The sequence below is a fragment of the Anopheles bellator genome, chromosome 2 (genome assembly GCF_943735745.2).
Source record: "Anopheles bellator chromosome 2, idAnoBellAS_SP24_06.2, whole genome shotgun sequence".
Lineage (NCBI taxonomy): Eukaryota > Metazoa > Arthropoda > Insecta > Diptera > Culicidae > Anopheles > Anopheles bellator.
This window is the reverse complement of record NC_071286.1, coordinates 69,823,382-69,933,739: the sequence shown is the minus strand read 5'-3', so window position 1 is coordinate 69,933,739 and position 110,358 is coordinate 69,823,382. Positions and strand designations below refer to the sequence as shown.

The 110,358-nt window shown below is 50.4% G+C and overlaps 12 protein-coding genes across 15 annotated transcripts in view; 5 read left to right on the top strand and 7 right to left on the bottom strand.

The window, feature by feature from the left end:
* The first annotated feature begins 10,749 nt into the window (after positions 1-10,749).
* LOC131210910 (uncharacterized) lies at positions 10,750-18,284 on the top strand. The gene is made up of 5 exons (XM_058204230.1): positions 10,750-10,950; positions 11,086-11,212; positions 11,300-11,452; positions 12,401-12,574; positions 18,091-18,284. The coding sequence occupies exons 1-5, from the start codon at positions 10,750-10,752 to the stop codon at positions 18,264-18,266; spliced, it is 831 nt and encodes a 276-aa protein (XP_058060213.1). The 3' UTR covers positions 18,267-18,284.
* Positions 18,285-23,695: 5,411 nt separating this feature from the next.
* LOC131207945 (ribonuclease Z, mitochondrial) lies at positions 23,696-26,500 on the bottom strand. Its single transcript, XM_058200581.1, has 6 exons — positions 25,216-26,500; positions 25,053-25,157; positions 24,768-24,989; positions 24,564-24,706; positions 24,349-24,503; positions 23,696-24,292 (listed from the first exon to the last, which is right to left on the bottom strand). Exons 1-6 carry the CDS (start codon positions 26,451-26,453, stop codon positions 23,696-23,698), a joined length of 2,460 nt encoding a protein of 819 aa, XP_058056564.1. The 5' UTR covers positions 26,454-26,500.
* Positions 26,501-26,898: 398 nt separating this feature from the next.
* Positions 26,899-31,977, top strand: LOC131210972 (serine/arginine-rich splicing factor 2). 4 transcript variants are annotated; one of them, XM_058204307.1, is made up of 6 exons: positions 26,899-27,104; positions 27,362-27,492; positions 27,563-27,916; positions 27,983-28,047; positions 28,681-29,071; positions 29,159-30,787. In XM_058204307.1, exons 1-3 carry the CDS (start codon positions 27,051-27,053, stop codon positions 27,879-27,881), a joined length of 504 nt encoding a protein of 167 aa, XP_058060290.1. In that variant the 5' UTR covers positions 26,899-27,050; the 3' UTR covers positions 27,882-27,916; positions 27,983-28,047; positions 28,681-29,071; positions 29,159-30,787. The 4 variants fall into 4 exon arrangements, with proteins under 4 accessions (XP_058060290.1, XP_058060287.1, XP_058060289.1 ...); XM_058204304.1 differs by lacking the exons at positions 28,681-29,071; positions 29,159-30,787 and adding an exon at positions 30,821-31,977; XM_058204306.1 differs by lacking the exons at positions 28,681-29,071; positions 29,159-30,787 and adding an exon at positions 30,807-31,977.
* A 149-nt stretch (positions 31,978-32,126) lies between these two features.
* LOC131210971 (cilia- and flagella-associated protein 276) lies at positions 32,127-32,727 on the bottom strand. The gene is made up of 2 exons (XM_058204303.1): positions 32,510-32,727; positions 32,127-32,439 (listed from the first exon to the last, which is right to left on the bottom strand). Exons 1-2 carry the CDS (start codon positions 32,725-32,727, stop codon positions 32,127-32,129), a joined length of 531 nt encoding a protein of 176 aa, XP_058060286.1.
* A 91-nt stretch (positions 32,728-32,818) lies between these two features.
* On the bottom strand, positions 32,819-34,981 carry LOC131207944 (tRNA (guanine(26)-N(2))-dimethyltransferase). The gene is made up of 5 exons (XM_058200580.1): positions 34,972-34,981; positions 34,650-34,909; positions 34,393-34,580; positions 33,253-34,332; positions 32,819-33,183 (listed from the first exon to the last, which is right to left on the bottom strand). The coding sequence occupies exons 1-5, from the start codon at positions 34,979-34,981 to the stop codon at positions 32,997-32,999; spliced, it is 1,725 nt and encodes a 574-aa protein (XP_058056563.1). The 3' UTR covers positions 32,819-32,996.
* A 196-nt stretch (positions 34,982-35,177) lies between these two features.
* Positions 35,178-39,811, bottom strand: LOC131210970 (splicing factor 3B subunit 1). The gene is made up of 6 exons (XM_058204302.1): positions 39,787-39,811; positions 39,259-39,533; positions 39,068-39,194; positions 38,926-39,005; positions 38,675-38,851; positions 35,178-38,614 (listed from the first exon to the last, which is right to left on the bottom strand). Exons 1-6 carry the CDS (start codon positions 39,809-39,811, stop codon positions 35,345-35,347), a joined length of 3,954 nt encoding a protein of 1,317 aa, XP_058060285.1. The 3' UTR covers positions 35,178-35,344.
* Positions 39,812-40,309: 498 nt separating this feature from the next.
* On the top strand, positions 40,310-42,635 carry LOC131208958 (vacuolar protein sorting-associated protein 52 homolog). Its single transcript, XM_058201908.1, has 4 exons — positions 40,310-41,419; positions 41,488-41,606; positions 41,672-41,792; positions 41,854-42,635. Exons 1-4 carry the CDS (start codon positions 40,310-40,312, stop codon positions 42,481-42,483), a joined length of 1,980 nt encoding a protein of 659 aa, XP_058057891.1. The 3' UTR covers positions 42,484-42,635.
* On the bottom strand, positions 42,575-43,538 carry LOC131208959 (thioredoxin domain-containing protein 17). Its single transcript, XM_058201909.1, has 3 exons — positions 43,229-43,538; positions 42,982-43,060; positions 42,575-42,892 (listed from the first exon to the last, which is right to left on the bottom strand). The coding sequence occupies exons 1-3, from the start codon at positions 43,401-43,403 to the stop codon at positions 42,739-42,741; spliced, it is 408 nt and encodes a 135-aa protein (XP_058057892.1). The 5' UTR covers positions 43,404-43,538; the 3' UTR covers positions 42,575-42,738.
* Positions 43,539-43,877: 339 nt separating this feature from the next.
* On the top strand, positions 43,878-46,451 carry LOC131208704 (elongation factor G, mitochondrial). The gene is made up of 2 exons (XM_058201529.1): positions 43,878-44,033; positions 44,128-46,451. The coding sequence occupies exons 1-2, from the start codon at positions 43,971-43,973 to the stop codon at positions 46,297-46,299; spliced, it is 2,235 nt and encodes a 744-aa protein (XP_058057512.1). The 5' UTR covers positions 43,878-43,970; the 3' UTR covers positions 46,300-46,451.
* Positions 46,452-46,775: 324 nt separating this feature from the next.
* On the bottom strand, positions 46,776-64,257 carry LOC131209840 (electrogenic sodium bicarbonate cotransporter 1). The gene is made up of 15 exons (XM_058202985.1): positions 64,220-64,257; positions 58,944-59,041; positions 58,330-58,476; positions 57,938-58,000; positions 56,667-57,155; positions 56,179-56,361; positions 53,992-54,132; positions 52,247-52,487; positions 51,226-52,189; positions 50,666-51,171; positions 50,280-50,592; positions 49,964-50,209; positions 48,123-48,298; positions 47,953-48,052; positions 46,776-47,068 (listed from the first exon to the last, which is right to left on the bottom strand). Exons 1-15 carry the CDS (start codon positions 64,255-64,257, stop codon positions 46,874-46,876), a joined length of 3,900 nt encoding a protein of 1,299 aa, XP_058058968.1. The 3' UTR covers positions 46,776-46,873.
* A 9,794-nt stretch (positions 64,258-74,051) lies between these two features.
* On the bottom strand, positions 74,052-80,221 carry LOC131207943 (protein Wnt-4). The gene is made up of 5 exons (XM_058200578.1): positions 80,058-80,221; positions 75,084-75,333; positions 74,754-75,014; positions 74,475-74,687; positions 74,052-74,403 (listed from the first exon to the last, which is right to left on the bottom strand). The coding sequence occupies exons 1-5, from the start codon at positions 80,219-80,221 to the stop codon at positions 74,167-74,169; spliced, it is 1,125 nt and encodes a 374-aa protein (XP_058056561.1). The 3' UTR covers positions 74,052-74,166.
* Positions 80,222-104,808: 24,587 nt separating this feature from the next.
* The window catches only part of LOC131210306 (protein wingless), a 16,353-nt gene continuing 10,803 nt past the window's right edge, over positions 104,809-110,358 (top strand). Inside the window, exon 1 of the mRNA XM_058203534.1 lies at positions 104,809-104,912. Within this exon, the coding sequence (XP_058059517.1) occupies positions 104,809-104,912 (104 nt within the window). The remainder of the gene's footprint in view (positions 104,913-110,358) is intronic.

Here is a 110,358-nt window from a genome sequence, read left to right as displayed (position 1 = left end):
GCCGTTCCAACCACACGAGGAGCACGTGATGATGGAGCATACTTTTGACAAACTCACCCTCTTCGTCCATGTTTAGTGTAAGCGTGGCGACTGGGTGATGGTGGCGTGAAAATATAGGTCAATAAACTTGCCATTTAGCCCATCAACCGCCGGGAGAGCGAGCGAAAGAGAAGTAGACCATAAGCGGACTAGGTGACTAGAACGGGCCCAAATCCATAAGGATGCCTGACAGGGATAGAAAACGGCTGGCACCGCAAGCGCCATTGGCCAGAGCGAAGCTTGGGTGTTCCTTGTACCTTCGCTCTCGGTCCGCGCGAGAGAACACCATTAATCGAACGACCTCCTTTCGGTCTCTCGGCCACCCCGGGAGCGGTGGAAAATTGTGACTAAGAATTTTCCATCATCGCCCCACCGGTGGGACGCGTTTTTTTGTTGCTTCCATTCGCCGGCCAAGAAACAAAGACGCCCGCGGTCGGTATCGCAAAGCTGTTGGCCGAACCATGGCAAATACGGTCCCGATGTGTCCTTTGTGGCTCTTTTGGTAGCCTGCCCGCGGGCCATCGTCAACTTTTGCTCCATATGGTAATTAATATTCTTCCGAAATGGAAAATGTTTGTACAACGAAACCCTTGGACTGCTTCGATAGTCAATAAATTGCTTTAGCCCTCGGAATGGCCAAACATTGTCGGCCGTCTTTATGCTCGTTTTTCGCGCTTCTTGCAGTGCCGAGCCGCCGGGTGTAATCTTTTCTTTTCCGGACGATACTTTGCCCTTTGCCCCCGGGCGTAGTACGATAATTACTTCCCATCAGCCATCGCCACTAAGCGGATTAGGTTTTATTAAACAACATCAAAAAGCACCTCACGTCCGTTTCCCAGCTGGCAATGATCAAGCGTGCAAGGATCGTGTTTACTAACCGGAGAAGCGGTGCTTCCGCCGGAACTACGTGAGATGTGAGCTTCTTAATGGTAATCTTGCGCTTCAGTGGTGATTTTTGAAGCACAATAAAACCACCAAATTAAGATCAGCAAAACACATTAAACCACCAACGACAAGGCTTTTTTAAATTCACAATTACATGTGAGAGAAACAGTTTGCCAAACAGCGGAGTGACAGGATTCTTCCCTAACGCTGGTTCGAAACAGTTTTAAAGCATAATGGCCCATCTTTCTCCGTTTGCTTTGATTTCGTTTTATACTGAGTTGCTTCGAATCATCACGTTGCCGCTAGCAACACTCTACAACATGCTGTAACGATGAGCCTCCGACATTTAAGTAGTCCGACACTACGTGTTGTGATTTTTTGGAAAACTGGGAGAAAAATGGATGAAAACTTCCGGGAAAGTTATCCCTGTGAGTAGACTTCATCTTCTCCAGGGCAGTTCGTTGATAGTATTGCTCCGATTTCAAAGAGGGCGTATTGCGAAGAAAATGATTCACCATTATTATACAATACACTTTACATTAATAACAAATAATCGCTCGTATCGTGCGTTATAAATTCTTGTAACTTAAGACTTGCGTTGCGTGTAAGCTAACGTTGAAACTTTGCGCTACTCGCACCCATGGGACTTATGCATTCATGCGACGTGAAACATGCTCGAGTGGCAGCCAATGTCGAGTAATGCTTATTGCTTACGACAAGTAACTAGCTCCATCGAATCTTAGTCATTGGTATTGATCTGATACGATGTTATGAAGCTATCACACACGCTACATGAAATTTATTCTTCCCATTACTTTCCCGAAGAGGGCTTATCTGCTAGCAAGGGTTCTCCTCCTATGCGAGGCTCTATCTTTCGTGTACCGTTGGTTCGCTCCTTGCCAGTACAACGCTTTGAAAGGGAAGCTTTACACCGGCACCACTAGTAACATAAATTACCATAAAGCTTTTTAAATTTGCGACCCCGAGAGGTTCATTATTCATCGCGATCCCGTCTCTACCGACCAACCAACGAGTTTTTGGGAAACGAAAATCATAAAAATACAAAATATGTGGCGGTGGTGTAGTGATTATAACAAGCAAATTAAACGTAACGAAGTGCCCATTTGTTCGCCGCCCAGCCGAAACACTTTCTGGAGGGTTGACCTTTCAAGAACCGGTCACGCTTGCCTTCTACCAGTGCAAGCGGTTCGTTAGCACATTTAACATCGAAATACTGGCAAAACAACAAGCGCCATCGCTACATTGTAGAGAGCGCGTTGTGTGAGTCGTGAATGGTGGAACTGGGAACAGCTCAAAAGTGCAACTCTATTTAGCATAAATCGCAGTAATTCCTGCACCACCGCATCGCATCGTTATCGCGGGCCAGTGATGTATGCTGCAGCGTACATGGGCGCCTTTCAATAACTGCATCATACCCATCCGTCCCATAAGGCATTCATGGTTCGTTAGTGTCGGGAAGATGTAACCTACGCCGCGCTGTATGGCAGGGAAATGCGATTAAACCCATCTTTCAACAACTTGATGAACGGATGCAGATCACGATCCGGGCGGGCATAATAGAGAAAGTTTTCCCCAAACTTTCCGTGGGCTGACGAAAAGCGATGAAATTTGAAGTTTAAATTAGATACCCGAAATGGGCATAGTCATTGCGGGGACTTGATTTATTCGGAACTTGATCCAGTTTCCCTAACAGTAACTGTAATTTCGTTTCATTCGGTCGAATCTGACGCGTTGTTGTTCATTAATTAGAGGCGAGAGTGTGAATCTACTTACTTCCGAACCATGTTTCGCGGTTAGTTTTTAATTGCCAGCTCGTATGAAATAAACTTGGCGATAATGCTGATAGAAATGCAGGCCACGTTCTGCACTCCATGCTCCAATACACAAATGGGAATGCATTGTGAAATGGCGCTCAATACACTGCTGCACTCCTGGAAAGTGCTCTATCGTTCGAACGTGACCCAAGCTCCCAAGAAAGAAGGAAATTTTCACGAGAACGTTCCATGAGCAACTGCTAATAGATTTATGTTTATTTTTACTTAAATATGGCTCAGGACGATGTGCGATTTGAACCGCACACTAACCCCGAAACGTCCTGAGGGAACGGGGACGATCGATAGCATGCACAGATCGCGCGGACTACAAAAACGCGCAGTCGATCGGCGCCATTAATTGGGTCGAGTTACAGCTAGCGGCGGCACAAATTGGACTACTGACAGAATAAAGTGTGGCGTAATGAAATTAGTCCGCGGGCCTATCGATGTAGTTGGCGCCTGCTGGCCGCAGAAAGTGATAAATTATCCATCGCCCCAGTGGGTCTCTGCTGGGTATCTCGCAGTCCAGCGATGACCTTTGCGATTCAGTTGTTACGACAGCAAAACAAAAACCAAAAGTCAGTTAATTTGCTGTCTTTTTGATATTCACATTTTTAATATTTTTTTATGAGTCATGGTAGGAGAGGAGTGTAGGTTTTTAACTCCTTTGAGCCTTTGAAACGTTCCAAACGCTGTAAGCATTCGAAGCAATGCGTGCTGGTTGACGAGACACTTAATTGCATGTTGCTTGCCCGTGGATGGATTAATGTATTTCGTTTACAATGGAACTTATATTTCCCCGTATTTCATGGCACGATGGTTTCATTTACCACTGTGTAAACCCGACCAAGCCCGGGGAAGAACAGCTACACGATGACGCAAAAGTCGTAACCTTTCTTCGGCAGTGAGCCATTGCCCGAGTGTCGGTGAAGAAAAAAAAACCAGTAACACCAACAACCCGCAACACATTGCTAACTTTTGTACTTCATGCCAACTTGCACAATGTTGTTCCCTTTTTACGCCGGAACGACGTACCACGAGCCGTTGTTCTGCTGAGCGACGCTGGCGGAACGTGTTAGCAATTTTACAACAAAGCACCAGGACTCGAGCACATTTCGATCAAATTAACTTGAAAACGAGATTCCCCCCTTACAACATACACAAAGCATCTCGTCCTGTCTGCTCCGTCTAGACACGGGATTGGCACCATTTTTCACCACATAGACGCCACCTGTAGGATCGGAAAAGGGTCCTGGCGAGCGCCCCGTCGTTGGCGGGCTCCGCAGGGACACGAAATTGCTGGCAGCGAATGATTACATTGCACGCACTGACCAACCAAGGCGGGAGCGTATGCTCAAAGTCAGCGAATCGGTTTGTACCGTCCCCGTGGGGAAACTCGATTCGAATCCTTGGCACCGTTTGCCATTGTGTCGGCCGCAGCTGGCCGAAGGTGGGGCAACTCCCAGGAAAATGCTGAACTTGGTTGCGATCCGTTCCGCGCTACCGGTGCTGGTCACCTGTGTGCTCAAGGGCAGGTTGATATGACCATTAGTATTGGTCGCTTTTTTTGTCCAACCAGACTCTGTTGCCAGCAGAGTCAAGAGCTTGTTCTGCCAATGTGAGTTTGTTCAATTTCGTTACTCCAAAGGTCGTGTTTTTGATAAGAAATGCCACGTAATGTTAACAAGCAGTTCCGAAGCAACGGAAACCGTACAAGTCAACAAGATTTCTAGCCCCGGGGCCTGCAAGCTTTAAAGTGTAGCTCGTTCCGACCCGCCAACGGTGGATTGTACTGGTCTGCTTTTCGTGAAAACTCGAGCCTAGCGGGTGCGACGAAGCTTCACAGCTCATTGTCCGTGGGCATTATGAAGATTAGGAGTAAAATTTAGGTAGCGCTTGAATGGGGCAACCTAAGTGCAAGTCAAGTGGCTGTAACAATCATTTCGGACAAGTGTCGTACCAAGGCGTACCGTACAATCTGTCAAGCTGCCATGCCGTCCATCTAAAGGTCCGTCGGAACGAGCCGAGCTCGAGAGCGTACTTTATTGCTGTCCAGCAGATTTTCGCTTGCCGTCTCAAAGGTGAAACGGGAGCCTGTCGTGAAGCATCCTCGTCGAGCGTGCGGTTGGGATGGCGGATACCATTGCGGCCACCCTGCCCGGGGGAGGATTCATGGAAATAGCATTACGTTCGGGACCCAACGAAATTGTGTCAGATCAGCATCGTGTAGCGTTGTTTTGATGCTCCCGTCGGACGTGAGCATCCTACCGCTAAGCTGTCAATTGCATTTTAAGATAAGCTGTCCCGTCCGACGAATTGGTGTCAATGGGACAGGATAGCTCGTCATTTTCATGCCCCGTAGCACATATAGCGATGCATAGGCTGTATGTTAAGATTTCCCCCGGGGGACCCTCGACAATATCCAGTGCGGACGGAATTATGGTAATCATATGCTTTCTGCTCCTGCTCGGACAATGCAATGCTTCCATGGCATTGGGATCAAAACGTTACGTTTCTGTACACGCTTCACGGCACAATTTAGGCAGCAAGACGGTGACGGACGAATGGCTTTCAAGCGGTAATTTTTCATCTCATTTACTCATTTACTGTACATTGTTTGAGGGATGGTGCTCAGTTTGCACAGCAGCATTAGTCATTTGACACAGAAGACGAGCGATAAAAACAGCCTCAGAGCGCAGGATGGATTCAAAGCAAAAAAGCAGGACCCTCTAAATGGCAGGATGCAAAATTTATTTGAGGTCTTTCGGGTCTCGCCGCTTGCACTCGATTGGGGATGACACTTTTCGTCCGTCGACCTCGCCGGGTTGCGCTTGATTGACGGGTTGATTGACAATGGCCATCCCGCCGAGTAAGGAGGGCCATAAATTCAGATCACAAGCTGAAAAATAATGAGAAGCCCCGGATTTGACAGCTTTGAATGGCAACGTGACGCAACGCTGTTGCGTTCCACGCAACGTGATTGTTGTGCCGGAGGGACTTCCATAACCTCCCCAAAGACACCCGGGCATTCTTATTTACGCCCACGTCACATGGGCTCGTCAAAGCCAGTGCTCTTTTTTAAGGAATTACAAACAAATCCTTCCCGTTGGGCAGCACACAGCTTTAAAGCTGCCACCCTTAGTATCTCTCGACCACCTCCCCGGCAGATGCGGCTGCTATTGATGGCTGCTTTTCCACTTCATGCTTCCCGGATCCGGTGCCCGGATGAACTTTGCAGCTTTTGTTCAAGCCACGAAGTATCGCTGTTATTGACATTTCCGTTTAGAATGCAAGTGGTGTCGGTTGGATCGAGCGGCCCTTCAAATGCACTCTCCAGCAGCTTGCTGTGCCGGCTGCCGTACATGACAAACGAGCAGCACCATACTCGAGCGGGCCTACCCGTCGGGGCGTGAAGTCTGCTGAGCCTCTAAGACTGTCGGTGTACTCAATGGATCATCCTTTGCGACACAGCTCCAACCGTACGGTGGAAACATGTGTTTTGCACACCACGCTCATGGAGCCTCCTGTTCGATGGCGTCCTAAAAGGATGTGGAGGCCGACGAGGTCTGTGAGTGCATGTTGCATCAATTACACCGCCCGCCATCCTACTCCGTACCCGTAAACGGCCCTAACAGCACCGAACAACTGTGCTTAAATGTTAAGCAAATACTTGGCGGTTGGAAAGATCGATGGCTGGCATGCTTCTTGTGTCACTGTCACTACAGCGGTCCTAACAATGGTTCTAAAACGTCGGAAGGAACCATCCATTTGTTGTTGGCATTATGGTTAGTACTGATTTAATTAGATGTTGTTTGCCAGCAATGTAACACAACCGGCACGTGTCGCCCTTGCCGAGCATCGACCTACAGACGGGTTCAAACACTTCTCCGTACATCAAAAGGAGATCCCACGCCAAAAAACACTTGTTACACACCACGGACGTGGCATCCGCGTAGGACGGGACGGATCCTTCACTCAACAAAACTCGAATAATGACATGAAAACCCATTTCATGTAACCCTTTTCGGTGGCCGGGACCCGACGAACCAACGAACCTTTACATGTTGAGCTAAATCAACGGAAAGCGGATTGCGTTTACCTTTACCGGGAACCAACTGGCGTAATGACATCTTTCTGACTGACGCGTAAGGTAGAGAAGCACCTGTTCAAAAGGTCTGGACACATCTTCCCAGAAAGCTAAAATAATTATCTGGCCTGACGGAACTAGGGTACGGTCTAGTGCGGGCCTATAGTGCTTTGGAACCTCCTTTGGTTCCTCACTTTTGCGTGGTCCTTTTCGGAGCCATACGTTCTCCGACGAATATTGACAGTTCTTTTGTAATACCCCACGAGCGGTGTTGGATTGACCATGTTTATTCCATCAAAGTAATGTAGTACAAATCAAATTTTCCCAGTGACTTTCCCCGGCTGAATGTCCTCGAAGGACATTCCTCTGATAAATGACGGTTTAGCACACATTAACAATCAATACACAATGTCTTTCACGACCGTGGGTCGTGAACGTGACTGTAAGCGTACGATTGTCGATGGAGAGTGTCGTGACGAAAAGCTGTTTCCCCGTAACGCCACCGTCAATGCCCATTGTGGGACTTTTGTTCGGTCGACGGGGGTTATTTTACACGGTAAAAGCCATAAATTGCTGGTTTTGAAAGGTGAAATTTATTTCAATCTGGTCTTACGGGCGTTGTGTTCGTACGTTCTGCGATCTGTTTGGTGACCGTTGAATGGTGTGAGTGATACCGGAGCCGGAAATATTCCATTAGTGTGCAAATCTTGACGTGTAGTTCGCTCTTTGTGGTTCCATCGATGATCGATACCATTCCAAGGGGTGAATGGTTTTCTTATTCCTGCTCAAACAGCCCGTAGCTCGTTGTCTCCGTAGTGCAACCAACGCGGCCGGCAAGCAACAAACGCATACTTTACGGCGCCATTGACTCAAGGACAGTAGACTTTTCATGCCAACAACAGCCAAACGTCCTGTTGTTGGCAGGTCTTTCGTTTTGCAGTCTTGCAGTGTTTTTGTGCAAAACACTTGCCCATACCGATTTGTTCGAACGCTGGCCCCCGTAGGAAATCCTTAAAGCGCTCACCAATTTGCTGCTATCAGCAAGGCGATGACTGGCCACCGATCCGTGGCGTAAACGCGCGGCCACAGTCGGCTCCCCAAAATCATCAAGCCGCTCCGACGACGCTTGTCGAGTTCGCCGGAAACGGGAAAGACCAGCATCGTCGTCACGGCGGAAAGCAGGCGATATCTCGCTAATGGAGACCCCGAAAACGGATTCCGCGCCTTTCGTTACTTGCCACACGCAGTGCTAAAAAAAATGAGCTACAACAGACCACCGGTTCCGGGCGGTTGGAGCAAGTCCATGAATACTGCAGGCAGGTCGAGAGTGTCGCCAGGATGCTGGGTAATGTTTTTCTTTCATCTCGCTGTTCGTTCGTATGCCGTTTCATGTTTTGCAGTTGCTGCTGACGCTGTTGGCGAAACTGGCTAACTTATTTAGCCCCATTAATCTGCGAGAAGGGAAGCCAGCAAGCGTCAGCCGATTTTCTCCTCGTTAAGCTCGTCAACTGGCGGAGTGGAGTCGAGTTATCCGAGCGCGACAAATTGATTGTAAAATCAATAGAAACCCTTCCTTCCTGGGTCCTTCCAATTGTTCCGGGCCAGTTGTTTCAACAGAGCTTCTCAATCGTCGCTACCCCCGACGGTTCAATTCAAACGCCGGTCCAACGCTGCTGCGAATCGAGCAGATCCTTGACCTTCGTTCGCCATTGGTTCACGCAAGTTTTAGGCGGGGGACTGGCAACCGGCAGACCGTTATCGATCATTCAGAAACGCCGGCGAACAATGAAGTCCTGCGTACGGACGTACGCGGATTGTGGTTTAAAAGCTACCAGCAACCATTTTGCTAACCGCAATCGTTTCACAATGATGGACGAATGACAAGTTGTGTCCAAGCCACAACCACTAAGAAAAATCGTTCGAAGCATTCCACAAAGACAAGCGGCGCCTGTCACCGTGTTTGTCAATCAATTAAACGTTTAATGACAAATACTGTGCACCGTAAATTCGATCCGGCGCCAGTGCGGTCGCATTCCCGGTAAACACGACGCTGTTTAGTGATGTTGATTTTCTACGCTGTTATTTGGTATGGAAATAGAATTTCAGAGTAATTTTTCGGTGCCCACAACACATTCCGATGTGGCCCACAGAGTTCATGGGCTGCTATGTAATTAATTTCGAATTCAATCAGTTGATGCAACGCTGGATAAACATGGTGACAGGACAGTGTTACTAGCAGGCGGCGACTACTTTGATTCCGAGTTTAGGTCGTAGTCACCACAGCCGCAGCGTCACGTCCTCGGGGCATGCGCGAAACATTCCACGTGCCATCTGGATCGAGAAAAACGAAACGTTCCCGGCAAAAGCTGCGGCTGTTTTCGCAGTTTTCCGGAGCTTTGAGAGCTCCATTGCCTGGCTGGCTGGTGACGGACGGTGTTACTGTACGGCCGGCTGTCCGGGTAGGACCTAAAGGATACTCGAGTATTGCTCCCGAATTAGGATGCGTTTGTGTTTGTCTTCTATACGACGGAAACCCTCGCTGGCGGTAGATGGTTTACATCGGTGGAAAACAAATCTTCTCAACGAAACTGCTGCTCGTACATGACTCATTACGACGGTGGTTGATGGTTGATGACCGTACCGAGAACGTCGTTTGCACGTTTTTATGAAGATTTATAGCAAATGGTTGTGCCTTTCAATCCTAAATTTATTTCGGGACTAACCGGTGGAAGGGTGAAGAATGTGTTGACTCCATTGCCTGTTGTAAATCAGCATTTCTCTTGATTTGTACAAAATGACGACGAAGGCGAAGGGGTTCCAAACATAAATATCAAAACAAAATTGACGGTTCATCACTGGCTGTGGACGGTCGAAAGCATTCGTAGCGTGTGAGACACCATCATTCAATTGGCATAATTCAGCCCGAAACCGGTGCGTGTTTCGGCCGTTCATACAACGAAAGTCCCACGAGAAGGCCATTATCATCGGGTTCCGTTTCAGCAAGTGTTTTCCATTTATTTTTTTGCACCAAAAACGATATGATGAATGGGTGGTTGATTTGCGTTATTGCAGTAAAATTGTATAATAAATTCTAAAATCCAACTCGTGGGGGACCTGTGGGCCCACGAATCCGTGACGGTGAATATGCTTTCACAACGCCATTCAGCCGTTGCGTCATCTTTGTTTGAATTCATCGTCAAGAGAGTAACATTTGACACGGCTTGCATATTTCAGCGTGATTCGAATGGGGTTCTAAGTAGAGAGTAGTCACTAAATTCATTGAACCTCATTTATAAAACTAAGCCGCATCGTGACACGCTGGACATTCCTTCTCTAGCGGGCACCCTGGAGAAATCAACAACTAATGGCTCATCCCTTGGCAAACCGAATTAACACAACAGTCACCGAAGTTTCTTGTGTTTCTTCTGACAATCTCTAACCAGCAGTACCAGTGCCATCGCTAATTGGATCCCTGTTATTGGCGATGGATCAGAACGCAGACAGATGGACGCAAAAGATAATTGCAAAAGGGGTAGCCTGACCCCAAGTGATTCGTTAGTGTTATCGATTGTCTGCCATTAGAACTGCTGCCAGAGACTTGTAAACGGCAGTTGCCGCGAAGTTTTTATTGTTTATTGATCCAATTCCTCCCTGGTTCAGCGGGTGCAACATTACTTTCAGTAATTTTAATAATTACTTTCATAGCTTCCGACATTATAGCTCTCAAAGTAATGAAAAATGTAAAGGTTTCAAAATGTTATTTAAAAGTTATCAAACTTAGGGAGCTCGTTAATAATCTTAAAATATCTGTATAACCCTTTAAATCCTTCGTGTACACAATGAATAAAGTTTTACTCTTTGCTTCACCCACAGGAATAGGCAAACGAGCGGTACATTGCAAAAATGCATTCGGTCGGGATCCATTCGGCGCTTGCCATCAAGCGGCAGCGCAAGAGGCGCGACAATCAGCGCAAGGCCCGGGAGCGACGCTACAGCATACAGAGCTCGGAAAGCGGCGACACCCATTCGCCGCATGGCTCAACGCGCCGAAAGTTTCATCCCCAGAAAGTACACATCACAGATAACAATAATTTAGATACGAAAGTAAGTCCACCAAACTCCGTCCAACTTACGCCGGCAGTCACTCGGGAGACTGAAAATCGATGCTAGACGGGAAATTGGATTAGACGCATCCCATCACGGGTTATCCCTCCTCTGCTTATCTCGTGCCTTCCGCAGGTAGTCACCAGCATCGGCATGCTGCACATAGGAGTCGTGTTCGTAGTTTTCGGAATCTTTTTATTAGGCGCTGGGTTTTTTCCAGATAATCTATCAAATCAACCGCAACAATCGTGGCACCTACTAGGTTGGTACCATTCGGGCGCACCGGATGTAGTTGTTGTTCGAACATTTTTTTGAAATTGAACATTCTTCTCTTCCGACCGCTCTGCAGGCAAAGGATCCTGGTGGAACGAGCTAATATGCACGGGACTGTTTGCCGTCGGTCTGGGCATATTTCTAATCATCCTTAACTGTGTGATAAGCAATCGGGAGGAACAGGATCTCGAGAGCTACGTCCAACGGCAGCTAACACGCTCTCGTTCCGGTGAGTAACCCAAACCCAGTAAGCAAATAAGAAATACGATACCGGGACACGTGGCGCGTACAGCTGACACCAATTCCGGTGTATAACTAAGACTGTCGCTTGGCACTACGTGCCCAACGGGCCCAAAACAGCCCGAGCATCCATAAATGATCAGATGCAGTCAGTAGGAAAGCTAGCTATCGTTCCATCCGTCCAACATTATCTCTCGCTGGGCAGCAGATAGTGTTCGAGAGACTGATATGTCGCACCTTGAAGTGTCACAAGGAACAAGCGTACATGGTTCAGGTTTTGACAGCATAATCTAGAGAATGCTATTAGGTAGCGTGTGGTACGGATCGCAACAATATTTTATCCATGACATACAAGATTCACTTTAAACGACCTATTCACTGACGGTAGCCTATTGCAGCATAGATATGTTGTTAACGCCCTGAAACACTTTCGATCTCAAACTTTTCTATCGCCGGTTTGTTGTTGTTTGTTGTTTTGTACTACAGCACGAGTTGTCCGGTAGGTAATAGCAGAGTTTTTGCGAGTTCGGTATTCTCAGCCACTAACCCTCAAACTGAGCCCCGTGCCCTTCCTTTAGAGGGTTTTGTCGTGAAGGAATGATAAAAGATACTGCGAAACAAAATAAAGCTACTATCAAAGTACTCGACAAGGTGACCAAAACCACCCCTCGCGCGGTCGCTTCAAACCCGGATATCATCCAACCAAAACGGTAATGCCGGAAGGAACCTAGTGGCTTAATTCTGATCTTGCCGTCAAATTCTTCAAGACCACATCGCCTTGGCATTGACGTGGGACGCGTAAGACGCAAAAGCTGCACTTCCTCGCACTGCCGGTCGCAGTGGTTTAGTCGAGCGAATCATTATCGATTCTCGACATCACCAACGATCCTTCCTGCTAACCCACATCTGTGTTGGTGTCCGTTTTTTTCCATCGCAGGACATCGACTGGAGCGTGACGTCGAAACTGGAGGGCTGACCACACGTCACCATCGCAAAGCTATGCAGATGCAGAAGGGTGCCGCCGAGCGAGGCCTGGACGATCTGTCCAACTCGAACGTTCTGCTGACGCCAACCAGCAGCGAAGTGGTCACCCCGACAACTCCGTCCGGAGGTAAGTTTTGGCGCACACTGGCTGGAGGTAATGTAGATACATTATTTCCCGATGAAAAGAGAACGGACAACCATCTGTCGTTGCTTGGCAGTGACACCACCCTCAGTCATACTCGCTTTTCCAAGTTCATTGGGTCATTTTATTTTATGCCACCACCATATCGCCACCACCACTTTCATCATCATTAGTAGCATAATAGCATCACGACGAGAAACACGATCCAACGCTGGTTCCCAACGCTCCATAGTTCCCACTTCATAAATCCTCGTGAACCGATCGCATTGGGGATGCACATTAATCTTATTTTATGTTCGAAACATGCTCCTTCTTCTTTCATCATCTGTCCATTTGTTCGCTTTTTATGCTTACCGTTTTTCCTTGGATTTTTTTCTTTTTCACCAACCTTGCTGCACTACCAGATCAGCAGCTTTCCATGAGTGCATTCGAGTCCGGCTTCTCGGTTCGTTCCAACCCTTAGTTGCATTCGATTGCGACTGCTGAACCAATTATGCTGCTTGATCAATACGGATGGCTGGGCCATCCATTCTCTACAGAAGACACATTTGCCGATACTCTAGAGGCTGTTTCATTAACCTTGCATTCTGTTTACACCATCTTATGCTTTTATACCAATCCCTTTTGATAGCGTCTTGCGTATCTCTATCTCTCTTTGTCTTCATATTTCAACACGTTCCTCAAAGGCGCTCAATTTAATGAAAATTCCAGCCACAACCTTCAAAGGTCACGATCCAGCATATCAGTAATAAACTGGTGCACCCTTCACTGGATAGATTAAAAAGAAATTTATTTGCGTCTTGTGTGCCGCGGTGCCGATAACGAAAGAGACGCATAAAATGTTAATTTATCTTGATTAAATTGTCTCATCGCAGATTTCTTGATGATATTACGCCACCATAAAGCGCGGCCGATTAACCGTGCTGGTGCCGATATCGTATCTTTGCGAGCCCGTTTGAACGATCGTACCGAACATAATGCGTTAATTTCGAATAAAGTTTGCTATTCTAATTGTCAGTCGCAAAGCGAGGGTCCCAAGGCAACGGTAGCACATTCAATTGGCTTTTGTTTTGAAGCAAGGTTCCAACACCCACGGCTCATTTAACAATCTACGTCTACTTTTTCCGAGGCCGCAGCTACATGGAGACGCGTGGCCGTTGTCGCCCAATGCATGAGTCACCATGCGCCTCCATCGACCCGCACCGTGCGTCATTTACATCATTCATTCACAATAACGTTGCCGCCCCCATGGCGGCCAGCAAGGCCGCGTGCTGATAATGCATATTCATAGCCCTGGTGTCAGTCTGATTTTTGAACTGTTCGCTTAAATTCAATGTGCTGGTCAAACAATATTGAGACGGTAAAGCTTCATAGACCGTGTCTGCAAGCGCTGTGCAACAATTTCGACCGTCTTGTTCCAATTTCGTGCTGTGCCAAATTAATGTCGAGTACTAATAATAGCGACACATAGGTGAAAAAATAAACTTTGCACTGCAACTCCTGATGGTCTAGTATTTTCATGGAAAAAACATAGCGCTTAAAATGCACTCCGGTGCGTGTCTAGAACTTTGTGCCAATCACGCCAGGTGCCACTAAGTAGAGTGTGAAGGTTCATATTGTTTATGTCCATCATGTGTCAGCAAAACCGTATACAGCACCGAGCTTCTTTCCCAGAGCCAGCAACAGTCGTTCCATTTCAATTCAGTTCGATTTAGATCTACCTAGACTTCTGTTGTGATCTTGGTTTATTTCAAGTCTGCCGCCAATGAATGCTTCGCAATCGCATTCCGTCATTTTATCATTTTATTTTTACCTACTTTATTCATACCGTTCGTTTTGCAAACTAACGCTCTTCTGGTTGCCTCCGTACCATGTGCTTCGTCAAACGTAACAATCCTGTCTCGCGATGCCTTCAACCATGTGGAAAAAACATGCAAACTTGCAAACGAAAAACAAAATAATCCCAACCTTCCTTCGCTGCGAAAGGCTATGCTTTGTAAGAATGATACTGCACGAGAGCCATCTTAGCGGAGCGACAGCAGCTGGCAGAGCCAAGGCAAGTGTGGCACCAAGTTCCCTCCTTGACTGCATCGTGTTCTCGTTTGTCCCGAACGTTTGATGTACCAATTGTTGTTTCATTTATCGTAACGTTTATCGTGTGGCTTCTTGCTATCGCTACGGCTACAATGCAGTTGTGTTGTAACGATACCTGTTTTCAATCTTTATTGCTTTCTGTTATTGCTTACATGTGTCATTGTGTACCGATACTATTTGATGGATACCTTGATCGAGCGATTTATGGCGTTCATCTGGGCCAGACAAAACTGTGCACGGTAATGTTCCCTGCCGTTCCAGCCGTTTCTTTAGTTTCGTTACACCCGTACTCGAATTGTTCGGCAACAATTTTCGTTTCAGAATTATTTCTCTTCTTTAAAAATGTCTTGATGCTCTTGTGGTGTTAAATCGTCCTATTGCAATCCAGCCACAGCTTGAGCGTTTCTTTCGTAACATATTGTCAATGCTTTGTTCCGCTACTGTTGAACTATTTTCCAATTGTCAGAGGTTGCTTTGCAAATTAAATCGATCTCTTCGTCTTGAAATATTAAACATCGATAATAAAGGAATTGCAATATTGATTTTTAGTTTTCGGTGAAATGAGGGAATAATTAATATCATTTTCTTCACCGCTTGTTTCAATGGTATTTAATTGAATACGTTCTTGTTTAATAATATAATATTATTATTGGTAGAAGTATTTTATAATTCAATGAAACCACTAAAAGGACAAGCTGTATGACGAATCGAAATGAAAGTTTCAGTATGTCATCGCAGACGGCATCGGCAGACATCGCATTCGCTCAATATACGATTCAAACGAAATGTATCTCTACTACGAAAAGTCTGATGATAAATGGTAACTACCTGAAATGCGGGACATTAGTTTTAATTATTGAAGTGAGTTGACTGTTCACAATGCCACATCAAGCGGATGACCAATGGCTACTATAATTGGTTGAGCCGTTTCAAGAAACCTACACTTCTCACCCATTTCGTAATTAAATTGAAATGCCAGGAAGCGAACGATATTTGGAGCTCCATTGCCGCTTGGTTGCTATCTGGGTTCACGTGCGATTGAATTAAATGGTCCATGGTTAAGCTGCTCGAAAATGATTGAAATCACTTAATTCGACTTCTTCTCCCCGTTCTCTAATTGTTATAGATACCAGTGCCGGTTTCTTCTGTTTTAAAATTGTATTCTTCATGCTTCCGTTGCGCTTTGGTCATTCTGAAATTTCTTGGAAATCATAACTGTTCCTTGCACACATTTTTGTTCTCTTGAAATGGTGTACTATAAACAAGAAATCTTAAGTTGTACATTCTTGGCAATACTTGTAAGTCTTAATGTTCTTCCTTCATAGCCATCCTCTATTTGCTCGAATTAGCTTTATTTGCGAATGACACAACACTCGGTGCATCTTCGGCACTCTCTTTTACTAACCAAAAACCTAAAACTCTACCATTTTACGGTGATTTCCTTTCACTCTAACACTTTCTCTTTCTCTTTTCATTCTTTCTATGACCTTTAAATGCATACCTTTCAAACTATTATTTGTGCCTCTGTACGTTACTTTATATGTCCCGTGATTTACGGAAATTCTCGGCTTACGTTTCGCGGCTCACCGGACACGTTAACTAAAACGGGTTAATAAAATAACAAACTCGCGATTCGATAGTTGCATTAATAATGCCAATAAACTATAAACCACACGTGGAAATATTAATGTGATATTATAACAATTATGTCCGTTACCTCGTTAGCTTAGCACAAATGTTGCCATAAATCCTCAACTCTTAAAGTTACACGAATCAAATAAAAAATCAACAAACCTATTTAAATAAGGATCTCGTCTGCCAAAGATTATGAAAACTTTACCAAAAACAATAGTAACGAAAAACCGACTAATATTATAAATCTTCAACACAAACGCAATCATTACCGCAGAGTACAAAAAACTAACGTTGTGACACTGTGAAAATTGTCACTCGCAACATAATAAACCATAGCGCAACACACGTTCAACATAACACGATAAAATTGTTTTAAACGGTTCCATCAACTAAAGGGCAATAATAATTGAATCTATGAACAAAGATGAACTTGTACTGAACTGAACGCTGCTTTACTTCATTATAAATTTGTGATGGTGTTTTTCGTTAAGCGTATTAGCTTTATTTACCTGTTCTTTATTTTTACCTTTTCTTTTCGGTTGAACCTTCCTTTTCTGCCTAACGATTAAAACTTCTTTAGGTGTATTGAACCCCACAGCATCCACATGCCGACGGAGCATTAACTATCCGTGAAACCGAACAGAGAGAAAGAGAGAGAGAGAGGTAGAGATGGGCAAAACTTACTATCAATTGCTACAACTTATTTACACATCTCTATGCAAAGTAAAATAAGAGATGCCGAAATTCGATGTTTTTCTAAAGTTATGCTCTTACGTTTTGGCCTAACGATGTTTCATGCGTTGCACTGCATTCCGTTTCAATTATGTTCGTACTAGAATTGAGTGGTTGAAATCGCACGGACACGGACTAGCGATGAGAAAGCTGAGCATTGTAGCAGTTTGGTATTATGATGAAGGTCTCTGCTACGAGACGGAACATGGTTTGGCTGCCTGACTTATTTTGTATGCTTTTGTTGCGCGTCGTTCTATCTGCGATTCCTAGTTTGTCACGAAAAAAGGCCCCTTTGGCCAGGATCATTATCTCGCTTTCCATCTGTCTGCTTATGAACATTTTTTCATTTAGGCTTTTCTTATCATCTACTTCTCGGGCCGTCGGATATGGTAGCTCAAAATTAAATGATGCTTTCTTTGTTACGGGCGATAACAACAAATCGTTCATGATAAACCATTTTTCGATCCTTTATCAAAACACGACTCATACACGGCCGTGCACCAATCGTTTCTTTCAAAAGTTCCAATCCACTCCGCATTCCTTGCCGGTGGTGGCGTTGCCATATCTAATGTTTTTTCCGTTTTCCCCACCAAATTTTCGTTCACGAGAGGATGTTCGTATTTTGCAAACTGTGATGTGTCGCATGGTTTTGTCTAAATGCCGCCATGGCGCTGTATTTAGTGTTTGTGGCTCTCCAACAATTGCAAACAAGTGGTATTTCACTGACCTGTTAATGCTTGCTAGGGTATGTGTATCTCCTAACGCGAACCGTTGTGCTTTACGTGTCTTGCTGTTTGTAATTGTAATTATGTTCAATTTCCGTTCCCTGGGTGCGAGTTTCAGCTTTTGATGGTGCCCTACTTATGACATAACATCGTCCATTAGCCAACCTTATTTAATCGTTTCTGTTTTATTATCGTTCTCTTTTAACGACGCCCTTCCTGCTGGATTGTCCTGATTGCCGGAAATCAAACGGGGGTTTGTATATAAAAATCTGGACTAACGGTTAATCTCCAATCCATAACCCGGAACCCATGCAGTGCTGGGTACATCCGGTGAGATTCTGTTGGAGAAAATTTTGGAAGAGGACAGTAGCTATGGCGATCCCGACTACTATTCGCGGAACGTGGGTCAATCACCCCCCGGAGCGGACAACGATAAGCGGTTGCTGTTGGGCAACGGCCACACCGGCGCCATCCACATGACCGACATCTAAGTATCGAGCCTTCGGATCGGATGGTTGATGTCTTCACGGGGTGCTATGGCAACGGCTGTTTCTGTTGCTACTTAGTCGAGAGGAAACAGTTTGCGGAAATCAGCTTAGGTAACGACATATGTGATGATGAATATTTACGTTATTGGGGTTGCTTCCCGATTTCGGCTCGCATCTCTAAGACCACTGAAGCATTCCCATTGAATTATTGGAAATTTGATTGTACACAAGCACCCACACGATTCAAACTCAATAGAGCATTCAACTAAGTTGTCGAGTAGCACTGGTTGCGAAAAAAACGAATAGTCATTAACAAAAGTCCGGCTCTGCTCACTCATATTGATGCAACTGCAACAATTATTTCGATGCAACACAAGTGCATCGCTCGGTAAACTTACAGAATGGTGGACAGCGTTGGTGATGCAGTTCTTTACGAATATTTTAATGTTTTCTTTGGAAAAACGATCTAAAGCTCAACTGTTAAACGTCCGTAGACTAGAAATAAACCGGTGCTTAGTTTATTTTGCATGATAACAAACATGGAACAACTGTTTCATACTATTTCTACTCATCATTTTCGACTGCTGGATTAAATGTGAATCAATCAGTGGCATAAAAACAATTCTGATAATTTGATTGGTAAGCTACCGAGAGTCGAGTGAATTTTTATTATAGAATGCAAAAATTAAAAGAAGCAGCTCGACAGACGAATTCGTACGAAAACCCATCGTCCCCCATACGTCATCTAGAGTACTGTGTGTAAAAGAAAAGTCGTTCATTAAATTTTCAGTGTACATTTTTTTCTCGCACATACAATCGTAATCTGCACGAAAAGAGCATCGTAAAGAAACATACTCTTTTTATGTGTAAAGATATGCAAAATATTAAAAAAAAAAACACATCACCGGTAAGAGCATACGACAACACTTCTGCGAACCATGCGTTAGATAATAAGATTTTCAAATATAATCATATGATAAACGATGCTGAAAATGTTACACAGCTACGATGACGCTCTCTAGCAACTAGTTACAAATTAAAGTTAGTTTCACTTGCACCGTGGTCAAGCGGTACTATTAAACATTTTATATACAGTGTCAGAAGAAAATCGGCTGGCATTCGTGCTAAAGCTTGCACATTGCGACACCGCTAGCGATTTGTTTATGAACAACTATGGCAACGCAAGGAAGCAACCCGGAATTGTACCAAAAACGCATTTTTACGCTTTCGAGGACACGCTGAGATGAACTAAGTAACGTTGCAAATCGTAAACAAGCTAAACAGAAATTAATATATGTGAATCTCTTTCATCCGAAAACTACACCAAAGAAACGCATACACCAGCAACGACATTCGCACCTAATTACCAAAACTAGATAGCAGCAATACAGTGTTCGACGTAATAAAAAACTGCGCTTCATACCGAAATGCTGATACGTTTCTGTGGCATAGTCCTTCTGCCCGTACGAAACGGTTAGCAAGCAATGCAAAGCTTTCTGCTTAAACTGCCTTCGCCGGAAATTGTTTAAAGAGAACCCCAGAAGAAGCCAAGTTTCAGACAGTAGAGGACGTGAAATCCAGCACGGTGGAATCATGATTATGTGGATGCGTGCATCAGTTGAAAATTGTATATCCAAGTAGCTTCCTTCCTGAGGCTTTTCTTCGGTGCTTGTGGTTTTTCCTCGTACAAAATTCCATGCCGCGGCGTAGCCAACGATATATTTTTATCAAAATTGTCGTAATTGGAAAAAAATAATACACATAATTTACATCCATGTTAAGTTAATTTTTTTGGTTCCACTTTTCAAGCCTATCATGTTTAAAGCAAAAAATAAGTACCTGTGACGTTGAGAGACGTTCCACGTTCTAAATGCACTATTATTAAAGAAAAAATGCGAAAAATTTAAATATAAAAAAACCATAAGATGTTTGATCCTGTTATGTTCATCACATGCTCTAGTTTATTGTTGCTCTAGCTCTAGTTTATGCGAGAAAATAACGATCCTGATAAAGTAATGTCTAAATTGGTACGATGTGTTAATTGGTTCCTTTTCGAATCTTGCAAAAAAACAAACCACATTGTTTGTTCTGCCGTGAGTTTGACTGGAAAATTTTCCAAACAAACCCTTCTAAGGCTTAGCTGAGAGCAAATATTTACACCGACGAGCCGATACGAGCCCTTGTTCGTAAAATGTTTTCTGTCACCCCTATTCACGGTCCAAAAGTGGAAAACGTTTAAGATCAGCTACGGTTAGATAATCATATGAAGTTTGTTTTGTTCTCCATTATGCTGACGGACAATGTAGGACCTTGCCGTTACGGTGGGCAGCGTTATCTGGAGTAGTCAGGAGAAAACCCCTGCCTAAGGACAGGGTGTGATTTTCTTCGGATTCATGGAACGACTTTACTGTAATCCTTTCCTTTTTTCAATATTTCATGGGATTCTCTCACGTTTCTCTTAACTCCTGCATTCATGTGCGCCCATGGAACACATTTGTGTTCGTGTACGAAAACATTTCTCATATTTCATACACGAAAAAACTAAAAATAAATTTGATAAGCATACGCCGTAGTTCGGTAGAGTAGGAAATGAGTTCCGAAAACTGGTTAGGTATATGTCCTCACGACATGCATCGCTTGTGCTCACATCAATTCCGTTCCACGAGGCCATCACCCTCAACAATGAAAGCAACAACCTTCAGAAACTTAAGAAATTTCGGTATATTTCGCAATCCCGCACGATTGGAGAGGTCTTTGGTAAACCTGAGTTCATCATCGGAATTGATATCCATATGTTTGCAGCAAAAATATATTTCGTTCCGAAACAACATGATGGATAGATGACCGTGTTGTTGGGCGAGTTTTGTTGACAGTTGGAACTGCTGTTTCTTGAAGGTCATTCCAAAAATGTTGTTCCCATGACTGCCATTGCGGCATGACTTAAAGTTCACCCCGCATGGCCGAACCGTATCTACAGAAAGTTTTCACCCTAAAAGTGTTAAAGGACAAGTTTATGTGCTAGGCGAAAGAGTGGTTATCCTTTGGAGACGTCTGTTTCTCAGTGGAACTGGAAAGGATTTTATTTTAATTTCATTCGAACCGCTTGCCATTGCTTGTGACAAACTGAAGTTAAATTGCACTTGCAGAGTTTGTGTTTGGCGGTGTATTGCTATCATGATTTCAAAATAAACGCGATTTCCATGCTTATAGAACAACGTGTGAAGTTGTTCAAAACGAGAACACAAACTCATGGTGAGGTAAAGAGTAGCTGAATAACTGATAACATCATCGGAAATCGTTTCATATCGGGACATCTACCAATTACCTGACGAAATAAGCCTGAGAACTAACTGGTTAAGCAGTTTATCATACCAGAACGAAAAAGTTAAATAAAATCACATAAACACATTGAAATTGTTGAAATTCTAACATTCTTCGTCGTGTGCAATAATAGAGGAAATAGATTACATTTATCTTTGATTGACGTCGATTTGTTTCGCTGTTGTATGATTGTTGGACGGACGATCGCGTTTCATTCACTGTTGCCTAGTTAAATTAGTTTTTCTTATAACAGCAACGAACGAATGCCATTACGATTTGTGAATACCCCTAAGCAAAACATGAACGTAGAAATAGTCTGGGCAAAGTTTCAGGATTGTTTTGTCATCATGAGTTTCATGTAGACGAAAGTGAACCAAGCCAGGCTTGAATGAATGATAAAATAAAATAAAACGTACACCTACTAAAACAATACACTCCGACCAATTTATAGCTAAGATCTATTTTCAAATCTTTTTCTATAAGCATGTTCCAGGGAGCGGATAGAAATGACAATTTGATTCGAACATCTATTGCCCGGTTGGCAAAGAGTGTAATCAGCAGTGAAATGATTAAATATTGATATGCATTTCGAAGAGTTGTAGAAGGATAAACCACCTGCAAGTATTACCGGACTCACACTCAAACCCATTTTTCTACCCTCAATTCAATGAATATTTAACCCACAAAGCACTATCGTCATTGCAGTGATAAACATAGGCGAATGCAAAAGACGAATAGTTCAGTAATAGCTTAGCTATAATCCAGTCAACCGTAAAATACACGAGCGTAAAGCTAATATGGCATGGGACATACGGCGATCTGCAGTAAAACTGGCCAGTCATGTTAGCAAAACAAAATTTTAGTCCCAAATCCCACGACTGCAAATTCGAGCAAAGTCATAACGAGATACTTCATTTTATTCGCTCCATTTCAAGTTAAGTTAAACGAAACTACCCTTTTTGGGACGATCGATAGAACGACTTTTAACAGAGTGAAACCCGAGAGCATTACAATGGGTAAAGTTGCCAAACAGTAACAATAATGTTTCTCTTTGCTTCCTTTTTCTAGAGAATATAGAGAATTTTACTGTAGAAGAGCAGTTGAATTAGGTCTTGCCCAGACACCGGAAAACGCATTTTAGAAACGCGCTAAGGCGGGTTTGGTTGCAAACAATTTGTTTAGTTGAACATGGCGTAAAATTTGTAAAGCAAACACAATATTCACAGAAGCTATTTTGCATCTCGACTGAATTTTTCGTTAACTTGAGTGACTGCATATAAATGTGATCGACTGTGCATCAAAATCACACGAAAAGGATATATTCACATAAATTAAGAGCCTTCGAAAAGATTATAACAGTAACAAACTAGTTGGAATAACGCCTGCATATAGCTTCAGCAAAAACACGCACGAACGAAATAGAAAATCTTCACCGGTGACAACATGTTTTTTTGCATGCAACAACACGATATCACGATGATAAGCACCAGAAACTAATAGATTCCGCAATGATGTAGCGACCGAGGAACTTCCCTGAGGATTAATACACGTTACCTTAAGGTTTAGACAATGCTAAAGAATTTCTTCCGACACTTACTAACAGAATAGCGATAAGAAAATAATGTACGCATCAATCGGAAAATTTAGATAAGATAAATTGAATACTATCTTGTTCTAAGGGGCACAGCAGATAAGAGCGGAATGAAAGCAAACGACTACTTTTTCCCTACGGCAAGAAACACATGCTAAAACAATCTGCATTGCAATGCTTTTATAACGACATGGGGGAAACTTATTTAATCATTGTAAAGCCGACCAGTTCCAAATAACAGCCAGCAGAATGAAGAGCATACAAGCATGGCGAGTGACAAAAGGTGAAACCGAAGAACCTGCAGCCAAGTGGGAGTACGTCAGAGTAATGATCGAACAAGATTTAGATAATACGAAGTGAACAAATATACATTGAACTATGTGAAAAATAAATCGAACAGTCTTGAGAAACATGTAATCCCTCTAGCGATCTGCGGAATATGTAAATGATGATGACATAAAACATCGGTTAACGTACCTTGCACACTTGCAAACTGGTTTTATTGTTTCCCAGATGAATCTCACGTGGGCAAAAGCTTTTTACTTCCGTGTTGGGCTGCCTCTAAACGCATTCGTTTGTTGCCCCGTTTTATGGCTTTTTGCTCCATTTCCTCGAAGTGGCTGATAAACATGGCCTTCAGAGCCGGATAGAGCTTACTAAGCGTCGGTAGATCGTCCAGTGTTACTTCCATGTTGTCGAAAGCGATACCCAGATCAGTGCCTAGGCCCACGCTCTGCTGTTCCGGCTGAAGACGTGGAATCTTGGCGTAACGTTGACTGAAATGCGTCAGCAACGTATATCGAGCTCCCATCTTTCGACCCTGCTCGATGGCTTGTGACAGTGTGCTGTGCATTTTGATGCGCGCCTCTGCCACCAGCTCGTCCTCCATCGTGGCCTCGTGTATCAACACTGTCGAGTTACGACCCAACTCAATGAGGCTTTCGCAAGGCATAGTATCGCCACTGTAAGTGATCTTCACATCTTCATCAGTGTTCGACCCTATAGGCACGGTTTTGAGGGCCACTCCGTATGAGTGCGGACAATGCCGAACGCGACATGTGGTGACCTCCTTAATACCCATCGCTAACAATCGCTCATCCCTCAGCGGATTTTCTAACTGAAATCAATTACTCATGAGGTAGTTGAATTCATGCGGTAGTCAAGAAAGCTTACCATATCGGCATTTTTGATAAGCATGTAGTCCTTGCTGATGCTCTCAAACCTACAGTCATAAAGACGAAGCCAATACGAAATTTGTTCGGGCGCCAGCAGCGTCAAGCGCTCACAATTTTGTATTTTGCTACGCGTTTGCAAGAGCCCAATCAGTCCTGCGGATACAAATGAAACTGGTTATAAGTTAGAAAAGCGAGTTTCACAAGTTTAGTTACCCAAATGATGATCGGCATGGAGATGTGAAATGTAGACCGCCTTGAGTGATCGCAACACTGCTTCTGCTTGCCCTTTTCCAAAGAAGCGAACTATCTGGCCGACCGTACCTTCGCCACAGTCGAGCAAAATGGATGAATGTGGACTGGAAGTCATTAATTGTTGTTATCACTAGCATCTTCTGTTTCGTTTGACTCTCTTCTCACTTTGTCAGTATTAATGTTGCGCTAACGTTTCGCGTTTTGTTCGGTATAGAAGATCCAGTGCCAAGAAATATCAATCGCGGAAATTGTTCGGTTCGTACCGTTCCCGTACGGCAGTTGTGCTGTTCGAACAGCCGTTTCCAGTCATCCAAAGTACTTCTGAAATCCTGCAGTTGCTCTAACTCGCTTAAATACTCTGATGGACTCAGTGTAGCCTCATGAGATCTATGGATGGTGGATGATACATTACTCTCTGATAGTGAATCTTTTCGCATACTCATCTTTTACCTCTCAATACCCTTCGGGGGTCGAATGTGCAGATAAGTGAGAGAAGAGGATCGCACCAGATCACAATCATCTGCAGGTGGCTTGCTGTAATCGTTGTTTGCTTCCCTGAAATGTTCAATGATAGTTTAACGTAGTAGTCACTTTTAAGCACCGTTGCACTTACTTCAACAAAGGAAACATTTGATCGTCCAATTGATTTAAGTGGTACTGAATGCGGTGAGCAGCAATGTATCCCGAAAAACTGTTCATCTCGTTTAGCGCAATATGCCGCGTACTGGCGGCAAAGCGATCCATAAATTGTTTGTATTCCGCGCAACGCATAACCTCCAAAGGACTAAAGTGAATAACGTACAACGCCTGGTCGGAACTGTCAGTAGCTGCCTGTTGATAAGGAGCGAATAGTTCGGCCTTCTGTTGCAAATCCCTCAGATAATCTTCGCTGGGAATGTCGATAAAGATGAACACGGGTCCAGGATCGTCGGGAGCACGCACGTCACTCGATCGTACCACCCGTCCATCGGGCAGCGTTACATCATTTCCATTCTTCAACTGACCCAATAATGGTCCCGGTGGAACGCCAAAATCAACGCACTTCTCAAGCGAAAGCTGGCCTGAGCGCGGCTTTAGTTTACAGATGTACGCCATAACAGTCTCCTCCTCCCGTTTGATCCAATTGAACTGCTGTGAGCGTTGACTAGCTTCGGTCGTTGCTGGTTCTTTTTTCCTCTCGTACGCGTAATAGTCCGTGTCGTCCACCAGCGCTTCTTCGTACTGTTTATTATCCTCGTCGGAACTACCAGTCTTCGGGGATCCCCTTACCTCGCGCTTGATCACCACGTAGCGCAGGGTCAAGACGTGATCTTCAAATACATCGCCCGTAGCACACTCGGATGCCTCCACCTTCATATCCTTAAGAATAACGAACCGGCGCATCGCCTTGAAAAGCTCACCCAGGCCGGGTGGCCCGTGCAGTGATACCACCGGTACGCCGACGTCCTGCATCGTCAAGCATATACCCGGTAACCCACCGATTCGATCCCAGCTCGTGCGGGTCATAAAAATATTCTCCAAGCAAGACAGCTTCGCCTTGTGCTCGTACGCCAGCCGTTGCGTACCTTCGCCGCAGTTGAACAGATAACGCGTCTGGTCAGTGAAAAGGTACACCGAAGCAGGAGTACCCGGGGATCCGCAGCCCAGCACCTGAAGGTTAACGATGCCCGGTGATATTTTTGCTACCTTTTGCTTCGACTTTAACCGCTGCTTTTGAGCTTCGGCAATGTGTTTTGGATCGAGCGGCATTTTGCTGAGCACTAGCTGGAGCTTTTTATTGACTGAATACCGGCGTCTGGACACAAAATGACTAACTACATCAAGATTGACTAAATGAAGCAATTTATACATAGATTGCGCGATTTCACTTTCGAAAGTGGCTCACAGAATTTCAAACAACGTGCTTCCTTAATCATTTGTTTCTCTTTGCCACAATCCTTCAGGATGACAGTTCGGCGGAGAGCTTTGTTTACGAACGATACCGGCGGAATTTGGCTAAACACTTATAGCAATTTTTTCAATTAATAAACTCACTTTTCAATCGATTAATATCACAACTGATTTTATCCGTTTTTAATATGATACTGTTAGTTGGCTGATATTCCCTTAGCTCAAGTTAGCAGGCTGGATGACAAAGCGTGGTATGCGATGGAAACAGAAGCGCTCTTCGGTACTATGGTTGGCTTGAATTTTCGGCCGACTGACAAATTTTCTTCAATCCGGGTACAGCTTGCAGGCTTCCGAAGAGCGCGTTCATCGTTCATTAGGCAGCCATTTTTCTCTCTTGCCGATTAGCATTCGCGTCGACTGGTTGTTGAACGAACGCTGCGCGAATTTATCGCGAAAAAAGGAATTTACGGTGACAATTTTTACTGCAACTCGTGGTTAAACGTGCTACAATTGTGGTTATCAAGTGGTTTCTGTAGAAAACACCGATAATTCGTCGAAATGAGTGGTTACGCTCGGCCACCGCCAAGAATAGATGGAATGATCTCACTGAAGGTAAGCACTTTGTAAATTTGCCGCAAGCCCCGGCAAACGACGCGTTTCTGTGAAATTCCGAGATCAAACTGTTGCTCGGTTCGCTATCTTAGGATTTTTCGATAGTAGTGCACGGATTCGCTTTGGATCGTCGTAGTTTGTAAGTCCATCTCCACTGCGTAGTAAGGAGAAAGTTGCTGGCCGCATTCATAAAATGGCGTCGGTCGCCGGGCGTTTCGAAGTGCCCTCAAAAATAAAACCTGTTTCCTTTTTATCAGGTCGATAACTTGACGTACCGCACCACTCCGGACGACCTGCGACGTGTTTTCGAACGTTGCGGTGAGGTGGGCGATATTTACATTCCCCGCGATAGACATACACGCGAAAGCCGTGGATTTGCATTCGTACGGTAAGTAGAAGGGTCCGTTTTGCATCCAATGGAGCCCTGAAACCAACTTCTCTTTCGTCTTGTGGTGCAGATTCTATGACAAGCGTGACGCCGAAGACGCACTAGACGCCATGGATGGCCGCATGTTGGACGGTAGGGAGCTGCGCGTCCAAATGGCGCGCTACGGTCGTCCGACTTCGCCGCAGCGTCGTGGCGGCAACAGGCACAATGGACGTGGTCGTTCCCGTGAACGGTATCGTCGCCGATCGCGATCCCGCAGCGCCGAGCGTCACCGTCGCACCTACTCACGCTCCAAGTCTCGGTCACCACGTTCGCGCTCGGGTAGCAAATCCTCGCGCGGCAAGGAGTCTCGTTCTCGCAGCCCGGCTGAACGTACGGGACATTACTAAGTCTCGCATTGGCGGTGTATTCGATTTCGTGCAGCGTAAGTTTGTGGCACCCGTTGAAGATAAGTTAGTTATTGATTATTTTGTTTTGTTCAATTCATCAGGCGACGGAACTATACAATGGCCGACACTTTCAATGCTGACGACGGGCGATCGCCGATTATTCGAGGTAACAGTCCTGCACCATTTGTTCTTATTTTGTTTCTAGTTCGTGTTTGACCCACGATCAACTGTTATTGTTTGTTTGGAATTGGAGCAGTTCCGTCGAAAATTGTTTTCCTTCAAAAAACACAAACATAATACGATTGAGAGGACTATCAGATAAATCTTTTGTCACATTGAGAGAACGAGTTGGACCACAAGGACCACAAGCTCTCATCGCGCTCGCATCCTTCTTCACATTTGTCCGCACAGGACAAGAAACAGATGATTCGAGAAAAGCACAGCCTCGTGTGTACTATCCAGAATCGCTGCGGATGGCAGAGACTGGTGCGCCACTGCGCCATATGATAAAATCTTAACAGATTCTGTATGTGCTTCTGTTATTTTCTGTTTGTTTTCGTTATTTCATTATTTTCCGTTCGACCGTGCGAAAGATTTCATTTACTAACACGCTTTGTTGTGTTACATGAATTGCCGTGAGATATGTTGTTAATTCTGTTTTACCATCGCCGCACGGTCATATGATCCGGAATTGACTTGTATTGACACTGCGAACAACAAACATCTGCAACACTTGAGCACCCGTTCCCGTGTGTGGTCGTTTGTACTAAACGAGTATCCATCTCATATTCACATATAGGGCAAATGCGGTTGCTGTGCGCTGTCCTGCTGCCTGCAGATTTGCCCATCCGGCTACTGATCCCCTAATACGCCGTTTTCCTAGCGAGCTGCTTCACGTTCGCTGCGCAACCCGTAAGCGGGAGGAAGGCGAACGGAGAGCGCAAAGAACCGGACACTGTCCGGATCTCTCCGGGAGCGGCAGTTGTTGAGCTGTGCATGCTGCCACATTCGACGGAATGTTCGCCGGCCGGAATGTTTCATTTCGTTCATGTTCGAAAAGGAAAGGTGTAGCCGGAGATTGAGCGGCGCGCGCGTGCTGTGTTGGTGTCCGTCCTGTCCGGTGTCCGATCGACTTGCACCACTTGCATGCATGCGTGCCTGGCCGCGCGGGGTTCCGGTGGAAGCGAGAGGTAGGGATGGTGATTTTGTTTTCAACGAAAGCAACCTCAGGAGCGGAGAAGCGGTCGCGTCACGGCTTTCAACGCAGCTTCTTCCAGGGAGCAATGCGGTGACGATGATCATCCCGATGCCCAGCTTTGGCAGCAGCGACATTTTGTTTACAACCATGCTATGCTGCTGCTGCTGTTTCTGCTGCGATCGAATGTTGCTGGTAACGTTGCAGCTGCTACTGCTGACCGCGACTGTCATCTGCTGACTCTATGTATGTGTGTTTGCTGTCTGGGAGATGCTGACTGTCGGCTGAGGGAGATTGAACGAAGGCTGAGAGGAAGATACAGAATGGGCGAGGCGAGGCAAGGCGAGCGGTGGTTGCAGTTGATCCCATGTGTCCGGTTTCGTCGGTGGCGACGACATTTGGCAGTTTGTGTGTTTTTCTTCTCTTTCTTCTTTTCTTCCAGCTGGAGTAGCAATTGCAAATTCTCTCTATAGTTCTCCATTTACAACACACCCTAGCTGTTATCCTTTTTAGATGCTTTTCAAAGATTGTCTTTTGTTGTTTGGTTTCCTTGTCCTTCAATTACTCTCTGTGTACCGGCTTAACACCACCATATCGATTGGTGTCACAAGTTGAACACAGCTGATACCCAGACACACATTTGCCACCGCCGCACGTAACTTAGTACAGAACTAAAAAACAAAAACATTTGACACGTTATTGCAAAGGTCGTGCAATGTTCCGTGTCCAATAGAAGTTTGGAGGAGTGTGCAGTCGTCGTCGTCCGGCAGGCCGCGGCAGTCGCTTGAGCGAGAATTGATCATCACAAACACTCACCATCACCTATCCCATGAGCTTCGCACGAGGAGAAGGACACATGTAGCTTGAATTCAGCGGCCACCGCTTCACGTTTTAGCAAAGCATTTTTGGGAGGAGTTCGAAGAAGTGCGCCAAGACGTACGGAGGCCACACAAGGGGTGTATGCGATTGCCGATCGCGAGCAGAAGCGCGATGCACTGCGATTGCAGCTGAGGTTTTTCGAACAAAGGAAGGAGCACTGGCATCGAGTAACACCTCTTCATGGCGCGATTGCTGCCAGTGGTTGTTAGTAGGTGATAAGGGATTAGGAGGAGGGATTGAAGAGAGAGAGAAAGAGGATCTACGCTCCAAGAAATTGTAGTAATGCTCTCGAGAAAGCTGTCTACAGGCTGAAACTGCGTCTGAAAAACGATCACTGGGGCGGTTACTGGAGTAGTTTAAGGTAATCAGCGCTGATCGCTTAGCACGACACGACACGAAGCTGGTTGGTGAATTAGCAGTTAACGAATGGTGCCGGGGCAAGCAGATTTAGCGGTGCGCAGAGTTCGAGAAGGATTCACACATGTGCGGCGCCGTTTACGTCGCGTCCCAGCGTGGTTGGCGAGTGCTTTGTTTTGAAACCTGAAAGCCTAGTCCGAGCACACCAGGATCAGTTCGATTTTGCCACGAACCGGAAGATTGTTGTAGCAGGAACTGCGAGCCCCGTACCTTCGTAATGTTTGTTGCTGACTGCATCTCTCCTTTTCGACTTGTCTCTCCTGGTTCCAATGCTCCTGTGTTCGTGTACCGCTCTCAGTGCAACGATGATTCTATGCTTCGTGTTCCTGAGACACTACTGCCAGGAGAATGTGCCCACGTTTGCTGACATTACTGGCTCCATCGAGCACCGATTCGTGATTTTTTTTTCTAGAACCATTCCCAACGGTTTGCAGTTTTATATTTACAGATTTCTCCACGCAAAACATTTACAAACCTTCGTTAGTAAACCACAATCAACAAAGCAACGCGATACCGCCACCATTATACTGAGTGCCGCAAGCAGCGTGGACACACCACCACCAACACCACCTTTAGAAACTGGCCCAGGTATCAACCCGTCTAATAATAGTACCATAATTCAGCGATGTAGCGTTTCGGTAATCTGTCTGCTGATTACTAAATGTAAAAATGAAAGATAAGTTAGTTTCGATATCGAACATGTCATTCTTTTTCTTGAGGCGCGTATTGCCCACTTTCACGCAATGTGTACGCATTTAACAAAGGCGTTTTTGTCGGTATTTCAATAAGTTTAGGCTGGAATAGGCATACCGAAGGTGGAAAAGCTTAGAATTATAGAATCGATACGGAAAGAGACCGAAGATGGGATGGGACGAAACCTCTTGCTACCTATCAATCCCCTGCTGACGGTGTTGCCCAGCAGCCGATGGGAGACCCCTTCTTTACAACAATGGTTACAAAAGCTATCAGAAATGTATCCTGCTTCACCGTGGACGAAGGTAAGTGTGTCTCCTGGCTGGGTCGCACCGTCGGTTGATCAAGCAGAAGATATCGGGAACGGTAGGTAGCGTGCGGGAGGCTTTGACATTATTTGTAGTTGAAATGAATCAATAAAGTTTTGCTTTGATACTTGACGCGCGGGAGCTGCACATTGTGGTGCGAACTCTAAACAACTAACTACAAATACGTCTCTCCATGTACAACTAGTTGATAAAATGCGGAATATTTTAAGTAGTGACGATCGCGGTACTAACAGTTAGCAGAGCACGCCCCTTCGCGTTGGAGGATAACGAATTCGCAATACCATGGCTTTTGGATAGTTGTGTAGCAGAGTGTAGGGAAGAGGTTAATTTGGTAGGTTGGACACTAACCAATCAACAGACACGCGAAAACAATAACAGGATAAATGGTCTTTATATTAAGCATCTAATTCTCCGTTACTTTCTGCAACAAGTGTGTTTGAGTGTTTCCGTTTTCGTTTAAACCACTTCTCTGCCTGCCTTCGGAGTGGTGTGGTGCTGGATACTGCGGTGCGATCTTTCGACAAAATATTTGAAAATCCGTGCGCGACGATCGTTTGAATAAAAACAAAAGCTGACGCGATCACTCTTGTGCAACCAAACAATTTATTTTTGAAACCGGACCGAAAGAAACCGGAGTGCTCCGAGAGAAATCCACCCAATCTTTAAAGATTCATATATTAACAATAATTTCCTTGGGCGTTCCACTGACATGTTTTTTCCGTTTGTAATAGATTAATAGTTAAAGAAATTGCCATCTCCCGTTTGGCGCGAGTAGCCAGGATTTGTTAGCGGCGTATGCGGCCCAGTGTTCATCAGTTTCACGCTGTTGGGCGAGACTTTCTCGCGTAAACCCCCTACGAGCAGTGGATGTTTCAAGCGAATGATTTTTTCCGGGCTTAAATCGCGTGTGTTTCGCAACCTGCGAAACGTTCGATTGCCAAGCGTTTCTTCCTGTAGCACCACATCATTCTTACCCAGAAATAAGTCATCGGAATGGTTGTACTGGGCCGCCAAATTAATGTCCAGCGAGTCCAGTGGAATGTTTCTGAAATTCAATCAAAACACTGTTAAGGGGCGGCCATAATCGCTGTCGCCGCTACTGATCCCAATATTACCCATAGTTTGAAAAGTGCGCCGCTCGACGTGCAGAACTAAGCGTTTGGTGGTAAAAAACCCGTTCGTTTGGTGGAAGTGCGTCTGACCAGCGCTTTGATGGCTGTGTCGGTGGTGGCACCGGAAGAGGCTTTCGGTAGCATCCTTCACCATCGATACACGGCAAGTGATCCTCATTTCGTTCGCGCTTGATCGGCGTTTCCGGTTGCTTCAGTACCATCGTGCCTCGTAATTGGTTCACAATTTTAAAAAAAGTTGCAAATCGTAGTTTTAGTTTCAACAATTTATTTATCGAAATAAAATTTGTTCCTTCCTTAGCACTTCACGTAAAGTGCATCTCTTGACGATAGTTCACAGGCTACTTCGATGTGATTCAACTACAGCTTGCTCACGTTTAATCGATTTTTCTTTTCCCGCCATAGAAACCGCGGCCCCCGAATCGACCCAGAATTTCCATAACGACTCACGCAACCGGTACAACGTGTTGCTTCAAGCTTCTACCTGCGAAGGACTGCCACCCTCGGTTCCGCCTGTCCTGGCTATTTTCCGTTCTGGCGATGTGCCAGCCGGAACCTTGACATCGTTTAGCACGGCCAATGCGGCCTTTGTCTGCGTTCGTTTTTGCTTTCGCTTGTTCTGATTTTGAACACTTTTCAACATTTTACCTTCGCTAATCCTGCGGGAAAATGGAAAGGGAGAAGTATTGATAAGATTGGTCAAAAATTGTTAACGACCACCAACTTACATAAGTGTTGCCCTGGTTCCAGGGCCCCAATGGGCGGCTGGGTTTTCCTGAAATCGCATCATCGATTCTTTTCGGCTAGGAGGATTCGCTTCCGGATGCAGCTCGTCCAGGTTGTACTCACGAGATGGCGGTTTGGCGAGAATTGCACTCAGAGGTACACCCTCCAGAAAGCGGTCCGCCTTAACTGGATGTACACGGTGCCAGCAGCGCAGAATATCCCACAGCACTCCGATCGGAGCATCCGTTTTGATGGACGTGCGATTGGCATGGGAGTACGAAACCCTGTACCCGGCGTGCAGGAGTGCCGAACGGAACTTTAACATCGAAATCGATTCCAGCTTTAAAATGCCACAGAGGCGATCCAACGTGTAGTAAAGGGGAACGTCCGGTAGCTCTTCGCGTATCACCGCCAGCGTGCCGCAGATGCGCCGTATCGTCGTTAGATGCGTTGCTTCCTCTTCTTCGACTGTATGCGCCAACTCTGCGAGGAACTCATCATCGTGCAACGGAGCCGACCATATCGGGCCACCCATATGGTGCTGATGGTTACAATGCTCGCAGCGGCTCCCGATAAATGGTCCAGTCGGTAGGCCAAACTTGATCTGCTTGGGGTTGGTTTCGGTAGGGTTCGGTTTGAGCACACCCAGTGGTTGCAGCGTAAACGACTCGCAACCCGTACACTGGAACACCATCGCTTGTTTGCTGCTGCTCTTCTTGCACGCGTACTGTCCGGTGTAGATGCGAACAAACACCCGGATGTAGAAGTCGGCCGAAATACACAACAGCGGTCGAATGTAACGCCCATATCGGGTGGCGGTCGTTTCGAGGCATCGCAGCAAAATGCGCAGTGCCATTTCGTGGCACGCTTTGGTTTTCAGTGGCACCGAACCGTACTTGACGTAGCATGCTTCTGGCGTGTTGCCGGCCAGAACGGCCATGTCCGTGGCTGTGATTAACAACAACCCACCGTCCTCAACGCTCTGGACGGCCCCGTCGAGGAACCGGCTTGGGTGGCCGTACGGATCCAGATCGATTGCCGTGAAACGTTGATCCGGTTTCGTTGACATGTACATGAGCGTCCTGCAAATATTGGAATCATGATACAAGAAGAACCATTGGCTTAAGGCTTAAGTTTTTTACATTGCATCGTTGAAGCTGGGAGTGATAAGGTTCTCCAGTCCGTTGTGTTTCACGTTCTGCTCGATCGACTCAACAGCGGATTTCGATAAATCGTTTGCAATCACTTCTCGCACGCCACGCACCTCTTTTGCGTAGCGTATGCTCCGAAGTCCCGTCGCTGAAAGAGCTTCGAGGATGCGCAAACCGCTCTAGAAAAGTGCGTTAATTCGTCGTTATAATCGTCATTTGTCTCGATTCGTTTATACTAATGTTCTTACTTCGTATTTAACACCAGCTTCAAGGGGCACCACCGTTCTGTTGGGCTCACCATTTCGCTGTTGTTCTTGTAGCTTCTCTCGCTGGTAGATCCGCGAGAAAGTGTTCAGCACGCAGATGCTTAGATCGCGGTTAAACTCCTGCACCGGATTGTAGAAGACATGTTCGGCCACCAGTATTTCGGCACTTCCTTCGCGGATTGTCTTCATCGAGGCACTGGCCGTTGTTCCGCCGTCCACCATCGTGTTTTCGAAATTAGATGCTGAGTGGTTCGTTAGTTAGAACGTTGCGGTGTAGTAAACAAAATCGCACGTGTTTACATGCGTTGTCGCATATTGACAGCAAAAGTGACAGCTTGGCTGACTTTCTTCGCATTTGATTTTGAATTTGGGTTCGGTATTTGGTCAACAATTTTCCATCGTTTATTGCTGCATCTTCTCGTGCCTGAACCGTTTCTTGATAGAACACAATAAAATTGCGATTAGAATGAGTTACGATAGTTTATTACTTAGTTATCGTGACCGGCTGTTTGCCGCTCTCCAGGTTGATAATTCAATCCATTTTACGTTTTACCTTAATATAGTGTAGTCTGTGTGGGAGTCTAGGCGGTGTGTCTATTGATGACATAAACGCAAGTGAATTTCGAACGCGACGAAAGGAAAAGGGCAAGTGTTTCAATTGCGGCACCGGGGACCATTTACAAACTGTACTCTAGCTCGTAGCGGATGTACTGATTTTTCGGATCGTTCGTGATGCGCGGATAGCCCACGATCAGCGCATCCTGCGCTCCAATGTACAGCGAGTTGTAGATCTTCCAGTAAACATCACGCACCTTGCGCGCCGGATGGAACAGTCCTTGAAGCGTGTACTGTAGAATCTTGATCGGCCCCAGTGCCACCCGTAATCCCTCGACCGCATCCATGAATGCCTGCACGAGATGGGGCGAAGTTTCGAAGATGTTCGGCCACACGTAGTTCAGCAGATGGATCAGAGCGTCCTCGCACCCAAAACCGTACACACCCAGTGCCATGTGTTTGATGGCGGCACAGGCCGTTTGTCGGTGAACCAGGTCGCGATCCATCAGGGCGTCCTCTAGTAGCGGGCACACGGCATAGATGTAGTCTTTGCCCATTTCCCCGATGTACTCGAACAGGAACGACAGCGACTTCAGCACTCCATTCTGTACGTTCAGTTCTGGCACCCGGTACTCGTTCATCAGTGCCGGAAGCACCGTGAATGGTCGACAAGTTTCGGCCACGATAGCGATCGCCACTGTCGTGCAGACGCGATTTTGGCGCTCCTGAACCTTCAGATTGTTCAGCAGCGTCGCCAGCACATCGTGCGGTCCGATCGCCTTCGCAATATATCCGAACGTGTTGACCGTTGCTCGACGGATGGCCTTTTTGTGTGCTTTCAGTAGCTCGAGCAGCTCGAAACAAATGCGCATCCACTCGCGCGCCGACACATATTCCGGCCCTCGATCCGCTATACGTCCCACGAGATCGATACAGTTTTCCTGCACTTTCTCGTGACGATTCTTCAGGATGGGTGTGAGGCGAGGAAGAAGATCCTTGATCGGGGGCGTCATCTTTGTCATACCGATCACGTTCACGATCGCCTTCAGGGCACCGAGAATCGATCCCAGTACCTCTGGGTACTCCTCGCCCAGATACTCGTACAGCACCACTCCCAGATGCCCCATGAGCTTCTCCTCCTGGCACGTCTTCATAACGACCGCAATACGGGAAATCAAATCGGCGGCCTGTTGACGCACCTTGGCCGACTTGTTGTTCAATCGCCACAGAATCGTACCGCAAATCTGCGGCAGGTACGGCTTGACACGCTTGCTGAGCTGGTTCACGATCGTTCCGAATCCATTCAGCATCACCACGTCCTCCGTCGTCTGCTCCTGGAACGCGTACAGGATGCCGTCGATCAGCTGCTCCTCGAGCCGGGAATCGATGTCGGCCGCACCGAGGTTGGCCATAATTTTCTCGATCGTCTCCATCACCATTTTGCGGTACTGTTCATTCTCGTCCTTCAGATCGTCCACAACCCGGTTCACGATCTCGGACGCGCCCACCTTGTTCGCAATCTCCACAGTCGTATCGACCAGCTGCCGGTAGTTGCGTCGATCCAGTGCCATCCGGTGGTTCCAGAAGTGCTTGAAAAAGTGAGGCAATATTTCCTCCTTGATGTACTGCGCCTCAACACCGTCGGTCGCACAGCACTGCTTTACCACCTTCAGCACAATCTTCTTCATCTCTTCGTCGGGCGACTGGAACTCGCGAATCAGGATCAACATCACTTCGCGCGTATAGTAGTTGGCGTACTCGGCGTCCATCAGCGGAATGAGGTAACCGATCGCTTTCAAAAACGCGGCCAATCCCTTGCCACGGTGCGTTCGGATACCCTTCCAGAGGGGTTTCAGCACGGAATCGAACGACTCGATACCGTACGGGGTGGCCGCTTCGGCCAGGGCCGCCAGAGCCAACGCAGTGATCGTGCGCACTTTCTGTTGTTCGTCCACCAGCCCATGCTCGATGATTTCGACGAGCGATTTTAGATGCGGCAGGATCGCACATCCCATCAGGATGGCGATCTGCTGTACGATCTTGATGCCGGTGTGCCGCGCTTGCCATGATTTTTTACTCTTGCATACCGCCTTCAGGAAGGGCAGTAGCGAGGGAATGCCGAGCGCCGAAGCGACCACGGCGAAGGCACGGGCCGTTGTGTTACGCACGTACTCATCGATGTTGTCAATGTCGGGTCGCATCGTGGAGATCATCGTGGCGAGGCCGGCCGCCTTAGCGAGGTTGGAGATAATTTCTCGACCCTCGACGCGCGCATAGTAATCCTCGTCGATCAGCAGAGGCTCGATCACGACGAGAATTTTGTGCACGTACGGTCGAACGAGATCATCCAGCTTGTAGAGAATACGATCGATCACCTTGACCAGCAGGTGACGCTCCTGATCCTCGAGCGTGGGACTCATGAGCAGTGGCAAAATCTGGTTAAACAGTGCTCCGGCACCGAACTCGCGCGCCTTATCCGTGATCTGTCTAAGCGCGGCTTTACGCATCGGTGGCGTTCCGTTTTTGATCTTCAGCAACAGTTTCATGATTTTGCGCTCCTTCTGCTCCTCCGGACTAAGCGACTCCTCGTCCACCTCGACCAACAGCTTGTCAAAGTACTGCGCATCCTCCGGTTTCATGAACGGCAGATTACCCTTCGGTTGGTTGTCGACAAACTTGGCCGATTTGTCTTCGGTTTGCATAAAGAATCCGGCCGGTGTGCCTGCCATCGGGGTTGGGGTGGCCGTCAGTTTGCGTGCTGGGGTGCGGATGGGAATGTAACCGGCCGGTGGGGGCAGCACCTTGTAGCCCGGAGGAAACATTACGTCCAACTCTTCATCGGTAAACGGCCGATTGCGTTCGTCGATCTCCTTCTCCCATCGGTACGCCTGCAGTTGCTCGGGCGTCATCGAAGCGAGATGGCCAGGTGTTGGCGTGGCCATTGCCATCGCTTTCACTCCCACCGGCGTTGTACCGCCCGGTGTTAGGAGCGGCGTTGCATTTCCGCTCGGGGTCGCGCCGTGCAGTGTCGGCGTCATTGCCAGCGAAGGTGTCATTGCGGACGGTGTGGCATTCGAGGGTGTTTCGTCCCAACGTGAGCGGCGCTTCGAAGCTGGCGTCGTTCCCTCAAGCATGCTATCACTTGTGGCCCTGTCCGCGCGCGGTGTCTCGGCCCACGAGTGACCCGGTGTTTCACGTTCCGTTTTCGGTGTTTCGTCCCAACGATTGCGGCGAGTGGATTTTTCAGCCGGCGTCTCACGGCCCGGTGTCGTGGCCGTTCCTCCGGCATGTGCCGGTGTGGCGTCCCAGATTCGAACGTTCGGCGTAGCGCCCGGTGTTTCACTTCCCTTGTGACCCGGCGTCTCATCCCAACGGTGGTCTGCGGGTGTTTTCTGCGCAAAACAAATTGATGAAGATGACTCTGAGCCAAACACCCAGCTACGCTAACTTACCTCCGCATCCCAGGTCGGTGTGGCCGGTACGGCCAACTTTTTCGGTGGAACAAACTGTTCCTCTACCGACTGGTCCCAGCGGCCGCGCTTTTTCGGCTCCACTTTGTTGTTCGCCGTTCCGTTGGATGATATTTTAAGTGAACCGTCTTTGGCTTGCTCCTGAATTTTCTTGCGCAACTGTAGATTAAATCGGAAACAAATACCACTTGGTAAACATCTAACGATATGGTAAACTAATGTCCATTTCTCACCTCTGCTTCTTCTCCCTGAAGCATCTGTTCGCGACGGATTTCCGTGTACATTCGAGAGCCAACGTCCGGTGTTTTGCCACCTAAAGAAGAGCAATGAAATGTATTCAATATAGTCCCGACCCAGGCTCCATGAAGGTCTTACCATCTGCAAACGGATCCACTCTTTCGGGTGATATGACCAGTCGGCGACGTTTTTGTCGGTACTCATCCTCCTTCTCGGCCACCGTGGGCCTCCGGCGTTCGGCAAACGGATCGTAATCCTTCTCGGACTGAAATAGAACACAAGGTAAAGTTTTCCGTATCACTTTACTACGCACAAAACCATCCGCATACCTGAACGACTTCATTGAGCAGGGCAGCCGGTGCCGTGTAGCCCATGTGCCGGGTGTTACGCCCGATCGGGAGACCATCGTCCTCCTCATCGTCGATATCATCGTTCGGTGCGATCGACGTTACGTAGCCCTCGTATTTGCTGTTCTGATTGGCATCGTCGTACAGCTCGCTATCATAATAGCCACTCTCGAGCAGTCCCACCCCCTTATCTTTGGCCGCTTCCGCGTTGATCTCTTTCTTCTTCGATTGTATCTCAAGTATTTGGGCCTCAAGATCTGAAATGAGCGTACGGCGCGGAACGAAGCAGTAAATTAGCACAATTGTACGGGTAGACCGAAAAGGGCACCAAATCTTCCGGCCGCAGGTGCCAGCCAAAGCCAAAGGTAATATGGCTGCACGGCAGCACCAAACATTGGGAGACGCCGTGTTTTTCCGATAGTTGCGATGCCGTATCACTCGAAACTTTGGTGCACGAATCCACAGCTTGGTGTGCTGAATCGATTGCAAATAGTTTGCTTCAAAACTTACCTTCGTGAGTCTTGGGAATATCCATAATTTGCTGGAAAGTTGCGAAAAGCTGGATTTGTGGTTCTGTATATTTTCCCTCAACTTTGACAGCGACGAACAAAAATCTCAACTTTGACATTCGACGCGAACAGAAAATCCATAGCACGCAGCCCAGCGAACCGAACGCAGCCGTTGAAACAATGGGCTGCATCGTTGAATTGCAGGATGTTGCACGATTGAAAATGTTACGATTTGTTAAAGATCGACTTCACGCAAAATGCCTCAAAAAATGTACTTTGATGATCGAATATTTAAGATTTGAGGATCCGTATGTGAATTATTTATGATTGCACTTAGTTTTGTTTTAACCTATTAACGGCCTTTTTTCAATCACCCTGTTTTGTTTACAACGGAAATTCCCCTTTTTCCCCAAAACACAGGTTTGACACATAGGCAATTTTTAGCATAGAATTTTTGGGCTCCGTGATAACATATTTTCTGTGCAATTTTCGTTTTTTCGCGCTATCGTAGGGTGTTCGAAAGCATGGCAGATGCTCTGGTTGGCGAACACATAGAAGACGACGAAGTGCAGGAGATACTGAAAACCGGAACCGATCTGCGCCAGTACGCGGCTCAGATCGAGAAGGAGTTTAAGGAGGTCGAAAATCGCTCGATCGATGATTACATCAAGGAGAGCCAGAACATTGCCAGTCTGCACAACCAGATCGGCAACACCTCGAGCATCCTGGAGCGCATGGAGTCGATGCTGATGGACATTCAGGACGCACTGAACAACATCAGCACCGAGATTACGTCTCTGCAGAAAAAGTCTGTCTCCATGTCGGTCCAGCTGACTAACCGGCAGTCAATTCGTGCTCAAATCTCACAATTCGTCGAAGATATGGCGGTGCCGGAGGAGATGATTGCGTGCATCATGGAGACACCGGTCACGGAAAAGGAATTCATGACCCACCTGAACGAACTTAACCACAAGCTGAATCTGATGAAGGAGCTAAACTTTCGCGAATCGAAATCCTCTCAAGACGTGAACGATGTGTTGCAGAAACTAAAGGTAAAGGCGATGAGCAAGCTGCGCCTCTATCTGATGGAGCAGATCTTCAAGTTCCGCAAACCGATGGCCAACTATCAGATCCCGCAGAACGCGATGCTCAAGTACAAGTTCTTCTTCGAGTTTATTCTCTCGAACGAACGGGCGGTGGCACAAGAAATCTGCAACGAGTACGTCGATACAATGGGAAAAATTTACTACAGTTACTTCAAGAGCTATTCCACCCGGTTGGCGGCCTTAAAGTTCGAAGAAGCTGTCTCGAAGGACGATCTGATGGGATTGGACGATTCGGCGCCGAAGAGCATTTTCTCCAAGACGAGCTCGCTGAAAAACAAGAGCACGGTCTTTTCGATCGGCGATCGCGGAGAGGTACTTAACCAGCAGCTGGAGGCACCGATCATTGTGCCACACGCGCAGCAAAAGTCACGCTACGCGTACGAAGCGTTATTCCGGTCGGAGCAGTACGCGCTGGTCGACAATGCTTGCCGCGAGTATCTGTTTGTGACGGAGTTTTTCGTCCTTCGCGGACAGCAGGCTCAGGATCTGTTCAATCAGATCATGGGGAAAACGACGGCACTGTTGATTGTAAGTGCCGCCAGTGGTGGTTTGTGTTCAACGCTTCCATCTCCTTACGAATGGTGTTCTATCCGCAGAAAAACTTGGAAGTATTCGTGCAAGATTGCTACGACACGATCGCGCTCTTTCTCTGCATTCAACTGTGCCTGCGCTATCAACTAATGTGCCACAAACGATGCGTTCCGGCATTAGATAGGTAAATATGCCCCATTCTGCCACTCTGCTATATTCGGCACAAGTTTCTCACCTTTTCGCTTTTAGATATTGGGACAACCTACAGGCCGTTATATGGCCACGGTTCGAGCAGGTTTTTCGCATGAACATCCAGAGCATTCTAGACTGCGATCCGACCAAGTTTCCCAAAGAAACGGGACCACACTATGTAAGCTGGCTTCACAAATTCATGTTAAGCATGTATGGTTACCTTCCGTCTTCTCTGACAGATAACGCGTCGCTATGCTGAATTCTCAGCGGCCATCGTTGGAATCTCGGAAAACTTTCCCAACGAACTGGTAAGTCACCTGCTCCTGGAACTGCAGGAGGAAGTGAAGTGTTTTATGCTGCGCATGGCTGCCATTTTCACATCGCGCAAAGAGCAACTGATCTATCTGATCAACAACTACGATCTGGTGTTGGGAGTGTTGATGGAACGGACCCGCGACAACTCGAAGGAAGCGGAAGCGTTCCGGGAGCTGCTCAGCACGCGCAGCGCCGAGTATGTGGAGGAAATCTTGGCCCCCCATCTGGGCGGTATCGTACAGTACGTGAAGGACTGCGAGCAGATGCGCGACAAGGAGCAAACGGAGGAATTGAAGCGCCACGAGCGCCGCGCGTTGCAGTTGGTGGCCAATTTCTCGGCGAACTGGAAGAAATCGCTCGAAGAGCTGAACCGGGAAGTGTTCCTATCGTTTCCATCACTCGTCACTGGCTCACAGTTATTGCAACTGGCGTTGGCCCAGCTAGTGCAGTATTACCACAAGTTTTACAAGCTGCTTACACCGAATGCGCGCGCCCAGCTGGTCAATATTCACGTGATAATGATCGAAATCAAAAAGTATAAGAGTAATTATTAAGTAGCGGTTAGGTAAAGGTAGGGCAGTAGGGAGTAGACTCTGGTTTAGGATTCGAAATATTCTCAAGCATTCTCGACAGTCACTTGGGTACGTACTTCATGTGCTTATTTATTTGCATAAAGTGGAAAAAGACATACATATAAACTTTCGGTTCAAACGCTCGATTCCCTTAAGGGTGGCACGTTACATTGCATGATCTTTCCGAACGGGAATCCAAATTACCGCACGAGGGAGCCGACGTAGTTGGGATTCCATTTAGTCTTCGTCTGTAAGTAGCATCTCCACCAGATCGGCATTGGCACACTGGGAACCATCTAGCCGTTGCGGTGATCGCCACCGGAGAAGGGTGGGAAGGAACACCAAGTGCGTTCGTGGATCCTTGCGATATGGACAGTTCTGATCCTTCCAGCTGCGTTGAAGAGTACGAGGGGGCAATTCATGACATCACCATTACGAAGCACATTTATTGTTTTCGTTTATCGCCTTCACTATACTCACAATGGGCGTTCGATTTCCACCGTAATGAAGTGGCTCTTTTCCGGCGCCGTCTCCAGGGCTTTAGCGACAACTGGTGCAGCTGAAGTGCGATAAGAAGGGTTAACAGAATATTAGAGCTCATTAGCCGTACGCAGCTCCGTGGGGAAACATCCATCCATATTGACTATCTTATCTCCCTGAAGCCCGATTGGTGAATAATTACGATGCTCCCACGGGAGCATCCTGCCCAAAGTTCCCGTCTACTCACCCTGCACACAGTACGGACACCAGCTTTCCCCGTTCGCGTCCTTGTTACCGGTGAACAGCACGTGAACCGGTTCCCCGCTGCTTTCCAGGCTCTCGGCCAGCTTCGTGAACTCCTCGTACCCCGTGACGTGATGTTTCACTACCATTCTTGCGAGACGGGCGATCGATGTGCGCATTCAATAGATCGCGTGTGAGGGATCGAGACCCGGTATTTAGGTTGTGCAATCCTGCGTCCGTTGCTAGCGACACTTCGACACTTTCGGATAGTAGCGAACGGTGGGTTGTTTTTATATCTCGCCGAGAACTGACAATCCGCGGACTTGCGCTTTGACTGACTCACCGGGGAAAGAGGGTTTTAACCTTTACGGTGTCAGCAACTGCGTGAGCTGCGTTTTTGAACACTAATTGAACCGACATTGCTGGACTTTACGTAAACTCATGTTAAATTTAAATTGAACGAAGTAATGAGGTTGTTTATTTCACGAAACGTGTGAGGCGAACAATCCCAGAGATTGCAGATTCGAAGCAAAGCATATCCTTGATAAAGTACTCAACCTAGGAGATTAAACCCATGCAAACCGCACATGATCGCTGTCAAAAGGTATGTTTTCCTCCCCTTTCGAAGGGCATGTTTTTTTTGTTCCGAGGGTCTTGCTGCTGCCTTTGTCGTCAGCCGGCAACGCGGATTGCGTAAATCGAGTGCAGTTTTCGATTGTTCCTACGGTCCGACGTCTGCACACACGATGACCATCAGTGCTTTGTTACGCTCGCGTTGTTCGCTGGCCGCCGCCAAGACATTCCTGGAGGTAGGATCACGACGGACTGGAACCGTCGAACCGGTGTTCGGCTGCGAGATTATATAATGTTCATGGCTTACTTATTTCCTCCACTCAATGGTAGAATGCACGATCGTTCTCAAGCCCATCCCAGTTGGCGGAACACAAACCGCTGGAGAAGATCCGTAACATTGGCATTTCGGCGCACATCGACAGCGGCAAGACGACCCTGACCGAGCGCATCCTGTTCTACACCGGGCGCATCAAGCAGATGCACGAGGTCAAGGGTAAGGACAATGTGGGTGCCACGATGGACTCGATGGAGCTGGAGCGCCAGCGCGGCATTACGATCCAGTCGGCGGCTACCTACACGATCTGGAAGGATCACAACATCAACATCATCGACACACCGGGGCATGTGGATTTTACGGTGGAAGTAGAACGCGCCCTGCGTGTCCTGGACGGAGCCATTCTGGTGCTGTGCAGTGTCGGTGGCGTCCAGAGCCAAACGCTCACCGTGAATCGACAGATGAAGCGCTACAATGTGCCATGTTTGGGCTTCATCAATAAGCTCGACCGGGCCGGTGCAAATCCGTACCGGGTGCTGGGACAGATGCGCTCCAAGCTGAACCATAACGCGGCCTTCGTTCAGCTACCGATCGGTGTCGAGAGCCACTGTAAGGGTGTGATCGATTTGGTGAAACAGAAGGCGCTCTACTTCGAGGAACCGTTTGGGTTGACGGTGCGAGAGGATGAAATTCCGGCCGATATGCGAGCGGAAAGCACCGAACGACGGCAGGAGCTTATCGAGCACCTATCGAACGTGGACGAAGGGTTGGGCGAACTGTTCCTGGAGGAGAAAGTGCCCACCGAGCAGGATGTAATGGGAGCGATACGGAGGGCCACTCTGAAACGTACCTTCACCCCGGTGCTCGTTGGGACGGCCTTGAAGAACAAGGGTGTGCAGCCCTTGCTCAATGCCGTCCTCGACTATTTGCCACACCCCGGTGAGGTGGAAAACATTGCGCTGATCGAGAAGCGCGACAAGGAACCGCAGAAGGTGGTGCTGAATCCTGCCCGCGATGGTAAAGATCCGTTCGTGGGCCTAGCCTTCAAGCTGGAGGCGGGACGTTTCGGTCAACTGACGTACCTACGCTGCTATCAGGGCGTTCTGCGCAAGGGCGATAACATCTTCAACACTCGGACGGGCAAGAAGATCCGACTGGCTCGGCTGGTGCGCTTGCACTCGAACCAGATGGAAGATGTCACCGAAGTGTACGCCGGAGACATTTTCGCTCTGTTCGGTGTCGATTGTGCTTCCGGCGATACGTTCGTCACCAATCCGAGCCTCGAGCTGTCGATGGAATCGATCTACGTGCCCGACCCGGTCGTGTCGATGGCGATCAAGCCCACCAACTCGAAGGATCGCGACAACTTTGCCAAAGCGATCGCCCGCTTCACCAAAGAGGATCCCACGTTCCACTTCGAGTACGATGCGGACGTCAAGGAGACGCTCGTGTCGGGAATGGGCGAGTTGCATCTGGAAATCTACGCCCAACGGATGGAGCGTGAGTACAACTGTCCGGTGACGCTCGGTAAGCCAAAGGTGGCCTTCAGGGAAACGCTGGTCGCACCGTGCGAGTTTGACTATCTGCACAAGAAGCAGTCGGGCGGCCAGGGACAGTTTGCGCGGGTTATCGGTATCCTGGAGCCAATGCCACCGTCCCAGAATACGACCATCGAGTTCACCGACGAAACGATCGGCACGAACGTACCGAAACAGTTCATCCCCGGCATCGAGAAGGGCTTCCGGCAGATGGCCGAACGGGGCCTGCTGTCGGGGCACAGGCTTTCCGGCATCAAGTTCCGGCTGCAGGACGGTGCCCATCACATCGTGGACTCGAGCGAGTTGGCGTTCATGCTGGCGGCGCAGAGCGCAGTAAAGAGTGTGTTCGAGAACGGAAGCTGGCAAATTCTCGAACCGATCATGATGGTGGAGGTCACGGCACCGGAAGAGTTCCAGGGCACGGTGATTGGCCAGCTCAACAAGCGGCACGGTATCATCACCGGGACCGAGGGAGCCGAGGGCTGGTTTACGGTGTACGCCGAGGTGCCGCTGAACGATATGTTCGGGTACGTGGGCGAGCTGCGATCGAGCACGCAGGGAAAGGGCGAGTTCAGCATGGAGTACAGCCGCTACTCGCCCTGCCTGCCGGAAGTGCAGGAGAAACTGGTGCACGAGTTCCAGGTGGCGCAGGGAGTGGTCGTCGATAAGAAGCAGAAAAAGAAAAACTAACCGGGGACAGACCCTCCGTGAACCAAGTACTGCGTTTTGTACATACTTCTGTTGCGTAACTTTATGTTTACTATTTAAGGATATGTTGTAAGAGGCTGGAACTACACACGTGCCGTGTATCGAATAAACCAAACGCAACCGTGCTTTGAAGATCCAAATTAAGGTTTAACTGGGTCTGGGTACCGTATTTATTTCATTTAATTAGCCTTGCATCGCCCACGGGGCCGCGGGGAAATCTCTTCGTAAAACGGTGTCTTAATATCTATAAAAATGCCTTCACCTGTACCTATAATTGATGCACTGTTCTATCCGTCCTACGGACCGGGTTTCAACGGGAGGGCGGTCAGTTGTCGGTGTAAATTTCGGTTCAAAAACGGTTCCCTTGAAGGTAGTCTATTCTGTGTGTTAGCCGGGGTGGAGGAGTCGATCGGACAAGAGTTCTGTTCGGGGTGCCGGAGGGATTTATGTGGGTGTGTGAAAGACATTGCACAGTGATACTTGTCTATCTCCGGTTTGGCCAATCCTTTACCCATTCGCTGCTTCCATTACACTACTTTTCTATTAACTCTACTTTCTACACCTGCGTCTCGGAAGCACCGTTGTCGCCGCCGCACCGTGTGGCACCGTTAGCGACCGGCACGGCCGGGTGCCAACGATCGGTCGTGGTTCCGTCGGTGTTGCTAGTGGCACGGCGGCCATTGGTATTGCTGCTACTGGCGGTATTGTTGCTGCCGGAGCGTGAGTTCATCCAAAATTCTCGTTTCATTTTCTGCAAAATTGATTGATCGATCGTTTTAGACTGTGTTTCTGGCAGCGCGGACAGCGATTAGGCTGGGGCACGCGAAACGATCGCAACGGTGTGAGTAACTAATGAGTAGCTACATTACGGAGAACTAGTATGATCGTGCGAAGATCGTAAACTGTAGTCTGTTGCTTGTGCTCGCCGTAAGGACGATCAAAGCTGGGGGGATGCTTCAAAACTCTAGCTACAGCAGTTTGGAAGATTAGATTTCGGGAAACCAACCTCAGACATTCTCGGTTCCTGTTAAGCCTAATGATACATTTTAGTAAATTATTTCCTCCTAACAACACAAAGTGCTATCCCTCAAGCTCTCAAGGTAATGTTGATGGCACGGGACTATTTCTTTGTGCAGTGTTTCGGCACAATAAGCGAATTAATGTGTGAGCTCAGTAAGAACACGAGAACCTGCGTTACTAACACCAATTCTTGCTCGGCGGACAAAACTAACGAACGAACGAACGATGCAACTAATGCGATGCGAGTAACCACACCAAACATTCACCTACTTTTAAGCTACGGGTGGACATCCAGAGGATTTAAATGCAATCACATCGGTGCAGTGTCCTTAAAATCTGCGGACGAGGGTTTTTGGCGCATTTTTTAAATGTTTCAGACTCTGCCCCACGAGTGCCGCTCGTGTGGGGCAATGTTTGCTCTCTGTGCTCTCGACTGCCTTGTGTATCGGGTTAGTCTGGTTAGTTTTGGGTTAAGATGGTGACACGAAAAAGGACACACAGTGTGTGAAACCGTGCGAAACAGTAGGTTACCAGTCTTCCATAGAAATTGAGTGGATGCACACATACAGATACACACACACATACACACGCAGGTTGCAGAAAAGGACCTTAGACCTGTGTCTTGCGCTGGTGACTCAAAGGACGACCGGTATCGTCCAGCTCATCTTCTTCGCGCATGGTCGACAGCCGTTTGTCGCTTTCGTTCGCTTTCGATCTGTAAGCACAGGCAGAAAAAGGATCATCAGAGTGGATCGCGACCGGGGGATCGCTGTAGGGGACCTTACAATTGTTGCTGCGTGGAGGGTTGCTTTTTCGTGAACAGCACGTTGCAATTGTTGACCTGCTTCCAGATCGTGCTGCGGTTGACTTCCTCCGATATGTTGATTTTGGTCTGCTCACCCAACGCTCCGCCGTTCTCGAGTGGCAGCTGCAAATTGTCGGTCGAATGTTGGCCAGAGTCCTGCGGGCAAATGGGACAGGGAAGGGTGCATCGAAACGGGGTTAAGAAACGGTGCGGCCCTCGTGTCGGGGTGTCGTGTCGGTCGGTCGCGAACAGCTCGTGTGGTGGTGGTTGGTGGTGGTGTCTTTAATTCGACGGTTATTGTGTCCAGCAGTGGTAACGTGCAGTTTGAACGAAGCACCGTGCGTTAACGAGAAGCAGGGAATTGAGTAGATGGTTGAGAAGAAAACAGCGAAGCGATTCGATTGAAGCGACAGACGTAACTCGGAATTACTATTCAGCAAACGGCATGCAGAAACGGAACATTGGCGGTTACTTTTTAGTGGTTAAAAACGCATATGCATTTGTAGTAAGAGGCCTAGTGATCGGTAACGATGATTTGTGTTCGCTGTGCTGTTAGTAGAGTACGGTTTTCCTGCCGACGAGAAAAGACACAGAAAACGGTCAAGGTAGAGTAGTAGTACTAACGGAACATTGCCGCAACAGTGGTCCAGCTTTCTTTGTGTTATTTTCAGCTGTGCGGTGCAGTTAGGTTACATACAGTAAAAGGACGACATTTTTGGGTAACTAAAAACCAAACTCATATACAGATGATCGCAGAATGAGGGGCGTTCTTCCCGTCTAATGGAGTGATTATGTTTCGAATGATAAAATGCGCATGAGAAACGGTCCAATTGTGGAGCTTTATTTCATACGGGTTTGTTCGGATGCCGTGTTGGTGTTTGTAGTGTTTGGAAATGAGAAAACGAACTAGCTTATGCGCTGTTCTCCACGAGCCCTCAGTTGTATCCTCCAAGGCACGGAGTTAGTCAGTCATGGATTGGATAGGAACTTAGCAAAGAAACATAAATCCAAACGTTTGGGCGCTTCCGAGGGTCTGTTACTTTTGGCGCGGCGTAAAGCATGCTAGTTGGTTTAGCTGTTTTGGGTGGGGATGATTTATTCAGCAATACTTAGCAGCTACATTACTTTACAGAAGAAAAATGAACTAATTATTAAATTATTAAAACCACAGAATTAGTCAGTGTTAAACAGGGCGTAACGGGTCGTATTAACATAACGGAAGTAACAGAAAAACGAAACCATCTGGGTGCGTTTAATACGAAACCGATCAACCAATATGTCGTTTGTGTATATCTGTGTACGGTGGCTGTATTCCGACGGTAGTCTGTAGTTCTTAAACTAAAGCTATTGGGAAGTGGGCTAAAAAATTATCTACTTCACGCGTTCGTCCGGATCGTTGGAATGCGCGTTCGCGGCGCAACCCATCGCAACGGTGCAGAGTAAAGCTGGAGTGAATACATGAACTACAAAACGTACGGCCGGCAAACGAAGCGAATAAAATTGTACTAGAAGAGGAGCACTGTGGCCAAACTACAAGCTAACTAATTGACTAACTACGGACAGCGAAAGACAGCGATCGGCCAGTTGGCGATCGGCCAAGATTGGCACAATGCAGCGGAAGCTCATCGGCGGGAAACTAGGGGTTGGTGGGGGATGGGCAAGCGGCCATCGTTACTAGCTATTGGGGTTGGTGGTGAAGTTGTTGGTGCTGTTCGATTTGTTCGTCTGTTCGGCCACTTTGGTCACACTGATCGTGGTCACGGGTGGCTGGACCGGTTTCTGGCCGACACAGCAACCGATCAGCCGCCGATAGAATCCCACCTCGCCATCCTCGAGCTGGTGCAGATCGTCCGCCCGGGCACGCTTCGTCATCTCCGGCATGATGTCGTCCAGAATCTTGAGCTCGCGCTTGGTGAAGATGTAGTCGAGCGACTTCCGCACGCCAATCATCACGACCAGCATCAGCGGGAAGAGGATCGAGGTGACGGAGAAGGACTTGATGAGCCACAGCACGGTGAAGCAGGCGAGCTGGATCATCGTGAACAGATGGACCCGTCTTATTGGCACCTATTGGGGAACGCAGGGAGCGCCGGGTTAGTGCTGGGAACGAGTGTCCTCGTAAACGAGGGTCGCAAACCTGTCGCAAGAACATATAGTCCGGCTGGTACTTGGCCGGCATCAGCATGATCAGCAGACGATCGAAGAACTGCAGCCCCTTGAGGGCCGAGACGCCCATATACAGAAACACACCGTACAGCACCGGCATGGGAATGTGTGAGAGGAGCGGGGTCAGCAGCACCGAGCATCCGATCGTCAGAAAGATCAGGATGTGGGTCACGCGCTGCTCGCGCACACCGATAAACTGTGGCTTCTCGCCGGGGGCCGCCGTTTCCGACTCCTCCTTGAGGGAATTGACGTGGTTAATACTGAGCACGGTGGCGGCCACGAACCTGCAAAACACACGGGACATGGATGAGTGCTCGGCCCAGGGCGGGTTCTGAGGAGACCACGGGCGCTACCTACCATGGCAGACCCATGACGGTGCAGATCTGTATCAAGCAGGACAGCACGAACAGATCGAGATGGTAGCCGCAGCCCTTGTTGAGTTTGTGTTCCTTCCTATTGATTATCACAGCCGTAATTTGTTGATCCATGAATATCAGTATCGTGCCGAGCAGGGCGGGCAGGATGGCGAGGGCCGGCGACCAGGCCGGGTTACTCTCGTGGAACGGCATAATGATCCAGCCCCGGTCCGGGATGGTGCGCTTGAACTCGTTCGGCACGTCCAGCTTCGGCGTGGCGACGCGCGTGAAGAAGTCGAGCAGCGTCATCGAGAAGATCGCGATCGTCACGGAGAAATCGCTGATGAACTGGCGCACCACGGCCGGGAAGAACAGTGCGTTCTTGAAGTCCTTCAGTATGACCGAGATGATGTACGTGCCGACAAACAGGACGATCGACATCAAAAAGACATCCGACACGAACTCGGTCTTGTCGCAGTCGCTCCCGGCCAGCGTACCGTTTAGTGTCTGTAAATCCAGTCGGTGAGTCGCGCTCCTTGTTCCGTTCGAGCTCACACTTACCTTGCACGTCCCGAGTCCGTACTGGGACCACTGGTGAATAGCCTCCGGGGTGAGCGTGTGGCCGGCCGGTGGCAGACACGAGCAATCGAACCGGCCGCCGGCCGTGTTGAGCGGAAACTCCTTCCCGATGTGCAGCACGTTCTCGATCGCCTTGTAGATGAAGATGACCGCGATCAGGCAGGCAAAGTTCTCCTCCGTGAAGCGCGTAATGTAGCACACGAGGGCACTGGCATCGACGGCCACCAGCACGAACAGGATAATCGCGATCCAGGTGCCGATCCAGAAGCGAAACGTCAGATAGTCCCAACCGACCTGCAGACAAAAGTCGTACACGATCGTCTCAAACACCAGGACGGGCCCGGTCGAACCGAGGATCGTAAGCGGCTGGCCAGAGAAAAACCCGTAACCGATGCCGCAAACGAACCCGGCCACCAGCGATTCCATGGCGGCAATGTTGTTCCCGGTGGCCGTCCCCAGCAATCCACCGAACGTGATGATCGGCGACAGACAGGCAAAGTACAGGAAGATCCACGAGGCGACGCACTGCATCGAAAGACCGTCCTTAAAGTCGGACGCATAGAATGGCACCTTTCGCTTCAGATCGTTGATGAGGCCACCGAAGAGGCGCCCGGACCGCGACAGGCCGGACTCTTCCCGCTGCCGCTGCTCCTCCAGCTCTTCGTCGATCTCTTCCTTCGGGTTCTTCTCCGGCGGCCGTTTGCGAACCTCCTGCGACGGTATCGCCGCCGGGGGCTCTATCCGGATCGAGGGATCCCACTCGCCCGGCGGCAACACGGTAACGGCGTCCAGAAACTCGTCGATACCGGCCAGCAGGTGTTCGCGCTTCTTCGCCCGGTACGCCACCTCGTGGAAGATCTCGTCCGACATCAGTGTGGCCATCGCGCGCCCTATCTCGTGGAAGCTCCCGTGGCTACCGGGAGGTCCCAGCAGGATGAAGATAAACCTGTTGGGCAGGGGAAGGCGTGAAGTGGCGTGATCCAGGCCAGGGAGCGTCTCTTACCTGGTCGGAACGGGCACTTCGGTCAGATCGCCCATCACCGAGGCGGAGTTGAGGCGCAGAAACGCCGACAGCGTCTTGTCGAGGAAGTCCACCTCGCCCACGAGAATGTTGCTGGCCTCGGCACCGGGTGGGATTTTGCGCATAAAGTGGGTGTTGCTCTTGTGTTCACCGTTCTGCAGCTCGCCCGAGCTAGCGTTCCGCGGCATCGACACGTTGCTCGGACTTTGCGTAAGGTTTTCTCCTGCGTGTGCGAAGGAAAGGCAACCGATTAACACACCGTACCCTGGCCTTGTGAAAAAGCCTTGTTGTGGCGGTGGTTCTTGGATGACACACGGCACACGGCTCATCGACGTGGGTGAGTGAGAAGCGGTTTGATTGTTCTGTGTTCCGAGGATACTACGAGGACTCTACTAACGAATACGTGGCAATGTAGTGGGTTACACTGTTACGAAATTAATCGAACTAGTGGCCCCTGACTGGCCAGAAGTCCTCCAGGGCGATCCTGGGCGATAACAATGAGAGGCATTAGGAAGGCGTTAGCTAGCGCATGCGGTGCAGTGAGAGGCGATCATCATCAGTGCTCGGTATGAATAACGGTGGCTGGTAATTAGAAACAGTTCTACTGCTACGCAACACTTATAGGTGGAAAGCATGTGTCAATAGTGATTACTTGCTACGTGGCTTGATGGTGCGCAGGTGATACAGGTGATATAGGTCAATCTAAAAATAGGTACGACTTCTACAAAACCCGGCCCCAATCTACCACCGGAAGCCAGGCCACAAATTGTTTGAATTAATTAAATAACTCTTCTTCCCGATGTTTCCATTCCAACGTTTGCTGTGGTCCGCTGATGGAGACCCATAATTTTGAAGGAAACGTGAGTTGGGGTCCCATGGACATCCGGCCCAGTGGGCACTATGGTAAATTAGGCCATCCCGTTTTACCGGACAGGATGCCATGCAATGCAGACAACCGCGGCATGTCAATTGTTAATTAGAAAAATTGGTCGCTTTTTACGGGGCCACCATGAAAAAGGAAAAGCCTTTCCATTTCAACTGAATCGGACGGGCGGACTGATAATCGGTGGTTATCGATCGCGATTTTTCCAGGCCGACCACAGCGAAACGATGGCAGCGCCCGAGGTCAGGATAAATTGCAGGTGAAAAGTTCCGACCATTTCCCGACGAGACATGCTCGAATAACTACGCCACAACATGCAACATACGCGGACACGCTACACACATTGTTTCACAAGTTGGCCCATAAAAGCCTTTCGTACAAACACCGGGCAAACAGTGGCAAAGTGCAGTTTCCATTCGGGACCGCCTTTCCTGTCCGCGTCTGTGTGGCCGGCGTTTCGCGCAATTTCGCACCGAACAGCTTTATATGAATCATAAAAGAGCGAACGAAAGACAAAAAAAGTATGCTCAAATCTACTCGAAAACGACATTTCCGGTGGGACTACAGGAAATGGGATGTGTGTTGGCCGGTGCGGGACGATAAGCTAGAGGAACGAACGAACGAACGGTGAAGCATTCAGCCTTATGGTGGCGCTATGTAGGCCATAACGCACACGCGAGGGAGAGAGAGAGAGATAGAGAGAAGGAGCTTTATGTCTTCTGTCTCTTTTGCTAGGACTACGTCGTGCACTGGTGGTGACCGATGGCTAGAACTAAAAAGGTGGGGTTTCTGGTACGGGAAGTGAGGAGAACGGGGCATAGCATAAGATGGGAAGTTCATTTACCGGCGGCCCTTCCGGGCACGGTCAAGTGTTTGCTGTTGCCGTTGTTGCTGGCCGATTTGTTGGGCGCGTTCGTTGGGTTGCTGCCATTGCTAGCGGTACCACTACTCGGCGGACTCGGGTTAGTGTTCGTGGGCTCCTCCACTGGAATTAAGGGATCGGATACGGATGGTCTTGGTCTACTAGCAGGGACTTTCCACTGTGGCACTGTGGCTGCCCACTGAGACACGTGGTAATCCTACTACGCGAATCTAATGTACAGTTCGGTGCTGAACAAATTCGAACAAAAACGCCACAACCAGATGAGCCAGATTGAACCCAATTCTTATCCTAATGAACCATGAAATCACCCTGGCTCGGGTGAATACAAGACGAGAGAGTAAATTAAGAATATTATTAATCCCTTCGGGTCGATGAGATGATTCTGACACGAATCCCACTCTGATCCCGGGGGTAGGCCCCCCAGGATCAGAGTGGGATTTGAGAACTCCATAGCCAACAGCATGTTGACGGGTGGCGCAGTGTACATAAAAAAGCCGTCCTTTTTATGTTAGCATTTAAGATAATAATTTTGCGTCGATAATGGTTGTAAGTTTTCTTGAGAAAATGATCCCACCACAGTGATGCCCAAAACGAACGAAGGACAACCTACACATCGAAGTGTATGAATTGTACGATGGATCAATGATGCTGAAAAACATGGCTACTCTACAGTACAACATTGGAAAGTTATGAAGTGTATGGAAGATGGAAACTTTCGGAAACTTTTATAACTTTGTTTTGTGCAAACTCAAAGGATAGAGCCGAAAGCGGAGGGCGTAAAGTTCACACGGCGGTGAGTGGGTGAGATAAGGTGAGATGAGAGATGGTGAGTAATGGCAAAAGGTGAAACTTCAAACGAGCTTAAAGACACACCAATCTAGAGCCCAAAGAACAACAGGCGACTGACAGTAGTAGGCTCTAGTAGGCTGGGGCAGTGCGCTCAAACAGACAAGTGGAGAGCAACATGAGACATCGAGACTGGAGAAGATTTCGCACAGTCAAGAAAAGTAGAAAAGTAAACAAAACATCTGCAAACAAGAGCAAACTAACATCGAGTAGATCGAAAGAGAAATAGAGAGATACAAAGAGAGAGAGAGAGAGAGAAGATCACGACAACACAGAAAGATATCACGTCAAAGAGAGAATGCGAATTAGAAAATCTATTCTGGTGCACCTTTTCCCGTCGCGGAACCGGCCTGGGTTGATGCGCCGGCATGGAACCAGGTGGTAACGGTGGATCCGGCGGCGGTTCCACTGCCTCCGCCGCCACCACCAACCGCCGGTCCGCTGCCTCCGTGGGAAGCCGTGGGCGAAATGTCATCTGCGCGGTGCCAGCAACGGACCGAGGATTATGAAAGAGTGGAAAACGTTGACGTTTATTTACCTCACCAAGTGCCACGGTGTACGAAAAGAAGGCCCCCAGCCATAGCCGGAGAAGAAGAAGAAGCAGATGAACGAGAGTAGAAAGAAGCACGGGGAGAAGCCTAGTCCCGTGGCTACGCTTCAGGTGACAGGCACCGGTTAGCGAACATCGTGTATCGGTTTATGGCCATCATCACCCAAGGCGAGAAGGAAGGCCACAGGCCCGTTTTCTTTCGGATAGGACGGCTTAATGACTGATTCGAAATCGTGCTGCTCGTTAAAATACTTTCAAGGTTCCTTGCCTCGGCCTCAAGGATAACTAGTGAGTGATGAAATTAGGACCAACTCGGGTTTCGGGCTCAAACAGCGGCTCGAACTGGTCGACAACGATCGGTGATGACGGCCGCAACCGCCTGCAACCAAAGGAACACGCTTCCTGGCCAATGGAGGCGCATGGTGCCCGGTGAATTTCGACCGGCCGTAGTTGATGAGTCGTTAACATTTACAACACAAACGGTGAAAATTATGGAACGGAATGGGGATTATAATGACACGACACATCGTTGGGGGGGGTTTCTGTTTCAAAGCTGTTGATCCCATCACCGATTTTTTTTAGCAATCCACGCTAGGGTCCGAGCGAGTTAACTGGGGTCTCTTACACACTAGAGCGCCTACATTAGACTACTGCTCGGGGAGCTTAGCCATCACCGTCGGAAGCAGAACGGGGCGGCGGAGCGCAACACAGGAAAGTAGCGAGGTCCTGCGAGGTGTTCGGGGTTCGGGTACCTGTTGGTAGTGCTAGATAGTGACCCCGCTGGTCTTTGCTACCGCACAGGAGGGCCGTCTGTGGCGACGGTGCCGGTGCGGACTCGAACTCTTCGTGCATGGCCGACGGTGCCGACGAAACGACGTGCATTGGGAATGAGTTGGCGGAGCCGATGCTCTTGCTGGTGGATGATCGTGGCATATCTGAGAAGGTATGAAGGTATCGGTATGGGTATCGGAGTGTGTGCTGTCTGAAACGATCGCCTCAGCCCCATCAGTCGGCTGGCCACTGGTGGTGGTGGTGTAGATGGCATTCCTGGCGGTGGTCGAACGGCCCTTGCGGCCCTCGTAAAGCTTTTCTAGTGGAGGTGAAACTCAAAACTCGATTCCCTCCGGGTATCCCACCAAACGTCCGAAAGACGCCAAGTTTAAAGGGACATAGAGCGAGAGAGAGGGGGAGAGCGAGAGCGAGACAGGTGCCCGGGGGCCCTAGCGGCCCACATACTTACTCTTGGACGAGGAGTGGTTCTTGCCGATGTCCGCCAGCGAGCGGATCAGCGGGAGCCGGTTCTTCTTGTTGGCGAACTCGTGCTGGTGTTTGTGGCGTTTGAGCAGCGCATCGACCACCTTGTCGCGCGCCTCCACCGGCAGCGTTCCCGAGTTGACCATGTTCTCGCACACCAGCTCCGCGATCTGCTCCAGGCCGGCCGCCTCCAGGTCCAGCATGACGGTCCCGTTCAGCAGCAGACTGCGCAGCTCGAACAGCGAGTGCAGCGAGAGGGTGGCCACGTGCGGCTTCGACCACCGGTTGCCACCCTCCTCGACGTCCTCCTCGAACTTGACCCAGCGCGCCGTCTCCTTCCACGCCATCTCGTCGCCCTCCTTCACCAGCTCCTCCATCTCGGAGAAGAGCGGGTGCGACTCGTGCTGGCCACTGCCGTCGCCTTCGCCCACCTCACCGCCCAGGATGAAATGGACCCTTTGTGCGGGCGGCGTAACTGTGCGGGAAAGAATCAACAATCTCCTGTCAGCACAAGGAATCCACGTCCACGGTGCTCGCTGGGCTTTTGCCCAATTTCCCTTCGAAAACAACTCGAAAATTGATAGAAGCTTAACACACATATACAAACCACACGAACACACAGGCATAAGGAAAGAGAACGAGAGAGAGAGAGAGAGAGCGAGAGAGACAGTGTCTGTGTTGGATGAAGCCGAATGGCGCATGATGATGAAGGTGACCGGGGCCAGCCCAAACCGACACGCAGTTCGTGCGAAAACGTCACGATTTGGGTGGCGTGGCCGAAAATCTAATCACCCCGACGGGCGACGGCCGACGGTGCAATAAGTGTCAGAAAGGCAAATAAATAATAATTTATATCCCGGCCGGCCGATGGCTGGGTTTCGATGGATTGATGGGCAAAGTTATCGGTTCAATAACGGGCACCGTGGCGCGATTGCCGGCGTGATTGAGCTGTGATGAAGGTGAGCATGATGATGATGATGGTACGATGATCGTGCCGGGCCGACAGGTGAACAATTACTTATCGTGATCAAAGCAAAAGTTTTGCGGCGGCCCATAATGTGAGCCATGGTGGTGGCATGATTGAGTGATGAGTTTGAACGGACGCTTCTGTTTTTGTTGCACAGCCAAAATAAAAATAGTAGACACCCAAGTGGTGGGCTGCAGAAAGATCGCTGACACACAAAAGCATGCAGAAAAGAAAACCTTGGCAAAAGCGGATTCCCGAGCCGAGCGGCTCGGCAAGCTAAACTTTCTTACAAGATTCGCCCTCCTCAACGATGCTGATTCTTCGTTGGGTAACGACGTGCGGTTTCGGAACGACTATTTCGGCAGATTCGGGTGGTGATCGGGTGGCGGCCGATCGGTGCGAAATAGCCGCAGGTTGGAAGGGAAAAGTATTTGATTTATTTAATTACAACGGGTTTCGCTGGAGCGAGTGATGGAGCGATGGTTGACTGCGAGAACCGAAAAATAAGGACGAATTTTGAATTTTGTTGGCGGGCGTGCTTTTCACACAATTTTTTTTTCAGGACCCGCCTTGCCGAATGCCGAATTTATAGCAAAAAAAGGGAAACCAATGTGCCACTACAATGATGCGATGCGTCATGCAACAATGGGCCAGTCTCGCGAGCGGGCGTTCGGGGCCTTACCTGGCCGGTCGGATTCCGTTTCTGTGCCGGATCGGTCGCCATTTTCGCGGCTCGCCTGGTGGTGCTGTTTGTGCCGGCGACGCTGCGAATGTCGCCGTGACGAGCCGGGGATGTGGACGCCCACGAAGACACTGTGCGCTCGGTGTCCTGCAACGGTGAGTCCCGACACGAGAGAGAGAGAGAGAGAGAGAGAGAGAGCGTTAATTATGCATGATGCTTTAATGTGTCCCAGTTTCAGGATGTGCATTTTCTATGCTACAGTGGCCGGTAGTTTCCCCGTTCCAGTAAATAACGCAACGCGACTGAAGTAGTAACCGTACAGCCAATCGGACCCCGACCGGAGATCATCGATTGATTTTCGGTTTATCAGCCGCCGACATGTGCTCGTCCCTTACGCAGCCGGTTGCCACTCGACCGAGCCAATCAGCCAACTGTTTGCCGAACCCTTGCATTGTAAGACACGGAATCTGACATGCCGCAACCACAGCAAACAGTACGTGGTGGCCCTGAGGGACTCCCGAGTAAACTTGCTCCAGTTCGGTCTGCGTGGCCGATGGCGACGTGATAATTTCTGCTAATCATCTGTGCGTTTCCCACGGAACACGAATACTTACCCTCATAGTCCTGATCCGCCGGGAAGGTTCGGTTTTTGAGCCGCGGGTCTATGGGGGCCTCCTCATCAACGCCTACCCCGTGATCCATCATCCAAGGTCTGCAGAGCGAGAAAGAGCGAGAGATAGAGCATCGATTAGTGGGTTGACGATGGGCACAGAAATTGAGCCCCTAATCAGCTGTGCCCTCCCAAACTAGCAGGGCTTTATTCCGAGAGGATGCACACGCTCCGCCGTTGGCCATTGAAATTATAAAAATATTAAATTCAATAGACGCCATTAGGGTGCCCGTACCAGCGGAACAATACGGACCGAGTGAACCACTTCATTTCAATGCAAACTTTAACCAGCGGGCCACCAGGTTTTACCTTCCAATGCTCGGCTCACTGCCGCTCACTCTCACTGCCAACCGGTGACTGGTGGTTGGTTTTGTTTTCGCATGCCCCCCAGCAGCATTTGGGGCTGCCCGCCGCGGGCTGAACCGGTCTAGGTCACAGGCCCACCATGGTGGGGGAGTCGTTCATTACAACAGCCTTTTTTGTCGCATTTTCTTGCGAGCTTTGGCGAATGCAGTGTGCGGTGTCGACAGAAGACGCCACGCTGGTGGCCATTCAATCTGATAAGGACCACTTCCGCTCATTGTGGCCGGCGGGTGAAGTGGGAACACCGTGAGTGACAAGTGACGGCATCCTCTTGTCAATTAATGGAAACGCAGAAAAGCATGCCGACGACGGCGCCCGGAAGCGCTCCGTGGAAAAGATGCATCAGATCGGTGGCCGCCCATGAATGGTAACACTTTCTTCACTACAGAATGCACACTTTTGTGGAAGTTAATTATAAAGTGTCAGAGATTGCTGTCATTAGGCCTGTTAGGCCACAACCGACAGTGTGCAGAGTAGAACATTATGAATATTCATTCGACAGCAAACAGATAAAGCTCCACAGGGTGATCGGGTGCTGCAGAGTGATCTATCGTGTTTGTTGCGTGTCGGTTCACATCGACGCCCGGAAAACGTTTAGCGTTTAGCGGAAGGCGCAACGCAACACGCATGCAAATGCATCATCACTATCAGCCGACCGACTGATAGCATTGGTCGGTGATGAGAAGCGGAAAGGTCTCCCGCGACAGTGGCATTGTTAGGCATAATCAGATTAGGTGGCCTTCCCTTCGCGTGCCATATGCACTGCGGGAGGAGCCTCCGGCCCTATCTATTACCGCCCTGTTCGCGTGCTATCGGGAAACATCTTTCGTCGTCGCAACGGATTCTGCCCGATCGGTGATTCACTTCCCAATGGGTTCGGCAAATAAATCAGTTAATCTTTTTCAATTTAAAGTAGCGACGCCTTCAGCTGGCATGTGGCCGATAGATGGTAGGGACAGGAAGTGGCCATCATCGTTAATGGCCCCGTGTTTTCGCGACCCATTACGGACGGTTTGATCGATGCAAATTTGTCACACATTTATAATTCATACTGTCCCTTCGGGAGACATTCTTGGAATATTTAAACGGACTACGCTACGCTCCTGGTGAAGGTGATTAAAGCGACGGCACGACGGGTGGACACAGTCAATTTGCATATTCCGTCCCGTTGCTCGGTTGGAAACAGGGACCCGCCGCAGGATACCGGAGACACAGATTGTGCTCCAGTTCCACGTATTTGCTGAACGAGTTCGCGGGGCTATAAAAGAGAGCAAATAACCTTGCAAGTGCACACAACAGGTGTGCAGGTGCACTCTCGCAAAACAGGAGCTCCCACTCTCGGCAACATCACAACCTAACTGGGTTGTGGCTGCTACCGAAAAAAATAGAACGCAGCATTAACAACGGAAATTGGCTCCGATTGCAGGGTTCGGGCCGGGCGAGAACCTTATCGAGATTAGGATCAACTTTTTATTAATTTACTACAACCCTGACGAGGGTGCAAGCAAATCTGTAACCGGTCGCCGTTTCGCCTTGATAGCCGCTCCGCTGAAACCTCGGCAGCTGATAACGTGCCCTACTCACGGACCCACGGAGTCCCACGGACTACACGCGCCGTCTGGAGTCAGACCAAACATCGAATTATCATGCAATTAATTCAGCCTCAGCCACGGACGTCAGCAGCGAATCATTGTTCCGACAGGAATGTGACTGGCTGGGTGCTCGATCACTGCTCGAGTGCTCGATCGCCCCTGGCGCACTACCTTTCCGACAGCTCGATCGAATCCATCGCTGCGTCTCACTTATCACCACTGGACACGGCACACACTTTAGCAGCAGGCCCACTTCCCGGGCTGTGACACGATCAAGCACTGGCCCGGCACGACTGCGAACGACAAACTATCGCGCCATTGCACTTTTCGCTACCGCCGATTGTCACTCTAGAAAGATTTAGATAATGTAACGATGGCGATTACAACGAAACCGGACGGGAATGCCCCAGAAAGAGCGAGAGAGAGAGAGAGAGAGCGAAAGAGAGAGCGGGACGGTGAGTGTCACATTATAAATCGCTTGAACAACAACACAGCCGTAAAAGCTTCCTCACTTCCGCCGAGGTCATCGGGTGTTCCGAGATGACGGTGGCCGTTCTTATCGCTCGAGAAGTCAACGAGCACGGCGACGACGACGACCCAGGATTGTCACCAGCATTGATCTTTGTTCTTGGCGGCGCCTTCGCCAAGCGATAGTGGCCGATTAATCTTGGTCCGCAGAGCCGGAGAATCCGGGAGATTGAGCAGCTGGCTTGCGATTACGGACCTGCGACGGGATCCAAAGTGCGTTCCGGGAAGCTGTTCCGGGAGGCTCGCCCATAGCAACAATCGATCGTAATTCGATTGTTTCACGTAGAGACGATCCGCTCTGACGTAGCACACCGAGTATCCAGTTCGAGCAGGATTCACCTGGATGGAGCTGGAACCGGCGCCGGTAAGGGCCAGTCGGTAAAGGTGATCTTCAGAGGAGCCCACAAAAACTCGTTTCGCTGGGTCTGGGTTTTACATTTCGGGTGCCACAGGTTACGTGCCATTGACGTTCGCCCGGACGTCATTATCGTAAATGAGGCTCGCGATCGCGCGGGGAAACACGCCCGGGGAACCAGTTTGCCGAACCTCGGGGTCCCGCTTTGGCGCCATCTTTCTCAATGTCACGCAGCCCCGTCGGTTGCAGCAGGACAGGAGAGTCGTGTGCAATTGTGGACCGCATCATTGTGCCTCTGTTGATCTGAGGGCCGCCGACTTTAGACCTTGCCCTATTTCCGCCACCACACATTTCGATCACCAACGATCGACCGTGCGTGACAGTGTGCGTGAGTGGAGGTTGAAGTGGGTCGATCGAGAAAGCAAAACAGTCGCTTCGTAGTGTCCTCTGCCGCCGTCGACGACGACCGGGATATGGAAATCGCGCGGCGCACAAAAGGTGAATGGCTTGGTTTGAACTGTTTCTTTTCGCGGTCCGTCCGTCGGGGCAATTACGCGAGGGAAACCGCGAGGAGGACCGCGGAGGACCGCTCCGCTTGTTTACGCACGCTTCGCACTTCGATCCGCTGGCGTCGAATGTTTCGCCGTCGCGATGCTGTCTGTTTTGGTCGGAGGACCGAGAGTGTCAAGCATGTGGCGCCAGCATGATGGTGTTTGGTTTGTTGGCCACTACACGCCTCGGTTCCGCACAGTTCACTGACCCAGCCGGCGCGGTATGGTTATTTCCGCGATGCGCCTCGCCAGTGTGGCTCCAGAATGGTCGCCACAAATATACATTGTGGCAGTTCCGGATAGCAGACTTGGCCCGTTGCCATGGGGAGGGCTTGGCTGCTATCCGGGCCTTTCAACAGGTTCCCAGACTCGGCGGGACCATCGTTGAGTTTCTCCCGACTTGGCTGTGAATTCTTCTGTATGGCCGGAATTCTAATCACTCCGGGAATGGGTGGCCAGCATTGCTCGCCGAAGCACGTTCTGGAAGAACGCGAGTGGTGTCATCGGTTGACTCATTGAGTCACATTACGTGTCGGACACTTCGGTTGCCAACTGCCACCGACTGCGAACTCCATTTGGCGACGTTTCATTGTTGAGCCCGCGGTCCCTTCCGTAGTTGTGGGGGTTAATAGTTTTGTGCACAATAACCCGTCGGCAATCCAATTATGGTTCACCGGCACGCCAAATGTGACACTCCGTTGGCTCCACACGCCGCTCATTAAATCCAGTGAATCGGGTGGAACGCAACCCACTCACGACCACCAGCGCACGCAATGGCATTGCGGCCCACCGAGTGAATCACGCACGCAGCGAAGAAGCGGTTGGCAAAGAGAGACTTTCCCCCAAGCGTTGCGCCATTGCACCCTGTCGTCGTGTAAATGCACTTACACGGGCCGGGCCCTGACCAGGGCCAATGCAAACATACCGACCGATCATGTTACGGGGCCGGCCGAGCTCGCGTTACGCGTCCGGAACGCTGCGGATCTTGTTACGGGCCCCGTCACCTTTAATCGTCGATCGGCGCATATTTTTGTGGCCACGGTCAACCTTCTCCCACTCGCTCTGTCACTCTTCTGGGGACTCTCTCTCTCTCTCTCTCACAACGATCGGCTGCGGTTGACCGAACGCGACCCCCCCGCGCTTATCACGCGAACGCTTCCGGTACCGCACAGTTCTTCGGCAGGCATTACGAAGCACTCGAACCGGGCATCGACGTGGACATTAAAGTTTAGTGAGCATATTTTAACTGCCGGCCCGGTTGTGGGCTGGAACTCGCTGGAGCATAAAATTCCGGGTGAAAGTATGGCCACCACCCCTCCCGGCAATCGTTAAAACTTTCCCATTAACCGCTGGCTGTGTCCTCAATTGTAATGTTATGCGCAAATATCTGGTCCACAGCGCCGTCTTCCGGGCGCCTTGGAACGCCTTGGCCCTAGCGGAAATCAACACCCACCAGACGCCCAACAGATCATCGTAAATCCGTTTACAAACCCACTCCGAAGCGGAGCGGTTCACCATCGGAGCCGGTCCGCGGGAGAGATTCAACTTTTGATTTCAATCAACGCCGATATATTTTTAGCACCGGTGAGGAGTCGGATTCGGATTGTAAGTAAGGGTTTAGCGCGAAGTGAACCCTTGCTTCCCGGCCATTGCACCACTCGAGGGTGACTCTCGACACCAAGCACCATAAATAATGATCACATGTTCCTGGCCGGGCTCCGGACAGGAGGAAGCAATTTAGCCTAATTTCGGGCGCATCCGTTTTGCGTGGTCAGGTCACGGGTCGGGAACCCTTTCCAGGGTTTCAGGGTCCATCCACGCGGTAACTTACCGATGAGAGCGGTACCGACGTTTAGCTGTATCCTTCATGATCAGAATTGTTTTAGACACCTGAATCCGCTTCAAGCGGTCGACCGGCACTCTTCCGGTGCTTCCTCGACTCGATGGAATATTCCACCGAGGACACTCTGTAGGAACTTTGGCCGCACTCCCGCTACCAGTAATTCGCGGGGACGCACACTAACGATTTGGCACACTCCCGGCACACTCGGTCTTGATTGTAATTGAAGGATATCGCGCTGCCGAAGCGGCCTGCGGGTGGCCTTCGGTTGTTGAGGATCAAACACAGTGGCCACCAATCAGCCAGCCAGTCAGCACTGTCATTACCCGCATTTCTCGACACCCAAGGACACGCGGGGCCCGCGTGGCCACAACCTTGTGCACACTGTCTCCGCTCACTTCCCTGCTGAATGTCCCGAATTTGGGTCAAATGTTGAGGTTGAGTAGAGTTTTTGGGGAGGTTGGGAACTACGCGTTTCCCGTCCCGAATGAAATTTTCACCGATGGATTTCGCTCAAAGGTTGTCCCACTTTTTCGTTCTCGTCCCGATGAACGGAGAACGGGCCGTTCAAAATGGAAGACATCAAAGAATGGCCCACGAGTCACCCTTCTGAATACCGTCGCCGACGACGACGACGACGACGACGACGCCGAGGGCAAGGGACTTTCTTTCGCACTCCCTTTGTGCTGCTGCTTGTTTGTCGCTGACTCCACACAAAGGCACGTCTCCGTCTCGCGGTCACCTCCGGTGGTCTAGCGCCCACGACGCAGACATGGCTTCGCGGAGGGGGATTTTCCGAACCAGGTTCGGTCTCGCGGCCAGGGATTTTCCACCACGGAGCGGAACGGATTTTCGAACGCCGAACGCAAATCACGCACTGCCCGCCACGCCACACGCAGACGACCAACGGGGAGTGCCGCGTGCCGAACCGAACGAAGCGCTACTCTCGACTGGACTCGCCGAGACCGCCGTCGCCATGTGCGTCGACCCAACACACGCCCGTCTGCGACTTGGTTTCTCTGTGCTGCGCACCAGCCCGTCCGAACGCCGCGGAACGGGTTGGCATCCAGCGGGCGGGCCCGGGGTGGTTTGTTGATGTGCCAGGGCCGTGCCGGGTGGGGCAGGCAGGGCCGACCAGCCGGCCGGCCGTCGCGGAAGACGGCGAAGAAAATCACATGCCTCTGGATGGGGCGGACCAACGGCCAGACAGTGCGTGACGGAAGGGGTCCTATATTTATAACAATTTACACCAATTCCCTGGTTCCAATCCTGGAAGCCCAGTATTGAAGGTCTGATCATTTATTTTGTTGCTAAAAGTCCCTAATCAATTAAACCCAAATCGTCGATCACAAAACAATGATTATTGACGATTGTTTAAGATGATGAAAATGCAGAAAAACAGATTTAAATAATGTTATCCTTAATTTGCACAAAACTCCCAGATTAAAAACTCCTAGATTAAAAGCCAACAGGCCACATCGGGTGTTGCAAATTTAGTCACCGACTGTAGTCGAGCTCTATTAAATGGCCCGATCCTGGTGTTGGTGCGCGGACGGAGCAAACGGAGAGCGAAACACACACTGCCACACGCGCGGCCGGGCGTTTTAGCTGTGACTGGGTCGAAGGATCAGGTGTTGCTGCCGTTCCGGGAGGGCGCGTACCACCCCCCGAGCCGATGGTCCGATGCTCTGGCTCTGGGTCGCGGATGCGGCCACGCGCACGCATCGCGCCGATGTGGGGTGGTGGCCAGCGAGGGAGGGCGTTGGTGCGATTGCGAGGGCGAAATGATAGTGTTTCAACCTCCGTCCAGAGCCAGTCGGTGTGGATGAGTATGGGTGCGACCGTGCCCGACGGAATCATATGGCCCCGCACAGGGTGGTCCAGAAAGCGAGCGCGGATTGTGCGATTTTCCGATTCCGGTTTCGACGGGTTCGCTTATTGGCAAATAAATTGGATGTTGGGGACAGTTTTCCTGGAGATGCCATTCTGGACACTTTTTGTAGCACCGAACGCGTCACTGAATCTGAATTACGCTTCCAAGAAGGATGTGGCGAAAATACTTTTCCAATAATCGGGAAATGGCTGATGGCCCTCACAAAATGCATTCGAGAAAAACCGGGCGTTCCGTGAAAGGCGCTTATCAATATTCGATGTGAGAACTGCAGAAAGTTCCGGCTTATCGGGGGATTCCCACGAACGTCATTTACAGCTCTTAACACTCCTTCGTCCCCGTTTTGGTCGTTTAGGTCCACGGTTCGGGCAATTAAGCGTCCTGCTACGCCGTGGAAACCGTAATGGGAAAATCATAAGGTGTGCGCCCGGTAGCTGACAGCTCGGAGTTTCCCGGTGGCCACCCGCCGTCTACCGATAAGGCCAAAAATAATTTCCCAGCATCGCCACCGATTCAGGTGTAAGATTGTGGGGAAAACAGACCCGTCGGAAGGTTGGCCCGAGCCCGCATTAAAGAAGATGTCGTTAGATTCCACTCCAATATGGTATCTCGCACAAATGACCTCCGTCGGGCGAAGGAGAGGCGCACGGGGCTATAAATAATTGGGGGGGTGAAAAATGTTTAACCCATCCGACCGTAAACATTTCCTGCGTGTGTTGTTTCAGTCGCGCTGATGATGAGCTTTAAACATTTTAATGAGCCCCTTATTTTGGTGATACTTTAACGGAATCGAGGAACATAAATTCCATCCCGCTTTGATGGAAAAGCCTTAAGTTAGGGAAACGGAGTGACGAATTTTTCACTGCAAACTCACTGAATAAATCGGCGCGTCATCGAGAGTCAGAGTGAATCGGCTTCCGGTGACGGTCATTTCTTTGTCGACGCGGCAGCGCCTAATGGCCGCCAGCAAAACGAATCCTGACAAATGCAAATAAAATCGATATGTCGTCGTCCACCGGCACTGCCGGAGCACTGCCGTTGCCCCAGTGGCCGCGATCGGCGAACGAAAAAAAGGCGATTAAACAATTAACACATCACCGCCGGCCGGCGCCAGCAAGGAAAGGAGCTGGCCAAGTGGCCCGTTCGAACCGGCTCGCGGCCCGCGTGGAACAAGAATGAACCGGAAAAAAGCGGGATGCCGAAATCCTTTCTCGGTCTCGGCTCGCAGCAGCAGTTCCGTCAAGTGACCCGTCATCCACCGGCAGGTCCTTGGCTGGCGAATTCCGGTCCCATCTCCAGTGCTTCTTACAAGGACGAGTGTGACTTTTAGTGTGTCTGCCTACTCGAAATGGGCCGTTTGAAGCCTACTGCCCACGATTTCCACTGGCGGCCCTGGAACTGGTTTCCTGGAACTGCCGGCATCCGGGCTGTAGTGCTGCATCGAGTGAACGTGTCCATTTCGTTGCATGATGCCGGGCTCTTGGCGGCGTGCCAAGAGCCTAGCCGAGCGCGAAGAATGAGTGAAGATCCTTGAAGTACCGTCATTCAGGGTAGCTGCTCCTTTCAGACTTCGCGGGCTCGAGTCAATCGAGAAGCTACGGTGTCAAGGTTTCGGCTGTGTCACTCGCAGCGAAGAGGACACGTGCGGTGTGGCCCAAAACTAGGGTTCCAAGCTGCGTACGCCAATTTGTGACCATCGCCACCGACGGAGACCCACTTAGAGAGCGCGCTGCCCACGCCATCCGTTTAATTAAGAATTCATTCACTCAAATTGGCCCCTAGAGTTTTTTTTTTGCAAGATCACCATTGCCACAAGAACCACTAGGCGAGACCCGGACCCTTACCGATCTAATTGGCCGCGGGTCGAGTCGAGCGTCTGGCCGTCGATCTGCGCGACAAGATATGATTAGTCGGCACGTCAGACCGTGTGGATGGAATATTTTGCGACGATTGGTATCGCCCGGGTGGAGGCGTGCCACGTAAGGGCCCCAAGAAAACTGGTCCCCAAATGACTTTTAAATGACTCCGTCTCCGTCGTGGTTGCAGGTTGAGGTCCTTCGCAGAGGTCGCAGTCCGATGGCGAGCTGTCCGCTCGAAATCGATCACATAAATCCTTGAATCGAACCATGGTGGGGGGCGAAACCGGGTCGGTCCTACAAACCGCCCCGTGGGTGTCGGTATGTATGCTGCGCTCGTCAATGTAATAATGACGATACCCATCGGCGGCCGTTAAGTACATGTCACCCTCCGTTATCGTCGTCGATCTCGCACAGTCTCCGGACGACTAGCTGATGTGATTAAAGCGAGTTGAGTTTTAATAAACCCTCGCTTTAATTGACCATCGGACGCGGCCGAGTGGAAAAATGATTGAAAAATGAAATTAAAATCCTTTGGCACCCATCCCATCTCCCACCGGAATGCACCGGAAGTCCTCGTCCCCGGTCCCGGACGGACCTGGCCTGTTGGTTGTTGTGCAAGAAACCGTTGTTTGTGTTTGGCGACCATCAACAGCGGTGGACGTAAAACCCGCTTTACGACGTGCACGGCTCTGGTCAGCTGGTCGGAGCGGTGGCGCTGTTTACTCGACCTCGCCAGGCCCAGCAGTGACGGTGAATAAATATAACTTAATCAGCCACCGAACGGACGGATGGAAGAATTGTAAAAGTGTCACTTACTGGAGAGAAGGTCCAGGCCGATGTGCGATAGGGGCGTTTATCTTCACTTCTCGAACGTCCTCGGGGGCTGGTCGTCGGCAAACCCGAAACCGGAACCCATCGAAACAAATGAAAATGCACGGCCGAGGAATGCAAAAAGAAACGGTGAACCAACCGAATGGAGAATGATGTATGATGTCCCGGAGCGCAGCGGTCCCGGAGAGTCTCGGAGAGCGGTGAACCAAAATAGATTTGCTTGACCTCCCGTCGTTGTCGTCGTTGGTGCGGCCGTTGTTTTCTGTTCTGGAGCGGACAATCTTTCATCTTGTGCATCTTTTGTCGTCACAATATTAGCTCTGCATCGCAAATGGGGGCCAGCTCCCGGTGGTTCCGTGGAGATACTTGGATCCTTGGACGGATACGGTCCTGTCGCGTGAACAGCGTGCGAAATCGTTTTGGGAACCATTTCGTGTCAAACGATGAGTTTTCGCAGACACATTACTGGCTCGGGTAATGAGATGGGATGCTCTGCCTCCCAATAGGTTGCAGCACGGTTCATTGGCCCTTATTAAGGACCGCATACGGCGCAGTCAAGGGCGCCAACGCTAATAGGATGCCGACCAGACGTGCCAGCGGACAAGGCAATTCGGTTTATTGCCTTGTCCCTCGTTGCGGTACAATGTCGGCTCACGAACGCCACTCGATCTTCTTTGACGCAATTTGTGGCACGATCTGCGACGCACTTGGCCATTGCTTTTCCCGCGGAAAAGTGCCCATCGAAAGATTCGATTGCTTCTCGGAAGCGACCCGGGGACCGTAGGGAACTAGAGTTGGTAATGGATTTTCATTTGCCTTTCAAAGTGAATCTCCCTTGCGATTGCGGGGTCCTTGAGAGTCACGTTCCACTCTACCAGGCTGGTTGTTGATGCTCATCATCGCTCACGAGTCGAGGACCTTGGATTTGGGTTGTTTTTCGGGTGCTTCGGCGACCGGAAAAATATGCCACCCGCAGAGCGCAGACACGCTTTCGGGATTGAAAGATGATTTTTATGACACTCGTTCATTAGCATATCTGGCGCAGTGGTCCGGAGCTGACAGTAGTTTCGACGGGCGCTTCCGAGAGGAATGTCACACGGACCTATGTCAATCACGGCACGCGCACAGCCTCCAATCTTTCACATCGCTGAACGGCCTCCTTCGAATCGTTGTCACGTCCCGGAGAACGGAGGCCCATCCGTCCGTCGCCCACCAGACTAATCACTTTCCGTCCGCTGAGGACCGTGATTAGATTTGCACCATTTTTCTAGCCCGACATCACGTGACATCTGTCAGATTAAGCGCCCACTGTGTCACCATTGTTACATTGTTGCGAGGTCGCACACAAATTTTCCCACATGAGGTGTGGGGAACTGAGGGCAGCTAATGGAGCGCATTCCGATGGTCAATTGTTGCTTGCGCACTGCCGCTCCCGGATTAGTGGGGCCCAATTATTAAACCATCGTTTTAATTGCGGTGCCTGCGGTCGTCGGGAGGAACTGCAAGCTGCATCTTTGTGCACTCCACCCGCCTCTCGACGATCAGGTGGGACAATGCCGCCATTGTCGCCACACAGCAGCGCAGCAGCCCGCAGGCTCCCTTGCACCTGCAACTTTCTCAAAGTTATTTGTTAAGCTCTGCATCACGTCCGACGTTTTTTTCCGAACGCCCGAGCGTCCTTGTCTGGGCATTAGTGAACGAATTTGGGTGTGCTGTTCACAAACTCGGCAAATCAGTAAGAAGGTGCAAATGTGCCACTCGTGTAGGAGTTATCGAATTACAAACTTCACCCAAACAAAGATGAAACATTAATGCCGAAAGCCCCAGTGTGGGAAACACCTCCAAGAAAAGCGAATTCGTGGGCTTCGTAATGCTTTTCTGGGATTGGCTTCACGTTCCTTGCCTTCGCGGAACACGACCGACCGCAAGGATGCTTTGGGGGCGCGCGATATTGAATTTTATCGGCGGTCTATTTTTGGCTACGAATTCACGCAAAACGAAGATCAACGTTTCATTACCTTTTCGGCTGTTTCGGCTTTTGTTCGATGTCCTGCTGTCGGACTGCTAGTCACTGCTCGTCTTCGAAGATTGTCCTACGCTCTGCTGCCCGTGTGTTCCGTGCTCAAAAAGCTCCTAGTACTGGGAACGGTCAACCCGGTTTCGATGCTGGTTCGTGGAAGGTCGGAAAAGCAGGCCTCGGTTTACCACTACATTTTCCCCGCACCCCGGTTGAGTGTGTCTTGTTGGTAATTTAATTAAAGCCTGGCGCACGCTAAATGCTCAACTCAACTTTCCGGCCACTTTCGTGGAAATCGGAGCACGTCGGAGCTGGCGAGGAAAATGGCACGAAAAACTCACTAAACACACGCCACACACTCACCTCACGTTCACACGGTAATTACGTTCGCCAGCTTCTCACTTCAGATACACCCCAAACGGTGGCCGTTCGGTGGGCCCGATATTGCTTTTTCCATCGGCTCCCGTTGATTAAGATGTCGACACACACGCGCACCCGACGCCCTCACCCCCGCTATGGACGGGTCGTTTTCATCGAGAAGTGGCGAGAAAAATCGAAGACCTCGAAAACGAGCTACAAAACACGGCGACCGCCACGGCGAAGATGCTGGCAGATTCGGATAAACGCACTGTGGATACTGCGACTGCGACTGAGGCTGCTTGGATTTGACACGCTTACTCCTCCTTAAAGCCAACCAAAAAAAGGACTGGAGCACGATGCAGGATGCTTCTAGGCGTTTCGCGAACAAGCGAAAAGGATTAAACTGCAAAACACAAACACTGAGACCGTATCACCTGCGAGCACTAGATTGGCAAACGCGCGTACTGAAACGGAAAAGCCCACCCCAGAGGCCCTCTGTGACTGGGAGCCACACACTTAGAGCTTGGCGAACGAACCAAAACACAATAAGCGGAGTGTGCGGAAAATGGTCGCTCAGAACCATTTTTCCAGCCCCACTGACCGAGTGAGGTGAGCCCACCGCTCGCTCGTGGCTCGCTCGCTCTCGCGCTATCTCACCGTTCGCTCAGAATCTCTTCTACTAGGCTGTTCAATAAGTTCTTTGCCTCGATAAGAAAGCCTCCATTTTTATGGTTTGAAATTCACTTTGTTATACAGTAGGGGGTACTTGATCCAACGGGACTCCAATTGAAGAATTCCATCCTGAAGGAAAAAAAACTGTAACGCCTACAAAAATTTCAATTTTTCAAGCATGATTTATTTGGGTCTGAAAACAGATGGAAGTATCTAAGAAACAAATCTTGCGAATACGGTCAATACTCCAGCAATTCGAAATTTAGTTCATGGATTTTTGCTATTTCAAAAATGCTTTTGTGACGCTTTTTTCACGAATTTTCTCTTTCAGCTGGCCTAAAAGGTTTTAACAATAATCAAAATTTATTGTTTTGACAGTTTGTTCTAACTTTAGCGAATGCGGTACCCATTTTACACACAACTTTCTGAAACCCAATACTTCAAAAATATTGGTTGTACTGCTCAATGAGATGGCTAGGCCTTAGACTAAATCTCTTTCATTGATTTGACGATTTTCCAATACGACATCCTGTATTATCTACAATTTCAGGCGTTGTGTCTGTTTTTGACATTTTAGCGATGGATCATCTTGAAGGCTAGTATGATCACGTTTAAAATCAGAAACACCCCTTTCAACCCCCTAATTAGAGGTGAAAAGTCCTTATACACTTTCAACATTCGTTCATAATTTTCCGTTGCTTTTAAACTTTTTAAAAACAAAAATTCAATCACTGCACGATACTTAATTTTTTTCTGTTGAACAACATTCTGTGACATGCCGATACTAAATCGCGTGCCAAAAAAATAAGCGACCAATTCAAATGAAACTTCACAAACGTTCATATGAAGGGTGTAGTGGCGCCCTGAGTTACCGAGGCTACGAACTTATTGAACACCCCAGTAATCGCGAGTCACCTTTCGCGAAGGTGAACCATGTTCCAGTGAGAGAGATAGAGAGAGCGCGAGAGCTCGCTTGTTGGTCGCGATACTTTTCGTCACCGACTGTACGTACGTTGTTATGATGTCCCCAAGAGACTTGCACAGCTGCAGCATCTTCGCTAATCGCCTGGGAACAGCTGTTTGCGATGTTTTGACCTGCCAAGGAGCTGATAGTCGGTCCCCAGTGGGCCCTTTGCGAAGCCCCTCTATATTTGGTGCCGAACGGGTGGGACGGGTGCGACGGGTTTAGTTCAAACACACGAGCCACCCCAACACCTCCAAGGCGTGCGTGACGTTTGCCGTGAGAGAGAGCGAGTGGTGGTAGGTCTGTTTGGCCAGCAAAGCCGCCGATCACGTCGTCCCCGGTTCGTTAGCAAACGCTTCAAGCTTGTCCCATGTTTGTCTCTTTATCGGGCTGGGGTGCCGTGCGTTTGTTTGCTCGCCACACCAGCTGTCCTTCGACGTCGGCCGAGATATGTGGGTCACTTTTCAATCGTTCAGCCCCTTAATCGGTAACCGGCCCGGCCCGTCGTGGAGGCCAAGCGGGCCCACTTTCGGATAAGATAGTGCTCGCGCGATGGAGTATTTATGCTACTACGGCAAGAACGAGTGCGAGAGTTCGGAGGTTGACCATAAAATGAGAGAGCGCGAGAGTGACCGAGTCTCTCTCGCGGGCCGGCCACGGGAGCATCGTGTATCGAAAAGGATACCAGACAGAAGTTTACAGGAGGGCACTAGGACACTGTAGAACGTTGTGGCTTGGGGACGATTCCTGTTCCGCAGCTTCCCGAGTTTGCCACGAGCCGTGTGCTCCAATTTCGTCGGCGTCGGCGGCCGAGGTCAAACAGAGGGCGGAGGCGGGGGGATAAAACTCGGCGATAGGGCACGAATACATTCTACAAGTATTTTATTCGATTTTTGTTGTCGTTGTTGTTGTTTGTGGGAGATATTTTTATCAAGAAACGTTTCGGCGGTGGAAATGTGGAAAAAGAGCGACAAAGTACAAAGCTAACTAACCCGAGCGAGCCGGACTAACCTCGAAGTTTCTCGAGTACTACACACATACACACTCACAAGGACTCACGGTGACATCGAACTACGCTAAACTGGCAACCGGGTGGCACGCCAGAGCTTTCTATTGCGTGTGCCCGCGCGGCAGAGGCAGAGATTACGAGGAGGATGGCCACTGGTTTGGAAGCGGAGTCCGGAATCGTCCAGACATCATGCGAAATGTACATCGAAAACTGGGGGGTTGACTATAAACTAGGCCAGAGCTAGGGCAGGACTACGAAGTGACTACGGTTGACGAAGTGACGGGGATAATAAATAAGCGCACAATCGATCCCGCGGGAGCCGCCATTCCGGGAAGCTATTTACAGTAGTACCGATCCTCGTACTTCTCGCAGTAGTCGCACACCACCTGACAGCAGCGGCCATTGGTGAATCGGCAACGGCACTTCTCGATCGTCTTGATCACCTTGGTGGTGTAGCCGCGACCGCAGCAAAGCGTGGCGCAGTTGTCCGGATGCAGGCAGCGGCGTCCACGTGTCACCGAGCAAAATGTCGGTGACGTCTCGAAGTAGTACAGCTGATCGTAGATCGTTTCCTGTGGGGAGCGAGTTGCCCAACCGGCACAGGTTAGTAGTGGAACCGTTGGAACCTCTGCGGAGTCCTTACCTTGGGACGAAACTCTCTCGGGGCCGAACGGCGCGCAGTTTTGTTGTTCACCGGAATCTTCCGGATGGCCAGGTGATACTTGGTGCGCAGCATGGCGGCCGTCGTGTTGAAGTCACCCAGTCGCCGCCAGCAAGTCTTCATTGAGCACGAACCGGACACTCCGTGGCACTTGCACCGATCCGTCATCGCACTCGTGATGGCCTGGATGCCAACCTGGAGCGGAGAGTGGAAGCGAATTAGCTGGAGTGATCTGGCAGGACCTGGCCCTGGGCTACCCACCTCACTGTCGTGACGCAGCATGTCCAGCACCGGATCATCGTCCAGGGGTTGCTGGAGTTCGAGAAAGTTCCGTGCCACGCGCTTCCCGTGCTTCACGTTGTCACTACAGCCGCCCCAGCGCCAGGCCAGGCGCGTCGCTTCCGGTTTCCGCTCGGACGCACACTGACACTTGCTCATCCGGCCCTCGGCGCAGGCTCGTGCCACCGCGTGCGTAATGGCGGCCGCTGTGAGAGCGTGCACGAAAGCCGTCTCCCGATAAACCTGGAAGAGAAAGGGGAATGGCACACCATTACCGGACCGAAGACACCCAATTCGGTGCGGATCGGTTACCTTTTTGAAAATGTTTCGCTTTCCCCTCGTCTCGATCGAGCAGTTCCACCGGTAGTACCGGAATTGCTCCTCGCAGTGCGTGACGGCTAGCCGGCGCGCCTCCTTGATCGCTTCCGGCAACCCGATATCGCGCCGGCACTGATGGTTCTGCTTCCGTGTCCCGACTAGATACCGGCACGGGCCGGGCGATTTGGTTATCGGGCTGAACACGGCCATCACCGTGTTTTTCGCCGGCACCGAAGGTGACTCCCTGTGGAAGGGAAGGGATAAAGAAAACTCAAAAGAGGCAAAGGATGCACCATGATTGCATTTCGACCGCTCAAAGTTTACAGGTCTTAACTTTAGTTTACAGGTACAGGTCTTAACTTGAGAATCGTGTTTTTTTTAAGAAATCAAATGTTTACATTGTGACAATAAAGTATCCCGAAATTTGTGATTTAAAAAAAAAGCTTTATTCGATTCGATTCGATTCGATGGCTTATGATGAAGCTATTAAGACCAAATGCAGCGCTTATCGTTGGTTCAATTTTTTTTCATATGACCGAGAAGATGTGAACGTCAAAAAGCCAAGTTTGGTCTATTGGGAACAGTTTTGCTTAAAGTTTTCTTCAATTGCAGGGTCGTCGTGGTGTTGCCAAAGGATAGAACGGTTAAGAAAGAATATTTTCTGCAAGTTATGCGCAATTTGCGCGAAGCAATCCGCAACAAACGCGAAATCCCAAAACGAAATCCAAAAGTCGTGAAATTTTAAACAAAAAAACGAAAACAAAAAACTTTAAACAAAAAAAATAAATCAATAAATAATGAAAAATTATTTGACTGCGGACCGCGTGCGAAACTAACGAAGTTTCCTGGCAACTCCTTTGAGCATTGCTCTGAGCATTCCTCTGAAAATGTGAAAAGCATACAACGTGCTGCAAACCTTCGTCCTATCGATTGACGACACCAGAACGCTCTGGGAAGAGACAGTAATGAAACCAACAACGGAAAGAAACATATCTCTATTTCGAATTTCTACTACAAGTACTAAAAGCAAGCAAACGAACATACAAACGCATACATATCATAACTCGTCTTCGTAGCTATTCAATAATTGTACTAAATCCGAAACGAAACAATAAAACATTGAAAAATCATAACACTGGCTTAGAGTAATTTCCGATTTACAATGTTTCTTAGCTTGTGGATTAATAGAACTAACGAAGCAACAAAACGGATCCAAATTCAAAAAGCTCCGGTCCGCGGCACAAACGCTTTGAAACATTTCACCACAACCAACCGTTATCCGCAAAGGGCTGAAATATTTCCAACTTATCCAAGAAAACAACTTTTTCGAGATTATAGAAAAATAACTTATCGAAGTGATCGTTTTCAAAATTTGAAACGACGGTGCTAATTCGAGTAACGGATTTATTTAAATGTAATTAAGGCGTGCAACGGTGGCATTATTAAACATTTTCGATTTGGCACGGCAGTGAAGAATATGATTGGAACGGTTTCTTTGTATGTAACCGGTTCCTAGGCTGTGGTTAAACTGTTTCCAAACTGCCACTAGAGTACTACATTAAGCCGCTCACCACCACTCGGGCTCAAGAGGATGCCCTACCCACGGACATTACCGCCCCGTGGTGGTAATCGCTCGTCACATCATTGACAACGAATTAATTAGCCCCCGGTGCGTCTAACGCAAAGTGCATCTAACGCGCTCTGCCGGGGGCCTCATCGAGTGGAAAGGCAATTTTGTTATTGTCGCGAACGACGTTATGCTGTGTTTCAGCCTGTTTACGCGGCGACCTGAAATGTGTTTGCTTCTTCAAACCCAGGACTCGTCCCAGCCGCCGTCGACATGCCGTTATGCACACACCTTGACGGGCGGCTATTCAACGACAACCGCGAGCATTATCTGCAAGGGAGTTTTAGTCCGAAAAAAACGAACGAACGAACGAACGAATGCAATTCAGCGACCACCTGCAACGTACCCGGAGTGGAGGGGCCCCTCCCCACCCCACGGTGTGTTTACCCAGTGTCATTTTCCGCTAAAAACCCACGGCCCACGGACCTTGTCTGCCTGCCCCATGCTAATATCTCGAAGATGCGACGGAGCATTCGCGAGTTATTAATGAAAAGGCACACACATGGCGCACTTTCGCTGGGTGTAGGAGTTCCGGGGCCGGGCCGGGGACGGGACGAGGCGGCCCACTAAACGGTGGCTAATTTTGCTCGCGATATTTTCATAAGGAAATTGACTTTCGACTTCCGAGGCGGGCACAATCGTCGGGCACGAAGGGGGCAATGGACCGCAATGGGGCAAAGAAGCTTCCATTCAGCCCGTCGTATGTGACTCCTCGTATGTGCAACAAAGAACCTCCATTCGTCGAGGGCAAAAAAGGAAACGGATCACGTTCGCGATTCACCCACGGAACCGGCACCGGCACCGTGTGCATGGAAAGAGATCTGTATTATTTTTAACCATTTTCGCCCACCCATTGAAGGAGTGATCCTTTTGTGGCCCAGGACACAGGCTAGAGCCAGACAAAACGGGACACAAAATTGGCACGGGGGGAAATACGCCGTGCGCCGTAAGTGTGGCCACTTGTTGAGTGGTGGTGCCGTGTGTTTCCTCGTACGACGGCCCCGGAGAGCCTTTTCGGAGAGCGCCATTAGTCGAACCAGAACCGAGAGGCAGGCCGCCGGGTGGTGCGGACTGCAGACGGAAAAGTCGTAAACGGAATTGATTCCGGTGGCTGCATTGCGCCGGGTTCGTTTTTGGGGAACAAACTAGACGCAATTATTAAGGATTACGGTACGCCATATGGTGGTTTTTGGTGTAGCGTTTCGAAATTCATTGAAGAAAAAATGGCACATTTTATTCCAATTTTAACGGTAATGCTCTGGGTGAGCAAACCCCGTACGCTATTTGCTTTGAAATGGCAGCCGCCATTCGTCCGGCACGGAACGATATTAATTATTTAACGTCTAAAAATGTCCCATCAAACGGTATCATCGATGGCGAAGCACGCAAAAAAGTAGTGCGATTCGTCGAATCGGAATCGTTTACACAAAAGCGACGGGGCCGGAACATGGCACGGCATTCTGGCGATGAGGTAGGATTTTCCTGTTCGATTTGCCGATCCCGAATCGTTGACATTACTGTATCAAATATTCATAAATTAATTAAAATATTTGGCGATAGGCAGCCGCACACGGGAGCGGGAGCAATAAAACCGGCAGGCAGTATGTTGAAGCCGATCGGATCCGCATACCGGCCACCGAAGGAATGCGCAACAAGGGGCAGGGCGCCAATAATTTGTCCCTTTAGCAGGTTAACCAGGCCCGGGTTGGGTTGGTGTTTTGCGTGCACATTAAAAATTCAATTCGACATTTCATTCCGAAAAGGGCGATTGTATCAAACACTGACTGATTGCCACCGTCGTCGCAAATCAAGCGGACCTCGGCTCGGCATTCCATTAACTCCATCCACCCAGCACCCCACAGCTTATCGAGGAGCGATGCTCATTTTTTTATTTCGGCATCCCCATCGGCCACCGGGCATTTGTTGTGGGTTGTTTCTTTGGTGGCTTCGTTCCGGCGGCCGATCCTGCATGTTTGATGAGCCTTCTCGGGTTCTGGGGCACCGCCGCATTGTTGCGCCATATCCAAATTTTGCCAACCAGAGAGCGACCTCAGGCTCTCGGTCGGTCAACCGAAAAGCAACATTCGCCGAAAGTCAAACAACAAGCGCTCAATGTCTATAAATTTTAATTCGATTTCACGTTATCGCTCATTTCGAGGCTTAAGTATCTGCCGGAATGCGGCCGAAGGCTGGCTGGCCACGCCGCGCGCCCCATGTAAATGGATCTGGGCTGGTAATTGTGGCAAAGCAAATCATCGGCCAGTCGGATGTTTGGTTGCGCCGGTCAATTATAATAATTGATGTGGGGAAAACTTGCCAACCGATATCGATGTAAATTAATTCCCCGGTCTGCACCGGCCAGGCCAGGATTGGTTGATTTAGCGAAACGCACGGTGATCGTGGGAGAAAAGCTGTAAGTAGTAAATATTTGACAAGCCCGTTGAGATACGCTCTCGGCGTCCGCGCCATGCTCTGTGTGTGCTCTTTCGGGTTTAATAAAGTTCTTTTTTTTCGCTTTTGCGCTGGCACACGGTGCGAGATAAATAAAGTTGTTAAGATTATTAACTTCCCGGCTCAGCTCCGAAACCGGCCGGGAAGGAAGCGGAAGCGAGAAGAACGGAGCACTTTACTCCTGTTGTGGACACTGCAAACGATCGGTTGGCTGCACAAATTTGCATTCGACTTGTTGAGCCGGGCGGGGATTATTGAAAATGGTGGCATCGCAAACATGTACGACAGGGAATGCTTGCATCGACTGTTGATGCTAAACCGGAATCGGGAGGCATAGTTTGTGATGCGATTGAACGAGTTTAACAACATTGATTGTGGCCAGAAAGTAAAGGTAATTTCGGAATTATATGTGAAAATACTCATTGAAAATAAATATTTGAAAGTGTTTCAGAAGGGCTTTGGTGAGCAAGCTCCAACGAAAACAAGAGTTTAAAAGTGGTACAAAATGGTCAAAGAGGATTCGGAAAGCGTTGATAAAATCGAAGAACTGGTGCTCCAGAATCGTCGATTGACAGTCCGAGATCTTGCTGACCTTGTCGGAGTATCGAAAGGATCAGTGGAAACCATTTTGAGTGATCATTTGCGCCTCAGAAAAGAGAAAAGTCCGTTGGTGCCAAATCGATACCCTGATGAAGGTGAGCCGAAACCGTAAAAAAACACGCAAATGCAAGTCAACCTCTCGTGCTCAGATGACGAAACAATTTCAAACATCAAATAAAGCGTATTTTGGACAGCTCTTTCCGATTCTACGAAATGATTATTTCTAAGCATTATTTGTAGCGCGATAAGGGTTGGCACGAATCTTCGATAAAACTCCTGGCAAAACTCACCCCTTGGATGTGATAACATCGTTGCACTCGATGAGACAACAGAGCGCACTCACGATCAGCAAACCGACCAGGACGGTTCTCTGCCGGAATGCCGGGGCCGCCGCCCATTTGCCCGACGAAGACACCCCACCGGCCGTCGATTTCACCACTTCGTCGTCGGACATCGCACGGACTTGCCGCAGTTCCGTTATCAATTATCGTTCCACACAGAAAGGTTTCACTTAGCACACCTCCTCGGGCTGGATCCTGGACGCTCCGCACCCAAAAAACGATTGGTTCTCGCACTCTGTCCACTGTTCCGTTGTTGTTCACCTCCCCAGGAGCAAGATCGCTTCACCGATCACTGACCACCACGAAACAATCATGACGACGACGCGCGACGACGAAACTCACGGAGTTCAATCCTCGCCGGGCCGCACACTAACACGGACTAACGCGCGGCCGACGACACACACGCAACCGAGCCGCGGGCCTTCCTTCATTCGCTCGTCGCCCGTCGGGCGCGCCGCCGCTGCATATTCTGCGCGGCCGGGACCATCCGCCGTGCGCCGAACTGTCACATGGCGCGCACAAAGCTCTGGCCTCTGGCAGGCACACGGTTTTACTTTCGATTGCCCCGAGCAGCAGCAGCAGCAGCAGGCAGCAAGGATCACTCTCCGGTGGACTCCTGGCGTTGGGCGTTGGAATGTTCCGGTTCCCGGCGGTGCATTCTTCGCTTGGGGCGCGCGCGATCCGTCGTTCGCGGTTGCTGCGGAGACTTTAGCTGACCGTCGCCATTCGCCCCCCCCCGTGTGTCGCGGGGATCCCCCTCACCAAACCCGACGCGAAAAATCGTCCCCACAACGCCGAAGAGTCCGAAGTGGAAAAGGCGCTTTCCAAACCACGACCACGGTTCGGTTCTCGCGCTGCCGGCGTTCGGCCATTTTCGGACACTGCTCGGGCTGCTTCCAGTGGGGTGTTCGTCCCGTTTCGTTCTCTCGTTCATTCGGTCTCGCTCGGACCTGGTGTGGACCAGGTTCAACGTGAACCCATCACTTCGCATGGACACTTCACGATCGCGCCGTTACAGGATCATGCTCTGGCCAACGGAAGGAGTGGACCTTTCGCTTGCCGAGGACTTCAAGACACCGCGGGGTGGTCGGCCCGAAATGCTGTCTCCCAAAATCGTGTGGGTGACAACATGTGAAATGACGGCCGGGCACCTTCGAGGCCGTTGGACCACGCGCCGTGGTTGCGTAAATTGGACGGCACCATAATGGTTTCGTTTGTTCGCCCATCACCGGGTTGCGTCCGGTTTTGAGGCTTTTATCCCTCCCAAATCTGGTGGGCGCTGCCGTCGATCAACGGCCACCGGCGCACGTGGTGGGCACGATCGTGGGACGCGATCGACGGAATGAAGTGTTAAAAGCGGCTGCATTTTTCACGGACATAAATCATAGTGCCTTTTCCTTGTTCGGCGAGGCTCACCTCGAGCCCGCGCCGTGGGAAAAGTTAATCGAATGCTCACGAGGTCAGGTGGAACAGGTTGCCTACACGGATCACATTTTTGTTGACGGTCACAGGCGGGCACCATTCCGGGGACTCGCTATACGCGACGCAGTCGGGTTTTCCTATTAACTTAATTAAGCAGACGCCATGTTTCTTTTACTGTTTAACGTTGATGCTGACGATTGTGCAAATCCTACCTTAACAACCCGCGGCTACCACGTGGCTACCAGAATTCTGATGACTTCCGCGAATTCCGAGAAGTGCCGCATCCCTCGAACCTTCCGCTGGAAACAAAACACAAAATTAATCTCCCGCTACGGCCGCCGGCGGAAAACGGCCCACCCGGGAGGAAGTACAGGATCTCGCCGTGCCGCTACAGAGAAACAAAAAAAAATGACTCCCGAAAGGAAACAAAAATCATCATAAAAATAGCTCGTTGAGCCCGAGAGACCGGGACCCAGAGTCCAGGCCGAGCGTCGGGGCGTTCTATCAAAATCGTATTAACTTTAATTGAAAATAGAACCATTGCCGGTGACATGTGATGGCCTGACGCTGACCAAGGGGAGCGAGCGTGGACAGCGCAAGGACGCAACGTCTCCGCCGCCGCCGCCGCCACCGCCACCGGGGGACGGTTTCCTACGCCAACGGCAAGGCGCTCCTCCAGGGGCGCTCGGAAAACCCGGCAACCGGCATCCGATTACAGTTCACTCGACGGTCGACGGTCTCTACGGTCTGTTTTACGATTTCGCAGCGATTTCGAATCATGTGGGACATTAAATTTTAATTGCCGGCCAACTCCCCGGCTTACCCGGCTCGCACCGAGATAAAAACGTTTATGGGTCTTTGTTGTTGTTCCGGTCCGCAAGGCGCGCGGCCCACAGGACACTCACAGGAAGGTGGATACCGGGGCCCCACTGCTGGTGACGCAAAATAGGAAAGATAACTGTTTTGACCGATATCGACAAAGAGCGAGAAACATCTAACGCATTCAGGATCTCGAAGGACCGCACAGATAAAAAGATGTTGCTGCAGACACACAAAAATCGTGGCTTCTGGCCAGCTTCATGGTCCTTCTTTGATGTCCCCCTGAAGGAAACTCTCAAAAGAACTCTAGGATAAAACCGTATTAATTGTATTCTCAAAACCAGCAGCTGACTGCAGCGGAGGCTCGCGGGTTTATTGGAATGACCGTTCTTGTTTTCAATAGGCAAATGGTTGTTTTTGTTGTTTTGTATTATAGAGACTTTGAGCTGCAATAGCCTAACATTCGTCACCCAATAGGCTAATAGGTTAATGCAGAAAGGGAGATCCAAAACTCACATCCACGTTTATTGCTACTTCCAAAGGTCCAAAGGTTTTCACAATGCAATGCATTTAATAAGAAGTCACCAGTTCAACCAGCAGTCAGCTCAATTTGATGCTCCTCACTATGCTTGACAAATGATCAATTTGAAGCATGCATTTATCGAAAAACGACTAGAATGGACCAGAAGACAAGTTATCGTAATTTTGCTCCATGAAAATTCACCTGGACACAAAGCAAAACTGGTTCAGGATACAATCGAAGCACCTTCCTGGGAGCTGCTACATCACTTCAGGCCGTAAAAGACGAATAATTCTTTCAGGCGTTACATCTACAAATTACCAGACAGAAGGGAGAAATCTGTGTCTAGCGATGACCCATACTTTAAATAAAATAACGTTTTTCATTTCAATGCAATAAACATGTGATTTCTTTGAAAAATAAAATCCGACCTCTTGTCCTCATTTAGCCCCGTAGAAACCTCTTCGTCTTTCCCTAGATTAGACAAATAAAACTATTTCTCTGTGGCTCAGTTGAATGATTAAATTTTCCGCTCGTTTTCCCAACGTCTCCGATTGGCGCCATTAAAGTACAGTTTCGTTCGGTCAACTAGCAGCTCTCATCCATCACGGCGTCATACGACGGGCAATAGTTTAATTGATGCCGCCTTGGTTCCGTTATTCAAATAGTGTCCGTTGTTCGTAGAAAGCTTCCAGGGCTGCGGTGCCAACGGATGCCCGTCGAATGTTTGCGAATTGCCGTCCCTGAGCCCCGGCTCATGATCCCGACAGTCATCGGGCGCCCGCGATGGCGAAGAGTTTCTTTTTCCGCCACCGCGAAAGCGAAAAGCCCGCCCGGCTCGGGCTCGATTACGGTGGATTAGCCGGTTCATGGCATCTCCAATCGCTGGACCATCGTCGCCATCGTCGTTTGATTACCATTTCCGCCCGAAACCAATCAGACGACCCGGAGCGAGCCCACACCGAGCGCTCACGAAAGTGTCCCCGGCCGTGTGCAGTGCGTTTTTCTTCCGTCCCTTCCCGAAACCCCGGTGCCCGGTGAGGGGTTGAGTTGAGTCATTAAATGGTTGCTCGCAAGATAAACACAAACAACTGCGTGATCGTTCAAAGGGCGCGCTTCTCACCTCCGATTGTTTTCTGTCCTCCGTGGCCAGTTGGTCAGTTGATCCCAACCGGGGCTCGGCCCGAAGATCGAAGAAGCGAGGCGAGACGGAGCCGCGAGAAAGGATCACGGCATGCGTGTGCCGCTAATGTGCGATGACTCAATTTACTGGAGAAATTCAAATATTGATCCGTGCGGCCTACAGAACCCCTGGGCGCGAAGGGGACAGGTGAAAGAAGCCGAGGAAGAAACGTCTAAATATCCATAAATACCGCGGCCCCGACCGGCGTTAGAAAAGTGCATTCCGCAGTGCACCGCCCGGCCCGCGGCGACGGCGTTGTTTGGAGGGAAAACACTTTGGAAATTAAATATGAACGTTCTTCTAACGTATCGTGGGATCGTTTTCCGCTGCCCCAAAGGGTCCGCCCCGGAGTACGCCTATCTCGCTGTCCATAAATAACAATTTTATGAACTGACGCTGCGACATCGGTGCGGCAGAAAGGGGTGCTGCTGCGTGTGCTGGAGAGCCGGATAGATAAACATCGGGCTCGGGATCTTTTGTTTCTGTAGGCCCGAGTGGCCATCCCAAGGAGATGAGTGACATTCTCCCGGAGTGCCGGAGTCCGATTTACGGGAGTCCCGATCAGCTCCGCCCTGGAGCCACCGGTTTTTGGGGTGGTCCACGACGACCACATGCTTCGGTGTCTGAGTCTGTCGGCGGGACCGGAAGCGAAACGTAATTAGGTTAGCGCCACCGGGCGCCACCGGATCACCGATCGTCGGGTACCAAAACGATCCGCCGACTAGCGGGGAAGCTTCGGGACCCGGGCCTATAACTTATCGATTTTATTGCGACATCTAGACGGGCTACCTAATGGGAATCCGTCTGGAGCCACTGGAACGAGCCGCGCACTCGCCGGCCCATATGGTTAGTGTTCGCCCAGGGTGGCCAGGCGAAATGGTTGTTATCATTTTTGGGAGTTTTGGGGTGGGGAAAAATCACGAAACCCATCAAAATTTACGGTGGCCAAATTAAAAAGGGAAACATATTACAATAACAAACACGCCGGCGGCATACGTTCGACTTTTTTGTTGGGACATGTTCTGTGTTTCCAATCCGAAAACCAGACCGCAGCCAGCCTTTGAAACGTTTGCCTAGAATATTACGCAGTCGATGATCACAGTTTATGAACGTTTACGAAGATTTCCCCAGAAGATTCCCGAATCCGAGGCGGATTCAATTGGTTCGGATCGGAGTATTAATTTATTTTCCCACACCGCACTCGGCGCGGAATGCATTCGGCAAACACTTTCCGCTTCGGGGTGAGTAAATAAGACACTAGCCACTCGGCCTATCGTGGCCCCTTCGGGAAGGTGTTTTTCTTCGAATAGATCACCTGACGCACCGGGCGCGCTGCTGCTACGTCAACTGCAGCTCCCGAGAAGGAGGCCTCCGAGACGGGCCTGTGGCCTATTGACTGATCGTGTCAAATATGGTAAGTTAAATAGGAGTCAGTAAAGGGCGAAGACACAGCGTCGGACCGGAACGCGCTGTCCAATTACCGGTGCATTTATGATCGGTAAACAGCAATCGGTGCTCGAGGTGCCCATAATCCGTTGTTCTTAGGATTGCTTAGGCCCAACCCGGCCCCGGGGGCCGGGAAGTCACATTGGAGCGCTTATCGCGCACGTAACTGATTTCGAACCGGGCCGGAAACGGTGACCGCACCTTGGCGATGCCCCGCCGGTGAGTCAGCCCACACAAACCTTGCGTTACTCCAACGTAATTCTCTCTGTTTCTGGGAGGGGGTGTTTTGTTGGACCAGACACATTCCTTATGCGAGCTGCGAGGGAAGTAACACGTTGGCCACACGGTGGTGCATAGGGACGATGAAGGGGCTTTAAGTTCCCCGTAAAACTTTGCGACCAGACCAGGTGGGCTGGTTAACCATCTGAACCATTCCGAACTCCTAGCAGTTAATATTTCCGCTACATTTCCAGCGGCCAATTGGCCGTCCGCCGAGCGTACTCTTGCTCAATCGAGCTTGAACTGGACCGCAGGACAGGACGACAGAGGAGCGGGTCGTACGGGAACGTGAAGCAGACAGTTGGTCTCGTTGGTCAGCTGATGCTCCGGCACCACGGAACGGTGTAATGTGTTACTTCCGTCCAACCCGTCTCTACCGCCGAGACTCTTCCGCGGTTGCTTTCAAAATTTTCTGCTTCAGCGAAAGCAAGGCTCTCGTCGGTGATGTCGGTTGGCTCGTAAATCATCTGTACGCGAGGGGGGAAGTCGGCCAGCATCAACAGGAACGGTCCGAGCCCGTGTCGGGAGCTTTTCGAGTGCTGGTTCCAAAGCTTGCACCTAGATGGGGCTCCGGCCACACAGAACAGGAAGCGTTATTAGGGGTTGCTCCGGGACAGGCAGGGATGCTGCGTTACGTTTGGGCTTTATTGGTCCTGCGCCTGTTTTTCGATTCGAATCCCGAACACACCACAAAACGAAGTGAAGTTTTCTTAATATTTCAACAAAATAAAGAACAACTTCCCGACGGCGCTCTGTTGGCGAATGGGCAAGCGCGGATAGAGATTTCCTGCCGAAGATAAATTATTCAAAATGTGCAGCACCGACCGTAAGAGATTAGATGGTTCCGCACCAGGGTCCGGGATTCGTTCAGCTCTGAAAAAGAATCCTTCAACTCCGAAATCTCTCCATCATCGTTACGGCTTACGGATGAAGGATATCACTCTCTGTTTGCCCGCTAAACCCACATCACAACGGCGGACAACGGATCGCTCTGGACGGGCATCCCTCTGCCCCGGTCCATTCACGGTCCATACGCGCATGCCACGTATGCTAATCCTGGTGCTGCACGCTCTTCAGCAAGGTCGGCCAGATTAGCAGCATTAGCCCGGGCCCGGTGTAGGTCCTCTGGAGGACTGACCGTCCGGGAAGTGTTGATGCGGACTGCATGATATGATGATACTCATTACACTCATTATTCGTTAAAATATTTGCGCTCCCGAGCCCCCCCCCGGGCAAAGCATAATTACAAAAGTAAACAATCCTCTTAGACCGTACGGCCCGTATCCATTGTGAGTGTATGGGCCGTTGTTTCAGGGGATGTCCTTTTGCGGTCCTGCGCGCGCAAGCACGCGAACAATAGAGCCATCTTGAGGCCGGGACGAAAGTAGGGCTCTCCTAAATCCGCTAAAGCGGTCTCCTGACGATCACTCACACTCCACTCCGTGTACGAGGATCTAATAATCCCCGTCGACACCGGACCGAGAAGGCAACCGAAATTAACTTAAACTCTTCCGCTCTAATCAACCCACCGCAGGTAGACGATTCCGGCCACCGACGGGGTCCTGCCAAGCATAAGTACCTACCTGCCCGTCTACCTGTCCGCCTGAGCAGCCTGCCGGGCTTGAGACGTTTCGAGAAGAAGCCAGCAAACAGCCGGATGCCTCCGGTGCTCCGATCACCGGAGCACCGGCAGTCGCATTGTTGTGCCGAAAGGATTAATTTCACGCCGTGAGTATGGCACCGCGCTCCGTGATTGATCATATGATCGGCAATTTGTTGAGTAAGCATTTAATCATGTTACGTTGGCTGCACGTCGACACCGATTTACCCACAGCCACTGCCCCCGAAACCGATCACATTTCAGGCCATCACGATCGGATAGCCCGGCTCCGGTTCTCGCACTCGATCATTAGCATCGCCGGGCACCGAGCGGCGGCGGCGGCGAGCGGCTCAGGCTCCGGTGCATTAATCATGCATAATTGGTACATTAGTAACGTTTTTACTGTGTGCTAATTGTGGAGCAATTTGTCTTTAATTAATTCACGCTCGGCCTCCTCGGTGATCCTGCCAGGGCCCCGCTCGAGCCCCGATTCCGGGGTAATCGCATTTAATGATCGAAGATTTTTTGTTTGGAAACTGATCGGCCTTTAGAAGCTGGGGGCCATTTTGAATTCCAACAAACTGGTTGTGGCTCGGATCGCCCGGAAGATGCTCAACCCACCCGTTGGGTGGCCAGGGTCCAGGGTGACAGAGTCGACTCCGACGGGGTAGCCCGAGACACGGGCTAACGATTCTGAATTTAAAAAACCGACGGCTTTTAATCCTTTCCACCCGTGGACCAACCTGTTTCGTGCTGCCATACCGTCTCTTTCGTGGCTCCTTTCAGCGGTTTCAGGTTTCCGATTCCGCCGGGGTGGGCGTAATCTTTCATAAGCCACCCGCCTTCGGGGCGGCCTTTAATTGATTTCTTTCCATGTTGCACCAACACGTTCGGTCGACCCCCCAAAAACCTGGCCACCGGCAAATGGCGACCATCATCGGCCCACATCGCGAAACCCAAGGGGGCCCAGATACCTGTTTGGCCGGACGCGTCGGACCACACACCGGTCGGATCGGCAGCGACAAGAAGCAGGCCGCAAACTGCATAACTGAAGAGGGAGGCTGGTGTCCAGGGAGAGGGGTGCGTCCGGTTCGATTGAAACATTCTTCGCCAGCAACAAAAACATCTCTCCCCCCACAGGTCCCAGGACTCAGAGCCCGCTGGTGGTGGTCATCTTATCACTTAATTCCGTCCCGTTCCGTCCCATATATTATCATTAATTTGTAATTTTTTAATAAATCCACAAGTTATTGCAGCGATCGGCGGACCCCTCACGCCACCCCTACCCCGGCGGGCGGGGGCCACCCATTAGCCGATTGATTGAACATGCGTGCGAACATCGCAACCAGCGCCGGAGGCCCCGGCCACGTTGGCTCGTTAAGGATGACATGCCTCCCCGGGAGCCTCGTAACGGTTTTCCGATCGACAACCTGCTTCACGGCCGGCAACGACCAGGTGTGCCTGAGCGAGCGAGAGAGAGAGAGAGAGAGAGAGAGAGAGAGGGGGCTGAGAAAAGGGAAGGCGAAAAAGAACGGTCCAAGAAATGATCGTTACTTTTAATCCACGTTGAAATATCGTATAAAACTGTCATCCAGTGGTCAAACCTAATGGACTTCCAGTGATAAGCGCAGCGGCGGTCGCGAGGGGTCTTTATTATTGCCATTGCTTCTGCGGCTCAAGGCTTATCGCAAGGAGTCGGAGGGGGCACGCCGGAACGGCACGCAAAGCGCACCTTCGCGGAGAAAACGCGGCCAAGACCTCACCTGTTCGGAAATCACTTATCTGCGGAATACGCCGAGATAGTCACGCGTGACAGCCACCGCCACCGTCGTCGTCGTCGTCGTCGTGTGGGAAGCTTTCGCTTTCCCTTTTTCGCCCCCGAAGGAGCAGCTGCTGCTTGGCATTCCCGAGGCCCACCCGGTGAGACGTTCGCGCAGCTCGCCGTCTCTAAACGGTTGTAAACTGACCGGTGGACCCGTGGGACGTGAAGCAAGCGCATTAGGACGGGACGAGAAATGGGGAACCGTATCGGGGCACGGGATAATTCTAGATTAGCTTGGACCGAGGTTGGGCGAAGTGCACGGCGAGTTAGTACCGACGAGTTAGTGGCGGTTCGATGCTCTTCGCGAACTGCAAGACGGTCAAGGAATTGCCCCGGGGGCTGTACCTGGGTCGGTGGTCCGATCGTATTTCTGTTTATTGCACCGCTTAGCACCTGATGCGACCGGGTTGTTGTGTTTGGCTACCCTTTGCTCGCTGGGCCGGATTGTTTTTCCGGCCCGGTGAATTACTCGACGCGACTTCCGGTTCGACTCCAGAACCATCCCTTGGCTGGCTGGGTGGTTTAAGGTCCATCCGCAACCGATGGCTCCGCAGACTGTTGACTGTTTTTGTTTTGCTCTACCCTGGTCTAGCCTGGACCCTGGTATGCTTTTAGTGGCCAATTTCGGAAAGAAAAACATGCGTCGGATGGTGGTGCATCCAGCGACCGTGGACCGTGGGCTCAGCTCTCCCGGAACGATTGCACCCACGGATGCCGGACGCGCCGGTTAATGGGCTTGTAGTAGCCAGGTCCTAAACAGCTCCCAACCGGTTCGTTCGCACGTTTGGACCCCGCGGTCGTAAACTGAGGAATCCGTTCGGTCCGTCTCGCCGAAGAGCCCGCCAGAAGAATAACAGAACGAACGCACCGCGCGAAGGTGCCCAATAAATCCGAGCCAAGAAGGTGCACCCGCTCTCTCTCTCTCTCTCTCTGTCTCGTGTAGTGTGCACCTTGCCTTGGCCATCACCGTGGCAGTGAATAAATTAGCACATTCGTATTAATTTTATTGTGTTTGCTCATTAATAAATGCCGCGCTGCGGAGGGGTTTTCGGCGCGACCGTCCTGGGATTTCGTGAAGCAGTTCTGTTGTTTGCCTACCGACGAGACCGATCGACCGATTTCGGCCGTGACCATCCCGCAGACACGCAGGATTGGCCACGGGAACCGGGAGGAATGTTCCCTTCGGGAGCAACCCCGTTTTATTGCACCGCGAGGAGCCCTCCTACGTCGAAGTGTTATTAAACACGGTGCTCGATGGCACTACACTCCGAGCCCTCTGAGCCAAGTCACGATGCCTTTTGGGCTCGCGATCTCCCGTCAGGATCCCGTCAGGTGGTGGCTCGGTGTCATAAAACTCGGTCCTCCTTCGGTACTGCCGGTTGCCATTATCCGCGGGCAATGAAATCATCGAGCAACGAACGGAACCGGGAGGGCCAGCTCGATCCCGATCGGATCCCGGTCCAAGGTCGGGGTCGTCTAACGAAACGATGAAGTCATTGACGCGCACTCTGGTCTGGCGTTTCCCGAGCACCCGAGAGCACTTCGGAATGGTTGGTGCCACTCAGTCCTCAAGTGGCGCTAGCAGATGTTAACCGACCGGTGGACAACCGAAGGACACCGAAAGAACCCAAATTTACATACCGAACGGACCGAATGGGTCGAAAGTAAATCAACAATTTTCAACGCCACCGAACTGACCACCAGAGTGCTGAGAAGACTTGACAGGAACGAGTCAATGGTGTTGCCGGGACAGCCTGGAGCCCAAGGACGTTCGTTCGCTGTCGTGGCCCGGACAGGATCAGCTGGCCTCTAATTTGTACGTTGCATTGTTTAATCGAAATTTATTAACCAAAAATTGCCGTTCGCTCTTTCGTCACACCCCGGAGTCACTCTCTCTCTCTCTCTCTCTCGGTCACCTTCTGCCGGTCAGGCCGCAAGCTGTTAGATGTTGCCGCAGGCTGGCCACCGGGTGGCTGGCTGGCCAGCACCGGAGCGGATCGTGGCGTTTGATCGTCCGATCGAGATCGGCAGCTTGTCGCGGTCCTTTCGGGAGCGGTCCCTCCCGTCCCCGTTCCCTCGTTGGCCGAATAAAAAAGGTGATAAAGTTGTTGGAACCACCACGACGCCACGACGAAGGTCGTAAAACGGTCGTTCGGTCGTCGAATCGGCATCGTAAAAAAATGGACCCCGAAGGGGCCCGAAAAGCGGAAAAAATAATTTAACTTGTCCATCCTTTTCTATCCTGCCATGTGCGGGCGCCGGTCCTACCGAGCCGCCAGATCCTTTGGTCGCCTTCGCCTTCGGTCGGTCCTTTCGTTGCATCGGCCTTTCGCGCCCTGGCGTCCTGGCAGGGCTTTCCGGTTCGGCAGTGGGTCAGAGTGCGCCGAGTGTCTTGAAAAAGACACTCGGAACGAAGCGGACGGAGAAGCGAAGGGAGAAAGGCTCGCAGCGGAGGAGAGATCCGGTCGCGGGCTGCTGCAGCCGTTGGAAAACTTAATTTTGTATTAATAGGTTGTTAGGTTTCGAGGGCGATTAGGCTCTAGATATTGCGCCGCGACCCATCACGCCGGGACTCGAAAGCACTTCTGCCACACGGAAAGTGATCCGAGGAAACGATCGACACAGAGAGAGACAGAGAGAAAGAGAGCCGCCGAGGCGGCTAAGTGTCGGGGCTTAATGCTGCGGCGTTGCCGGGAACGGGCCGGTGGCCGAGTAATTAGAGGAAAGTGGAAGGCTTTACTGCTGTTTGTGCTGTTGGTTAGCCGTAATTATATACACAGCGCTATTAATTAGCGTTCGATCGGTGTTTAGAGCCCCGCATTCAAAGGCATTCCATTTGGCGCGCCGAACCGCGGATATCGGGAGCTTTCAATGGGCGAACGAACGAACGCAGGCCCGGAAGGTGCGAACCCGAGAACGGGACGCGCGGATCGCACTTCCGTGAGAATGCCGGCTGAGATCGGTCGGCCGGCAGGAGTTTAATTCAATTATGGCATCGAGTGCGGCCCAAACTGGACAGCGTTTCCGTCGATTAGACTATCGGCGGCGTCGGCGTTCCGGCAGTGAGTTGAAGGAATCTGAAACCCCACATTCGGTACCCGGTACATACGAACGCGAATCACCGTTTCGATTTACATCTTTGCAGCATACAGCATAAAACATTTACGGCCTACGCAACCCCGGGGCCGATCGACCGCGCGGTGGCGTAAGTGAAACCTATAATTTAATCGGAATTGAATCTTAATCGCCAATAATGACTGCCATTAGAATCAATAAAATGGAATTACCGGAGTAATCGATCCCATCTCATCCCGTGGTGGCGCCGTTCCCGTTGGGGCTTTCATCCTGTTTTGCGCAGGAAGTGCGAGCTGTGCTCCGATCTCCCGCGAGAGAGAGAGAGAGTGTGTTCCAACTCCTGCGACCGCGTGGGTCGATGCATTGTCGCAAGTTTCGCTGCTAAAGTGGCCGAAATGGGTTCCGCAAGGTGGGAGGTTCGGAGCGTGTAATCCTTTTGAGAGGCTGCCAAACCGATGGCATGAAAAGCGGTTTTCGCTTCCCTTTTTTTCTGGTGGCCACCATCGGAGCCTCCGGGGGGGATGACACCTTCCTCGTCCGGTCATTGCAATGATGACAGTAATCGGGTTGATGGGCATGAACGGTTGACGTGATCCCGGAAGTACCTGCGAACAGAGTCGTCCGTGGAACGAATCACTTCTGTTGGCCTCTATTAAGACCGGGAACGGGCATAGGTCAGCGGGCAGCAAATGATCCTTTCTCAGGTTTGCACCTAATGAGACGATGATTTACATTCCACAATGTGTCGGGTGGCCACCTTTTTGTAAGCCTCGGCTTTGAAGCCGGGTTTGGGCCGTGGTTTTGATTGGTCATTGTTTACCTACATTGTTGCATTTCCGATGGGCGATGGGGGGAAAAAAGGTCCCACCATAAGCTACAAATTATGGCAATCAGTTCGATTAATTAGATTTTCGCAAATTGTGTCATTATCTGCCCCGTTGTTGCAGCAAAAACGTTGACACAGTGCTTTGAAATAACCTGGCTGGCTGACTTTGTTGAGCCTCTGAAGCGTTCGGAACAAAAAAAGGGGAACATCCAAATCCCTGCCGATGTTGACTCAGCTCTTGGCCCAGCGCCATTCACAATGGCGGAATGGAATTTAATTTAGTTTCATTTCATTCATCGCCATCGAGGCAAAAACGAAACAAGCCGGAACAACCGAAACAGTTTCGGGTGATTAGTCTGCTGCTCTTTTGTGGCCCCGGTTCGCGGTTTCGTGGTGGACAACGCTCAAAAAAGCCAATAAGCCATCGCGATCCTTAGAACCTGTCCTCTCCAACCTGTGCTGGGTGATGTTGGAGCGCCGAATCGTCCGAACAGCGATCCGAAGCCCGTCAAAACCAACAACGTGAACATGATCAAACAAGTTTGTTAAAGTGATGTAGATTTTAACGCTCCGTCGCCGGGGCCCATGAGGGGCCCCGGCCACCGAGCCCAACGAGAGACGCTGGGTCCGGCTCATCAAACAACTTCTTTAATTTAATTTGAATTTGTCACGCTTCCGTGGCGATATTTCGGGCGTTATTAAATATTTTAACGGCCCCGTGTTGCATTCCACCGCGGCCGGGGCCGGGGAAGTCGGGGCGATGATTAAGCTCTGCGCTGGCCTGCGCCGGTCCTTCCTGGCCGGTGTTCCTAGGGGATCACTTTTAATAACTTGCGCGCACCGCTTGATCGTTTCCATTCCGACCTCGGGCTCGGTAATGGGTTCGTTTTTTTTTCTGTTTATTCCATTGCTTCTCCAAACATCAGCCACACGGCTTCGAGCCACCGAAAGGTGGGAATGAGTTGAGAGTTTCTTTCAGGCGTCCTCTCGATCCTCGGGCCCAAGCGTCACACGCAGTCACGGCGATAATGATGGTTCCCATCTGCTGGTTGAGAGAGCAATAATTCAACACAAAACCGAAACCGTGTTTTGGGTGGCTTCTTCCAGTGCCGGCGGATTGCGGGCAAAGATGAGAAATAGACCACCTACTAATTGTCCATCCAGCATCCAGTGCGCGGCCGCGGCTAGCGAACCGCCTTCGTAGTGAGCCGAAGGTGAGGAGAAGATTAATTACTTCGCCCAACAGTTATTAGCGGAGTGACGGTGACCTAATCGCCCCGAAAGGTAGCTCGCTCGGTGTGGTCCCGGCCGATGATTGCCCTTTTGCCGAAACGGCTACAAAGGACGCAGAAGTGACAGCGAGAAGTCACTGCCACCGGCCGCAGATCGCGGATCGCCCAGCGGGTTCGTCGCCTGCGTCGGCCCGCCTGGCGTAGTAATTAAATCTTCCGCCAGAGGCGTCCGTCCGGCGTCCCTTTTTGCGCCCGCCCGCAGCCGAAGATGTTTTATTTTTAATTCTCCGGAAAGGAATTTTGACGCCCCTTCACGAAATATTTAAAGTATAATTAGGATGTCGGGGCCGATGCGGTGTGTTAGATTTTTTCCCAGTGTAGGCCCACCGGGAACGAAGGCCGGGCTGTCGGCCAGTCGGGCCCCGGCTATCGGATTGAGTCATCTGTGGCTGTTACACGCGGCAGGTATTCCGGGGGTTGGCCTGGCCCGACGGTCGGACGGTAAAAATTAGAACACAGGCACTCACACGGGCCGGGGTTTGATTCGCCCGAGTGTGAAATATCAATTAGTTGTGCTTTTAACATTCTTGTCCGACAAGGCCGCTTAAGGCCGCTTGGTGGTGATGGGAAAGCGGCCTCGATGCTGGGAGGGCCTCAGAAAGAAGGTTTGCCGGTGGCACAGACCAAAGATGATTCATGTTCGAGTAGGTGTATTGTTACGGATTGGCACGGAATTAGTGTTTCATTGATTAAAAAAAAGGCCAGACTGCGTGGTCAGAGCAGCGTGGTGGGTGGTTAGACAGTTGGCGACTGCGGTCTTTAGCATAACAAACGAAATGGTTTTGTTGTGGAAGTTTCCTAGAAGATGACGCCGTCCCGAATTGGCCATCGTCTAGGGTGGCATCGGCCAGGGTCGAGAAATTAAAATCGACCCACACGTTAACTGCGCCATTAACGGCGACTGGCGCCGAGGCTTCCACTGGTGGTTTAGAGGTATTCTCTGCGATTTATAGCCTCATTGGAATTGGCTGCGGATTGGAGTTTGACGAGGGTTAAGCTTCGGATGATTTCTTTCTTATTTACAGCAATTTTATAGCATCTGTTTGAAAAACGATCTTTATGTGCGAATGGCGAACTTTGGGGAGAAACCTTCCAAAGCAGATGATTAGTCGAAAAAGTTGCGGATTCGTGGCAATAAATTATCCTCTTGATATCTTTGGAATCGAATCCTTTCTGGTATACTGTTTACATAATCCGATCGAATCGTTTATCCGAAGTTTGTTTATAAAAACGAGCAAATTGGTAAGTTAGTCGCTAGACAGTAAACAGAAACAGTTTTCTTTGAATACGGTGGAGTGTTGTCATGAATTCATTTCAAATGGCTAAACTGCCAACGTACAACACTATTTTAGTGTAAGGCATCGTTTGCGTAGCTCTATCCGTAAAAAATAGTCCACATTTGTGTAGGGGAAACTGTTGATTTTCGATTGAAATGGAAGTTTTTGCATCATGTTTTCGTGATCATCACAAACTCGAGCCAAATCGATCACTCAAATGATCGAGGCATCTCAAGGATTCCTTTACAGTTAATAGTTGAAATAGGAGCCTTTTTGGATCGTTTCGAAAATTGAGCCAAAGGCAGTCAGGTGTATCGCACAGAGTTGCTACTAATTTAAAGATATTTGCATATATTTAGATTGAACAAAGAATTTTTGAGTTTTAAACGAATTACCGGAATTTTTTGGCCATAGTAGTACAACAAAATACAGGCACCATCTCTTTTTCAAAGAAACCACAACAAAATATACGAAAGAATGGAACCTCAATGGACACAACTCGTGCGATGTGTTAATGATCATTTGTACGTAATTGAATTGTAAAACATGTGCTACCGGCCAGTGCTCGATGCAGCGACGACCCTTCCAGAATCTCGAGGTCAGCAGCCACACACGGCCACAGGGGGGGGGGGGCACGTTACCGCCACGTCAAGGGTGCATTCTTCCAAGGGTCAGATCGAAGGATAACTCGGATCACACGGTCTGCGGCTCGGTGATAAAACGGGCCTCCCGCTGCGCCCATCGCTCGGGTGCGTACGGTGGATCCCAGCGACGGCTAACACCGGCAGCCCGTTTGACCTAACCTCAAAGCGCAACATACCGGCCGACTGGTCGTCCAGCCGACCGGGAATCGATCGGTACGCGGATCGTTAACATAAATCACCCAGCATCCAGGCCGGTCGTAAAAGGCGAAGAAAGCACCGGCCACTAACTGGAGTATGTCAGCGCAGTGCACGGCGCACTGCGGCCCGTTCCCGAGGGCCCGGGGCCGAGGCGTGCTGTCAGAAAGTTGTGTAAAATGCTGGAGAAAGATCGAAGATCAAAGATGCGCGAGGATCACGCAAGCGGACCGAAGGACGAACGACGCCGGGCCGGGCCGGGCCGGCCCGGGAACGGCGCAAAGGAGGCCGATGAATCAAACAATATTAATGGTTTGAGGCCTCCGGGCGCGTCAGGGCTCGGAATTCGGGCTCGGACCACCCCGAGGTGTGAACCTGCCCGACGTGAGCCTCACTTCGATGGTGCATTTATTTTGCGCTCGTAATTCGTCTTTCTCTTTCGGTGCGCCGTCCGGGGCCCGTCTCGATGCTTCGGTGGTGGGGACCGGGTGGACCTGCGGCCTTCAACTCATTACCCATCAGGCCGCCCGGATTGACGGGCTCCCGAAGCGGTGACGTGCCGGTCGTGGTCGATGTTTCAATCACCGCTAATGCTGACATAATTGTAATTGATCCTGGTTCGGGGAGGTCTTCCGTGTTGCTGCCCGCGGAGGGTTCGCCGAGCACCCACCCGCGGTGAGGCCCTCGTCCAGCCCAAGGTGTGGTCTCGTCTGACGCACGCTGTGCCGTTGTTGTTTCGCCCGGTAGTCGGAGGAAAAATGGAGAGTCCGCAGAAGGTCCCAGTAACGGGTCAATGTGGCACCGTTGGCATCCTCGCCGTTGGCCGCTTTTCTATTTTGCAACACAATCAACTCCGGGCCCGGCACACTTGCAGAGGTGATGATGCCTCTCCCCGGACTTCGGGACCGCTCCCTTTCCCGGAGGTCCGAAAGGATGGCCCCTGCGTGTGGCCCTGAACTGGCGGGGCACCCGACAAGACAGTAGCCCCGGAGAAACCGCCGGCCGTGTCACCGGCCATCGCCGGTCTGTCTCACGGTCGTCCGGAAGCGAAGGAAGCTAAATTTAGCAGCCGGCGCGCTATCGTCGTTGGCTGCTGCTGCACGGTTAACCTACAAAGATAAATCAAAACCCGGACCTGGCACAAACATCTGCGATGCTCCGGTCCGGGGCCCGGCACTGTTGGCGCGTTGCCATCGAGTGGAAATTTATAGACCGCGATAGGGACCCGCCGATGCTGATGCCATTTTTCATATGCCGCTCAGAGCACCGCAAGAGATGCAGTTCCTCAAGGGAAGGGTGTTCCTGCTTTTTTCGGGAAGCGGAAGCGTTATCTGAATTGGTTCCGAACCGGTAATGGGTCGGGGTAGAAAGTCTCGCTAGATGCACCTCGTAATAGATTCTTAAACCAGATCCGGAGATGCATTTTATGTTGCTGTTTGCGGGTTGCTGATGCTGATGTAAACCCCAAACCGAAGTACGAAACTTTTAGCAAAACACTGGCTGTGGCTGGGTGTTCACTAAGTGGCCATCCGCGTCTGTTCAATGACCCGCACCGGAAAGCAACTCAATTTGCTGGATAATCGTATTGGCATCGGCTTCACCGAGCTGCACCGTAAAGCGCACCACGGGATATCGAATCGGAGAGTCCCGAACCGCGTTAAAGTGATGCATTTTATGGCCAAAACCGGCCAACGGATGCACCGGCGGCCGGCCAGCCATCGGAAATCAATCACGCCAATCCGTTCTGGCTGCTGGCCGGAGGCAGCGAAGGCTCATCCTTTCCACCGACGAGGAAGCCCCACGGATCAATCTCGTTTCGCTCGTGCCAGGAACCGCACTCGGTTGATTAATTCAGCCGACACCTTACCCTGCCGCAGCCCGGTTACGGTTATGCTAATTTCAATTAAATGCTAATTTACTGCATTATTGATCGTCGGCCACACGACACGGTTCGGGGCAGAGGCAGAGGCAGAGGCAGAGGTAGTTAAGCCGGCGCGACGACGAACGCAGCTCGCGGTCCATCGTCGGCAGCATCTCCCGGGTCAGAAGGGATACCAGGGAGTGCTTCTTGCTGGTGCTGGTGTCGGAATTGTAATTGGTAACAATGGCTGCGCCACCGCATCGTTCATCTTTCGCGCGGCCGCGATCTGATGTAGCACATTGCATTATGCTCTGCACCGGTCGGTCTGTCGGTCGGCCGGCGATTAACTACCCCACGGACTAACTACCGGCCGACCGACCGGCTTGACGTGCTGAATGCTTAGCCAGCGGGTTAACGATCGCGAACATCACGATCGCGTTCCTTTCATCGGAGGAGTTGTTGCGGTGGCCGAGCTAGTCAAAGACGGCGATTTGCGATTTGCTCTATGCATTTGCCCGTTCCCGATGACGGTGCGCCATCCATTCTAGGGCTCGTGGCTCGTTATGGGTGCAGCAGCAGCAACTGTGGCACTGTATCAAGTGGCAAACTGTCCATGGAAATGAGCATCGCCTCTTCTCGATTTTCGGTTCCATTAGACGCGCCCGGAAGTGCTGCGTGGCACGTGAATTTCAAGTGGTGACCGGCCCTGCGGACCGGTGAAGTGAAAGGAAGCCCGGTCGGGGGCGCCGAAAAGGTGCCACTTAGAGGCTGGCCCTTCAACGGTGGCTGTTTGTCGAAAGCTGGCCCCGGGAAAACCACTCATCCACCGCCCTGACATCCGTGCCCTGAGACAGGAGCCGGGTGCCGAGTGATCGAGTGATCGAGTGCTTCAACTTTCACCCGGCGAACCACTTTTCCAGCCGGGACGTGACAGCGCCTCACATGAAGCACCAAATTTATTGTCAAAGTCAATTTTCTTCACGAAAATGGATCAGTTTTTTTTGGTTTCCCTTTGCTTTATGGAATGAAGATGGCCTGACGCATCTCTAGCGCCGCATTTCGATCGGTTTCGAGGGGATCGGCGTCTGGGAAAGGCTGTCATTTTGTTTTGTCGACCCCATTTTCGGGGCCCAACATAATAAAGTAATAAACACGGAGCTTAGGGGCCCACTTAACAATAAGCAATACGCGTAAAAAGTGCATGTTTATTATATAATAAAAGTTTCCAGCTCGCCGACCTCGAGCTGCCGATTGTTTGCTCTCTTTCTTCCTCGCTCACCCTTGCACCACAACGACAACAACAACAACAAAGCTTCAACAACTGGTGGATCGGTGGCGCACCGGTGGAACAGTGGAGCCAACAGCCCGGAACGTCTGGGGCTTTCGGGGAAAGGGTTCATTTTGTCCATTTCATGGTCTGTTAATTGACCGCTTGGCCAAGCCCAGTGAGTATGTAAAGGCCGTAGAAAATGAAACGATAAAATGAAAACCGAACCGATCGCCCTCGGGGTGGGCACCAGTAATTCGCTGTAAATTCAATTAAGAAAAGCTTAACGACGTCCGAGATCGCACGGTAGCTTTTCTTTGCCGCGGCCACGGTGTTTTTATGTTGCTGCAACCCCGCTCCTGTTGCATCGCCGCCGGTGAGGACGGTGATGCGAGAAAATGCATTATTTAAATTTCTTGCTCATTAAAATTAGCAGCTTGATTCGACGAGCGCGATGCCGAAAACCCGGTCGAGGGTGTACCAATCTTATCGCCTGCGTTCGCGGGTCGCGTAATGGATGGTGCCTAGATAAGCCCGCGGCACCTCTACAGCTTAGGCCATCGGATGTGCCCAGCGCGATAGGCAAGAGCCAGAAAGTGAATTGGTAATGTCTTCATTGCGAGCACCAAACGGACCGGAACATGTTAACGTGCGCGAGAAGTCCATCAAGTCTGGCTCAAGGAAACTGCTCGAAAAACTGCACGACACCACAACCGTGGGCCTGTAAGCGATCATAATCGACCACATTTTTCATTTCGGTCCGTTTTCATTGTCGTTTGGGGCTGAAAATTCTTGACCGTGGCCGGTTCTCACGGTTTGAGTGGATTGCTTAAATTCTCCATTTTTTACCTCTCGGCCGGCCGTTTTTGGGAAGGGAAATGGAAAAGGCGAAAAAAATCAATGTTCGCTCACGGGGGCCCATTTTGCCGCCCGGGCCCACTGGCCCCGCCGCTCCGCGGGGAAACCGTTCGTTTTTGTTTTCTTTCGCTTCCCGGGGACCCCTAAGTGATCGTTTGGAGCGCGCCCACCAATTCCGAGGTGGGCGCCCCACCATCTTCGCGGCCGGGCCCGAAAATGATGAACGCTTTATGCGCTTTTCTCTGTGTGTAAATTTGTGGGCTCTTCTTGACCGTTGGCTCGGCTTCTTCCACACCGTCCACCGTACAGTTAATCATTTCTTTCCACAACCTTTCCGCCATCTTGTTCTCTCGGGCGTGTATGTGTGTCTGGAGATGGTGAACCTCGGACGGTAAAGTAATTTGGAGATGATTCTCGAATAAACGCTCTCGGCGTTTCGCCGATCGCACACTGATCGGTCAGTTTTTTTTTGCTGCAGCCGGGAATGCTTGAATGTTGCCAATTTCATCATTTTACTCACCATTTTGGCTGTCCTCATCGTAAGTGGAATTTTTCACTCCCGGACTGAAGGACGTTACAGCTTTGCAAAAGTTTCACGGAGTGGAAATCACGGCATTTTTTTGCCCCATCTCCGGCTGCCTTTCATTTCATTTAATTTAGACATTCCTCAAGATGGCCGGTTTTATTAGTGCACCTAATAGTGTGGATATAAAACAACAAGGTTTCATTTATTTTCATTCGCCAATCAACGAGCTTCGTCTTAACCTTTTGGAAAAGGGGGTTTATTTTACAAAAAAAGTCAAGCCTCTGTGAGAATCGCTTCATTGTGGAGAAAATTTCACCACACACGACGATGAGAAACGGCTGAGTTACCTCTCGGGCAGCGTGAGATCGGCGTGAGTGTCCGATGAGCGAGTTCGGGGAACGCTCGTAAGCTCCGCCTGCTTTGCCGGGCGTAGCGTTTTCTCTTTCTCACCATCAACAGCAAAGACCGAAGATAGATTGCAACATTTTTTAATTTAAAACTGATATTAAAAGGGTCAACTACACGTGTAATTGACCATGTTCGACACACTGGTGCGGCAAGATGAAAATATGTTGGGTTGGGATGTCGTGAAAATGAAATCATTTCAAATGAACACGGACGGCAATCGAAACGCGTTAACGCATTTTATGTTGAATGGACACATTTCAATAACCATGATTTCGACACGAAGATTCACAGCTTCTTCTTCATAGATTTGCCACACAAAACAGATCACGAGGAATCACCAGTCATTAACCACTTCTGCCGGTCCTTTCGGCTCGAAAAGATGCTTGATCTAGATTTGCGGCTGTAAATTGAAAGGTTCCCACAGCGCCACACGGTCCTTCGATGATCGTAACCGGAGCGATTTGGCGTAATTGGCCATCGAGAACCCAAACACAGAAAAACAAAAATAATGTTGATACACATTTCCGCGCGGTCATCATCCGCCATCCGTCTCCTAATGCCACTCGAAGTCAACCACTTGCCGGGGCCAGAAGTGGAAATGTTTTAATTGTTACTCGGCCCTGTGGCGTTCTCCTTTCTCGTTTCCCCGGATAATTGTACCGATTATCACGGCCAGATCATCTCCGAAGCGGCGGCGGCGTGCGGTGCGATCCGCAAGCATCCAAAACCGTGCTGACCAAAAATGCTTCCGCTGCGCCCGATGGGCTATTAGTGCTTGGTTGGTTGTTGTTATTGCTCGCCCGCAGCCCCTTTAAAAGCACCCTCCGGTGGGTCCGGTGCAGCGTGAAAGGTGGTGCTTTCGAAAAGTCAAAATTCGCACATTTTCCCGGTAATTATGACAAGGCATAATTACAGCGATTCTCGCACTCGGCCCTCGCTACCTGATGTGCCTGGTCGACGGAAGAAGCGGACCGAACGCAACATAATCCCGCAAGGCGCCATGCCGGAGAGCCTCTGGGGCCTCGGTTTCGGGGCGGGCAGCGGATGCTTATCGGGCGGCAGCATCGCCGAGCGAGTTCCTGGAAACCCTTCACGCAGTTCAATTAATCGGGCCATGAAGAGATCGGGAATGGCCGTTCACCACCGAATTTTGAAGCCCGCACGCGAGTACGAGAGGATCACTTCTGATCGGACGCGGTAGGTCGGCGCACTTGAGCCGTAATTGTGTGACGTTTTCGATTGCCACTCCGGTCTGCCCGGTAGACAGGACAGGAGCACGGGTCGAGATGCTGCGGCTCCCGGTGGGTCGTCAAGAGAGACTTTCGTTGATATGTTAGTCAAACAGAGCGCACAGGCGGCCAACACGTTCACTTTATCTGGTCCACGTTTGCTCGTTTCATTATGATCACTCTGCGTCTGCGTAATGGCAACGCGTGACACGGGCGCTAGCCGGATTGGGAACCCGTTTCAGCGTGGGCTGGCCACTTGAAGCCCGAAGAAACGGCCCGAGAGATTACGAGTGCTTACAGCTGATTAAATAAAAGCTTTCTCGGGTCAACTTAGATCGGCATAATCGTGGTTTAAGCTGCGTTGAGCATGGCTTTAAATTAGAAAGTTGACCCGCAAAGCGTTCGAGTTGAATTTTGTTCGTTCGAAGATACCGTAAATCGGCAAACGATAAGAATTTCGAATATTCGCCCCGAATTGTGCTAATGACGGCTGCACGAGAACTAAATAGAGGGAAACGTAACTGGCCAGCCCCTGGCCGTCGTCGTCGTCGCTCTGCTAGACTATCATCGCATCATGCGTAGCTACCGTGCAGACGGAACGGTATCAGACGGATTATCTTCCGCTACCGAGGGGGGACCACGAAAGAGAGAGCGAAGGGTTGGATTGGTAGCGGGTTGGCTCTTCGTAGAGAGAACCACGAATGGGCCGGCGTGTACCCCAGAACAACCACCACGGTGACGGCGGGACAGAACGACGTGTCAGTAGTGGCCGGGCGTTGAAGCGGATCACAATTACGCCGGGCAAGATGTCATCCGGCACGCAGCACGCCGCACGCAACGCATGTTTAGATAACCGTTTCCCACAACGCCAGGTTAATCCGTGTTTTTTTCCGTCGATGTAGAATGTTGAAATCCCCCCGCGTTGGTGAGCCGAAATGGGTGAGCCAGTGAGAAGTGAGGTGATGTGAGAATCTGTGGCCCGGTGAGTGAATTCAGCGTTTCGAATGAAACGATGGAATAAATTGTATTCCGTTTGTAGTTTTTCATTAGCGAAGCGATTTTATTACCCAAAAAAAGAAAGCTTGAATTCGCATTACGAAAGTGGCGCAATCCGAATCCCTGAGTGAGTGCCGAAATCGAGGGCCACAAAAAGAAGGTGGTGACGAGTGGCGAACAAAAGCGAAACACAAACAAATCTCGACAGTGAATCGGAAGCTGTGCTCGTGCAAAGGATACGAAAACTTGGGCTAGTCAGCCCCCCACCACCATCACCCCTCGAGAGTTCCGACCGGGGTCGGTAGCGAATGGCGGCAGTAGAGCGAGATCATCTGATCGACTCCGAGATCGATGCGAAAACGAGCCGAAACGTGTGGCCGCTGGCCAGGTTGTTGGTGCGCCAGAGTGAGAGCAGCAGCTCGAGATGTGGCTCGAGGATCGCTTGCGGGGGCGAGTGACACGGGGTGAGCCCTGAAGAGTGCGCCAGAAAGAGCCAGCTATCGGCAGCGACGCCAGGCGAAGGAACCGAAGCTGAAAGCCGAAGCCGGAAAATACCAGGCGAAAGCCGAACCCGGAGCCATGGGCCATGGGAAGGTGCACCGAAGGATATCGGGCGCTAGTAGCAGCGGTAACGGTGAACCATCAGCATAACAACAGCTCTCGTCGTCGGTCGTGCACACTGTCTCTGTTGATGATCGTGATTGATGTGTTGTTGGCCGAGAGTCGAGTCGGAGTCGAGTTTCTGAATCCTTGCGGCTACCATCGGCCGGCCGGTTCGCAGTGATTGCGTAGTGGCCGCTCGTGACGCACGTCCCGCCGTGTCCCGAGTGGAGTGTGCGGTGAACCCAAGCCAGCCAACTCAACGAACAGCGAGTCTCGCTAAGTGTGCGAAGGAGCTCAAGGAGCACAAGTCTAGAACCGTTGTGTGATGATCGTGAACAGTCACGGATCCAGTGTTTTCTGGCAACAATCAAATGGTGGTTAGTGAAATTCCAAATTTTCACCTCGTGTCTGGCGTGAATTGATTTACTTTGCGGCAGTGTAAATAGGCACGCACCGCGTGTGTGGCCGGGTGGCGTGTGATAAGCGGCGTGTTTAGTGAACGAGCGATCGCCGGAGTTTGCGGTGAACGTGACATAATAGTAGCAAATAGCAATGAATCTAGTGACAGTGGTTGCGGTGTGCCTGATGGCCATCAGCGCCTGGGCGGAAGCGGAAAGCAAATCGAAGTCCGGCCGAGGACGGGGCTCGATGTGGTGGTAAGTTAATGGCTTAAGATCGCATTTAAACCCCCCCCGATAATGTTGCTACCGCTGCTGGTGCCGCCGGTGATCATGTTGATCGCTTCGGTGACATCATTATTGGGTGGCCGTAAAATAGAAAAGCAACCGAACACAGCGACCGAGACGAGACGAGACGGGCAAATTAATATCGCCCTAATCGCCACTACTTAAGTGTACCATTAGGCAAGCGGCAGCAGCATCGGGATCGGGATCGGGTTATCTAAAACGTGCTCCGTTCCTGGCGCGTCGGCCCCACTAAGAGCGCTCAGCATAATCGGCTCCGTTTTGGGGGTTGTTTAACATTTTCTTTCCCTGCCGTTGGCCAGGCCCGGCTGCCAGGCTTATCGGACCTTTTAACGATATCCCGGTGTTTAATAGTTTGAAGACAGAAAAAAAAAACAGTCGAAACACCTCCAAAACCAAAAGCCCCCAGGTTGCGAGTTGCGCAGACCATTCCGGAGGGTTCCGCTTCTGCGTGATAATGATTAATAGAAAATTTATGGTTCCAATATCAGTGTTTTATGGCCTGCGTTTTTCCCATCAGGCATTCGGTAGGTCCACAGACAAAGCGAAAACGGCCTTAATCCGGCCCCGGGTGGGGAGCTCACCGAAAAGGTGTCACGAACAGTTTCCGGCGGGGGCTTTAAAAATAAAGCGAATGGCGGTCGAAACCGAAAGCTATAGACCTTCACGCCGTTGTTTTGCCAAAAACTTTTACATCGGCCCCGTTGGCCCAAAGTGTCATGTACTGGAGTGTCCTCGCGAAATGGGATACCCACCGCGGTGCGATTTCACACCTTGCCAGGTGACAGTTGACAACGCGTCTTGTCGTTCGGGGGTTCGGTTCCATCACGTGCCGCGACTCGGGCTCGATGATCGATGATCGGAGTGGTGTCCGCAGCATAGCAAGGTGCTTGTTGTACGAAAAACTGCTGATAATCAGTATTATTATAATCGTAAACGCTCGCCTATAATTAGTTTTGTAATTAATTTTACCATTAAACATTATTGGATGGCATTTAATCAGCTCGTTAGCATACGGGCGCGATGTCGTCACATGCAAGGCTGCGCCCGCGAACGCAGTGAATGCAAATTTACGGTTTTACTTTCCTTCCCAGGTGCGCGAACGGAGAGACACAGAGAGAGACAGAGAGAGAGAGAGAGGCAAAACAGCCGAGCCGGAATGGCCCGGGCCCGCGACGAGTGAAAGACAGAAATTAACACTGAAATTGATTTGTATGCATCGCCCGACGGCCGATGGTGGCCCCGGCGATGCACTCATTCGCTGTCTGTTTTAATTAAATTAAAACCAATCTCTGGCCCTCCGCGCGCAAAACGCATCCGATTTGTCCCGGCGAGTCCTCGAGACCCCCTCCCCCCCCCCGGGGGCCATTTCGCAGTGCGGCCTGGGTCGACGTTTGCCACGTTTTTTAATTAAGTTGGAGATTTCTTTTAACCCAAATTGATCGTTATCGGTCCCGGCCGGGCCAGTTCCTCGGCCGCACACATTTCAGCGTTTGCTTTTATTGCTGCGCGCCGGGCGCGGGCTTTTGGTGTGATTTCACCAGACACACACAACCACACGTGTGGGGCACAATATCGACCGGAGTTTCGCGCGAGAAAATGGAGGCCCAGAAAGAAAAGGGGCAGTGAAAGAAAAGAAGCAACAAATCTGGCCGATCCTGGCCCGTCATAAAGCGTGTGAACGTTTTCCTTTCCCGCTGCCGTTGCAACATTCTCTCGCGCTCTCGAGTGCAGGATGCAGGAGATTTATTTATTTGCATTTGGCACCTTCGCGGCCCCGGCGATCCTGTCACTCGTCCGGCGGTCCGACCTCGGCTCGCCGACTGCCCTTTGGGGCCCGCTTACACTAATTTCTCCCGTGGGCTCTCCGTGGGCTGCGGTGATGATTTCACCATCATCGCAGCAGACAGACGGCAGAATCAGAGAACGGACAGTGACGAATTCACGCGCGGACGATGATGACCGAATTCCGTCACCCGGCCACGGGCGGCCCACCTTTTTCACACGAGGATTACCGCGACGAACGCACGATGAAAAATATGCTCCCGCGCGCGTCACGGGCCGGGGTTTTAGTAGTCTTCGCGCCCGGACGCGAATGCGAACGAAAGACTTCGGCGGCAATTAAGCGACAAACCCCACCCGCAACGGCCTGGCGCGCGCCCGCAACCTTATCGTTTGCACATAAATCTTGACCCAGACGCGGGTCCTGGGGTGTGGGACGGGAGAAACATTACCCGGCCCCCAGACGGTGGGGAGACGATGCGCATTCCGACGATCGGAGTTGCAGTTGCAAGCGGGCTGGCTGCTGAAGGCGTCTTCTGTGGTTCAGTCGGGGGGTTCGAAGAATCGGAGGAATCTGAAAAGAACGGACGGACAGAACAAGGGCAAAGGCGTGTTCGTTGGCCGCGAGCCTGGCCGCAGCTTATTTATTTTGTGTTGCAAATGTATTACCAGCAGCCGCCGGGTCGGGTCGCGGTTTTTACGCCTCCGACGGGGGCTGCACCAGGACCCTGGTGGGGATCCAGTTTGTGCATCGCGCACCGGACTCCGATCGAAGTAAGCGTTTGTTAATAGCGTAATAAATGACAAATTAACACTGTAGTGTCATTTTTCATCCGATCCGTTCAGGCGTTCGGAGAGCTCCGGGGTCGGGGTCCACCGCGCTCCGGCGTTCGCCACCTCCGGGTGCACGCACACCTCTATCCGCTATTCTTCCCCATCGGTGCATTCCTTACCGCGTTGCAAATGACTCGCGCGCGACGGATGAGTGTTTTGTATGAAAAATGATTACCGATGTGATTAATAGCGACGGGGCGCGAGCCGCGGACCAGGCGTGTGGCGTCGGCCGGTACCGCGAGGAGTTTTGATAAATTAATTTGGCTTCCCGTTTGCTGCGTCGTCCGTGCTCCGGGCAGGTCACTCGCAGGGCTCCGGGCTGGTGCAACTCTATCACCCCAGAGGCCACCCCAGGTGGCCCCCACCGGCAGAGACGACGACGATGTTGCGGCCGGCCCCGTACCGGCGGGGATAATTATTCGAACACGTTCGATTGATGATCGTTTGAAGCAATTTTTCGCCTCCATCCGGCCATTTACGAGTACTGGGCGGTGGCGAGCGGTGCTCTCGTTGTCACTCGAATTATCATTAATTATTCGATGAAATATAGTTTGAATTACGCCGAGCGCGAACGAGCCCTAACGATCGGTCGGAGCGTTATTGACTTTACTGCGGCTTGAGGCGTGCAATTTATGGACCTCACACGCCGAAGCACGGTAATTATGCCGGTGGTGGTGGCTCTAATCCCTGAAGTGCGCTACGTGCGGAAACTGTGTCAGTTTGTGGTTTGCTGGGTCGATGCGCGACTCGCCCAGGCGGAACATTTCCGCGGTCGGTCATTTTTGCATATTAAGGGCGATGCGTCGAGGACGCTGACAGCGCGACAGGTCGCGTAACTCGATCGCAACGCACCGAGGCAGAAGAAGGCAGTTGTCGGGAATCGTCGCCGTCGTCGTCCGCGTGCGCAATGTGATCTACTCGATAGCGTGTCGCGGAAGACGATTCGGATGTTCCATCATCTGTCAGGCCGCTGACAGGTCGCCAGCAGGATCACGCGGTCACACGGCGGGCGCGCGCGTGTACGGTTGACTGACAAAGTGGTTCTACCATAACTGGCCGCAGGACCCCAATAGAACAGTTGAGTTCACTGGCTGACTGGCTGGCGAGATCGAATATTTAGCAGTGGCACCGAGCGGTTCCGATCGGATTACTTCACGCCGACGCCGGGACTTCACGGGAGCCGCCGCCGGGGCCTGGCGCTTATCCAGTTTCCGAAAAAGGCCACAAGTGGAAGGTCTCGCTGCGGAAAACTGTGCGCGCGAGCGCACTTTGCAGTCAATAAATAATGCGTCGCGCGAAAAAACGAGAACCTGGCGCGCAGCATAAACGCGAATCATAAATTGTGTGTCCGGCGCGACTCGCACGACTCGTCTCTGACGCCAGCAACGCGCTGAGGGGCCCTTTTTTGGGCCCAGTCAGCAGACCGGGATGGCCCGTCGTCAGCCATCGCCATCGACGATCCTCTCGTCAGCGAGGCCAGAATCGGGTCGTGCGGGTTCTTCGACGGACGACCTCAATCACTCCAACCGGTAATGTTCCCTCTCGCGGCTCGACGTGCAGCAAAAATCAATAAATAAACCCGGGACGGAGGGGCCGATTCGTAACGCGTTCCAAGCGCTCGTTCCGCGGACAGAAGACAAACTAATTTATTTTACATCGTAATGCGCAAAAACGCGTCGCGCTCGGGTGGCGTTATGTAAGCGCATTCTTCTGCGGCCGCCGCCGGTGCCGGTGCTGGAAGATGAGACAGTGCTCGACGGTTGACGAAAAGATCAGTTCTCGGTATCGGTCCCCCCATCATCTGGATCTGGACGCGCCGGAATGTGCCGGCGCGTGTGGCAGGTTTCGATGGCATTTTATGATCCTCCGGCGCGGGGGCCAATGCCAATGAGTTCGTCACGTTCACGTTGGCCGGAAATGTTTTTCTGTCGGCCACGGGGCTGACGATTGCTTCTTCGGACTTCCCGACGAACGTGAAGCAGTTTGGAGCGCGTTTGTTTTTTTGTGGTATGTGCTGGCCGCTAAACTCGATCATGATTGACGCGCGACGTGCAAGATCGTCAAACTCGCGCCGTTCGATTGAAATGCAACGAGGGCAAGTTAGTGGCGGTGGTGGATGGAATTCCCCGAAAGTGACACATTTTTGTGACTTACTTTAAGAACTTTTTGGCACATCACTCGATTGGGTTCGGTGGTTCGTTAGCGCTTCCGTTGGGATTCTGCGTGTTAGGCTCTACAGATCCACTAAAGTGTTTGGATTTTAAGCTACCGATTACTTGGCTTTTAAAACGTCAAACTTCATTCTAGTAATTTTAAACATTTATTAAAAACATTGAAATTTACGAAATGGGACGCTAAATGCTTGCAGAAAATTGGGTAGTATTAAAAACGTATGTTCAAAGTGATGAGTCTTCTCAGATCTCAGATTGTACGAATTTTGGAGAGTTCATTTCATTTCAGTACATATTGCTGATTAAGATGCTGATGATGATGATGATTTTTGTTGATGTTAATAAGCAAAATTGTTGTATTTTGGACCCGGAAAATCCAAAAGTCCCGAAAATGAAGAAGGATCCGCCGTGATCGTCGATGGCGTACGCTACCGAGACATATGAACACCTATCTGCAGAGAAAACACCTCCCGAACATCTTTCGGACATATTGATCCTCAGCCTATTTAATGTATCATTTTCGAACACTTCACCACTGGCCCCTGAGTGCGATCACTTTCACCATTGGGGTCACTTTCGCCCCCGCCACATCCGAGAGGCCGCCCGTGGCC

What these genes read in the sequence shown, in the direction of transcription:
- LOC131207944 (XM_058200580.1), bottom strand. An exon ending in CCCAGCTTCAACGATGCAAT is followed by an intron (nt 34,333 to 34,392) that starts GTAAAAAACTTA and finishes CAATATTTGCAG; the next exon opens with GACGCTCATGTACATGTCAA. An exon ending in GGAACCAGGGCAACACTTAT is followed by an intron (nt 33,184 to 33,252) that starts GTAAGTTGGTGG and finishes ATTTTCCCGCAG; the next exon opens with GATTAGCGAAGGTAAAATGT.
- LOC131208959 (XM_058201909.1), bottom strand. Translation starts at nt 43,403, where the DNA reads ATGCGCACATCGATCGCCCGTCTCGCAAGAATGGTAGTGAAACATCAC. An exon ending in GTGTCCGTACTGTGTGCAGG is followed by an intron (nt 43,061 to 43,228) that starts GTGAGTAGACGG and finishes ATCGCACTTCAG; the next exon opens with CTGCACCAGTTGTCGCTAAA. An exon ending in GTGGAAATCGAACGCCCATT is followed by an intron (nt 42,893 to 42,981) that starts GTGAGTATAGTG and finishes TCTTCAACGCAG; the next exon opens with CTGGAAGGATCAGAACTGTC.
- LOC131207945 (XM_058200581.1), bottom strand. Translation starts at nt 26,453, where the DNA reads ATGTATAAATTGCTTCATTTAGTCAATCTTGATGTAGTTAGTCATTTT. An exon ending in CAAATGTTTCCTTTGTTGAA is followed by an intron (nt 25,158 to 25,215) that starts GTAAGTGCAACG and finishes TGAACATTTCAG; the next exon opens with GGAAGCAAACAACGATTACA. An exon ending in GCAACATTAATACTGACAAA is followed by an intron (nt 24,707 to 24,767) that starts GTGAGAAGAGAG and finishes AATGACTTCCAG; the next exon opens with TCCACATTCATCCATTTTGC.
- LOC131210972 (XM_058204304.1), top strand. Translation starts at nt 27,051, where the DNA reads ATGAGTGGTTACGCTCGGCCACCGCCAAGAATAGATGGAATGATCTCA. An exon ending in ATGGAATGATCTCACTGAAG is followed by an intron (nt 27,105 to 27,361) that starts GTAAGCACTTTG and finishes CCTTTTTATCAG; the next exon opens with GTCGATAACTTGACGTACCG. An exon ending in CGTGGATTTGCATTCGTACG is followed by an intron (nt 27,493 to 27,562) that starts GTAAGTAGAAGG and finishes CTTGTGGTGCAG; the next exon opens with ATTCTATGACAAGCGTGACG.
- LOC131210971 (XM_058204303.1), bottom strand. Translation starts at nt 32,727, where the DNA reads ATGGTACTGAAGCAACCGGAAACGCCGATCAAGCGCGAACGAAATGAG. An exon ending in GCGCACTTTTCAAACTATGG is followed by an intron (nt 32,440 to 32,509) that starts GTAATATTGGGA and finishes ATTGAATTTCAG; the next exon opens with AAACATTCCACTGGACTCGC.
- LOC131210970 (XM_058204302.1), bottom strand. Translation starts at nt 39,811, where the DNA reads ATGGATATTCCCAAGACTCACGAAG. An exon ending in AGTGGATCCGTTTGCAGATG is followed by an intron (nt 39,006 to 39,067) that starts GTAAGACCTTCA and finishes GCTCTTCTTTAG; the next exon opens with GTGGCAAAACACCGGACGTT. An exon ending in TTCAGGGAGAAGAAGCAGAG is followed by an intron (nt 38,852 to 38,925) that starts GTGAGAAATGGA and finishes TTTAATCTACAG; the next exon opens with TTGCGCAAGAAAATTCAGGA.
- LOC131208704 (XM_058201529.1), top strand. Translation starts at nt 43,971, where the DNA reads ATGACCATCAGTGCTTTGTTACGCTCGCGTTGTTCGCTGGCCGCCGCC. An exon ending in CCGCCAAGACATTCCTGGAG is followed by an intron (nt 44,034 to 44,127) that starts GTAGGATCACGA and finishes ACTCAATGGTAG; the next exon opens with AATGCACGATCGTTCTCAAG.
- LOC131208958 (XM_058201908.1), top strand. Translation starts at nt 40,310, where the DNA reads ATGGCAGATGCTCTGGTTGGCGAACACATAGAAGACGACGAAGTGCAG. An exon ending in TGCGTTCCGGCATTAGATAG is followed by an intron (nt 41,607 to 41,671) that starts GTAAATATGCCC and finishes TTTCGCTTTTAG; the next exon opens with ATATTGGGACAACCTACAGG. An exon ending in AAGAAACGGGACCACACTAT is followed by an intron (nt 41,793 to 41,853) that starts GTAAGCTGGCTT and finishes CTTCTCTGACAG; the next exon opens with ATAACGCGTCGCTATGCTGA.
- LOC131210910 (XM_058204230.1), top strand. Translation starts at nt 10,750, where the DNA reads ATGCATTCGGTCGGGATCCATTCGGCGCTTGCCATCAAGCGGCAGCGC. An exon ending in GCTAACACGCTCTCGTTCCG is followed by an intron (nt 11,453 to 12,400) that starts GTGAGTAACCCA and finishes TTTCCATCGCAG; the next exon opens with GACATCGACTGGAGCGTGAC. An exon ending in CCCGACAACTCCGTCCGGAG is followed by an intron (nt 12,575 to 18,090) that starts GTAAGTTTTGGC and finishes GAACCCATGCAG; the next exon opens with TGCTGGGTACATCCGGTGAG.
- LOC131209840 (XM_058202985.1), bottom strand. Translation starts at nt 64,257, where the DNA reads ATGAAGGATACAGCTAAACGTCGGTACCGCTCTCATCG. An exon ending in CGTGCCCGGAAGGGCCGCCG is followed by an intron (nt 52,488 to 53,991) that starts GTAAATGAACTT and finishes TCGCACACGCAG; the next exon opens with GAGAAAACCTTACGCAAAGT. An exon ending in ACCAGCTCGAGGATGGCGAG is followed by an intron (nt 48,299 to 49,963) that starts GTGGGATTCTAT and finishes ATTTGCCCGCAG; the next exon opens with GACTCTGGCCAACATTCGAC.
- LOC131207943 (XM_058200578.1), bottom strand. Translation starts at nt 80,221, where the DNA reads ATGTCCGACGACGAAGTGGTGAAATCGACGGCCGGTGGGGTGTCTTCG. An exon ending in GATGTTATCACATCCAAGGG is followed by an intron (nt 75,334 to 80,057) that starts GTGAGTTTTGCC and finishes TCCCTTCCACAG; the next exon opens with GGAGTCACCTTCGGTGCCGG. An exon ending in TGCTGCGTCACGACAGTGAG is followed by an intron (nt 74,688 to 74,753) that starts GTGGGTAGCCCA and finishes TCTCCGCTCCAG; the next exon opens with GTTGGCATCCAGGCCATCAC.